The sequence below is a fragment of the Setaria viridis genome, chromosome 4 (assembly GCF_005286985.2).
Source record: "Setaria viridis chromosome 4, Setaria_viridis_v4.0, whole genome shotgun sequence".
Lineage (NCBI taxonomy): Eukaryota > Viridiplantae > Streptophyta > Magnoliopsida > Poales > Poaceae > Setaria > Setaria viridis.
In genome coordinates, this window is record NC_048266.2 from 38,429,840 (window position 1) to 38,554,077 (window position 124,238).

Consider the following 124,238-nt stretch of genomic DNA (forward strand, 5'->3'; position numbering starts at 1 on the left):
ACGCCGGATCTGAGCTCCCCGCGTGCGATCTCCATACGATTGGTTCCCTGTGCTACTTGTCGGCCTGGCTTGTGGTATGCAAAGGACGCCTGGAGCCTAGCTCCCTCAATGCGACCAAATCCTTCGTATCTCTGGAGCCAAGCTCCCGGGATGCAGCGACCGATGCATAGGACGAGTGTGCATGAAAAAACGCAGCAGAGCAAGCAACCAATCAACTTCCCCGTGAGCCTGGCTGCGTGCAAACATCAACCAATCAAAAGGGGTTGCATCTGACGAGCCTGGCCGGCAGGAGCTGGATGGGTGGTGCGAGCCTGACCAGTATGAGCGTGGATGGGTGGTGCGAGCCTGGCTCGGCGGGGAAGGAACCTACAGTGAATTCATCCGGAAAACGCTGTTGCCTTTGCCGGCGAAGCGAGCGAGTGAAATGCGCGGGCTGAAGAAAAAGTCCGCCGGCCGGCGGGCGGCCGTTCAAGTTGCCGGCACCGACCACCGAGCAATGGCCGCGCGTGAGCCGGTGACAGGCAAGCCAACCTATCTTTGGCGTGATTTTTTTAGTGGAAGCGGATAGATAGCGGAAAGTTGAATTCTACTAGTTTGGTTGCGTAAAAGGAAACTTGTTTCATCATATTAATTTTCCATTTTTTTGTTTCAGAATGTACTAGTACTGAAATGGGCACTCAAGAAAGCCAAAATGGGCCATAAAGATGAACTAGGCCGCTAAAGAAAACCCAGATAGCTTTCCTCCTTGGTCTGGGCTCTAGCCATTTTTGTGACTTGGGCCTTGGAAGCCCTGGAGCAGAAGCCCCGAGTCTAACCTGAATCATTTTTTTTTTGTCTTTTGTGTTCAGAGTTTTTTTTAAAAAGAAGAAATTTCGTTTTTCGAAAGTGAAACCTGGACTCTCTGTTAATTGATTGATATTCAGCATTCCACTAAAAATTAATAATGTTCAGCGTTGCATCAACAAATTCCCGCCTCAAGTGTAAACCAGTGGGCTCAGGTAGATAAAATTTTAATAGAACGAGGGGCTCACTGCAATTCTAAAGAAAAAGGAGCACGTGGTAGGAAGCTTCCCGAGACATCGGGAGGAAAAATTGAAAGCGTCAAAACCGGGAGAGTGCTGCAGTCTCGCGGACCGGACGCGAACTCTCCTGAAGCCGCCCGATCCAACCCAAACCAAACTGCCGAAAGGAGCAAAGGCGATTCCCCGCCGCCTCGGGCCCCGCGGCTAGCGCGAGAGATGGAGGAGACGGCGACGGCGGCGGCGGCGACGGTGGAGCCTGCGGCGGAGAAGGCGACGTCGTACAGGTACTGGGTGCGGGAGTCGACGGGCGACGCCGCGCCGCTGCCCGCGCCCCGCAAGCTCGACGCCGCCGACCTCGCGGCAAACCCCGCGCCCACCACCCTCGGCTCCGTCTGGAACCAGGTCCGCTTCGTACCTCCGCTCGCTTGATATAGGCATATAGCTGATGAATAAACGGGGGGGAAATTGTTCCTTTTCTTCTTTTTTTTTCTTTTCGTGTGCCACAGTAGTCAGTGGATTGACACAGAAGCTTGACTAGATTGACTTACTTTGGACTTGTCCTATGTGAGAAAAGGGGTACTCGATACATTAGTACAGTAGTCAGTAGACAGGTGGGGTATATAATTGTGTATCCCTGTGCTAACTCTCAAACCAGAAATCGGTCGATCCTGTTTGTAAACACGAATGCCACAATCTCACAGCCCACAGCACTGCATATAGTTATAGATCAATCATATTGCCGGTTCTTGCTCTCCATGACAACTCCCAATGTAATTATTGAAATGTAAGAAGAAGCCGACTCATTGGAATTATTGAAACACGCAGAATGCTAGAGATGACACGATACAGAACTTCTCTTTGGCTAGTCCCGACTTGACGGGAATTCATTTGATAAATGCCCCCTGCCACAAGATTGGTTATATAACACCGTTTCCTCTGTTCAAGTATGAATCACTGTTGCCTGATCATCTTTTCGCCCCAGTTCTGATAGCTCCTATGGAATTGCTTGATTTTGGTATTGACAGCGATTTATCTCAAGTTCTCAACTACGTTTTGTTGTGCTGTTTGCAGGCTGGCACCTGGGAGGAGAAGAACCTGAATTCATGGGCCAATAGTAGGATAAAGGTTAGACCTCTGCAGTTATTGTTTTCTATTCTGATGACACGTTACTGTTTTCTTCTTGGATTTTTGTCTGAGCAGTTTTCCATACTTCTCATTTCTCAACTACAGGATTTGTTGGGGTCTTTAGATCCTCTGGAATTCTCTACTGGCAAGGCCTCTGTTTATGAAGTATCCAGATGCTCAGGCGATGTGAGTACTTAGTACCATATTTCGTCAGTTAAGTTTTATGTGCTATGTTAGTCAGTTGTTGAGACTACCTCTTACAGTCTAGTATTAATAAAAGTCTACATAACCCCCCAACCTATTGTATGTAGACTACTTCACCCCCTGACCTACAAAACCAGGTATTTTACACCCTCAGCTTTGCAGAACCATTCACTTAACCCCCTTGGCTGGTTTCACATAGTGCTTTTGCTATGTTGGGGTGCTGAGGTGGATAGGGATGCTGAGGTGGGCTGCCTGACAGGTGGGTCCCACCTGTAAGTGGGCAGGTCCAGCTACACCTCCGATTTCCTTCCCCAGAGCAGCCGAGACGGTCCGCCGTCGCTCCAGCCGCGGCGGTGGCTCCCTAGTCCCACGGCCATCTGTCTTGCCGCGTTCCTCCGTCAGCCTCTTGAAGCTGCAACGAGCAGCGGCTCCCCTCACCCCTTCTGCCATCTCATCCTCTTCTCCGACCATCTAGAGCTCCCTCCAAAGATTAGTTATGCTATTTCATTTTGATTTTGGTTGATGCGGGAAGCCGGGAAGTCCCATGATTCTTTGTATTTCTCTTGCTCCACGTGCATCTTGTTTGATTGGTTTCTTCTCAATTGATTATCTATCGAAAGAAATTTTCGAAAAAAAAGATTATCTATCGAAAGATTCGATTTGCTTTGATTTGTATTTCTGCACATCTGTTTCTGGATCGCCTCCTCGTGCCCGGCGAACTGGCAGGCAGTGCTGGAGCTGCACAAGGCAGGTTGGTGCATAGTGAGACGTAGAGGCTGAAGTTCATCGGTACGGCACCGAGCAGGTCGGTGCAGCCGGCCGCAAAACGACTGTACTCGGCAGCGCTGCAGCGGTGCACTCAAAGACGACGGGCGCGTGGCCTTGTGGCGGAGCTTGTGGGCGGTGGCCATACCTGCTGCACCAGCTGACGACGGCGAGAGGTGGATTAAGACCGAGAGCATGGGAGGCGAGGACAGATCCGATGCCTGACGATGGAAGCAGAGCGGCGGCGGCGGTCAGGCGTTTCTGGGGCTGGCAGCTCGAGTTGGGAAGGAAAGAGCGCATGTGTGATGTGTTGTTGGATCTGCCCACTTACATGTGGGACCCACCTGTCAGCCGAACCACATCAGCACCCTGTCCACCTCAGCACGCTGTCATGGAAAAACCACTATGTGAAACTGGTAGAAGGGGTTAAGTAGCTGGTTTTATAAAGTTGAGGGGGTAAAATACCTGGTTTTATAGGTCAGGGGGTGAAGTAGTCTACATATAATAGTTTAGGGGTTTATGTAGACTTTTTCCTATTAATATAAGGTGATGTTTTTATTAATTTTATGGGGTCCATACAGATCTAAGGTGTCCTTTAATATCAACAAGGAAACTGTTGAAATATATTAATAAAGTTAATAGCCTTCAAAGGATTGGACAGAAAAAATAGGAATATTATTTGTGAGGCAAGAGATTTTTTTTATTTCTTAACTTAAATTTTTAAACATGCCTCAGGGTTCGCCCTCTTCATGTTAATTTCCTGAAAACTTTTCCACCATAATTGCTTGCCAGTGGATCAACAAGTATGCAACTTGAATTATCACTAATTTAGTAATTTTATGACTAATTTTACTACGAATACTTGAATTTTAAACTTGTAATTGATAGCCAATGTGGACACTGAAATAATGCAGATAGAAGTCAGGAATTGATGAGTACCGAAACATGTGCTAGCTTCCATCACTAGTAGCTCAGCAAAGTCAAGCACAGAAATGTTTATCCGGCATCACGATCACAATTTTTCTGGCCCTTTTTTTAGTCAATGAATGGAGAATTAGATAGACATTAAATTCAGCTCTATGGTATCGTTTTTGTTTCTCCATAGTCAAACAACAGAGGTGTATAGGCTTATGGAGGTCTATTTTCTTTTCTACATTTTGCTAATGGAGTGGTAACTTCTGTTGTTTTAGCTTTACCTTTCTCTTATGAGATTTCATTTAAGCAGTAGTAAGAAATAGTCTCTAGTGTCTCCAAATATTGCTAGATGGAGTCAGATGTATGTTTGGATAATTTTTCCCTTTAATTGTAGTGCATAGGCTACGATAACCATAATCTGGGTTATTTGGCAGGCATTCTTAGTCACGGTTCGCAATAAGAAGAGAGTGGGCTATACTTATGAACTGAGCTTGAAATTCAAAGGTAATCTTGCTTTTTTTTTAATTTCTGAGTTAACATCTTCATCAAGATTGCCTTCATTTACTGAAATATTATATGTGGCGGTGGTTTTCAGGTGAATGGTTAATTAAGGAAGAAAACAAGAAGGTCAAAGGTCATCTGGAGATTCCTGAGTTTTCATTTGGCGAGCTTGAAGACTTGGAGGTAAAAAATACTGTTTTGCATTGAGTTCTGTGAATGTAACTTAGAGTTTGAGGGGTAACTTGATCCATCCCTTGGAAACAACAATTTCAGAAAACACACACTTATATATGCTGAATCAGGAAATGCCATCACCTACATGCATATCGATTGGTTTTTATTTTTGGCTGCCTCTCATGGTGGTTCATGAGATATCTTTTCTTGTGATTTTCTGTCAGGTAAATGTGAGGTTCGGCGATGAGAAGGATCTCTCTTCTGATGACAAAGCGCAAATTTGCAAGGACATGAAGTCCTTCCTTGCACCTATTCAGGGGAAGCTGCGCGAGTTCGAGAAGGAGCTGAAAGAAAGATAGCGAGCTAGGTACAAGGAGCAGGGACACCTATTCATGTTAATGTTTGACCGCATTGGAGTACCAAGATCTACAGTGTGCGTTTCGCATTGTCGATCTGTACGTCGTTTAGGGCTGTGTTTGTACTGCTGTTGAGCTTCAGATGCATGTGAACACGAACTGTGTATGCCTGGTTTTTTGTTTTCAAAGCGAAACCAAGTTATGTGAGTGGAAGAAGTGCAGGACTGAACGGCCTGCATCCCTGTTTGGTGTCCAATCAATTAAGCCCATGGATCCCTTTATGCAATGGGCTTCGGCCCAGTCATACTGGGAGACTCGAAACACTCTGTATACAGGTTGTGCAGTTGTGCTGCATCCACTGACACACATATGCAGATGAACAGTGAAAATGGCCGCAAATACTGACAGAAAAGGAGGTTTTATTTACCCCTTTAAAAAACACTAGAGACCAGAAAGACGCTCTGGGGGCGTGGGCCGACACTAAAGCAGCAGCAGCAGCAGCAGCATTGGTGGCCACTGTTCCAAATCCAAGGACAGTGGGGGAGGGAGGGCGACGCGGGCGGGCAGAATCAGATTAAAAAACAAAGCAGGAAGCTAATCAGCAAGCGTCGTCGTCATCGTCAGCAGCAACTCCACAGGCTATTAGTATTCTACTCCTCGTGTCGCGGTCAGGCGACCCACGCCGAGCCGAGCAATGGCGGGAGGAACGGTTGGCTGGCCGCGGCCGGCGCGTCGCCGTCGCGCGCGGGGCCCCTCCCTCCTGCGAGCTGCGCGGGTCGTCGGCGAAATTGATTCTGCTGTAGTTGCGCCGTCCCCGGAAGACGTCCCGTCCCACGTGAACAGGGCCCCATCTAGACTGCTGCTCGAGAGAACATATCCAGTGGAGACGAGAGGCGAAGCTGATGAACTTGCTAGCCTATTTTTGCTTAGGATGAAGTGGATCGTGTAACAAAGATCCAAAGGGAAATCTCACGACGCCGTATGTGGCCTCGTCATTCGAAGCCAACCGCTCGCTAAACTAAAAGGGAGATCGCTCATAGGATCATTATTCGCGGTGGTGGTCGCTCTCGGTCCCGGCCAAGCTCCACTAGCGAGCGAGGTGGGCGGCACGGCCGCGACGCGACGAACCGCGAGGGCGCGGCAACGCTTGAGCTTCGCGGGAGGCCAGTGGCCAGAGGAGGAGGAGCTCGATCGGCGTCGTCGTCCACGCCGGAGGCCCGTCCTCCCCGCCTGTCTTCGTCCAGTTCCGGCCCGCTCGTCGCGACGGGACCACTCACACTGCGAACTGTGCAATGGTAGGGACGTGTGTGCGGTTGGAGGTTGCTACGCATCGCGTCGCGCCTGGCGGCCTGCGCCACCATGAACCCATGGATGATGGATCTCCTCCTCCCCGCGCCTGGTGGCCTGGTCCGTGGCTGCCGCGCGCGGGCCCGACGCTGTCTCGTCGTGGCCACTGGCCACCGCCACGGGGGATTCTCCGCGCTGCCACGGCCACATGAGGCCGGCCGGAGCGCTGGGCGGCGCAGAGGATGCGTTCGCGGCAGCTCGCTGCTGCGTGCGGTTCGTGGCTGCTCGCGCGCGCCATTGGCTTTTTGGAGAAAGCGACCCGAGATAGACCCCAGAGATTTTTTCTATTTTTAAACTTTTTTAATATATTTTTTTAAAAATAACTTCTACCCAACTTTATTTGCACGGCGTGACCCTGTTGGTCGCGTCGTGCCTCGTGACACGGCAGTTAGCCGCTGCCACGCCACATGCACTTGGCGCGACAAGCTTGTCACGCCAAACTGCCTGGCGTGGTAGCGGCTGCGTCCAGGTCAGTGCGTGAGTTTCTTCTTCCCTCTCCCTCCTTTCTTACAATTGCTGCCCTCGGTCGAGCCAGCCCTTCTCCTCCCCACCGGCTGCCGTGCCACCCGATCCCCCCTCCCATACATTTTGGGCTGGGAAAAGTGGGGGGAATCAATCCCCGCGTCATTGGAAAGGTATTCCCCTACCTTTTTCCTTGTTTTACCATTGCATTTCGTAGATATTTGAACAACTACATTAAGCTTGGGTTAGGGTAAAATGTTGAATGTTGAAGCAATGGAAGTTCATGTTGATAGATCGGAGTCGTAGTGCACTTGTAGGTATCGTTCTACCCCTAGATTTGATGTTTAGAAAATGTAACATATGCTTGATTGATTTAGTTGGAGGTATGCAATGTAGATGAATGATAGAATTCTTGGTAATGATTTAGTTGGAGGCATGCAATATAGATCAATAATGTTAGATGAATTAGACTTGTTCATTAGCAACACAATAATATTGTTTAAAAATCTAAGTTGTGGGCAAAGAGTTGACTGCGTATGAAATAAGCATCCATTACTACATAACAAACTTATACATCATGAAAATTTCAAAATGAAATCCTAAACCTAGTTCACCTAATCACCAATGGAATGGTAAAAGAAAAAAAAATGTAGGGATACCTTCCCAACGACGCGGGGATCGATTTCCCCCACTTTTCCCACCCAAATCGCCGAAGGGAGGAGGAAGGGCCGGCGCGCCTATCAATATTGGACGCTGCCGCGTCAGGCGGTCTGGCACGACAGCATGTGGCGTGACAGCACCTCGCCCTGCCGCGTCGGCGTGGCAGCGCTGCCGCGCCAGTGCATGTGGCGTGGCACGGCGCGACAAAAGGGTCACCTAGTACAAATAAAGTTAGGAAGGTTATTTTTAAAAATATCTTTAAAAGGTTTAAAAATAAAAAAATTCTACCTCAGCAGCGCGTAGCAGTTGGTCCGAGCGAACCGTCGGCCCACACCGCCACCCGCACCGCCGGCTCCACACACCACAAGTTGTGGCGCTCTCGCCTACATGGACCATGGCCATGATGATTGATCGGGATTAGATGCGAGTGGATATACCAAGATACCGTGCCGAATCAACGGCTGACGCAACGCTGGTGGAGGAGCAATTGAACCGGAAATATATTTTTGCCGATCGGGATCTATAACTTGACGCTCGCTGATGATTCGCAGCTCCTCCCTCCATCCCAAATTACAAGTTATTTTAATTTTTTAATACATAAATATTATTATTTATCTACATATAGGGTGTATCTAAATGCATAATAAAGTTTATGAATTTGATAAAGTTAAAATGACATGTAATTTACCTAACTCGTGACTGCGCTGTGGCCATGTCAGCACCAGTCGACACGTGTACAGTTCATACAACACCATCAGCTAGCTCCAGCTCTCTCAGCTACCTGCTTGTCACGGCACTTCCAATGAAAGAAACCATCGTAGTTTCCATAGTCTAGGATATTGTATCAAGAAATTATCCTTCACAATGTAACTTTTTTATCTAGAGTCTAAACAAAAATCCAACTAATCATTCTCTCTTCTAGTTCCAAATCCTTTATGCATCATGCAAATAAGGCCAGCTCCAGCTCCACCGCAAACGCCTTCTCCACATCCGGCACTACAGCGAACTGGCCCAAGAACAGCTCTAGTTGACGGAGCTCGGGCCCGAGCTCGATGCGACGCGGCTGCCGGCGCCCGTGCTCGCCGTGCAGGTGACGAGGCCGGCCGTCGGGTGCGCGGCCTCCTCCTCGACGTCGGGGTCCGCGGAGGAGCCTCGGCCGCGGCGAGCATGGCGGCGGCGGCATGCACAACAACGGCAGCGGTGGCCTGCTCAACGACGGCAGCGCACTGTATCCAGAGGAGTGCAATGGAAATCGGTGGTTTCTTCCCAACGCCATTTCTCTAATTTTTTGGTGTGTTGATTCACGTGAAGACATAGTTTCCTGAGAAGGAAACCATTTCCTGGTAATGTGTTCTCTCTCTACGTTAACTTCATTGCCACGTCAGCAAATTGTTGAGTTGTTGATGTAATCAAGAGAGATAGAAACTATCATCAATGTCTTATTGGGACTGCCTTAAACTGGTAAATAAACACAACCTCATCAGTGGCTCAGTCAGCAGTATATGTGGGCAGCAGTCGGAGTGAAATCAATGGATGTACATGTGCACGATGGGGAAAGATTGCTTCAGGGAGAGATTTTGATCGTCTCCCTCCCGGGCCCGCACGAGGTCGACCGGGCCTGTGGCTGGCTGTGGCCTGTGGGTGTGGCAGCGGCGACCTCGCTTGGTTTGGTTGGTTCACTTGAGCAGAGCAGCAAGCTGAGGGCGAGTGACCCCGACGTGCTCTGCTCGCGCGATATGCCGCCGCCATACGGCATATTCCACCTTCCTCCTCCCCTCCGGCGGATGGCGACGCTTGAAAAGCCCTGACGTCGAAACCAGATGGCGGCTGCTGACGGTGACGACGAAAAACCAAAAATGCCAACTTGCGCCAGGCGACCAGGCCTGGTGAAAAAGGGATCGAGAGAACCCACAGGATTTAGTATTTACCGCATCGGAGGAGCTTAACGCCATGTAATAATCATGTTCGGGATGCAGACCTTAACAGGATAGATACACCTTGGATGAGAACGGCAGGTAAAGTCGGACACTAGTCTACGACAATCGTGCCAAATTTGGCCTCGCTCCCATTGTCAAGGGAGCAGACGAGCAGTAGTGCACTATTTTTCTTTCGTTTCGTTCGTCAGAAAAGGAGAGGGCAAAAGCGTCATTAGTAACTAGCATTCTGCTGAGCTAGTAGCTTGTCCTTTGTTGGATCTGCATCGACCAATCCTAGAACGAGGTTACAGGGAATCTATCACCAAGCCAGTGGAGCCTGCCCCATCGCTTTCTTTTCTGTGAGCAAAATGTTTCAGAAAATAATTTCTTGCGAGCAAGTGGATCAGTGATGGGGACAAAAATCTAAAAAAAAGAAAAACGGAGCCAGCTTGTGGTGGATTGAGAATGTCTGAATGTGTATAGGAAGCTAACCCTTTTCTCAACCTATCAGAGTATGAAGGGTTCTATGTGATCATTCACAAATTTCTGCAAGTTAGACTATTTTCAGAGAAAAGAGAGAGACAAAGTTATAGCCGGCATGATTGTAGGTTTTCTCATACAAATATTGTTTTAATCTTGATGAGTTCATGGCCCCATGCTTCTTCTTCTTCTTCTTCTTTGACGTCGTCGTTTGCACTGGCCCTTTTCTTCTGCTTGCACTCTCCTCGCCTTTGTTTCTTTTTTTTATTTCCCTGTGGAATTCACATTTTGGAGCTCACCTAGACCAACACAAACACAAACCTAGTACTTAGTATTAGTAATGAACCCATCTTATCCATTATTTCTGCCTCCAAGTATCTGCACTAACCACTGATTATCGAGGCTAAATAATTCCGTGTCTCACTGTCTCATGGACATACACCACCAGACTAGTCACTAAACAATTGCCACCATGCATATGAAAACCTGACGATTCCAGGCACGTCTGCCCTCTCGACTGCATCAGGGGTTGCGCAGATTCCGTCTCCCATTTCTTTTATCATCCTTGTCTTAATCCAATGCTTATGTCAGCCACACTACCAGGACTAGTTTTGTAATGTCACTTAACGTGAATGGAGCTTTTTCACACCATCTAAGATGTCGTCGACCTCTCCATTTGCCTGCAACGATAAACAATTCTCTTCTGTGTCCTATTTTTTTTACACCGAAAACTCCTCATGATATGTAGGTTCGGACACTAAACAAATGACGAAAGTTAAGCAATTGAACATCTTACTGGTAGGAAAGCCAAAAGGAAAAAAAAATTCCCCCCATTAAAAGAATCTTTGCTACTCGGTATGATTTTCACCTGCAACAAATACACCTGCCGTGAATCAGTATGATTTTCATGCAGGGATTAACTCAGTACGTGGTTTAAGGCAAATCCACCCAACTTTGTGCTTACCACTCCTGGATTGTCACACCTGGTTTGCAATATTTACAGCAAGTTGGCAAACATCAATTTCAAGATGGCAACACCATGATTACAAAATAGCAGAGCAAAGCTTGACTGATGACAGCATTGACACATACCAACACTAAACCAGAAATGGGCTGGTTAGACCACAAAAAAGTTTACCGCAAATGGTTGGTGGGCCTTTTTGGGAACTGACCGACCTCTCTTGCTTCCCGTCAGGGTTAAAAAAGAAGCAAATTCGGGTGATGGAGAGTTCAGGTATGGACAAATTTCAGAAAATATACCAAAAGAGATGGGAAAAGAAGTTGGAGAAATGAAGAAGGGCTCCTGCACAGCACCCCATTATTAACCTCCTGCGAGACCAAAAGCAAGACAGCCAACCAACCGGCCAGGATGGAGCACACCAAGAAAGGGAGTAGCATAGTTGCCGGGCACCAATGATTTGCAAGAAGAGGGATAGGATTTCGGCAGCTGTTAGCTAGGTCTCAGAGAGAGAGAGAGAGAGAGAGAGAGAGAGAGAGAGGTTGCCAGATTGGGTCTTGGATAGGAGTCGAGACTCGAGAGAGTGGAGACCGGTGGAGTGAGAGAGGATTGGCCGCTTCCAGATTCTGAATCTCCTACAATCCGTGCTCCTACCTTCGCGGTGTTTCAGGTGAGGCTAAGGTTTCAAAGATCCTTCATTTTTATCTGCATTCCATCGCCTCCTTGGCATCAGTCAGGCTGTGTAGGAGTACGGTTTTTGCTAAATTTAACAGTTTCTTTTGTGCTGGCCTTAATGCTTTTGAAGCGCAAATACACCCCGTTCTTGATTTGCCTTTCTTCCATCTTTGGTTGATGCGCTTCATTATGCCCTTTGTCAAATTCTCCGTTCTTTTATCACCTCTGAGCTCACTCTTTGATTCCCCTTCGGAGGAACGGATTGAGCTTCTTTCGGGGATTTGTCTCGGTGTCGTGTGTAATTTCCTGGGATTGTTCCAAATTCCAACAACTGTATGCCAAGTTTTCTCCCCTTGACCTTCTGATGCTGAACCTGGACACAGTATGGGCATTACATGCTTCGCTGCCGCCTGCCGGTCAGACAGGGCGTCATTTGCTCGCCTAGCTGGAAGGAAAATTTTTCGGAAAGTGCGTGGAATCTCGTATCCGGTCTTTTCAATGCTATTATGTTCCTTTGTTGGTTTTGTCGACATTGAGAAACATTTGGTTACTTGGTTCGCAGATTCTGACCGTCGTTATGCATCATTTTTGGAGTTTGTCTTTTTTTCAGAACGAAATAGTTTCCATAAACTGTGTGGATCTCGTACCAAGCTTTTTCTAGTGGATTTGCTTCTTTGCGTCTATATGTCAAAAGAAATCTACTGTTAGGTCCACGTGTTTTCTTGCAAGTACTGTTAGCACTTGGAAGTTATCATTTGCTGTCGAAATACTGGAATATAGAAATGAATTCTATGTATTCATAAACAAGTTTCATCTGTTTGTAATTTTCTTAATATTATTGTTTATATTATGAACTATATGCTTATTTAAGCATTGAATTTGTCGCACAGCAATCTCCTTACAATCAACAATTTTTCATGTACAGGCCTGTAGCCTATCAAGTCATTAATCAGCAGAAGCAAAATGAGCACCCAGAGTGTTGCTACTGGGGAGCAAATTATTGCTCCCAACGAAACAGTACATGCCTGCACATCCACACAAACTTCAGTCCTTAAGCTGTTTGATTCTAAATCGGACCACCGGCTCTTGATAGATGACACTTTGTCATCCACGAGCCAATCATCAAGCATCAAGACTGAGTTGATCCGATCGTCGAGCTTGTCAAGGAGCCTATCAGTTAACCTTCAGAAAAGTTGTCCTGAAACTGATCCAGAAAGCCCTCTGTCTCACATCTCACATCCCAAATTTTCTGACCCCATATTGTCAAACTCGTCGACGTTCTGCACAAGCTTGTTTTCGTCATCTTCAAAGAACACGGATCCATGCCGGCAAATGGGCACTTTACCTTTCTTGCCTCACCCTCCTAAGTGTGAGCAGCAGGTGTCAGCTGGGCAGTCATCGAGCTCCTCTCTTCTCTTTGCTGGTGATACTGGCAATGCTTTAGATGAAGCTGAACACTCAGATGATCTGAAAGATTTCCTTAATCTTTCTGGAGATGCTTCTGATGGCAGCTTCCATGGAGAAACCAATGCCCTGGCTTTTGATGAACAGATGGAATTTCAGTTTCTGTCTGAGCAGCTAGGAATTGCCATCACTGACAACGAGGAGAGTCCTCATTTAGATGTAAGTGAACAGAGTCCCTTACCGAAACAGTGTTGCAGCACTCCAGAGCCTCTGTCTCAGTTTCTAGATTTTTTTCTAGTACTATTTCTCTGACGCAATGATTTTAGGACATATACGGCACACCACCACAACTGTCATCACTTCCAGTATCATCTTGCTCCAACCAGAGTATACAGAATCTAGGATCACCAGTTAAAGTCCAGCTTAGCTCATCTCGGTCATCTTCTGTCTCTGCAACAACTAACAAGTCAAGATTGAGGTGGACACTAGAGCTTCATGAGCGTTTTGTGGAGGCTGTGAACAAGCTTGAAGGACCTGAAAGTAAGTTGATCATTTTGCTTTATCTCCCATATGGTTTCAAGTTGTCAATATTTACTCTCCCACATGTTTCGAGTTCTGTATTTCACAGACCATCCTTGATGAATGGTTCACTTTCATATTTCTACAGAAGCAACTCCTAAGGGTGTGCTGAAACTAATGAAGGTAGAAGGCCTAACCATTTATCATGTGAAGAGTCATCTGCAGGTACAAGTCTACGCTTCTATTCACTAAAAATAAATTATCCCTTCTATGTTTTTGTTTTAACTTACATTTTCCCCTACACTTGTCATGTAGAAGTATCGGCTTGCGAAATATCTTCCTGAGACTAAAGAAGGTAAGCTAAAATTACCTGTAGTTGGTGCTCAATGCATACTTCTTTATAATAGCAGTTTTTTTCTGGATAACAAATGTCATCCTAAATGCTTACTATGTGTAGACGAGAAGGCTTCCTCGGAGGATAAGAAAGCACAATCGGGTAGCAGCAGCAGTGATTCAAGCAAAACGAAGTGAGTCCTCTATTGCTTAAGCAGGGGGAAATGCATATAAGCATCACGAGCTTAGAATCTTACATGGTTTTTCTTACATGTTCATTAGGAATTTACAAGTGGCAGAAGCCCTAAGGATGCAAATGGAGGTTCAAAAACAGCTTCATGAACAATTAGAGGTGGGTATCAGATCATCCAGAGTGGAGGGTATGTTATCACGCGGCACGAGTACTACTGTTAGATCATATGCTTGATTAACTAAGTTTATCCAAATTCATACTAGGAATTAGTCATATTTCAGTTTTAGATTACCATGGATATATTGGTCACTTGTATTCTGTTCTTCAGCCTGATATCACTATCCTTGAATTGGCCAACCTATGCACATCAGCTAATACATAAAAGAACTAATTGTCTATTGCGAGCTTTGACCATGATAATTAAAATTTAATAGTCAGAATCGAATATATTGCAGGTATTCTGTACTTCCAATTATGTATATCCCATTGTCATGTGATATCTGAAACAGTCAGGAAGCATGTAGTACACTAGCAGAAACTCGATTACCAGATATTTCCAACACTGAAAATTTGAATTTCACCATCAGGTGCAAAGGCAGTTGCAGCTCCGGATAGAGGAACATGCAAGATACTTGCAGAAAATACTGGAAGAGCAACAGAAGGCTGGCAACTTGTCGCTAAAAGCACCTACCAAAGCACAGGCAGTCTCACCTGAATCGACAGCGTCAAAGGAGAGAAGCGAATCCGAGGCAGGCACCAGTTCGCCGCGTCCATCCAAGAACAGAAATCCGGATGCCCACTCAGAATGCAAGTCACCTGCTGTTAGCAAGAGAACAGAGTTTCAGGTTGATCCTGAGAGTGAGGTCCCCTGTTCATAGCCGTTCGGCCGAGGCCAATACATTCTGAATGTTTGGTCCCCGTTCCTTTTTCTTTCAGGAGCTATTTGCTACAACTTGTAACTTGTACAACCGTAGCATGTCTAGTTGCCTGTTGATATGTTGGTATGAATTACCACAGTCCGCCGGCCATCATCCGGCAAGCACACCTCTGGATTGAAGCCGGTGCTACACTGATGGCAGTCCTAGGATGACCGGCTGCAGCCGACGGAGCGCGACCACCTTAGCTCCATGCTAGTACCCCTGCCCTTTCCTTAGTTGTGTTTGGTTTGCGCAATGTAGCATCCAATATGTAAAACATCTGTGTGCGTACGCTCGGGAAGACCCGCGTTGTAATAACTTGTTCATTTCTCTTCTTTTCATACGCAGCTCTCCGTATCCTCGAAAAAGATATGTTGGTATGAATTGTGGAATGATATTTGTTACGGACTTCAAATCTTAGACATTGACCCATTGTATCAAAATATAGCTCGACTTTGGAATGGAAAATGAAAGTTAATGTAACTAGTAAACTTGGGAAGTGATGAGTGCTTGGGGTGGGATGTAACTAGTAAACTAGTAAATCATAATATTTGCTTGGGGTGACAACTCTGGGTTCAGTATTCCAAGCTCCAATTGAGGAAGAAGGGATGATGGAATGGTGGCTGCAACTTAGACATGCCCACAACTCCCTCAAGCAGAAAGGCATCGACTCCACATTCATGCTGATCACCTGGAGCATATGGAAGGAGAGAAACAGCCGAACCTTTGACAGTGCTCCTGGAAGATATGAAATGCACATGGTTGAAGCAGTTCTAAGCGAAGGACAGCTATAGATCCAAGTCGGGGCAAAATTCATGGCTGCTATCGGATGGCCCGTGGTGGCATCAGTTGGAACGGTGAGGGGAAGTAATCCTCCTTAGCCTCCGTCTGCACGCCCCAAATCAGTTGTTTTAGTTTGCCGTATAGTCAATTCTAATGTACAGGGGGTGTTTCGTTTGGCTGTCACCTCGAATATTTAATACTAATTAGAAGTATTAAATATAGGTTAATTATAAAACCAGTTGCATAAATGAAGGCTAATTCACGAGATGAATCTATTAAGTCTAATTAGTCCATGATTTAACCATATGATGCTATAGTAAATATGTGCTAATCATGAATTAATTAGGTTTAATAGATTCATCTCACGAATTAGCCACGGCTTATGCAATTAGTTGTATAATTAATTCACTGTTAATTCTTCTAATTGGTATCAAACATCCGATATAACCTGAACTAAAAATTAATTCACCCTTAAAATTGTTCGCGTGCGGAAACCACGAGGCTCACGTTAAGATCGTGGTACCCAGAGCGTGTTTGGTTCTCGGCCGATGTTGGCCGAGCCAAAATTTGGCGTGCCCTCGAATTTTGGCCACTTTGCTTGCAGGCCAAACTTTGGTCGGCCAAGCAAAGGGCAGTTGCCATCTACAGTCACAGGCAAAGCAGGCGATTCTGCGGGCGAGCAAAATGTTAACCCCGATTTGGTCGGGCTGCCAAAAACTTCCCATAGGTGATGTGTCAGCCTGCATTGCATGCATGTGTATTAAAATTTTTAGATTATCAATCTTCAAATGCTAATATCCACTACACGCTATATCCAATTCGAATTTTGTTTTCACCATTATACTCCTTGTAATTTTATCTACAAAATAAGATCACATATGACTATATTTCAATGAAGAAAAAAATAATAACATGTGAACCCTACATGTCATACTCACATTGTATAGTATTTTGGCAAATGTTTTAGAATTTTGGCTTGGCCACCATCCAAACATGCCCAATATGACCAAAATTTGGTCGTGCCCTAATTTGGCTATGGCCAAATTTTAGCTTGGCTAACTAGGGTCACAATCCAAACATGCCAATTCCTGGTCTTCGGCATAGGATTCAATAAGTCTTTGTTTATTATTATTTCTTTTGCTGAAAGGGAAGCCCACTCAGCGGGACATTCCTGTGCGAGGATGATGGCACCGATTAGCTATTCCAGCAAATTGGCTAAAGGAGAAAACGCAAAATATGCTGGTAGCTGAAACAAGTGCGTGCAGGGGGAGTAAGGCCACGGAGGGAGATGAATTGTTGGTTGGAGGAGGAGAAAGAATGTGAAATTCTAAAGTCATTGTACTTGTCAATTGTCATAATTATGATAGCGAAGCACGTACTAACCCTTATATCTAACTGGAAGATAAATTTAATGAAGTATTATAATTCGCAACCACTACATTTTGATGATAAATTTATATGGAACGTCCAAAAAAATTATATACATGACTGGATTTTTTTTTGTTTATATATGTCCATATATGCGCTTTTCGTCAAGAAAAAAAATGGTTTTACTTGGCATTCAACACCATTAGAGTGTTTAGACTTTCTTTTCGAACATACAACGTGTTTTAAAGATAGTTTATCAGCCACCGAACATTGTTTTTCTCTCACAACAAATCAGCTGTTTTAACTTTTCAGCTGGCTTATAAGTCCAGGTAAACAGCCAAATTGGTAAAATGTTGTAACCACTATGCAACATAAAAAAAGATAAATACCAACTCCGTGAATTTTATTAAGCACTCACATAAGCACTTATTGGACGCCGAGAAAATAGGGTCAAACAAAAATTTTGCTCAGCATTTAGGGGGTGTTTGGGAGACAGGGGCTAAAATTTAGCCCCTGTCACATTGTATGTTTGGACACTAATTAGGAGTATTAAACGTAGTTTAATTACAAAACTAATTGCACAACCCCTAGGCTAAATCGTGAGACGAATCTATTAAGCCTAATTAGTCCATGATTTGACAATGTGGTGCTACAGTAACCATTCGCTAATGATGGATTAATTAGGCTTAATAGATTCGTCTCGTAATTTAGCCTAGGGGTTCTGCTATTAGTTTTGTAATTAGCTCATGTTTAATCCTCCTAATTAGCATCCGAACATCCGACGTGACAGGGTATGGACTTTTTTTTTCCATATATACAACGTTTTCCCACCACGGCCTCATCCACGAGGAGTGCACGACATGCCGGTCAACAGTCAACACTGGTCCTACGTTGACAATGCGGCGACCCCACTCCGCCTGGCCGTCCGATCTCGTTTGCACGGTGGATCGGCGCCCGAGGTCCACGACGAGGATTAAAAGCCCCTCTGGAAACCTAGGAGAGGAGGGACCCCCAGGATTTCGAAGTCCACGAGACCACGACGCCGTCGCCGCCTGTCTCTGTCGTTCCCCCTCTTCCTGTCGGCGTCGGATTTCCGCTCCCCCCCCCCCCCCCCCCCCCCCCCCCCCCCGGGCGGCCTCGGCGCCGCTCCTGAGCGGATCATTGGAGCGGAGATCCATCATCGGGTGGTGGACTTGGTATCTTCGCTTTCTGGAAAGGTAGTTGCTTCCTCGGTATGCTCGCGTGGATTCCATTTCCGTCGCATTGTTGCCTGCCAGGTGCTAATCTTTCTCCCCTCTGCTCAGTGAACTGCCGATTTGTCTCGGCGTGGTGGCCTCTTGAGTTTTGACTGATCCGTGGGGTCGATTGGGTTTTCTTCTGTTGGTAAGGAAACCCTAGCTTGAGCAACCGAATTTTCTAAGCGGGGCTTTTGTTTTTAGTGGATGTTTCAACTTTCAACTGTGAGAAATCGAATCCATTTCTTTCATCTCTCAGTACTGGTAGTCGCGGGTTCATTTGCTGCGCGGCATGCTGATCCAGTCCAGCCAACCATGCATCCATGGTCTGAGTCGGCCCTTCTAATCCAACGCGTGAGAGATGTCCAGTCCTTGGATCTCAGTCAATCCCATAGTGATGGTGGGCCCAGACTTTCTGTATGCAAGGTTTAGGGCTTTAGGCGTCAAAGGAGTGGACATGGTTAAATTCTTACACAGCCATGGGAATGGAGGCTGGCTAAAGTGATAGGATAGGGAACCTTGGACGCGGAAAAATCTTTGCCACCTTGTGACAACTTGAACAAATTTTAGTTGTTCTTTCCCGCCTCCACGTGGCGGGTATTAAAACTTAAAAGCCAAAACCTCCGCACTTCACCACCGGGGATTCATGAGGGACCATGTGTGTACAAAAGAGAGCTCCTTTTGTCCCATGTAGTTTATTTAGTTAAGGAGTTCAGAGTGTAATGGTATGTTGAGCCAATCAGAGCATGGTCACATGGCTCAGTTTCTTAATTTAAAGCATAATGGTGGCTTTTTAAAAGCTGTTGTGCCAATTAGAGCACGGTTGGCTCAGTGTCTTAGTTTTAAGAACATGCAGACAAGGAAGTGTTTCCTTTAGATCCATGTGCATGTTTACAAAGAGCATGGACGTGTCAAGCACATGACTATCTACAGTGAATAACGTTTCTATTTTATTTGTTGTTTGCCCCTCAAGATCTGAATATGCTAAATGCAGATAGCAGCCTAATTTGCATTGATCTACAGTATTCAGCCTTATGGACCTTTGAGCAGGAACTAGACAACTAGTATATTTGAGCGTTGTTAGGTTGTTGCCATGTATTTCAACATTCTTTTGTGCTTTTCCTTTTTAAACTTCTGCAGATTAATTTATGCTGTTCTGACTTTCCGATGGGTATGCACCACAATTGTACTACATCTCGTTTTGCGGTTGCCGGATGGCCAACGATAGAAGTCAAAACCCTTAGTAAATAAATTCAACTCTCTGAATTGGAAGTTTATTCTCAATGACAATTGGCTTATTCGTGAAACAAATCAAAATATTATTCCCAGTGAAAATTGGCTTATTCATGAAATGAATCAAATATCGGCCCACGACAGCCCATTAGGAGATTGCTCCCGCACCCATGCCTTAAACGATTCCCGTGCACATGCGGAGACTTGCTCCCGCACTTTAGGAGATAAGACTCCCCTTCAAGACACGTGCATGGTTACTAGTATATGTAATGCTAGTGTTCTGTTTCCTACTTGTAAGATTTCATTTACATTTCCTCATATGATCCTGAGCTTTGTTCATTTTTTTTCCTATCTGATTCTATATCTTAGTGTTTAGATTCCAGTTTTGCCCTTTTGGACTGGCTATTATGATTATGAGTTAGAGTCAAAATATCTAGAAGACGGAAGAGGTCTGTAATTAGTCCGTTAAAACAATTATTTAATGTGCATCGATTCTCTTAGTTTTGCATTGTTTTGTCCATCATTTATGTTCCGTCAAACATCATCTGGACAAGCATGGGGTTCAGAACATTGATCATTATTGCAGAAATAAAAGAAATGCCACATTTGTAGTTTGTATCCCAAGGTTTAAAGTAATGCATGGATATGGGGTATAGCTACCATTATGGTCAGATGACAGTTTTCAATGCTACCAAATTGTCTGGATGTCACTTAATTTGCTAGCAATTTTCATACTGGACCGTGATTTTCAAATTTCAAATCCTTGGAGCTTCAAGGTTGTAGGATCAAATCAACGCATAGACAACTGTATCCATGTATGTAATCCAGATATATACTCCATCATAATAGCATGGTGAAAAAGACAAATGGTTGAACTCCCCTGTCACCATTACTGTACTTCACTGTATTGATGCCCAAAGATTCGTAGCTCTGGTAACTATAGCTTGTTATTTGAAAATGGAATAATGCAACACAAATAGTTATTCCTTTATTTCTAAAAAAATCATTTGCTTTTATGGTGAGAAGGAAGTACCTTCATTCTGTTAGATTAATTTATCTTAACAGCCTGTCTTTACTTCTTTTTAGGAATGTGCATCAACGAGTTTATTTGGAAAACTGACATATCCTGAGCTTCCTATGAATATGATAAGGAATCTGTCCCCACCAGATCAAGTGTGACAGCCACTTTTGCAGCTAGCTGCCTTAAGTACATACTACAAAGGAGAAGGGGCTTTGTCTTTGTGAACCGCTTGTATCTTCAGTTCACACATAATTTGAACACAATTTGATGCAACCCATGGCAACCAGAAGGACAGATGTTAATGGTGTTTATTTGGCTGAAAGTTCTTCTAGGCAGGAACTCTGTGTTGTGAATAGGCAAGCAGAACTATCATCATCATCATCCGGCCAGAAAACCAACGCATGCAGCCGCTCTGAGGACAAGCCTGTGTCACAAAGGCAGGAACCTGAACCCTCCATGGGAGCAAGTGATAACATTGATTCTCTGGTAGCAAATTCAATAGGCAGGCTCATCTTTGAGGCTGGACTTGAGCCTGGTTTTGTTCACTTGCCGTCTTTTAATGGGGTGATTGATTTGCTCACCCGTGGGGTTCGGATCGCAATGCCTTCTTATGAATATATTCTTCAGGTGCAAATAAAGGAAGTTCAACAGCGTGACAGGGCTTTGAGGCAACACTGGGAAAAAAGTGGCTGCAGTGTGATATTGGATAGCTGGAAAAGCCGATGTGGGAAAAGGTTTGTCAGTGTTTTTGTGCATTGCAGAGAAGGCATGCTGTTTCTCAGATCCATGGACACCTCTACAATATTTGATGATGTTGATGAGCTTGCCGCAATGGTGTGTCATGTGATTGAAGATATTGGTGTTCGCAACATCGTTCAGGTTATCATAAATGATGTATCGCCACATATGCAAGCTGCAGAACATGCTGTGTTAAAGAGATATGAGCAGTCATTCATATTCACGGTATGTGCCGATCTTTGCATCGATCTTCTTCTTGAGAATATAGCAGCACTTGATAACGTGAAAGATGTCCTAACGAAGGCAAAGGAAATCACTAGGTTTTTGTATGGCCATGCACTGCCAATGGAACTGAAAAGGCTGTATATTGGGGATGCCGAGATCATAAGTAATTCTAACCTGAAATGTGTGGCTATGTTTGACACTCTAGAAAAGCTTGTGTCTCGGAGGGAAAATCTGGTGGAGATGTTTAACTCTGCAGACTGGGTTTCCTCTGATCTGGCTTCTACTAATCTGTCCATGGGTATATGTGAGGTAGTACAGATGGAAAATGCATTCTGGTGTGCTGCTGCCCACGTTTTGAAGGTCACAGGCCCACTTATCAGAGTTTTGTACAAACTGGAAGATGACAAGTGTCCAGTGAGTGTCCTGTATGATGCCATGGATAACGCAAAGGAAGAGATAAAACAGAATCTTGGTGATGAGCATGACAGTTACTGGCAGATGATTGATCACATTTGGGATGATTACTTGCATTCCCCAGTCCATGCTGCTGGTTATTTTCTCAATCCAGCTATCTTTTACACCGATCGATTCCGCAACGACGCTGAAATTAGCAGTGGCATCACAACCTGCATCCTCCGAGCAGCCAAGAGTCATTACGACGCATTGCTCGTGGCTGAACAAATGGATGTTTATCTGAGGAAGTCGGGGCAGTTTGATTCTGATCCAGCCATTGAGGAAGCTGTGGGTACACCTCAAGGTAAAGTAAAAGGCTAGTCTTCATTTGCTGTGTGAACCCTTTAATCTAAATATCAAATAGTCACTCTTATCTCTAGTTTTAAGTTAATTACATCGTTACCATTGTTTATTTGGAATCGCAGATCTCTGGTGGGTGAAGCACGGGACTGGCACGCCGGCGCTGCAGTCATTTGCGGGTCTGATCCTAGGTCAGACGTGCTACGGCGCGTCCAGGTACAACCTCGACAGGAGCTTGTCGGAGAGGCTGCACACCGAGAAGATGGCCTACACCGAGCGGGAGAGATTCCGCAGCATGGAGTACGTCTACTACAACCTCCGCCTCGCGAGCTCGGTGCCCCGCGTCGCCGGCCCTCCTGCCGCCCAGCATGGCAGGCTCACTACCCAGCTGGGCGACTGGGTCTCAGCATAGCAGCACACCCATGCGGCCATGACTGCTTGCTGCTGGTTTGTGGTTGACGCGGCGACCCTCCTGCCGCCCAGCATGGCAAGCTCACTACCCAGCTGGGCGACTGGGTCTCAGCAGAGCAGCACACCCATGCGGCCATGCCTGCTTGCTGCTGGTTGTGGTTGACGTCGAAACTGGCTCGGGCCGGTCTGGTGTGACTTTGGGCCGGTGGTTCTTGTATTTGTGTATGTAGTTCTGTACACTACGGGCCGGCCCATGAAAGAAACCGGAAGCCTGGTGACTTGTGTTTGTTATACTCGCATTCTTCTTTTTCCGGCCGGATGATTAATTTTTCCATGAATGAAATGATTTTGCTGGCTGACTAATCGACGTGGTTGTTCTCTCGAGTTGCTTGCTTCTTGGACGGCACGGGGCCACGGCCACGCCTGCTTTCAATGTGTCCTGCGGGTCGCAGCGTCGCTGTGTCGCCTGCGTCTCGTCGGAACGAATTGAATTGGCCACGGCCAGAGCCTGCACCCGTGCAGAGTGGAGTTGCTCCGGGCACTGTGGCAGACTGGCAGCGGTCGCATTTGCTGCGCCCCAACCACCCATGGCAGCTTGTGCTTCCATTGTCTGATGCGGTGGACATTGCTCCTGGCTGATTACTTTTTTCTAATCAGTTTTTTCAAGTTTGAACTCGGCTGTGGATCTGTGACGGGCTCCTTGAAGCTGATCCGATCCTCGGGCTCCGTAACCGTAATGCCCGGCTGGGGTGAGTGGTATAGGACGGCGTGCAAGGGCGGTAGGGAAGAAGGCTGGCGAGCACTAGCGGCAGCGGTTGCAGTAAACAACAAGGAAAGCCGTGGTAGTAAAAGAAAGAAAGAAGAAAGCGTAGCAAGGCAACAAGCGGCACGGGACAAGGGAGGCGTCTCGGGTCCGGTGGGATCCCAGCCTTTTGCCTCCCGCTCCGGTGAGATCGGGCTGCTGGATGGATTCTTGCGGTCAGGCGCCGGCACGGGCGCATAGGCCCGCGGATCGCGCCGCCATGCCGCTCGCACCCCCCGTCGGTCCGAGCAGCTGCAGATGGTTCGGTTGGGTGCTGCCTCGCCTCGCATGCGCACTCCGTCTTGTCGCGCTCGCACCGCGCCACCACCATCACCACCGCCACCGCCACCGCCACCTCGAGTCGCGAGTTGGGCGCCACCCACTCCACGCCACCGGCCACGCGGCCTAGGCACGTAGCTGCGCCTGCGTGGCCGCCCGCCCGCCGGCGGGGCCAATAGGCGACCGTGCATTTCAAAATTTGAAGACCAGGGCACCAGTCGGTCAAACTCGTATTCGGAGGAAGAGCTCCCGTTCTCCCCTCCCCCGTTTAAGTCTCCTGCTGCCACCGCTGCCGCCTCGCCTCTCCTCCTCTCTCCCACCGGAAGCGCGGCCCCGGCTGCCTCAACACCTCTCGCCGTCTCTCTCCGGGAGGAGCGAAGCGAATCGCCGAGGCGGCGGAGGAGGGAGAGGGGGAAGCCGCAGTCGGACTCGGACCGACGACCATGCCGCTGCCGCTGGCCAAGGCGAGGAGGGGGTTCTCGCCCCAGCCGCCGGCCCGCCCATCCTCTTCCTCCTCCTCGTCGTGCAGGCTGCAGCTGGAGCAGGATGTGAGTCCCCTTCGTCGTACCCCCGCCCCACTCTATCTGCAGTCTGCGGGCGCCCGCCGGGCATTCGTTCTCGCTCGCGCCTGACCTGTGAACCCCGCGCGCAGGTGAAGGAGCTGCAGAGGGCGCTGCGGGAGGAGACGGCGCTGCACGCCGTCCTCGAGGGCGCGCTCGAGCGCGCCGCCGTCACCCTCGCCGACATGGCATACCTCCCCACCAACGTACGCTGCGCGGCGCGGCTGTTGATTTCCCGATTCCCCACCGTGGTGAATGGCGCTGCTGGGTTCGCCGCTCACGCTAGATGTCTCCTCTCTCTATCTTTGCAGGCGCAGGAGCTGCTCTCCAACATCTGCATCCTGGAGACCGCCGTCACGAAGCTGGAGGAGGAGATGGTGTCCCTGCATTTCCAGCTCATCCAGGAGAGGAACGAGAGGAGGCTCGTCGAGTACCGACTCAAGCAGATGCCGCCGTCAGCTTGCTCCTGCTACTCTGGGAAACTCGGACCGGATGTACGAATTTCTTTCCTCATTTGTAATTCTTGCTTAATTACAAGATTCATTTAGGATTACAGATATAGTAGAATAACATACGTGCAATATGGTTCTAGAATAGTCACGCCAAATAGCTTCACCTCCCATTCTCATCTCAATGCATCATTTCCTGACTAAACTAAGGAACTCTGCAATTCAGATAGACTTCTGTGATTGTCTTCTTGGTCTGGCGCATATAACTGTGTAAATTCATTTTGCTACCAGGATACCACGGGCGAAAAATGTAGTCAAGGGGAGAAGGTTTATGCTCGTGCTGTCTTGCACGAGCAAGTTATGAAATTACAGAGGCAGATCTCTGTTAAAAGCTTAGTGAATCCTAATCAGCTTTCGGAGGACATCGTCCGCTGCATGAGGAACATCTTTATTTCCCTATCAGATTCCTGCAGAGACTCCTCAAGGAATTCCTCCATGGAGAATCAGTGGTCTATTCCATCTCCCAGCGGGAATTATTCAATTTCTGCGTTCTGGTCTCTATCGGAACCGTCTTCCATATCTTCTTGGGTACAGAGCCCTCAAGTTGATTTGAACTACAACAATAATTTATTAGCTTCGGAGACCGTTTTTGACCCCTACAAAGCTCGTGAGAAGCTTAGCTGGGCTGACATAGGTAGCTACAGTGCAGCGGCTGAAGTTTCATGGATGTCAGTTGGGAAAAAACAACTTGAATATGCTGCCGAGTCACTATGCAAATTCAGGTAAAGTGTCAAATAATTTTTTTTGTAATACCCGCAGTTTACTATTTTGTTATTAATTGAAACAATGACAACTGGTGTACCTAATCATGATATAATTCGCTGTCTTTAGCTCAGCGGTTCAGTACATTGTCTCTTTAGTACTTCATTGCCTTTTATTTCAATGCCATTAAAGATGAGCACCTGTTTTTTCATTCAGGGATCATGGTATTTGGGTTAATCCAACAGTACTAATGATTGCCTATTAGAGTGCAGGTTATTCATTGAGCAGCTGGCAGAAATAAACCCTGTTCACCTCAATGAGGATGCAAGGTTGGCATTTTGGATCAACCTATACAACGCGTTGATGATGCACGTAAGTGATCATGCAAACTCTAATTCTAATGGTAGTTGAATGTGGTAGAATACGTATTTTTTTTCCTTAACGGGTGGGAGAACATTTCGTTCTAAACATTAGTGACATTTTTTTCATCTATTCACAGGCTTATCTTGCTTATGGTGTTCCACGGAGTGACATGAAACTTTTTTCATTGATGCAAAAGGTTTGCTAAAAAAATTAATTATTGTACATTAGCTTTGTTCGTTTGTTAGTTGGTAGTTCAAGTAAATAGCATGCCAGCAATTCAAAATTTCCATATTTCTAACACTTATTGTCTAATATACTTTCCTTTCTGGAGAATCATATCGCTGTACTTGTTTTCCCTTTAGGCCGCATATACAATTGGGGGGCACTCATTCAGTGCTGCATTTATTGAATATGTGATTCTGAAGATGAAACCACCAAGTCATAGGCCACAGATGGTATGTCATTTACTCAAACCTTGCTGGGCATTTAGCTGGCAGAGCTGCTTATTTTAATTACCTTCTGTTATTCAACACATCCTGTTAATAGTTAATTTCTGTCTTTTGTTCAAGGCCCTGCTTCTTGCCCTTCAGAAGATGAAGGTACCTGAGGAGCAGAAAAAATTCTGCATTGAGGCACCTGAGCCACTTTTGACGTTTGCTCTCAGCTGTGGAATGTATTCTTCTCCTGCAGTAAGCCTCATATCATTCCTTAGTTGGCTTCCTTCATCTGTCACAGAGCACCTTTTTTTTAATTACCAAGTAGTAGTTACTAAGATGGAAAGGCCTTCATGATTATTTCTAGTGCAAAGATTTTATGGTTGACTTAGGACTAATTATCGCTGTAGGTGAAGATATACACAGCAAACAATGTGAGGGAAGAACTTCAAGATGCACAGCGTGATTTCATTAGGGCATCAGTAGGAGTGAGTCGTAAAGGGAAGCTTCTGGTCCCTAAGATGCTGCACTGTTTTGCCCGTGGTTTTGTTGACGACAACAGCTTCCCTATTTGGATATCGCATATCTTACCTCAGCAGCAAGCTACATTTGTTGATCACTGCGTGTCTCAAAGGCGGCAAAGTCTCCTGGGCAACCGTACTTTCGGCATCATTCCATTTGATTCTCGGTTTCGCTACCTGTTCCTACCAGATACGGGATTGATAAATTAACTTCCATCAATATTCAGATTCTTCCTTTCCCAGATAACCTAATTGGTAAACTATACTGCTGGTTAGTGTTTTTTTCCCTATCATGGATTCAGGTGCAACGTAAAGCTTATTTGGTTGTTTTTTTTTTCTGATGTATTTGCATGTTTTCTAACAGCCAACAGGCAACAGCGGAACATAAACTACCCAAATCTTCTGTTCCAAGCCCTGGCAGAGAGTTGAAACAAGAGGATTATCTTGAGAAGCAAGCTCATACTAAGGGATTATGGTAGTCTCAACTTTGAGAACGCACAGCAACTGGATTGAGTTTTGTAACTTTGGAAGTAAGATGTATATTATTGGAATTTATTAATAGTTCATCCGCCTCAAGCCCTCAACATCCTGTCGAGTTTCCTGAAAGATCTGTACATATCTCCTACTTCCAAATAAAAATTGGGTTCATCATGGTTTTTGTTTACTCATTATATCTGTTTATCATGGATCTGACAGCATGTACGTCCACACGCATTGGGCACAAAGACCCTGTTCTCATGTATGAGCTTGAATGTAAAATTAGACAAAAAAAAAAAACCAGCTGCAACTTGGTTACCTTACTTTGATGCCTCTAAAACGCAGCATTTAGAGGCCTGGCATAAGTACTCGATCCCTAATTCCCTCCATCCAGCCTGCAGCCATGATATATACTTCCTCCATCTCAAATTATAGGTTGTTTTGATTTTTTTTAATTCATAGACTTTGTTATGCATTTAGATATATAGAAAAGTCAAAACGACTTATAATTTGGAACGGAGAGAGAGAATGGAGAGAGAGAATATCGTAGTAGCTTCTTCGTACTAATCTAATATTACTAATTTAATGTTGCCCACTTGCCCTATCCATCCTGCCCATCCTTGATACGATTACAGATATCCGAGCACTCTACCAGGCTAACGAAACGCCAAACTGATCAGAGTACATCTCATTTTGGTCAGAAAGTATCTTTGAAAGAACAGGGAGCTGCAGTTACCAGTACTGTAACGCGTCCTTGAACACCACGAGTGGCCACAGCGAAAGAAACGACAATCGAGGGACCGAGAGATCCCACGCAGTGGCTATAGTCACTGCAACTTATTAGAATGATCAAGAAAACAGCTGAATGAATCATCAGGAACTGCCCGCAAAATTTTTTAGAAGAAAAAGAAATAGTCCCGACTTTAGGAAAAACCGAACGAGAGCATGGTTCCAAAAAAATGGAAACCGGTCTGACCTGCAACTAAAGTCTAAAACACTACTACAAACAACTGGGAAAAACAAAACAGTTCGTTTACATATATTGACTTTTTTTTGGAGAATATGCAAGAGAGTTGCGTATCTTTGTATAAGAAACGTTTACATATATTGACACCTCTGCTGATTCATCAGCAATAGCATCTCCAGCAGAACCGTTGTTTGTCTCTGCATCAGTAGGACCTTGAGCTTCTACAGCAGCTTTAGTTGCAGTAGAATCATCGTTTGAATCAACAGTTCCCTCTTCCAGGTAATATTTTTTTGAATGTCCTGTCGTAAATCTTGTTGCAACTTACCTTATTTAGCTTTGAGAAAATAAATTGTATGCTGTGCTTTAAGTTTACATTCACATATCCGTAGTGCAGTCAGCATGCATTTTAGCCCTCTATTTACATAACTAGTCCATCAATATTTTTAGAAGCTATTGTATTTAAAAATTATTTAGAAATTAAACTTCTAGCTAATAATCATAATTGATTACCGACTACTCTCTTATTTTTTCAATATGTCAACATAATACTTATATAGATATGTACCTATCTTTGTCCAGTTGTGATTGATTTTTAATTAATAATTACTCTATGCACTTTTTCATCAATATTCATACATTTTCCATTTTGTATCGCACCTCCAATCCTCCATACATTATGTTTAGCATACAAATCAATATTTTTCATCGATTCCTCACATACATGTATAAATGGTCTAAATGGTGACACTCATCATGTGTATATACATAAATAGGTAATTTAGAATCATATATTAGTTTACTTTTTGATATCTCTGTTTGATGCACATGAAGATAATTAGATTAAGATTTAGATGTTTAATTTTGGTTATTTTTAATAACAATATACATGGGTAATATATATAAAATTTTAGAATGACATTTTAAGTTATGCTTTATAATGATATGTATTAGTAAATTGGATGAAAATTATGGGGTTACTTTAGATTATTTTTATAATAGCTGAGCTCGGTAATTTAGATATATGTTTAGAGCTCATTTTTGAATATTTTCACAATGACAGTGGTGGGTAACTTTTTAGAAAATATAATAGATCAATGGCTATGATTATTAGAGTTTACAGGATTGGTGTTTGATATTTTTGATTTTTATGAGAATTTGTCTCTTTTTTCTAGCTTGTCTCATGGGAACAAATGCGGAGTCTCCAATGGAAAAAAATGAGACTACATTGCTAAAAAAAATATTACCATAAGCTACTTCTCGTTTGTTAAATATTCGAACACAATACTTATATAGATATATATTTATTATCTTCATCCAATTGTGATAGATTTTAGTTAGTAATTACTCTATAATATTTTCATCCACATTTATAATCTTTAACTTTTCACTTTGCATCGCAGATATACGCTTGAATTTGTTTAATGAATCCTAAGTTTGTGATACAATTTTAACATAGAAATCTATATTCTCATCACTTCCTCTATATCTTTATAAATGGTGACGCACATCATGCATATATACCTTAATTATTATATCATATATCAATAGTGCAAGATATAGACGATTTAGAATCATATATTGCTGTATATTTTTAATTAAGGTTATTTGATTCAAACGTAGGGTTATCATGTTATTTTTAATAATAGCATGTGTGCGTAATATAGATGCAAATTTAATGGGTTACTTTAAGTTTTTAAGTAATAGTGGTGGGCAATTCGGTTGCAAATTAGGGAGTTATTTTAAATATTATTTATAATGGCATAAGTGGGTAATTTTGATGAAGATTAGGGGGTTACTTTAGTTTATTTTATATAATGGCAGAGGTGGGTAATTTATATATAGATTTAAGGGGTTACTTTAGGCTATTTTCATAATGACATAGGTGGGTAATTTTTTTAGAAAACATAATAGATCCAATGGCTATGATGATTAAATCTATCGATTGACGGTCAGATGTTTTGCTTTTTTGTGAGAATTTCTAGGATTTCTCTCTTTTTCTAGAGTGTCCACCTAGGAATCCTAAGTGGCTTCACCTGGAGGCTTCAAAACTCCAATTAGTAATAGTAAGATGCGATTTTTGTCGCATATGCAAAAAAAAAATGTTGTGCCAAATGAAGAGCATACAAGCAAATAACTTGTAACCACTCATTGAGGCTTTCATCTAATCCATTTCCCACACTTACGTTGATTACTTTGTCGTCTACATAGTAGAGTCCAAAGAATCAGGCGTCAAATTGGAACCATTCATGGCCACAAAACGGAGTTATCGTAACGTCACCACTGTCTGGCTACTTGGGTAGGTTCTATCTGGTTACTTGATGATGCCTGTTATTTTCAGAAAGGTTGAGACAAAGGATGGTAGGCCAGCATTGGAAGAGAATATCCAGAACCACTGGAACGTGTCAGTCCTAAACCTGACAGCCAACGTGAAGAAGATTTGCTGTCAGAGATGGACGAGGAGCTCTTCTCCGCCTGCCTTGCCAAGCACAAGGAAGACGGAGAGAGGCAGGCGTCGCTGTCAGAGATTGTCAATGTGCTGAACAGAAGAGCACCTTGTTAGTTTAGTTTTTAGGGTAGAAGTATGCATGCTGTAAGCTGCAACTATTTGTGTAGGGATCTCTCCATCTCTCTGGTATGATAAAGGTGCCTGTTTTCATGCATCCGTGCTTGTTTTATGAGCAGCGTTATTCAGCTTCGTTCCGCTCTCCTCTTGCTGCTTCCCGTTTAGCAAGTGATATCAAATACGGATACGAATTAGTCAAGTTTCGAGTTTTATGGAGTTTACCATATTGTAGTCAAAATAAATAAAGGTAGTGTTGAATGTTGCCCCCAAAAATTTTGTAAAAGTAGGCATTACAGTTACAGTTAGCTCATGAAACGAGCAGAGGAGAAAGTTATTTTACAAAAAAAAAATTAAAAAAGGGGAAGAACGGTCTGACAAACTTTGAGGAAAAGGAAAAGGGGAAGAAATGGTCCAGGTTTCCAGCAAACTTGATCGAGAAGAAGGAAAAAGACCGGCAGGAAAAGTGTCAAAATGCGTGCTACTTTCAGTTTTGAAAGTGCAGGGATGTCTTTTGAAACTGCACCTGTCATGTTGGTTTTTGTCGTCCACTTGTGTCTTTCATCTTTTGCATGCTACTCTGTACGTACATGGCTTGCCTTCTGAGTGCGTGCCGCTTGCGTTGACTGCAGGCGAAGGCGGCCAGCACCGGGAAAAACCCTGTGCAGTCATGAGGCTCTGTCCTCCTGCAACTGAAGCACCGGTTTGCATTGGTGTAGTTCTTCTGGATATTACTTTGGGCAGGGCGATAGAAGAAAATAATAATACTCCGAGTAGGACACTAGGACTGCATGGTCGATGAGCTTTTTTTTTTACTCTCTGTTAAGGTATTTTCACAATATTTCTTTTACATAACTCTTCTTGGTGAGAAACTTTGATTTCAGGTCAGCAACCTGATCATCACAACAGTGATCACAACTGTAACATACTCAAGCCTTTCTGAGTGAGATTATAAATGAGCAAAACTTCCTTAAAACAAAAAATAAATTAAAATATCTACTTGGTATATCATGTTGTACATAGTTTTGTGTATTACTCATGCTCTTATTTTTTTTTTGAAAGGAAAAGGGTACGAGATTGTGCCTATTTCATTGATAAAGTAGGGTTACAGCCGGCTAGCCGGGTAAGGAAGAGGGAGAAAAGGACAAAAAAGATGGGAAAAGGCAGAGAGGCACCCAGCGTGTTGTGTTTATAAAAGAAGGGCCGCTAAGGCTCTCGCTCCTGCTGCTACCCACATGTTGGTTGAAAATTTGATTTTTGCTATTAGCGATGTCGTCGGGGAACCCTGATGGCGGAAGATGCGTGAATTTCGCTCGTTCCATATTTCCCACATAATAAGGAGGGCGAGGCTTCGGGACACTTTACGCGGGATTCCTGTTGTTGATGTGATATTGGTCCACCAATCTATGGCCGTCATGCTCTTATGCATTTCACCATAAATCTTTTGAAACCTGTAGCAACACACGTGCACGGAGCTAGTCACATTAAGATTTATAAAACTTCCTTTATTGGTGTTGGGCAAGGCAAGCCTTCTAATAATGGTGAAAGCTTTTGCGTTCATAACTCCACTTGGCCGGATGAATTTGAAGAGCTTACGTGATGGAATTCGAATGTAGAAGAACATGCGCAGAATATTTAACAAACTGAATCGGGTACGACCGGAAGATAAAAAAAATTGGTTTCCTTGCATTCCAAATCGTATGTCGTTTTTCTATATATGGACAGGTGCATAGCAAAATCTATGTATCTAGAAAAGCAAAAATAATCTACAATTTAGGACGGAGGGAGTAGATAACAAATTTTGATATGCACGTAATTTACAGGTTCACCGTATATTTGAACCACGAGAAAAAGATGCCTATAGTGCTAGCTTGACATAAGCAGTCTCATAAAGATCATTGATCTCAAGCTGCACCATGGAGTCAGAAAAATCCATTTTCACTTTTTCAGCATGTACACCAGGAATTCAGAACCTCAGTTGCCCCATATAGGGTTCCTCGCTTCATCTATGTCAATGACCAGCAGGTGCTCTGGTTTTGAACCATTTGGTCCCTCTTTGTATAGTGTGGGCAAATACGCATGGTATGCCGGTAGGTAGCGTGATACAAAATCCATAACCTGCAATAATCGCCAGTGATTATATTTTTTGTGGAGAACACGTCAGGGTAATGAAAGAAATCAGGAGGGGACACTCTCCTCCGTTGCCATCAAAAAAGAAAGAAAGAAAGAAAACACGTCAGGAATTTAATTGCTGGATACATGTGAGTCTAGATGAGATGGGCTTTAATTTCAAATGAATGACATAAGAATGATTTGATGAAGAAACTACATCACTCAACCAGTCAGTCAGTCAGTTTTACTTCCCCTACCATCCGTGAATAGCTGTGTCAGAGAACGTACCTCCTCATCCGACATTCCAGGTTTTCCATCTGCTCTCATGGCTACCTCTGCCTGCACAAATCCAAGTACGGACTTCAGAAATTGCAATCCATAGTTTGTCATGAATTCTGCAAGACTGCTTGTCAGATAAATCAAGTAATGACCTGCAGCCGCCACTGGAATACAGAATTGGGTTCTCTTATTTTTATAACGATCCATGACTGGATGAACCTGTCCCAAGCATCATAGTATGCTTCTAGGTTCTTGTTAACCACCTCGAGCTGATGATGACAACATCAGTGTCACAGTATAACTACAGTGGAAGTAAGGAAAGAAAACAAAATCAGGTAACAAAATAATCTCACAAGATCACCTGAGGATCCACTGCTTTCACAACTTCATTTGGAAGAGGTTTAAATCCAAGCATCCATCCTTCAAAGAGAATAACCTAGGGCAGCAAAGACATACAATAAATTAAGAATCGAGATTTCTCAAAGCTCCTCAGCTAAATATGAGATTACCTCTAAGGGCCCTTCAACCTCCGGCCACACTGAAGGATCAGCCCGATCACCTCTTCCCCCAAAAGCAGACTGCATGGACATGTGACATGTATCATGCAGATGATCAGCTATAAACATCAGCGCGGGAAGAAGGTTAACTGCAACCTTTTACCTTGTTATACCGTGGAACCTTCATCTTCATACCTAAATGTTGCGAAAACAATTGTCAGTTCACATAAAAGTTCTTTGCTAGAAAATAACTTTGCTCAAAAAAGCATAAAAGTTCAGTGCTCAGTTCATCATGCCTTTCCAAAAAAATTATTGTCAAGAAGAAACAGAAATAGTTTGCAGACGGCTCAAATACATGTTTTGAACTAGTACCTTCCTTAGTTAGTTTCGTAAGTGACTCAAGTGTTTCAACTGAGAATTGGAGATCGTGGCTCCCAGCATTTCCACGGAGCTGGAAAGTTTTGGTCAGTTACTCTCAGTTCATCATGTCTTGCAATGTTCAAAGTAAAGCACAGCCTAGCAGCCTGCTGGAGTGAAGGAGTTTGTACCTCTAAAAGAGCATTTCCAGGATTTCTATCCCTCAGTTCATTCTGGACATGAAAAATCTTAAGGGTCAGCTATTTAACTATTCAGACACTATTTCTGAATATAGGATTGATAATTTTTCCACATTTAGTTGAAGCTTCACACCTGGTCTTTTGCTGTCAAATAGAAGTCATCTATAGACAACACGGTGGATTTCCTGAGTCACACAAAAGTTTAGCCTTATATTTCATTCAGACAGGTTAGGAGGCGTGTTATGTTCAGTTTTGATAAGGAGATCTTACCTACCAGCAACCTGGAAAAGGTAATTAAGTGCAAAGACAAGAGTCGTCTTTCCACTTCCTTGAGGAGCGCTGACCCCGATCTGCATTACATAAAGATGACTAGTTATCAATTACGAACTGATGAAACTGTAAGCAGTTCATTCTTGTAACCTCAGAATCAGATTCAATCCCCATCTTGGCTGAAATATCTCCTTTAATAATTTTCTCGATCCAATAAGGCTGCCTCATGGACAGCATATGCTTTTTTTATATTTTACTAAGCATCCACTATGTGTGTGGTGGACGCATAATTCAGAAGAACTTGTTCTCTTCTGCATAGCTGGAGGGACATTGCATGATGAGAGCTTTGGATTCTATCCACACTAGAAGACAGAGTTCCGTGACAGATACGATCGGGTTTATATGTGAGATGACGGATCTAGTGGCCTGGTGAAGTGGATTGCCTAGTTCTACTTGGCATGCAAACAAATAGCACCTAATAAGCAAATGTTGATGGCCGCAAATTAAAAGGAAATGCTGATGCGTGCTTACCACCAATGGTGGGATTTCGTCGCCCTCGTTGTATTTGGCCCTGTGCTCGATGACCTGGTCCTCGCACCAGAGGAAGACGGGGATGTAGAAGTGGTATATCCTGGCCTTCTCGGCCTCCGACAGCTGGAGCTCGTTGAGGCGGAACAGGCGCGCGACCTGGCCTCCGCAGCGCAGCCACCGGTCGATGGACTCGGCGATCTTCTCCTTGGTGTAGCCGATCCTGTCCACCAGCGGGCCGCTGCAGATGAAGTCGTACAGGTCCTGCACGGACGTGACGAGCGCCGGGGACGACGACGGGGTGATGCGTGGCGGCGCCGCCAGCGACCGCCCGGGGCTGTGATCCGGGCATGGAAGGAACGCTGGTGCAAAGAGACCGAGAAATTCGCATCAATGAACTAACAAGTGTTCAATAATCTTATCCTACTGAAATCACCACAGCCCACGAGCGACATTATCCTACTGAATTCCTTACTCGGGTTACCATCCATGCTGTCGTCCTTTCAAGTTCCAAGAACCAGCGAAATCGATGGCCTAGCAACAGGAAGAAACCCCCCCAAACCAAATCGATCTGGCATGGACTAGCTAAAAATCCGGAGGAGAGAAGATCAAGGCGCGCAAGAATTTTATTTATATGCCCGTCGAGCATCGCTCCACTGGGGAAGAGATAAGATAGAAAATGGTTGCTGAAGTCCTACGCAGGCAAATGCTGGCATGCGAGACGGAACGATCGCGCCAACACCGTCCTAGCGTCCTCATCCGTTGCGCAAGCGTAGGAAAAGGCCGTTCTAGAAGCAGTAAACGACAGCCAGCACGCTACCGCAGCACTAAAGAATCGAAGCCGATCAGAAAGAGGAGGACACACTGTTTGGGCAGTGCGCACAAGCTTTCCCTCCAACGCACGTAACTGGTAGCGGGGGGATGAGTTGGGCCAACCTTTTCTCGATGGAGCGGCGGCGGCGGTCACTGCGAGGGAGCAGGAGGCGGCCGCCGCCGGCCTGCGGTGGTGGTGCGGCCTGGCGACGAAGAGCGGGGCTGCCGGGGAGGAGGAGGACGCGGCCGCCGAGGGCGGCGGCGGGGCGGCGTGTAGCGGCGCCATCCTCTCTCTCTCTCTCTCTCTCTCTCTCTCACTATGTGTGTCTCTTCCTCTCGCGCCCGCGAGCAATCGAGGAGTCGCGCCAAGCACTAGGAGACGTGGGGTTTGGAGGGGGCGGAGGGGATTATTCAGGATTGGGCGCGGGGCGTGGGCAGCCTCTCGATGAAGCTCCTGCGCCGCGCCGCGCGGCCGATCGCTTTCGCCGTTCCCGAGTCCCTCAGCAAACGTGGATGGCCGATGCCTGATGAGATGAGACCAGAGTCAGAAACGTAAACTTGCCATCCACATCCATCAGCAACATCGTCCCTGCCCAACGCCAACGGCCTTCCTCCCAAGTCCCGCCATGGCCGGTGGCGTCCTCACCCAGCGTGCCCTGCTCCATTGCCATCTCTGAGCTGGCCTATTGTCAGCGGTCTTACCACTAAAATTACATAGCACGACGTGTCATTGCCATCTCTTTCTTTTCTTTCTTTTTTGAATGAACATTGCCATCTCTTTCGAAGTACCAAGTATGTATCTTGAAAAGTATATCCATGGACCTTGGAATTGAGAAAGCACAACCCAGCTTTTTCAAAAAACAACAAGAAGAAAAAAACACAACCCACCTTTTTCCAAAATAAAACCAGAAGAAGAAAAGGCACAGCCCACCTTTTTCAAAAGAAAACAAGAAGAAAAAGCGCAACCAACCTTTTTTTTTACAAAAAAAGGAGAAAAAGCACAGCACACTGGATCGCGGTCAGTATCATTGGAACTCAATTGTACTACCTTTATGTACATCATCGGAGTGTCTTAATAGTTTCCTCTGCATCGATATCTTGTCAGGTTTCATGCAAATTCTATACATACCTCCTACTCCTTTCGTTCCAAATTGTAGGTCGTTTTGACTTTTCTAAGCGCATAGTTTTTGTTATACACTTAGTGTATGTCTAGATGCATGATAATATCTATGAATCTAGAAAAGCTAAAACGACCTACAATTTGGAACGGAGGGAGTATTTCCCATGTTCCAAATAAAAATGAAGTTCCTCATGGCCTGTTTACCCATTATATCCGTTTCTATTACCATGGTTGCAAAAAACATGTATATTCACATGCAATGGATGCATAAGCCAGAATGTAAAATTAAAAAAAATCCCAATCCATGAGATCGAGTTGTATTTAATCTCTGTGCCTCATATTGCACTGGGACCTATCAATCAAGATTACTACACTGCAATAATCCTGCCGTAGTTCCATTGCTGTGTCCGCGTGTTATCTGAATTGCTGCACATATAGTCCTCAGATAGAAGAACTTGTTTCAGTAGTAACTTGGAGATTTACATGTATGCAGCTCTGTCACGGACGGCTCATGGTCCATCCTTCCCGTCCTGGATCCGGTTGCAGATGTCCGAGCACTCTATCAGGCTGACGAACAACAAACTGATCAGAGTTCAACTCAATTTGTTCAGAAGTGCAGTAGTATCTCTGAAAGCACGGGGAGGTGCAGTTGTTTGTTACCAGTACTGCCGGGTCCGGAACCCGTCCTTGAACACCACGAGTGGCCTGCGCACGGCGAACACAAAATGCTGGGAATTCAGGCGTGAATGGATGATTGATCAGCATAATAGCTGAACGAATTGGTCGAGGATTCAGGAACCGTCCGTCGTTGCAGTTTGGGAGCAGAGCAGTGGTTGGTTGGTTTAATTTTACCTCCGGACGTTGAGGGGGCCCTCTCCGGGCGCGCCGCCGCCGCCGCGGATGCAGGTGCCGACGCACTTGGTGGTGCACTGCAGCGCCTTGGCCGACTTGGGGTGCTTGATCCGCTCCGCCTTCCCGTCGCCCCCTGCCCGGCCAGCTCGATTAAAAAGATCAGGACGCTCGCGTCAGTGACCCTGTGACAGAGCATGATGCTAGGTGGAAGCTATGTTCTGCGCGCACCGGAGAGCGTGGGCGGGATGTTGGAGAAGGTGTCAGGCTGCGGCGCCGGCGTGGAGAGGATGGCCGCGAGCGCCACCGCCACCACGGCCTGAGCCGCCGCAGTCATCCCCCAGGCGGCGCCCCCCAGGCGACGGCAGAATAGCGCTGTGGTGGCCTCGCGGAATCCAGGTAGAGCTGTGGCCGCCGGTCAGCCACTCGGCCTCGCTGCCGTTGCGATACACCTGCGCGACGTGGCTGCGAGCCTGCGACTGAGAGGAAGATACGATGGGCCCACCTCCGCCGTTCTTTTTCTGGAGAGAGGAAGATACGATGGGCCTACTTCTTCTTGTGCTAGGCCGTCTCTGAAGACCAGCCCAGCCCATATTCTGCAACGCAGGCCGAGGCCCAAGAATAGAGACTCCATCACTGCATCGGCCCGCTCCCCCTCTCACGACGGCGTGCTGGTCTGCCTGCAGGCTGCAGCCTGCGCTCCGGCCGGCTTTTCCCCCGACCCCGACTCCGACTCCGACCGCCAGCGTGCACCGCCGGTCCGAGGTCCGCCGCTGAGGAAGGAGGAAAGCCAGGGGTCCCTAGTGCTTTCCAAATTTCACCAGGCCAACACCGTGCGTCGCATCCACGCAAATACCGTGGCGGTGGCGGAAGTGGGGCAGGCGCTTGCAGTCGAGGGCGGCAGCGGCGGCGAGCGGGGACGAAACCCTAGAGCCGCGCTCCAGCGCCGCGCCGCGCCGCGCACGGATCGGTTCCCCCTCTCCGTTCCCGGCGATGAACCGGCGGCATGAGCTCTGCAGGAACTTCCAGCGCGGCAGGTACGGGGTCTTCTTCTCCCTTCTCCGTTGCCGCGGCGTGTGATTGGTTCCGGCGGGTTACTCCTCAATTGCGATGCTCGCCCTGAATGCCCCGTAGCTCGAATGGGGGGATCACGTTTTGATTGTAACGCTCGTTTTGGATGATGCAGCTGCAAGTACGGAGCGCAGTGCAGGTTCGTGCACGCGTCCTCTCAGCAGCAGCAGCAGCAGCAGCAGCAGCAGCAGGTGAAGCCCAACCCGTTTGGGTTCGGCTCCGGGAGCAGGCAGCAGCAGCAGCAGCCGTCGTTCGGTGCGCAGTTCCAGCAGCAGCAGCAGCAACAACAACAGCAGCAGAAGCCCAACCCTTTTGGATTCGGGGTGCAAGGTGCAGCAAAGGTTTGTTTCTAATGGGGAGTGGGATCTGTTTCTATTATTCGTCCTTAGCTGTAGGATTCAGCATGTGTAATTGGTCTTCTTGTGTGTGACTGATGGATTTTGTTGAATCAGCCATTTCAAAATAAGTGGGTAAGGGACCCTTCAGCTCCAACAAAGCAACCGGAAGCGGCGCAGCCACCAGCAGCAGCACACACGTGAGTCTGCAGTGCTAAATTGCTGTACTTTTGATCCTACTTGGTTACCCGTTGTTATGGGCAAGTCACTAATTTTGCAAGTTGTTTGCCAGCTCTTGTACAGATCCGGAGTCCTGCAGACAACAGATTGCTGAGGATTTTAAGAATGAAACTCCACTCTGGAAGCTTACATGTTATGCTCACCTCAGAAGGTAGATGGACTCGCTGTGCTTTAACGAGTGCCTTAGGGCTTCCCCCAATGTATTTGTGCTCATCAGTTTGTATTTTGTTTGCATTTAGTGGTCCTTGTGACATCAAGGGGGATATTAGCTTTGAGGAGCTGAGAGCTAAAGCTTACGAGGATGGTCGGCAAGGGCATCCTCTGCAGTCAATAGTAAGCTCACTGGCACTCCCAACTTGTTATTAAACTTCCGTGATTGGAATTTTGCACTTTGAAGTATGTATCTTGCACCTTGAAGTATGTGATAAAACATTACTAGTAAGCTCATCCTGTGCAGTTCAACTTCATTGTACTGATATCAAAAATGGCATGGAAAAATATATATCTATCAGAATTGTTTGAAACCGTACATGTATATTATTCTCTAATGTTAGACAGTTAGAGGTATGTAAAAGGTACCTGCGTGGGCAACATGACCTGTAGTCATCAGAAAACTGCAACATGGGGTCTTGGGAATTTTTAGCAAGGCGACACTACCTAGTGTAGTTCACTTATATAGTTTGATCGCCATAAATCTTATTGTTTGCTGGATATACAAGAATAGACTCTCATTCTTTGATTTCCTTTCTTCAGGTAGAGGGTGAAAGAAATCTGCAAAATGCAAAACTGATGGAGTTTACTAATTTCCTGAACAATCCGCGTGTATCAGTATCACAAACTCCAAGCTTTCCAACTGTGGCTTCCTTTCCTGAAGTGAAGAATAACCCGTCATTTGGGGTTCCGCAAACTAGTGGACCACCAGTGTTTAGTAGTTTCAGTCAAGTTGGAGCAGGAAATAACTTTGGACCTGGGCCCAGGTAATATTTGCATGATCATCTTGAAGGTTAAGCAATCAAAATGATCTACCGGCATTGTTATGCATATGATCAGTGTATTTTTCTTGTGCGCACGTGCTGTATTAATTTCAAGGAGCTATCTCATGCAGAACTGCACCAGGAAACCCAACCAATACTCTCTTTGGTCAACCTGTCCAGGCGAGCCCGCCAGCATTTCCTGCACCTACTTTTGGCCGTTCTGATATGAAATTTGGAGTTTCGGGTATGCATTATTGATTGATCCATGCAATTAGACTGTTACTTCTTTATTCAACCTAGTAGGTTGGTCAATTAATTTGTGAGCAATAGTTTGTGTGATTATGTATATCCATATCTCGATGGTCTTTAACTATTCTTATTCTTGACTCTGTTAATCTTTTGGTATACAGTGATAAAGAACTTAACCATTTGGTAAATTGCTAATGTATATGTCTATTTTTCAAGATGATCCTGTGTCCATTAGGAACCCCAGACCTTTAATTTACACAGCTTTAGGATTATAATTGGACTCAACAGGAACCCTACTGGACTCTTAGTGGACACTAGTATGGGCTCAGAATCCCATCAAATCCTACTAGCCACTTACCGTTGAACAATTCTGCGTATCCCTTTCTTTCCTTTCGTTTCCCTGTTTTCTTAATTTAGGATAGTAGTAGATTCTTCCTGTTATTTTGGTTCCCATTTCAACTTATATTATTTTACAGGTTCATTTGGAAGCCAGGTATCACAACAACCATCTGCGGGCTCAAGCATGTCCAATGTTGGCAATTTCCCCAAGCCTCCTGCAGGCTATCAGCAGTCTGCCTCCTCAAGCCATCACAGAGACATTGATAGGCAGTCACAAGATTTACTAAGTGGGATCGTAGCTCCGACAAGTGCCTTGAACCAAGCTCCTGTTGAGTAAGTTCTTCAATAAGATGTATACGATAGACTGAACTTGAGAGTGTGTACACAATATACTGAACTTGAGTACATGCCTTTTTTATGAGGAAAAAATGATAGTTCTTTTTAGTCATAATGAATGGGTATTAATTTTGTGATACCCAGGAGATTTCGATAAAGACTTTCAGAACAATGTATATATCTATCTAAAATGCAAAACTTCCTGAAAACATTACTGCTTGTGTAGATTTAATGGAGAACGCACTATGCTCCTCGCAACAATTTTTTTGAAAGTAACCAATCAGATTCGAATGTTCAGGAAAAGTTAATTTATGTATGTTTTATTTTGTTGATTTTGATTAGTGAACTTTGAAATTTATATGCAACATTTGTGAATTTACTGTTGCTTATCTCTATTCTCCCATCCAACAGGGACAACAAAAATGAAAATCAGGATGATAGTATCTGGTTGAAGGAAAAATGGTCAATTGGAGAGGTGTGAAATTCTTTCCTCATCTGCCATCTTGATTGTTGTTTCTAAGGAATTGTTTGCCTGTAGGCATTACTACTGGTATAGGCAATCCTGTGTTTTATAAACGACCAGCCATTTAGTTGATATACATTTGTGTCTGATATGCAGTTACATCTAGCATTTGAATTAGTGCTGTTAGCAAGATTTTGCTTATTTGGTGTTTTCTGTCTAGTACTTTTCACATGTTTGGTTCTTTGGCTATTTTTCTAAATTTGAACTGTTGTGAGGCTTGTGTTAGGACATAAATTCATGTCACTAAGAATTAAGTAATTAACCCATCTGTCTTATCCAACTGCCACCCATTAATAATTCTACTTATATTGCCTATTGATGGGAACCTGGTTATCTATCCTGTGCTACATTTGTATTGCATGTGCGATTATACTTAGCAGTCACAGATATTCCGCTTCACATGAACCGGTTTTCAGATTCCGCTGGGCGAACCACCGCAGAGGCACATCAGTCATGTGTTTTAGCAACTCAAAGTATTCTGTGTCGCGGAGCCGCGACCAAATCAGCTTCATTGTCCCCTTCCATGTTGTCAAGATACCATCAGTCAGTTACTCCTTTTCTCCTCCAAGGTAAATGCTCTCTGGCTTGCTCCGTCTCATCTGAAAACAAATTCTTGCTTTGTTGCATCATGTTCATTCCATTATTCGACTGTATTGCAGGCTTGCAGCTGCATATAACTATAACAGTACGAATGGGAGCCGTACGGCGAACTGGCGGAGGTCAAATATACACGAAAGGCTGATTAGTCCGTGTAAAACCTGTCTGTGTCGGGCATCATAACGAAGATCAGAATATGCATGTCCTCGGCTAAACTATGAACATCAGCATTTAGCCTCCCTTGCATTTGAAGCTCATATGGGCTGGGCCTTTTGCTACCGCTGGGCCTATCTCACCTGGCCTCTGCATTCTTGTTGTTCCTGTCTAGGAGTCTACGACCTGATCGATCGCTGTCTACGACCATTAAGAAGAGAAGAAAACGATCACTGCCTTGACATCACAGCTGCGTTTCACCTCCACGTCCATGTACCTCTGGCACAGGGACCCGCACCTCCCATCCTGAAAATGTACTGTGCTGGCAGATACGCCAAATTGGGAAAATGGTGGTCAGAAGATGGGCCAAGGCGATGGCAGGAGGTTAAATGCTTTATCCGGCCGTATTGGCAACACCCTATTGAATTGAATGCACGGAAAATGCAGGCGCTGGAAGATCCGCGGCACAAAGCGGGCACGATGCCCTGCCCCTCTCAACAGGTTCTACTGCACGATGTCGGCGGCAGCGCGTTGTGTTGACCTTGACCCGAGTGGTAACGGTAAGTGATGGGAGAGATGGAGCGGAGAAGCTTCGATCCAAAACGTTTTGAACGAACGAGCCCTCCTCCTCCTTGGAGTCCAGGTCCAGGTGTGCATCGTGCGAGCTGCCTTGAGATTCACGAGCGCACGCGGGCGCGGTGCACATTACAAAGCCCCGCCATTAATTAGTTCAGAAGAGGAAGTATTTTAGCGTTCTTGATCGCCTCAGGGTTCGTGGATAAATGAAAATCATAGAGGAGACGCTGACGAGTTGGAGCAAACGTCGGTTCTGAAACCTGAACTTCTTTTATTTCAAAAAAAAAAAATCAGAACTTCTGATTGGCAATGAAGCTTTATTCAGCAGCAGTACTCCCACCGTTTTAAATTGTATGTCGTTTTATCTTTTATAAATTTATATATTTTACTATGCATTTAGACATAGTCCCTCCGTTCCAAATTACCATTCGTTTTAGCCTTTTTTACATAGCTTTTGCTACGTATATAGACATAATATATATCTAGGTGCTTTTGCTATTTATATAGATATAATATATATATATAGATGCATAGCAATAGAAATGCCAAAACGAATAATAATTTGGAACGGAAGGAGTACGTTATATCTAAATGTATAGAAAAACTATATACTTAGTAAAGCTAAAATGACTTACAATTTGGAACGGAGGGAGTAACACCCACAATCTCCTGTGTTGCCGATCAGACGAATCCTTTCTTCTTTCTCTTCCTCTACGAATTCAACTGCTGCTGATCGATCATTGCGAGTTGCGAGTATTTCCGTAGCCGTGGTACGTGTAAATGCACGGCGAAAATACTCCTCCAAACAGAAAACGCCGACTCGTTCAAAGTTGAAACACTCCCAAGCCGGCAACGCGCGCACGCACACGAAACGGCAACCCGCAGACGCCACGCGGCCATCCCGTCCGGCACCGCCCCGGCGAGGAGGAGCCCTCCTGCTCTCCGTGCCCGCCCGGCCCACACCTCACCTCCGCGTTAACCCTCGCCATGTGACCCCCCCCCCCCCCCCCCCCCCCCCCCCCCTGACACCTCGAGCTGCCACCCGCCCTCCCTCCTTCACTTCACTCCCCCACACCCCCCAGTCCACTCCCACCACCCCTCTCCCCCACCTAAAACCTCACGCCACCCGCGCCGCCGCCGCCAGCCAGCCACCCGCGATGACCGCTCCCCTCGCCCTCGCCTCCACGGGAGGCGGGCGGCGCCACCGCCTCCAATGGCCGCTCCCACTCCTCCTCCTCCTCCTCCTCGCCGCCCCGGCGGCGTCGCAGCCGGGGGCCACCACCACCACCCCGCGTCTGCAGGCGGCGTACGCGGCGCTGCAGTCGTGGAAGCGGACGGCCATCTTCTCCGACCCCTTCAACTTCACCGCCAACTGGGTGGGCCCCAACGTCTGCTCCTACAACGGCGTCTTCTGCGCGCCCCACCCGTCCGGCAGCGGGCTCGCCGTGGCCGGGATCGACCTCAACCACGCTGACATCGCGGGGTACATCCCGGAGGACCTCCCCCGGGGCCTCCCCGACCTCGCGCTGCTCCACCTCAACTCCAACCGCTTCTGCGGCGTGCTCCCGGACACCTTCCTCCACCTCCGCCTCCTCCACGAGCTCGACCTCAGCAACAACCGCCTCGTGGGGCCCTTCCCGGAGGTGCTCCTCACGCTGCCGTCGCTAAGGTACCTCGACCTCAGGTTCAACGAGTTCGAGGGGTCCATCCCGCCGGCGCTCTTCGACCTCCGGCTCGACGCCATCTTCCTCAACAACAACCGCCTCACGCGCCCCATCCCGGCCAACCTGGGGAACTCGCCGGCGTCGGTGGTCGTGCTCGCGCACAACAGGCTCGGCGGATGCATCCCGCCGTCGATTGGGAGGATGGCCGCCACGCTCAACGAGATCGTGCTCATCGACGACGAGCTCAGCGGATGCATCCCGCCGCAGGTCGGGCTGCTCAGCCAGGTCACCGTGTTCGACGTCAGCGGCAACCACCTCCAGGGCCCGCTCCCCGGGAGCGTCGCCGGGATGAGTGCCCTCCAGCAGCTCAACGTCGCGGGCAACCTCCTCCGGGGGCCCATTCCGCCCGCGGTCTGCGGCCTGCAGAGGAGCCTCAGGAACTTCACCTACGAGGACAACTTCTTCACCTCGCGCCCCGGGTGCCCGGCGGCCACGGCGGACGGGAGGTGGAACTGCATCCCTGGGGCTCCAGCGCAGCGCCCGCCGGCGCAGTGCGCCGCCGCGGGCGTCCCGTTCGACTGCAGCACGGCGCAATGCCAGGCACCGCCGGCGTCCAGCCCGCCTGGTGGTGGTGACATTGGGTCTCCCCCTGGCTCGGGCTCCGGCAGTCCTCCGCAGACATTGCCGCCGCCAGGCTCCAACACGCCGTCATACCCGTCGCCGCCAGGGAGCTCCACGTCGCCGCCAGGTAGCTCCACTTCCCCGCCAGGGGGCTCCACCACGCCGTCGTACCCGTCTCCACCAGGGGGCTCTTCGACGACGCCACCCGGCGGCGGCGGCAGCCCCAACCCGTCAATGCCGCCTTCATCCGGGCCATCCCATGGTGGCTCGCCTCCGTCATCCGGCTACCAGCCGCCATCGTCCGGGTGGTCACCCTCAGGTCAACCCGTGGTAGCACCACCCACTGAGCACCCCGGCGGCGTCTGGCCGCCGCACTCGCCGTCGGCTCCAGGCACGCCAGGGTCGACATTCCCGCCGACGACCCCTGGCGCGCCAGGATCGCCATCGACTCCGACGACTCCGGGCACGCCAGGATCGACATACCCGCCGACGACTCCCGGCGCACCAGGATCGCCGTCATCCCCGACAACTCCAGGAGGCACACCAGGATCAAGTACCCCCGGCACACCAGGGTCGCCATCGACGCCGACGACGCCAGGCTACCACCCACCATCCCCAGGAACACCGTCTTCTCCAGGCTCTTGGTCGCCGCCACCCCATGGCGGCGACCACGGCGGTGACCATGGGAACCAGCACTCCCCACCATCCACACCCGGCGGCGGGGGCAGCGGCGGTTTTCCATTCCCGCCCGTCCACGGCGTTTCCTACTCTTCCCCTCCGCCACCGTCCGACCCGGGGAAGCTGCCATTCCCGTTCCCGCCCGTCCACGGCGTGTCCTACTCGTCCCCGCCGCCGCCTCTGCTCCCTCCCGTCCACGTCTACGGCGTGTCCTACGCGTCCCCACCGCCGCCAACGACGCCGTACAAGAACAACAACTAGCCGTAGCAGCCGAGCCGAGCAGCCGGCCGGCCGGGCGCCACCTCCGCGCCCGGGTGGTCGGCGCACCTCGCCGGAGACAGAGTCGTCGACGTCATCGGTACATCTTGCACTGTAGCTGTTCCTTTCTTTCCCCATTTCTTCGTCTTCCTCCTGCCGTTCTTTTTTTTTACTGTAGCTTAAAGTTTCTCTCCTTTGAGGTTTGTTCGATCGGATTGGATTCAGAGGCTCTGCGGATTCTTTGTTCGTTCTCTACTAGTTCGTTACTACTAAAGTACTAGCACTTTACTCCATGATCATCAGTTCATCACTCGATCTCCCTTGTGCCTGCCATCTTGGGGCGTTGTTGATTGCTCTTCTGATTTGTGGTGAGAGTAAGGCGTCAGAGACGAGCAGATTAGTCGCTGGCTGGTCATTGCAGCCGCAGGCGCCGCAACGAAAAGCTCCGATTAATTGGAACCATGAAAAGCGATTCAAAAAGCTTCGGGTCTCCATGGGCCACTCGTGCAGCAGGGACGACAAGGAGGAAGTACGGTGGACTCCACGTCTCCACCCCTGTGGCAAACTGGCACCAGCATTCCAGGGTCCAGAGGCGCCGGCCACCGCCCCCGACAATGTCACATGTGAGGCCGGCGAGCTCCAGGCCTCGCCTCGGCCCTCCCATGGACGACGGTTCGGAAGGCTTCTTCCTCCCCGTCCTCGACCATTTACTGCGGCGATACCGATGGGAGGAGGACGATGGCGCTGCCATGGGAGGCCGTAAACTAGTCGTACTACTCCACCACCAGCCTAGCCTAGCCTGCGTGCCCGGCGGTTGTGGCTGGCCGCTGCTGGAACAGGAACAGTTGGCCGCTGCTTCTCCATTTACTGGACAAGGGCAGCGCATCGTATTCACTTCTCTTTAATTAACAGTTCCAGTAGCATTGGCTTGGGCGCCTCACGTGACACGACGAGCAACACTGTTCCTCCCCTCGCCCTGCTGGTGCTTCTCCTCTCCTCCGTGGCAGGGCGGCGAGCTCATGCAATCCAGTTATCCAGCTCAGGCTCAGAGGAAAGAGAGCAGCTGCGTGCTGGTGCTTCCGTTTGGGGTTTCGCCGCGGCAAGCCGGCAACGGCAAGCAAGGAGCGTATGGGTTGGCCTCCTGCTTCGTTGCCGGTGCCGGCAGCTCGAGATCCGAACAGTGCCTTGCCTACTGCTATTACTGACACATCCACATGCGATCCATCCATCGATGGATCGATCTGCCGTCGGGGCCTGCGCTGGATCTCCATCGGGCACGGCCAGGCCATCGTTTCTTCTTACGGCAACCCCGAGGATCTAGCTAGCCCTCGTAGCTGATGATGGGATCATATGAGACGCCATGAATGTGCCCTCGGCATTGTTCAGGTTATCAGATCATTGCCCCGTCCTACCAACCATTGGCTAGCTAGCTCATCGGGGCCTTGCCTGGTTGCCTCATCCACAAGCACCATCTGGTCCAAGATTGCGTAAAATCTTCAGCTCTGCATGCCAAACTCTGGTAGGGAAAAGAAAAGGAACTTGACAGTGTTTGCACGACTATTTCCATCTCCTGACGCAAACCAATTCACGTGTTAATACGTATCACTACTTATTCGAGTCCCAAGTTCAAGCAAAGCATCCTCAACACGATATTTGCAAGCTACTATCAGCAACTAATTGGGCTACACAATGATACGGCTGCAGAACGGGCCTCAACTCAAGCTCATCATGTCGCGTGATACGCAATGCAAGAATGGTGGCGGCGTTTCATCAGCTCCGCGGCCTTTTCCAGGTTTTGACCTACTTGGATCCCATGCCGCACAGGACGCCTGCGGCCTGACGGGCGAAGTACGTCAGGATGATGTCAGCGCCGGCCCGCCTCAGGCACATGAGCGACTCCATCATCACCTTCTGCTCGTCGATCATGCCCAGGGCACCACCGGCTTTGATCATCGAGTACTCGCCGGATACCTGAACAAGGGCCGGGATTAGTATACGTACATGGGTGGCGGGTGCCATCAAAACAATTCAGCGAATTTCATTACAAAAGAAATTTCAGAGAAGCAGCATTGTATCCGGTTACTGAAAACTTTGGTGCCGATTAACAGACGTCTTTCTGTAAGAATAACAAACCCCACATTTTGCACTGTACTGATGCCGAGTTGCCAACACATGCATTTCCAGAACAGGACAACAAAATCCATATGGGTCTTAAACGAAATAAGGATCTTGGTCAAAAAAGTGAGAGAGGTTCTTGGGCAATGAATAAGAGATTAACTAGTTAGGTGTCCAACAATTGGAAAGATTGAATTTTGATATGCAGTATGTGCCAACGCCAAAGGACAGACAATTGGAAAGGCCAAATAGCATAGGCACCGTACTTCAACACCAAACAGGGAGCACAAACTTTTTGTCGAAATGAAAGGGAAAACTTCACAATAGCGTGGGTATTGAACTAACCTGGTAGGCAGCAATCGGCAATGCTGAATTATCCCGAAGAAGTCGGATGACATCCAAGTATGGTAATCCTGGTTTCACCTGTCAAATTAGGACCATGGTTTTAGACCAACACATATCATTCCATGTTCATAACAAGCCACTGTTATTATATAGGGCAGGGGCATTACTAGTAGAATGTCAGCTCCTTCTGCCTCATCTGCTGCAGTTTCTATGAGAGCTTCTCTGTAGTTGGCTGGGTTCATCTGATAACTTCAGAATGAAGAGAAAGCAAACATTTAGATATCAAGCAAACAGATTGTTTATAAGATATAAATAGTATATTCAGTGTCAGGTCCATACGTCTTCTTATCTCCAAATCTTGGATTTGAATCTAAAGCTTCTCTGAATGGGCCATAAAATGAACTGGCATACCTGCAAAAACATACCTTACAGATGTAGCAAGATTGCAAATATGGGTCATGGAAAAGATATGGCGACATGAACATCATAGATACATACTTCGCCGTGTAGGACATAATGGAGACATCATGGAAACCCTCAGCATCAAGAGCAGCACGAAGTGCTCCAACACGGCCATCCATCATGTCACTAGGGCTGACAACATCAGCACCAGCACGAGCCTATTTATTTAGGAAAGCAGTTTTTGTGAAAAGAACTAATGCAGTTATGCTATTATCAGAATATCAAGAGATGAGATCAACCTGTGAAACAGCCTGCTTGCACAACTGATAAACTGTTTCATCATTCATGATTACTCCTGAGGTAAAACAGAAAAAAACCAATGATTAGCTGGAGCAAAAAGATTACTTTTGGATATTTCTTATGACTTCCCTAATATCTGGTCCAGATAAAAAAATCAAATTACTTATTTGAAGTGCTTATAAAAATACAAACTCAAGCATCATTGTGCAGCATAACGTAAAACCAAATCAACATCTTGACTAGTGTGCTTCTTAACAATTACTCCATGAAAGGAAACATTCAAGTCACTGATTGCAAAATAAGAGCAGCGATGAGTAGTTTAGCTAGGCAAACAAAAAAGCACAAAACATGGTTCAAACTAACTTCTAGTCAACCAACATTATGCAAATTGTATTGTCTATGACTCCCAGAAAAAAAAAAGTAACCCTGACAATGTTTACTGAGGACAACTTATGAAGACATGGAAATTGATTATTTACAGCATCTTTAGGAAAAGGTGAACAGATGTAATCATCTGAGTTTGCAGTCCAAATCTGTGAAATTACTTTGGCCTTACAGTATTTTTTTTTAATTATTAGCAAGATCAACATGCAGTGAATGGATGAAAATGGTCACATATCATGTATCTCTGATGGGTGCTCAGATAAAAACAAGGTGACCATCTTTCTTACCATCTTCCCTCACAATACCATCATGACCATCAGACGAATAAGGATCCAATGCAACGTCCGTGTAGACAACCTAAACCAATAAAATGATTTCAAGAAAAGATACTAAGAACAATGATGCGAGCTCTGGACATTGGATGAGGGGCAAAACCTACAATATCAGGGAACTTGTCTTTAAGCAAGCGGATTGTGCGTGGAACCAGACCATTATCATTGTATGCTTCATCCCCTGTTGGAGACTGGACGGAAAGACGAGTGTGAGCCACACCAAGACAAAAGCAAACAAGAAATTTGTTATATCCATTAACATACCTTCAATGCATCAGGAACTTTTGGAAATAGCACGAAACTGTTAACACCAACATCGCGTGCCTTGTAAACCTGCATATAACATCAATCTGAACAGTTAATACTAGTTGTCCAAGAAAATATACTTCTCTGTCAACATTCATAATAAGATAATCCTTAAGACTTCCAATACCTCATCAAGAAGTCCGTGCCTCCACCCAAGTCTATAGCACCCTGGCATAGCTCCAATAGGAGCACCATCTTCTCCTGCAGATCATCACGGAGCAAACTAGATATATCAAACACTCTCATGTCCAACACTCAATGTCACTGCATTCCACTACCAACCTTCATGGATAAACAATGGGAGCACAAAATTGGCAGGTGAGATGGTTGTCTCCTGGAATGCAGCCCTAAGAGCAGGCGACTTCCGGTTGCGACGAGGGCGCTTTGTCATGTCCTGAGCAATACGTGGGAAAGGAATTCTACAATTCAGAATTTTGCAATTGGACTAGAGAGCATAATTGACATTGGATATCCAGTGAGTGCATACAAGGGGCCTGATCTCCGGTGTTCCTTCAGGAGCCTTTGGTCTAACCAAAGGCGGGGGAGCAGGGAACCTCCCAGCGACGGCGTCGGCCTCGCACTCCTCGATGGTCTTCCCGGACGGTGCCCTGACGGCCGCCGCCGCCTCCTGCTCGCTGCTGACCCTGACGGCCGTGGAACGCAGCCTTGGCCCGGCTCTTGGAACAGCGGAGCAGCTCCCAAAGGCCGCGTGGCCGTGGCCGTGGCCGCTCCTAGCCTGGAGCATCTGGACGTTGGAGGGGGAGAAGGAGACGGTGGACGCCATGGCCAAGCTGCAACGTCAACGCCAATAAGATGGATTCCGCAGACATGGTTAGCAATTGGGAACTATCCTATCTTCTAATGCTGCACAATTCGACTAAAATTGGGTCGCAGATTCTCAGAAACAGGTAGAAATTGAATCTTGATGAGAATAAGAGGGAGCAGCAGTTGAATTGAATAGAAGTTGGGGTTGGAAGTAGCAATTCTCAGAGGAAAATAAATCAGGAGATTGCTGTTGTGCAGTCAAAGACCAAATCTTGGAGAAGAAGAACATGAGGAGGAGGAAGAGATGGCGGCAGGCTTACCTGGACGCTGGAGAAGGAGAAGATGAGGGGGGAGGAGACGCAGCAGCACGAGAGGGATTTCGGAGAAGGCTGCTAATCCTGAGGCCTCGGTTAGCCGATGGCGACGCCCGCCTTAGTAGACTAGCGGCTTGCGTTTCTTTGTCGCCATCCTCCCCTTTTTTTTCAGTTGTCACCTACTCTTCATTCAGGTCTGAGTTCAGACTTCAGACTATCACATATCGCAGGCACAAACAGTCCTGCGTTGCATACACGATCAGTTCTAGACCTCTGTAAGTAACAAAGAACTCCTTTGCAAAATTGCTTCAATTATGTTGTCTCAAAATTTAAATAAAGCCCTTTTTAAAAAAATTAAAGCAATGTTCAGGCTAGGCTCACTCGTTTCCTTTACTCAATAGTAACATTGCTTGCATTCATATGCTATCATGTGAGATGATACAAAACCAAACAGGAAAACACAGCTTTAAATTGATAACAGGCCTATGTACCATAGAACCAACAAATGCAACTACTCATGACAAATCTGATGGAAGAGACAAACCAAGAAGAATCAGAGCATTGAATCTTTGGTTGCCAACCATCAGCATCAGGTGATGTCTGCAGTTACAGCTGCTTGAGCAGCAGACAGCCTGAAACCAACTTTCCCAAGAGAGTAAGAGTGCTCCGGACCACTGATGCTGAAAACAGATCACACGGCTACACCTGGTAGGATTTTGCAGTTGCAGAGTTATGACATGGTGAGTGTGGCCAGACATTGCAACTTACACCGGGATAAGTGGACCAGGTTTGCATTCTGAACTTGTGGCCACAAGTTTATGACTTTCAAGATAAGTGTATAGATAACTTTGCAAACAAATCATATCATTTCATCAGGGGCATTGCTCCCTTTGCTTCATAAGTTGGCCTCTTCTATTTTCTTTTCTGGTGTCAAAATGCGCAAGTTTACGTTTTTAAATGAAAAGGAGTAGGAGAGGACTTATAATTACAACAAATTCATGATATTGGTTTCCTGAAGTCAATCTGTGCGGCGATCTTTACAAAATGTGCCGAAGTGGCATACCATGTGAATTCCACAAGGCTTGTATACAAAAGAAAAATGTATGGCTTTACAAAAGGAGAAAATATACTCATTATATGACCTGTATAAAACACATATATCTGAGTCTCGTGGCACATCAATCAGGTGTTCTTCTCTAGAACAGATAATGCCGGTGCAAGATAGTTGTTAGCCTTGTCTGGCAGATGAGCCACCTGAAAAACATTCACAACGCATTATCAAACATGAAAACGAACAAGAAACAACAATTTATGGCCTCATTGGAATTAGACGATCCACCAATTTTGGATTTCAGTTATAGACTTACAAGTTCATAGAGTTCATTCCCTTGGTCAGCGACGTACTCGTAGCATACCTAATTGAGTGCGTAGTAACAAGTTAGCCATTGCACAACTGCTGATTATTGTCAGTTGGAAAAGCGTCGTTATACATGAAAGAGGCAGAAGAATATATCTTACATCAAAGCTTTTGTTTCTCGCAGTGGAATCATGCAATGCTTTGACACAAATATCTGCTACATCAGCACAGCTAATACCCTACATAGGAAAGTTAAAGGTATAGTGTTCCATCTATAGCATATGATCCGCATAATATGGCGTCACACAAGCAACTAATGGTCCATGATATTTCACCTGAGAGATTCTGTTCCCTTGATCAAAGATCAGTGCACGCTGACCACCAGGTTCTTCCTGAAACGATATAAAAAGGATCATCATGGTCATCATGCAATCCAGGTTGAATGAAACACAGATAGCAATATGAAAGTAACTTCCATGTTCGCTCATAAGAAGGAAATAGATTGCTTCTAGGTTAACCATATGTCTATCTATCCCACTGCTAATATCAAGAGCCCAAAGTGAATTGCTTGAAACTTCACCAATATCAGCAAGTGTTTTAGTACGATACCTGCAGCGGGCCTGGGCGCACGATTGTATATCCAAGGCCTGACCTCCTCAATGCATCTTCTCCAGCCTACAAGAGTATCAAGATCCTTAAATATTTGAATTAGATATAGACATACAGGTGTGTTTAAGTGGTTATGCAAAGTATAACCTTCTTAGCTTTTAGAACTTGTTCTCTTCTGTTGGGTTCAATTCCTGAACCTGCGCACGATACCAGTATGAAGTCTGTTTCTTGTCCAGTCTGCAAAAAAAAGTAAACTATGCTTATAAGTACATGAGACAGGTAGTAATTCCTGGTAAATGATCAGATGGAATGTTGGAAAAAATTTCAACATAAAAAGACTTGGTTTCAAGTTTTCAACGATCAATTTTGGGGGGCGGAGTAAACAAGTAGCCTAAATTATGTGAAAGTAAATCATTGTAGGAACAACTTACAGGTAAAGCTTTGATGTATTCCAATATTAGCTCAAAGTTTCGGGGGTCACTAGCATTTTGAGATCCGTCACCAGGCCTCTGCAGAAAGAATTAGTTGCTAAGCCATCCTTTTGATGTCATAGACAAAGCTGCATTTACTGTCTTATGGTAACATTGGAAGTTAATACAGCATATTGCACTAACCTGCCTTTTTGGTTCAAACCTAATGGTTAGTGTATGCACAAGAAAAGGGTCCAGGGGAGGATCTTGTGGGTTTACCGGCCGAAAAGATGAAAATGGCACTCTTACCTGCAGGAAAAAAATACAAAACAGATTAAATTCTACATGTCCTTTTTTTTTTTGCCTAGCATTCATCTTAAGCAGCTCATATGGCCAAGATATCAAACAAAATACCTAGTACTTACCCTACAAAAGCCTGCTTTTGTAGTCATCCGAGCAAAGTACTTCTTGCTCTGTGACGTGTCTGCCAGTGGACCAGTCTCAAGAATAACAACATATGATCTTCCATTTCCTCCCACTGAGAAAAGTAAACCATCGTACCTATGCATAGAGCGACAGAAGTGAATGTCACTCACATAGTACATTCTGATGCATAATTTCATTCATAAAGATTTGTAACATCAGAGAATAACAAAACATAAGAGCTCCTAATACCTGTCTAGTGTGGAACCTAGAGGAAGAGAGAGCCTTTTTGATATCTCAACATATCCACCTCTCGTGAAAACAAATCCTGAAAATAAGGAAGTTCATAAGAAACCGAAGACATGCAAAATAAACCAGAATAACCAGGTAAATCAGTGTATTTTTTTTACTGAAAATCATGTCTGAAAGTAACAAAATAAAAGGTGCTACCTGAGAAAACGGCCTTCCGATCTTCTGAAAATTCAAATGCTGCATCGATACCTTCATCAAATCTAGAAGCAAAAGTATTTGGGAGGTAAGATCCCTGGCGCACCTCCCAACCATTCAAGGACTTTGCTGACTTGAACTTTGCTATCCGGAGTTTGCTCTTGCTACTTTTACCAGCTCTGAGCTGGGCCAATTCGTTATAGTAATCCTGCAGTATAAAGCTGAGCTTGATGACATGCTTTTTATTAAGGACTGGTGGTTCTTAATAACATTATAAAAATATATGTTGACATGAGAAAATTAAGTTGGAAGGAATACCTGGAAAGCCTTGCTGGCGTTCCTTACTCCTTGATTATCAACCCTATTTAGGTCTCCTGTAATAGTTGAACGTGCAGTTGCACAATAGATTATCTTGCTGCAGCCCGACACAGCTGCTTTGACAGTGTCAGGATCACCAACATCACCAACAACAACATCCACTGACCTTGGGAGCATATCTATCACTTCAGGGTCGTTTCTTCTTACTAAAGCCTGTCATAATAGGAGAAAATTAGGTTTGACTTTTCCTAGTTTATCAAACCACCAACGATAAGATGTCTTGAAGTATAGTAAAACACTATAACAGCAATAATTGCACGAGAAACAGCTCACACACTGAGGAGAGAAACTCCATCAATTTTCATTTTTCAGATTCTTTTCAAACAGAAATTAAGGAAGATGTTTGCCGCAATAATTGATTGTTTTCCACAAGCCAATTAGCAGTATAGATCATCTTGACATTTCAGTAAAACAGTTGCACGGTTCATTTTTCTATTGTAGATTTTTTTTCAAGCGTTCAACTGTTCATATTACACAGTGGATACATTGCTTCAATCATTTCAGACCTTAAACTCTAGAATTGCAGCATGTAATGATGCAAAGGACAACTTAATGAGTCGCACAATCTAAGCTCAGCTAAATTATGCAGGCAGTGACTATCACAATAACAGTTTGAGCATGTCAGCCGATTCAGAGGCTGCAGCCATGGCGGAAAATCTAGATAGGCATTAGTAGCATGAACCCAAGAAAAACTTGCTAATGACAGGCTGTGAAAATTGAAATGCTAAATTAGAATCGTTTAGGTTTGTCTCCTTAGGAAAACGACTATGCAACAAGTAAGGTTTCATGTTGAGCTATCCACTCCAATGTTGTGAGTCGTAACTGAAAGAATAAAAAATCATTGCCATTTCAGCCAAATCAGCGAACACCGTTTCAGGAGCAGGGCGCGCGTATGCTGACCTTGACATTGTAGCCTCGGAGCATGAGCTTGCGCACGACAATGCGTCCGATGCGGCTGGTGGCGCCGACGACGAGGACGGTGGTGTCCTGCGCCCCCGGCACGGTGAACTCGCACATGGGCCCGCCGCGGATGAGCACGGCCTGCTCCTCCTCCGCCAGCGCCGTGGACGAGGCGCTGGACATCTGGCCCAGCCGCGAGAACTTGCGCCACACCTCGTCGAACACCTGCCGCGACCGCCGGCCCAGGCCCACGGGGTTCACGATCACGTCATCGAGGCCGGCCACCAGCGCCCGGGCGTTCTCCTCGGCGCCGGCCTCCTTCTTCCTCTTCTTCGCCTCGTCGTCTGCCGCCGACGCCGACGCCGCCGGCTTGTCCGCCCCCTCGTCCTTCTCTTCGAGCATGGCGGTGGCGGACTTCTTAGCCTTCCGGGACCGGCGTTTCTTGCGCGGCTTGGCGGCCTCCTGCGTGGAGGCGGCGCTGGCGGTGGCCATCTCGGGCCCGTCCTGGTCGACGAGCTCGGCGGCCACGGGCGTGGTGGGCTTGGCGGCGAAGCAGCACGCGGAGCCGTGGTGGTACCGCCTGGTGGCGCCGACGGAGGAGGAAGCGGCGGCGGTCACGGCGCGCGGGGGAGCGCGGGTTGGGGACGCGTGGCTGTGGAACGCCGCGATGGTGCTCACGGCCGCCCCGCCGGGCGCAGACGCCCGCGGCGCCGCCACGATGGCCGCCATGCTCTTGCCGCTGCTGCTGCCGACGGACGGCTAATTCTGTGGCGGAATCCGGCGTGGTCGCCGCAAATATTCTTCTGGTTGAATCTCGCGGCCGCGGGTGATAAAGCCGGCCGGGGGCTTGGGGGCGCGGCCTGAGTGGCTGCCGTGCCGGGCTCCAGTTGTGGCTGCGGTTGCTGCGCGGGCTGGCACACACTTGGCGCACAGGCGAGCTCGGCGGCGGGGCCCGCGGCGCAGGGAGACGCGACGAGGTGGCCGGGCACGGCATGTCGCCGTCAGGAACTCAAACGGATAAAGGGAGGCAGTGTGGGGGCAGGGGAAAGGGGAGGAGGAGAGGCCGGAGGCGTGGCCGCGCGGTGGCGGGTGGCGCGGCGACGTGGGCGTGCCGGGTTCACGTGTCCACCACCCAGTTCGTCCATCATTCGACGTGGTTGCTTGCTTGGACCCATTGGCCATTACCAGCAGGCAGTAAGCAAATGCGAGACTGAATGCCACACATTTGGGACGCGCAGTCCTATTTCGAAGACACCAAATTTTCCAACTCCTGTGTTTCTATCTAGGAAATGCTCCAGCCTCGACTTTTTTTATACTCTTTGTTGCTACAACATCATGATTATTTTCGGAATAAATTTAGGAAAATAAGAGCACCCGTACTAAATTCGGACTCAAAACCGTGTTGGACATTGAAATAAATTTAGAAAAACGAGAACACCCGTACTGAGTCTAAACTCGAATTCGGGTGGATAAGTTCTACCGCGGGGAAAGTCAGCTAAAATTTGCTTCAACCTGATTTTTAAGAAAAGTGGTAAGAGCTTTATTGTTACTATTACGTTAACCATGCATAATCCTTAAGGTTGTGACGGTGTTTAGCTCGTTTTCAAGGAAAAACACCACTAGGAAGATTTAAATTCTATTTTCATTTCTCTTTGTGAGATAAAAAGATTATGAACTGACTATGAAACAACCACATCATCATCGTCGTAAAATCTAATAGTGACCCCCGCTTAATCTTCTGAGTCTTCAGTTCGTGATATATTTGCAAAATTGCATACCCAGCAAATAAAACTACAGAGGGCATTTGCAAATAGGGTGTGTGACGGCAGAGGAATATGCAAAGATGAGGCATTTTTTTTTTGCATAAATTCAATTTTGAATGAAGATCAGTCCTACACAGATACAAAATGTGAGGACGGAAATCAATGAATGGCCAAAACCTCCGGTGGCCAAAACAGTCTGGCGTGCATGGGCACCATTGAAGGTGAAATTTTTCATGTGGTTGGCCCTGAGGGAAAGGCTGTGGACTGCAGCTAGAAGACAGCATCTCTTGGCCAAATGCTCCTTCACGCAGCAAGTCTGGCACATCATCAGTCTGTCTCTGAACATTCAGAATGCTCCGCCATTGCCCAATCACTCTCTGTCAGACTGGTGGCTGGAGAAAAGAGGGGGGATCAGCGCTGACAAACGTAAAGGAATGGACTCCATCTTCATGCTAGTGTCCTGGAGGATATGGAAGCAGCGCAATGATCGTGTTTTCCAGAGAGCAGCGTTGAAAACACCTGCTCAGTTGGTGGCCAATATCACTGAAGAGGCTAGCCTCGAGCGCGGCTGGAGCAAAGCACATTGCTGCTTTCAACTGGCCGGCAAGCTGAACCAGAGCTCTGCCTCTGTTGTTGTTGTTTCTCGGTTGCATTAGTTTATTTCATCATGTAAACCTTTCCCTTCCTTAACCCGTGTGTGTGCGCCCGGTAGGCCCGTGTTGTAAAAAACTTTGTTCGCTTTCTCTTCTTAATACAAAGATACGCAGCTCTCCTGCGTATTCTAAAAAAAAAGAAATCAATGAATGAAAAGACTGGCCATATCTGTGTCTTTCCTAGAGACCCATGTTCTGTATTTACCAAGAAAAAAGAAACTACGACAAAAGTTTCTCATCAATTGACACTTGCACAGAAACCTATCATACATGGGCAACATACAATAGAAGACCAGATCTGAACATGATGAACAAAACGAATCATGTCAGGGATGAGCCACCAGCTGCAGTACCACTTCCAGTCAGGTGAACTGAGCAAGGAGGCTGAAAATGGAAGACATTTCATCCCCAGTATAGAACGCATTGATGCTGTTAATATGCAGGTCCTCTTGATCTTCCTTACACGTTCACACCATTTCCAGCAGCCCGGCTACTGGTCTCCAACTGCCGTTGCATCATCATTTGGTTGACGGCAGCACGCCTCCGGGACTCAGACTGCCATTGCATCAGTTGCAGCTTTCTCCAATACTCCTTCGTATCCCTGTTCCCAATCACAGTTCAGTTCAGTTCAGTCGTGGAACGATGCATGATGCACATGTGCTGGTGTCGGTGCATTGTGATTGTGTTGAGAGGGAGAGATGAGATCGGAAGATACCTGCATCTTGGTATATTGCATTGTGATTCTTTGCAACCTCTGGCATGGAGTGTAATCAAGCCCCACAGTTTCTTACACAGACGACAGCCTCCCGATGAACGTGTTTTGCACTGTGTTCCATGATGGAAGAGAGATTTAAGTTTTCGGCAATTGTGATACTGGCAACCATCACGGCCCGGGCAAGATCCTGCGTGTGCCAAAAGTCGGAGCAACATCTGTGTCTGTAACACCACAAAAAAATGCATCATTATGTAGTCAATGACCAATTCGTTCTGGGATTAATCAATAGGTGGATAGAAAAAGTGACATAGTTCAAGCTTGCCACAAAGGTCCCTTTTGGATCAGTTAGAGCTAAACTGCCCAGCATAGTTCAGTTTTCAACTATCAAACCACCAGCTTATAAAAAGCTATAAGCTGGTTTCCCTCCATCCCCAGCTATCGCAGGCTCGCGGCTCATAATAAGCTAGGAAGATCCAAACGGGGCCTTAAAGTTAGTTCCATTGGTCAGTTTATCGATAATACAAAAAGAACATCTATGTACCATCAGTTACGTTATGCACAAAAGATGACATGTTCTGTTGTTTTTCCCATGGTGTGTGGATCAATAGCATGTTGAATTGGTGACTATCAAATGGATCTTACAAATGTGAATGATGGTATGGAAGCGATTGAGTCTCTATTTTGATAACCAATGCTAAAACAGTCACTAAAAACAGATGAATTATAACAATGTAAGAAGTAGAATACCGTTTCAGCACTCTTCTTTTGGTGAGCATCCATGTCTGCTCCTGTTGGCTGCTTAGTTAACTTGTGGACATGATTGGCGCCTTCATTGTGTTTGTAACAAGCAACACACTCATCATAATCGCATTCTTTGCACCGCCATCCTTGACCAGTTTTGATATTGTTCTTGCAGACATCACATGTGGTTACGAAAGCTGGTTCAGTTGGATTATGAAGATGGTATAGCACCATCATTGAGGAATGCTTTGCACCACGAAGGGTATCATATTGATAATGGTTTCCTTGACAGAGACTCAGGAATGCCTGCCTGGTATCAAAAAATTCACTTTCTAAGATGCCATCTCTGTCCTTGGTATCTTTAGGCACCCCGTCAATTTCAACCTAAATGATGGCATCAAGTATAATAGTTAATATTGTTGGCATTTTTTCTTTACCTTTGTCTGATTAGTTAAAATACTTTCCAGATAACTTACTGGATGTAGTATATGGAAGTCAGTACTATTACTTGGATGCCTCTCCTTCGCTTCACGCTGTTCTTCTACATTATAACACCTGCAACAGAAGACTCATAAGTCTCAAAGGTTCATATTAGCTGTAACAAGATCAAAAGAACAGTAAAGCTATGCAATAATTTAAGTTGATAGTTTCAAGCTACACATGCACATGCACATGCACATCTATCATACAAAAGTACTCAAATAATCGTATGGCATTATAAAACAAATAAACTTACTTGTCACAAATATAAAAACTTTTGCATTGACTGCAGACCCAACGTCTTCCTGAAACTATAAGGATACAGCAGTGATGGCAAGAATGTTGCAAATGGACCATGATGAGATCTTCTTTCATTGGGTAAATGGCTTCTCCGAGCTGTGAAGCATAAGTTGATGATTAAGTTATGAGGACTGAAATAACACTTGGTGGAAAGAACATATATTGCCGAATTTTAAGAAAAATATATACCTTTTGCATCAGCATAGCATCCTTCGAAGCATTCCCATTTAAATTTGTAAGACCAGCAAATTTCAATGCTCTTTTTGTAATAGTCTTCTTTAACTTTCCCTTCTTCTGCAGGTTTCTGTCATCTTCTGGTAGGCGAATTTGGTTGATTATATCTTCTGCAGCTCCAGGCCAATAATCACCATCAAAATATGGCAAGCGAGCTGCAGTCACTTTAGCCTTGCATTCTGTCTTAGGGTTAAAAAAATGCTCGTATAGATTTGTCAGCTCAACGACTATACCCTCATTAGTAGCTTTTCGAAGCATAGATAAGTACCTGCACGCGGAATCATAACTCATACCTCAAGACTAACAAATGCCAGATATGATATTCATTAATCTATACTTCAGAACCTTAGTAACAAGCAGAATGGCATAATGACAAGAAATGGCCATACCATTCTCGCAATTTGTCGGACTTTGGTGTCTTCTGAATCTCTGGATGGCAATACATAATGTAATCTTCACCTTTGAAAGGTGGGCACGCCCATATGTAACAACTAGTGAACCCACGCTGCTTACAATACTGGAGATAACCTATCTGTAACATATACACACATGGAAAACTGTGGTTAGACGACAATAAATGGGGCTGCAATCTGAGTACCATCCCCCTCCCATACTCTCTCTTTGGTTGACCATACTGGTCCTAGTGAATTACCAGAATTTCGTGGTAGACAAACGTTCGTAAGGCTTCACCAGAAACAGTTTCAATCTCAGGTCTAAAGTATTTGACAGAATCAAGGTATGACAAATACACCCGACGTTGGTTTGGGAATGCACATTCTGCTCCAAATTCTTGCACATAAATGCCAAATAGGCATACTTCCACGCCTTCTATTCTCTGAAATAAAAGAATGGCCTGCAGGAACAATGGCAAAAACCAGATAAGGAGTTTTTGTTAACAAAAGTTTTCTTCCCGGAATAGGTGACAAGGAATAAAATCATATGTGACTTTTTACTTCACATGACCAGAGAACTCTTTTACCTTGGACTTGTAAGGAAACTCTGCTGGGTAATTATCTTCTCGAAAAATCTCCAAAAAATGTGGCTTAACTTTCAATTTCTTGTCTACTGATGAAACAACTCTGACAACAAGCCCCTCTGCTCCAGGAACCTAATAAGTGAGGAAAACATAAGGACAACAAAATTTCTAGTTCTAGAATTTCTTGTGACTAAGAAAGGTGTGATCAATGCACATTTCTAGAAGCTTTTTTAGCAGCACACTTAATTGTGTACTTGCATATAAAACGAACACACATGATTTGTCTGAACAGGAAATGCGGTGGTGCATAGTAGGAGGTTCTTAATGATGTGCACAAGGACATCATAAAATGCATCTACAACTTTCGTGCGGCTATGTTACCCCTGTCAACCTATACTCAAAAGTTGCACCTGCAATAAATAAATACATAGCAAAACCAGAAATGCCAAAAAAGTTCACCTGGAGTAAATAAAGACCTAGCATACCAAACAATACTCAGAAAGTACACACACATCTGCTCATAAAGAAAGGACCTCACAAATTATTGTACTTTCACAAGAGGAGATTCCAGGATGTAACCATATTGCAAAGCTTGAAAAGATAAGTCTGCAGGCTTTATGAATTTGTAAAGTACTTTTAAAGGGAAATCCAGGGAAGAGTTAGGTTTGTGATCTCCCAAATCAGCTTTTATTACCAACCTCACTGAAATTTTTCCCATATTTGTTGGCCCTGTTCTGTCTCTCCTCTTTGAGGCGTTGAAGAAGGCGCTCTTCTATATGATCGCTAAGCACAGTCCTCGGCAGATCTTTTGCCCCAGGAACAGTATTCAGTGGCAAAGGCATGCGCAAACCATGTTCTATCTCTTGAATATAGCAGCTATGGCAAATATATTCTGCATCTTTTTCTTCATCATTCCTTTTGGCATTAAAAAGAGCACAAATCTGGTGCTGCCAGCGTTTACATTTGTCACATGCAACCCACTGTGGAACCAATCAATTATCTTAAATTAATATGCAAGGAAAGGAATGCATAACTATGAGGACATACAGCCAGGAAAGAGGGAAAATAAAATGCTTACCGCTTCTTCAAGCTCATCATCGTTTCTATTTTTCACAAGTTTTGACTTGAGCAGTTGAATATTGTCCACTAAAATTGAGTCACTGCGAGATTCACTGTAACATGGTATACAAAAATAGTAGGGACCACTTTCAGTGACAGTATCACTATAATATGGTGCATTCCGTTTTATCCGAGCACCACAGGGAGAACAATATTTTGGTGGAGGTTCAAAGAAAAGCTTTTCTACTTTGCAAAGCTGGCATGAGTTCACGTTTTTGGAATGCCCTATTACTTGATTCTTTTCAGCTTTAGCCTTACTCTGTCAAAAGAAGAAATTATTGCAAATACTTCATAAAAATCTTCATAGTGCCTTAGACACATACTCATGCTATGGTTAAATTATGTATCCAATAGCAACAGAAAAATATGAATCCAACCAAAAGATTTTCTTAGAAATCAGTAAATATATAGATTTTATAAATTCCATTGGTAACTGGCCATGGATGAGGGTAAAAACTTCTGGCAGTGACCAGCTGGGTACTGAGGCAATAAAACATGCTAATTATAAAAAAAAACACTACACGGGGGAAGAACGTTAAGACCAACCTAACTTTTCTAAATTCAAAATTAACTTTTCAAGTATATTGCACATGGGCATTTCTTATCAACATCTAGACCCACTTGCAACTTTGCAAGCAATGTTACAATTTCTTATCTGCTAACAATCAACATCTATAGGTTTTCATTTTGCTAATGCTGTTGCAAGTTCAGCATCCTTCCCAAAATACCTGATGCATGGTGCTCAAAATAACTAAAATGCTTCAAATTTTGTTTGTCGGCAGGAAATCCCAGTACACTGACCACTTATTGTTTCCATATTTAAATTGTCTTTTGAATTTGTCAACTCCAACCATCTGTTAAAAACTATTCATGGCTCAAGAGAGAAAAATTCTACAAGTAGTTTTATAACAATAATATGGTACACACATGGTCATGAAAGCAATAGGGAACTCTTGAATATTATTATTCCTGATTTTGCAATTAAAATTTACCAAGGGAGCGTAAATCTGAGCATTAACTAAGCAAAAATAAGTGTGATATCTATTTTTTTATAGTCAAGAAGCATACCTGACCAACCCACTGTCTTAGACTACGGACGTGTTCATGTATTTGCTCAGGAGTGAACAATTCCATGAGTGAAACACCTTTTCTCTTTGTTTTCTCTATCTTGGACATGATGGCATCTGTAGAGCCGTTTGCATTATTCTTAATATCAACAACAATTTCATTTGTATCTTTGTCGGACAGGCAATTTTTTTTCTCAATATAAGAATCTAGCTCATTTGAAACATCAGGAACCACATAAGTTTGAATTGCACCTGTTTTACCAACAGCACAAGACCTAATTATCTCAACCTTTCGTGGTGATTGTATATCGATCTCAATGTTTTGCTCTTGTTTTGGGAATATCATTTTATCCTGCCCAAGATGTTTAGGATGAGCTTGCTGTGACACAATACCTGTACATGCTTGAGGAACAGAGGCATCAGCACTATGAGACACATTAGGAGGCAGGAGTTGCAACCTTAAACGCTTTGACATAGGTGGTTGATCGTCAAAGGTTTCAGCTGCGACCATGTTGATGCCCATTCTGTCACCATTTGCCCCATTGATACTCCTTTCAAATGTATTCCTCTTGTTAGTTTGATCACAATAGTGGCTCAGACTTTTTGCTTTGCTACATATAGGACAATGCTTATTAACACAATTATTGTAGTGATAAATAGCCTCCTTTGATTGTTTACAGTAACCATACAAACAATCTATTGTTTGACAGTCATTAGAATGCTTCAATATCTCCTGTAGACGAGCACAAATTGGTGATTTACAACTACCCCCAAGAGGGCATGGAGAAATTTTTGCATGAATGAACTTGATCAGCCGCAATGTTTGTAGATCGTATTTATTTGTTGCACGTTCAGATCCTCTTGTTGGAAGCTTGGGTGGTTTGTGATCAATTGGAGTCATAGCACAACCAGCATTGGGCCAATCAGATGAAACATGTTGTTCTGTTGCGTCCTGTGATATTGGTCTCTGAAACATACTGCTTATCAGTTCAGTATTTTTTGCATGTGAAGACAATAGCTGCTGAGAACCTGAGGTGATCTGAATGTTATTATGAGAAACATACTGCCGATACATCTGGTCGCTTTTGTCATTATCTTCATTTGCTTTCGAATACATTAACTCATTATATGGTAAAGCTCCTTGATTAGATAGTTGCTCATCACAACAAGAACCAAGATGTGATCCCTTCACAAACTGGGAACAAGGACGATTAGGCTCAAAATAATGTTGCTGCTGATGTTGGTAAGGTAACTGTGATTTCGTAAAGATCACATTTTCCGTTTGATCCAATACCTCGGCTTTTATAACAGGTTTTGGTTGAAGGGGTTGCTTGGTTGTCTGACTTGTAAGTAATGCGCATTCCATTCTTGAAGTGGGCAATGTATTTGCAGCATTCATCTGGTTTCCTATAGGTTTTAAGGTTGAAGAAACAGTGCCATGAAGATTTCCAGAAACAAACGCTGATGCTGGAGAAGAAAACAGCATATATTTAATTGTTTTGCAATGCCAAATGGCTATGACGAGAACTAGTTTGCTAACTGATAGTGAAATGTAAAAAAGGTAAACCATGTGGAACGCATATATCAACCGTATCAAAACATGCAGCAATATCTCCAAGGCTTCAGATAAAATTATTAGCAGCAAGACGAGTCTAGTGCATATCAGATGTAAGTTAAAAGTCACTTGGATGTTCCACATTGTTGAAAGTAGGTAGGAGTACATAAAAAAATTAGGACCTCTATTGGCAAATTTTAATCTAAACTAAGAACATCCACTTGCCAAAACATGTAGGATTGTTGAAGAATATCAATCATCAATGGCACAAATAATTAAACATGATGGCATAAGAGAGATATTGCACATGTAAAAAAATAAAACACTTACTTGGTGTTCCCTTTGGAGGATGACAAATGAATTCTTGCTGCAGCAGTTTCTCAGGTGAATTGCCATAAGGAGGTATATTCGTAAATTCTTTTGCTGCTACAGTTCCGTATGATAGCTGCATATTCGAGCCAGGGAAACCCATATCACCATTGATTTGTGGACCCGACAAACCATTTGAAGAGGAATCCTCCAACATTCTTGAATGTACTCCAAAACCAACATGGGTGCCTACATGCTGCATTGGATAGCTACCTTGGTTGATAGAAAATGGCATGGGTTTTTGCTCATGCACTTGTGGTATGACATTCAACTCCCCATTGAGGTATCCAGCTCCACATGGGTAAACAGGATTGGAAGGTAAAATCTGATGACCGCTAAATCCTGGAGCTGGAATCATATGAGCTACCTGTCGTTGCGTATTCACTGGACACATTACTGATGAGTCACTGGTAGCCATGGAATTTTGTAGTACATTGATGGATGGATCCTGGTAGCCATTGGACATGGAACCTACAAGGAGAATACAGTAAGTAGCTGACTATATATGGAGGAACCAACGAAGGTGGTCAAGGTCTTTCTATTTTAATAAGGCAAGAGAGTGCTCTTTGTATGATGTGAAGCGTGTGTGTGTGGTGCTGTACGGGGTTCGAAACCTCTCACTTTTCTTCTTAATATAATGATACGCAGCTCTCCTGCATGTTCGAGAAAAAGAAAATAACGAAGGGAGGGAGAACATAGTTTTCATAAACATTAGCCATTTGTATTCTGAGCCATACCAGGTGTTGGAACCATTGTGCCACAGTGGGAAGGAGTTGGTGTCTGATGCGACATTTGTTGATGCTGATTACCATGGCGGGAAAGGACCTTAATAGCACCTTGCAAATGTGGTTCGATTGGTTCTTTCAGCATCACATAGTAGTCAACCTGCTTGTAGAATATTTTCTAAAAAAATAAGGAAAGAAGTGCACAACAGAAAAAAGATGTACACAGTACACATAGAGGTGCTAATAATGAAAATGAAATATGGGTATGGACGTTTAACCTTTGTTGGATGCAATCTGTACAGTACTTCCTCTAACCTATCGGCAAGTTTCCCAAGGCTCTGGTTCTCAGCAATTTTCATCATCTTCATAAGATGATCAACTCTGGCAATGATAATTTGGAGTTAATTAGCATCATAGCTTAATCTTTTGGTTAAACACATATGCAACACCTTCCGGTTAGTAATTCTTTTTTTCAAGAACACGCACGAGAGCTGCACATCATTCGGTTAGTAATTCTTCCATTACCTCGATATGCCCTTCGTCAGCTAATCATAAATCACTACACAGAGCCAGTTGGGATTTGGCAAGGAGGGTAAACTTACATATTCCGGTGCATGGCGCTGCGCATTTTTGAGAACTGATGATCCATGTCAGGGTAGCGCGAAGCAACTTGCAGCGGCTGGTGCTGCTGCAGCCCCCTGCCGCCGCCTAAGTTCATCTGAACTGGCTGCCCTGACATCTGCCCAGACACATTCATGTTGCCGCGAGATTAGAGCCAATGTATCGCCATCATCATCAGACAATCAAACGCGGCTGAATGCATCAACCAAAACATGAATAAAGCACGATCAGATTTTATCGTCAGTAATGCAAAGGATCACAACATATAAAATCGGTAATTTTCTAATCAGAAGTCCGAAACACAAAACACAGGAAACTGATCAACGCCAAACCCACCGCAACCTGACAGCAGACTTGCATGTAGCATGACCTAGTACAGGACATCTATGGGGTGTACACCCCCAATAAAATCCGCAAAAGTTAGATGTTTATTATTAGGGTTTGGGGTGCCCGGTTTCGCACAACGGGAAGGGAAGAAAAGGGTATAGGGCATACCTGGCGAAGGGCGGCGGCGCTCGCCCAGTCGTCGCCTTAAGGAGAGGAAGGCGAGCGAGCGAGCGAGAGAGAGAGAGAGACCAGGTGGACGGGAGAAAGAAAAAGGAGGCGGCGTGAACGCGATGCAGCGGCGGCGGGAGCACTGTCGCTGGTTTCGCGGCGGCGGCGGACGAGGCGGCGCGCTCGTGATCAGGGGACCTGATGCGATCGGTTTCGAACGGGGCTTGAGTTGGGTCACGTTGTTTAGCCGGTCTGTCGGTTGACTCAGCTCCCCCCCTCCTAGAATGGAAGGGATGTAAATCATTTTTTTTCTAAGTTTGACCTTTTTTTATAAATTTTAGTACACTAACATTTACATTATTAAATTATTTAAAAAATTATTATAAAAACTAATTTTGGTAATACATTTATTTAGTATTATTAATATATTTTCCTATACGTGGATCCTCCAACTGTGCAGTTTTGCACATGTGCTAACATGGTGAGCGGCGAATGTCACTAACTAGCACTACCCAACCTAACCCACCCTTCTTCGAGCCCGCTTCTGCCACTACTAGGGCGGTGTACCGCTGATGACGACCTTTCATCCCTTTCTTTGAGCTTGGGAAACTCTCAAAAACCACATCTCGAAAATTCTCTAATCTTCTTCCGAACCTCGTTGGACCCTTTATTGGAGTTGAGAAAGATGACAAGTGATTCCATCACGATAAAAAATCTGACGAGTGATTATGAAAAGTGCCGAATTGAATCCCCAAAAATTGAATATTATTGTACATGGTCTTATGTGAGATTGCCGGATCATCGTATCGCTGGGCTCATATGCTCACCAGGTCATACCTACTAGAGATCGAAATATTCTATTAGATGTTGCAATGGATTTGACGTTTCAAACCAGTTTAATGGTTATCTTTGTCACTGAAGAATCTCTTGATTGGAACACTATAGGTTAGTACTGCCCTTAGCAATCATAATCGTTGAAAGATGCTCATCATCGGGTGTGAGTTGTGCATGTGAAGGTATCGCTTTCAGAACCAACGGAATGTCTTGCTCGTTCTTGCTTGCAGATTTGAACTTCTTGCACCAGTGCTGAGAAAGAAGAGAAAAATACTTAATTAATTACCCACCACAGTCTCATTTGAAATTCCTCTCCCTTGAACTCAAAAGGCTAAAATACGCCGCTTTGCACAAAAGCGGATGCATGCATTATGTTCCGAGGCTCGAAGGTGATATTAGAACTTGACCAATATCGCTTTGATAGAAGGGAATTGGAGTGGAATGAAGAAGATTGAGCATAAAATGAACTAATTTCTCCTCCGATCCCTCCAATTCCACTTCAATCCACTGTCATCGAACATGCGCTCTCGTGAAACACCTCATGTGCATTCACCCCCATCGGATAATCGGCCCAAATATACTACCACTGGCTTCTCTGGCTCATCTCCAGATCCGGCAATCAATTTGGAAGCCCGTGCGTTAATCAGGCCAACGCCGGGGATGGGGATGGGGGATCGGTGAGGTGGGCCGTCTAACAGTCCAGTGGGCCCAGACACACACTACTCTCTCGCCCCGTCGGCCCACGCGCCCCCGCCCCTTCCTCCGTCCCCGCCGCAATCTCCGAACAAGACCGCCCCGCCGCCGCCGCGCCTTCCTGCTCCCGGTCCGCCTCGTCGTCGTCATGGGCAAGGCCTCCAAGGACAAGAGGGTACGCTTCCTCCGCCTCTCCACCCTGCTCCTCCTCCGCTTTGCTCTGCCGCATCTCACCGCGCTGCGCACCGGTTGCTCAGGACATATACTACCGGAAGGCCAAGGAGGAAGGATGGAGAGCTCGTAGCGCCTTCAAGCTCCTCCAGATAGACCAGGAGTTCAACATCTTCCATGGTACCAGCTTGACCTACCTTCTATGCTCACCTTGACATGCTTGTATTGTAGCTGTAGCGGCCAATATCTCGTACTCTACCATGAACGAACAGTACCAATCTGATGAAAAATACTTCCTTTTTTTTGGGTTAGGAGTGAAGCGTGTGGTTGATCTGTGTGCTGCTCCTGGAAGCTGGAGTCAGGTATCCTTGTGCCCGTGTTCAGTAGCCCATCCGTGCCACGGTTTGTTTGTCTGATTACTTGATTTGATATTGGCACTTGTAGGTTTTGAGCAGGAACCTCTACGTACCAGCAAAACAGTCCCCTGATTGCAAGTAAGTATCTGTGCCAATGTGCCACTGCCTGTTCTTGCGTAATTTGGTTGTGAGTATCTGATGTCCTTTTGCTCTCCTTGTTTGTGTTGTGTTATGGTACCAGGGAAGGCGACCTTCCTCTCATTGTTGCAATTGACTTGCAGCCGATGGCTCCAATAGAAGGTGTTATACAAGTGCAGGGAGACATCACTAATGCTCGGACAGCCGAAGTGGTGAGTTGGACACTTGGACGGGGAGCATAAATTTTTCTTTTCTAGCTTAGCTCATGTGATTGCTGCCAACTTAGCTCATGTAAATGTTTTGCTAGGTTATTAGGCATTTTGATGGATGCAAAGCAGATTTGGTGGTTTGCGATGGCGCTCCTGATGGTATGATAGGAACTGGAGAGAGCTGATCCTTAAATATAATCCGTTTGGATATACCAGTGAATATTAAATACTTGTGGTTCTTTGGATGATTACAGTTACTGGGCTTCATGATATGGACGAATTTGTTCAGTCCCAGCTTATACTTGCGGTTAGTTCATATTCATCTTCTGTCTACATCCAATTTGAATCAGCATGTTCTTTTATCAACAATTTGTAATATTCATAGGATAAATATCAGTTAAAAATATTGATTTTAGGTTTATTAGATTATGTAGCATGTTCAACAGTAGCCTTTTTGCCAGACTTCTGGAGAACACCGTGTACTTTATGTTGCACAACACTTATGTCAGTTGTGTTATGCTTGTCTTCAGTTCGGATTTCTCTAATTTATTCTTGTACCACCTTGCATTTAGGCACTTACGATCGTGACTCATGTACTCAAAGTTGGTGGAAAATTTGTTGCGAAGATCTTTCGGGGTAAAGATACGAGTCTCTTGTACTGCCAGGTGATATACACTTCTGTTAGGCTATAGAATTTGCTAATGTTTCCGTTTTCTACTCACACTTATATTGTGTACTTGTCACACTGTGTGCTTTATGCAGCTAAAATTGTTCTTCTCACAAGTTACATTTGCGAAGCCGAAAAGTAGCCGGAACTCAAGCATTGGTAAGTCCTTTATATGTTCTGAAAGAAGATTCATACATGTGTGCCATGTATGCTTATCTACCTTCAATGGGTCATATAGCTTATGGTCACAATTCTGAAAGTATTGTTGTTGTTGGGCATGTTTGGGAGATTACCATTAGCAATCCTATTTGCTATGTAGTAAGGATGCATATGCTTTCTGGATAATGTTGATGGAAAAATGGAAAACGTTTATGTGGTCTTGACATTTATTTGTCCTTGTCGTTTGTCAAACAGAGGCGTTTGCAGTTTGTGAGAATTATTCACCTCCTGAAGGGTTCAAGGAGGAAGATCTTTACCACCTGCTAGAGAAAGTGGGGACTCCTTCAGGAGCTGACGACTTAGGTAAGGGCTACGAATTATTATACAGCACTATGCTGCTCCGATTGGCCCAGCAGATGATACAGAGAAGTACTCAATCCTTATGCCATTTGTCATGTGCAGATTGCAGAAGTGGATGGCTCGAGGGACCAAACAAGGTCTATATTCCATTTCTAGCCTGTGGGGATCTCAGTGGCTACGATTCGGACCGTTCATACCCGCTCCCGAGCACGGAAGGCGGCTCCTACCGTAGCTTGGATCCAGTCCAGCCTCCCATCGCCCCGCCTTACAAAACCGCCCTGGAGATGAAGAAGGCTTCCAGCCACGGTGCTAGTGCAGATACTGTCAGACCATCTGCGGACTCTTGAATGTAGCTTGTTTTCATGCACCCACCGTGTTAAATGGTGTAGGAATTCAGAAATCTTCTGGCTATGATATTGTCCCACACTGCTAGCGTAGAAAAAGATGAAAGTGATACTTACGCTGTATCCTGGATTTGGCTCTTCAGACCCTCATCTGAAAAAGAAAATTTAGTCTCCAAACGCTTACAAGTAATATCTTGGGTTGAGATCATGCTCGTGTCCTTGTTTAGCACTGCTACTGCTGCTGCAGTGGTTGGATGGAACCGTATTCTGTTTCTGGAAAGGGTTGACAACCTGTTTTGTAGTAGTAAGTTGGAGGTGAGTCTCAAGAAAAACCTTGCAGATGACACTCATGGATAAACTTTCATATCAAGACCCTCTGTCTGATCTGAATTACTGCATTTTGATGTACATGTTAGCTGTGTTATAATCAGTGGAGGAGATGAAGAATGAGAGAGTCAACTGTCATGTTGCATTGCCATGCATAGCCTAAAGGTACATGTATGATGTACAAAGGGAAACACTCTAGACACAAGCAAAATGACTAAACTACTATTCTCTCTACAACGTACTTAGGAGGGAAATTTCGCTGTTTTTTTTCTTTATGCTTCGTTGCAAGCGGTATTCTATAATTATGTCTTGTTTTTTGGGTGTCTCGTGAGTTCCTACTCGTTGCATCTATCTGCGTAATCATGTTAATCACTTATCAAGAGTCAAAATACACAAAGTTGGTGTGATGTAGAAATCCCTATTAAATTTGGGCAAATTTCATCGGTTTTCCCCGAATTTTGGTGTTTTCTTCCCACAACCGGGGGGAAAAAACTCTCTATACTGATATCCCAAAGCCTAGGTAGCATGATAAAGGATGATCTGAAATTTTCGCTAAATCCTGGATTCCCGTCTAGAAAAAGGAAAATCTAGTTCCGAAATGCTTATGATTTTGAGCTGTGGCTCTGTGCAACATGTATCTAATAAGAATACCAATATCTTGACTTGAGAACTTGAGATCGTGCTCGTGTCCTTGTTTAGATCTGCCGCCGATGCAGTGGCTGGACTTGAACATGATCGTAGTAGTATTCTGCATCTGGAATTCTGGATAGGGTTTGCTACCCTGTTTATAGTAGCATGGAGGAGTGTCATCAGGTGTCTTAAAAAAAGAAAAATGACTACAGGATGTGCCGTCACGAATCGCCGGTGGATCGAGGCGATCGGCCAATGCCATCTCCTAATTCCTAAACAAGTGAACCCTGTTGATCGCCATCCGGATTAACAAGTTCTTGGTCTTTCTGATAGCACGAGGTTCCGGAGAAACACAAGGACTGCTGCTTCCAGCAAGTGATCGATGATGGGCATATATGCAGCTGTGGAGAGCGCTAGGGGGCGGAAATGCCCTTCGTGCATCATCCCTGGCATCAAGCTTTGTCTCGCTTTGGACAGTGATTGTCGTGGGGTATTTTGGAGTCTCGAAAACGTTTTCTAGGGAGGAGGAAGTACAAAAGGATAAGCAATTAATCTCATGTAAATCTTATTTCTCATCTATGCATGGAATAAGTGTCCAGATGAACACGGAAGTCATTTCTTCCAGACTTGCAGTCTTTCTAGACTATACTAGGCTTTCTTGTTCGCACAGACCGGGCGGATCAAAGTTTTGGCCGTGTCACCGTGTGGCCCCCAAGGCCCCAAGAAGTCTCTCCTCAAACTGAAAAGGCAGTAGCCCGCACCCCGCAGCTTATACCCCAACTAACAGAAGAACAAAGCCACTGAGATAGCGGTATGTGCAGTGCTTCATTCATGTGTTTGAGAGATTGTTCAGTCTGATTCAGATTTCAGATGCCAACTCAAGCGATAATTGCCCAATCGACCTATAATAACACGTAAAAAATGCTCATTATAATTTCACTCTTTAAACTTGTCCCGAGTTCTCATCCCGATCCCGATACTCTCAGAATACACATAGTAGTCCTTAAATTTGTCCTGAGCTCTAAAAAAAATTTAGATCAACCTAGGAAGAGCTAGGCAATTTTTCATTAAAAAAAGAAATAGGCACCTCTAAATTTGAGCTAGAGGTGACTCGAACATGGGTGATTAGAGTGCACGACCAAATCTCCTACTCTAACCAGTTGAGCTAGGCTCACTTCCTAACATGTCCCGAGCTCTCATCCTAGTCCAGGTACTATAGATATGCACATAGCAGTCTCTAAACTTATAACAGTCCCTAAACTTGTTCCGAGCTCTTATTCAGGTCCATAAACTTGTCCCGAGCTCTCACCACTAAAATTTTAAGTGGATTTCAAATCCTCATGAATTCTTTTATCAATTTTAAATGAGATTTGAACTTGGGATCAATTCCTCTTGAATTTCAGATCGAATTTGGGTAGGATTTGAACTCTTACGATTTCAATCCTACTCAAATTGATCCAAAGGTCATGAGTATTTGAAATCAAATTTGAATCCTATCAAAATTAATCAAAAATTCATGAGGATTTTAAACAAGTTCAAATCCCACTCAAAATTTTAGTGGATGAACGCTCAAGACAAGTTTATGGGCATAGATAACAACTTGGGACAAGTTTAGGAACTGTTATGTGTATTTTAAGAGTATCAGTATTGGGATGAGAGCTCGGGAGAAGTTGAAGAATTAGGATAAGAGGTCGGGATAAGTCTAAGAATCGGTATTTTAAGAGCGGAATAAGTTTAATAACCGCCAGTAAAATTTACTCGGTACCGAAATCCTACGCTCTCTCGTACGGAGCGGAGAGAGAAGACGGTGACTTTTTGTAACGGTAGTCAAAGGTCCCCGTATCCCATCGGAGATTGTTCAGTTCAGCACCTGTCACCGTTTTCCCGAGAAACATCCGCAGCTCACTGCCCGTACGGTATCCCCTTCCAACAGACCAGCAGTCACCAGTCGTTCCAGCCCCGGGCTTCCCAGTCGAGTCGCCACCGGGCCGGAGCTGGCCACCCCGCGACCCGCGTCCGCCACCGCCACCGCCACCGGCCACCACCGCAACGCAAGTACGCAACTCTGGCCGTGCCGCACCAAGATAAAGCTCTTGTCTTCTCTAATTCCTCTCCCCCTGTTTCATTCAAAAGCCAGCCGCTGGCTTGGCTGGCTCGCCGATAGCCCAGGTGCCCGCTGCCAACCTCCACTTCCAGAAGCCGAGAGGGCCACCGCGAGAGATCTTACTGCTCCGTACCCGCGTACGGACTCCCAATCAAACCCGAACCCGTAGCCGCGCCGTCCCACCCCGTACCCAATCGGGGGAGGCCACGCCGACGGCCCGCCCGCCCGCCGCCACCTCGCGGCGCTCTGCTCTGCTGCTGCTGCTGCGCGCGCGGGGGGTGCTAGCTCATGCCCCGGATGACCAAGCTGCTGCTCCAGCTGCAGGCGGCGGCGGACCGGAGGCACGGCCACGGCAGCGGCCTCGGCTTCGTCCCGGGCGCCGGGCGCCGCCACCCGCCGACGCCCCGCCACGCGTCCGCCGCCGGCAGATTCGCCCCGTCCTGCCTCGTCCTCTGCCTCCTCGCCCTCGCCGCGGCGGCCACCACGCTCGCGCTCGCGCTCGCGCTCACGCTCCACCGCCACGGCCCCGACCCCGCCGCCGCCGCGCCTGGCGCCTCGCCACGGTAAGCCTCCATTTCCCGACCAAACCACACCTGCCGCTCGTGCTCCTCCATTTCACTCTCGAACGCGCTTGCCTGTGCAGCGGCTTCGCGGTGGTGATCAACACGTGGCGGCGCTACGCGCTCCTGCGGCGGTCCGTGGCCCACTACGCTGCCTGCCCCGGCGTCGACGCCGTCCACGTCGTGTGGAGCGAGCCGCGCCCGCCGCCCGAGCACCTGCGCCGGGCCGTCCTCAACGGGACCCGCCGCGGGATCGTGCGCTTCGATATCAACGGCATCGACAGCCTCAACAACAGGTTCAGGCCCATCCGGGGGCTCGCCGCGGACGCCGTCTTCTCCGTCGACGACGACCTCATCGTCCCGTGCTCCACGCTCCGGTTCGCCTTCGACGTGTGGCGGAGCGCACCCTCCGCCATGGTCGGCTTCGTGCCGCGGATGCACTGGCTTGCCGACCCGGTATGATGTGAATCGATTCATGTGGTAATCCTTTGCGAGTAGTATTGGATTTGCATTTCGACACGAGAAATTTGTTTGGAATTTGAACAGTTGATTTCAATTTCACTCAAAATTAAACAAATTTGAATTTTACATGGACTTAAGTACGAATATGTCAAAAAATTTAATTGGAGCTGTTGCTTATGCAGAGAGGAGGTGGTACAAAGGAATACCGATATGGAAGCTGGTGGTCAGTTTGGTGGACAGGCACATATAGTATGGTTCTGTCCAAAGCGAGTTTCTTCCACAGGCAGTACTTGGATCTATATACCAACCAAATGCTACCGTCAATTCGCAAATATGTGAATGAAAATAGGTGCACTCCCTACCTCACCTCATCACTTTTGATAGAAAATTGGCTTCGGTTATGTTATGGTGTTGTCTGTGATTGGATTATGTAGTACTCCATGGATCTTACTCTTTTCGCTACGCTGACGCTTTGCAGGAATTGTGAGGATATTGCAATGTCTTTTCTTGTTGCAAATGCTACCAGAGCTCCACCAATATGGGTACAAGGTCAGTGCACACCCCTGTGAACAAGTTCAGTTCTTCTGCATCATCTTTCGAGAAATTCAGACGCTTTAATTTAGTTGAATTTGTTCATTTCCTGCACTGAGGAATTTCATCTTTGGAGAATAAGTTTCACTCAATGGCAGCAACACATCTTCCCATAGAGTCATTGATTAAAATATCTTTAAATCGTGCAGTTTATCGACCACTATAGGGTCTGGGGACCTTATCCTCTGTTTAGACTTTAGACTCATAGGGACCATATCCTTTCATACTCTTTTACTTACAATTGGAGAGCTATGCAATTTTTATATTATTTGACCGTATGAGTTGTTACTTGGCTGTATTGAAAATTAACAATATGTCAAGCCACTTCCAATTTCATAATTTCCTGAACCACCTAGCCTTCCAGTGTCTTGATTAAGCATCGCTGTACTGTAGCTTACCTGAAACTTCCCTAGTGTTTTTCTGCTTGCCTGTTACTAATAGTGTTACTTGAATGGGCAATAACCTCATGTAGCAATTGAATAATAATCCATTGCAATAAACCGAAAAGGATCAGTTCGGCATCACCATAGAAACAGAAAATAACTAGTCACAGAAACATGATAGGATCTTTGTATTGAGGCGGCTCATATGCTATCCTTCATGCTATTGGTCTCATCAGGAGCCTCTTGCTCACATTCGTGTCCTTGATGTTACCACAGGAAGGATATTTGAGATTGGATCGAGTGGCATCAGCAGTTTGAAAGGCCATGGTTTGCAGAGATCCAGATGCCTCAACACATTTGCTGCCATGTATGGCCATATGCCTCTCGTAGCCACCACAGTCAAGGCTGTCGACAGCCGCAAGAGCTGGTTCTGGTGATATGCCTCTTGTTTGGCTCTGCTATCTCCTGTTATTTTGCTTTTCAAATTTCCTTAGGTGCTGCCTAGCCATATTACAATTTACGAGGCTAGTGTGTCTGTGCATAATTCATCAGCACCTAAGAACACAGGTTGTACACGTTGAGACTAAAACACAGCGACCACATTCAAATTCAAAATATTGGAGTTAGTTACTTGTAATCCATGTGAAAGGGGATTGCTCATGGTTATTGATGTGACAGTAATCAATTCACTGCTTCTTTTTTTTTTTTCTGGGGGTGTTCAATTTGACTATGTTGTGCCACTGTGGCAACAGCCTGATGCTGTATTGCTGTTTAGTGCTTACCACTAGGCTAACCAAGCTAACACATGTGTGGCTGTGACGGCCGAAGGAAGATAGTGAGGATAAGGGGACTCTTCCATTGGCCCAGTCGTGCATGCTTCCTTCGTGTTCTGTCCACAACCTCTAGTGCCTGCTTCTTTCCTCTCCCTCTTGGCCCTTGCTGCTGCTGCCGCTTCCTGGGGGAGAACACGATCGCCAATGGTGGCCATTGCTACCGAGGCATGGGCGCTCGCCGGATGCGGCGCGGCGTCCAAGGTGGCGGCGGCGGCGGTGCAGGAGCTGCCCGCGCAGCAGCATCCCCCAGCGGCAGCATGCAGGGCCAAGTTCAGAGGCGTCAGCAGCAACGGAGGCCAGGACCGGCGTGAGGCCGCCGCCGTCGTCGGCCGACGGAGCGGCCTGGCGTCATGCGTGCTCGCCGCCCTGGCGGCGTCGTTCTCCCCGCTCGCCGCCGACCGCCCCGCGCGGGCCCTTGTGCTCGAGGAGGACGACGACATCGAGCTGCTGGAGCGTGTCAAGGAGGACAGGAAGAAGCGCCTGGAGAAGCAAGGGATCATCAGCGCCTCAGGCACCGAGACTGGTCAGTCAGTCAGTGAATTTACATTTTCCGTGAATTTACCTGCACTTCTTCTCATGCAGTTGTTTTTTAAAATTTCCCTGTAAAGGAGAGATAAAATCTCCGAATCTTTGCAATAGCAGTAATGCTGTAGTTTGACTATAAACCACAGGGTACTTGCAGGACCTCATCTACAAGTTGAGCAAAGTTGGGCAGGCCATTGACAAGGACGATCTCCCAGCCGCGAGCAGCGTCCTGGGTTCAAGTACAGATGCCCAGTGGGTGCAGAACATCAATGCAGCTTTTTCCAAGGTTGTCTTTCCTCATCCATCCTGAATTGCTTCCCTTTCACTGCAGACAGTTGTTTCATTCCCTTCTCAACTTGTACATTTTCTTGACCTGTTTAGTTCTCTGTGCAACAGTTCAGCTCGAGCCCAGAGGAGAGGAGCACGGTTGATAGCTTCAACGCCTCCTTGGCCTCATTGTTCACATCAGGTATACGTGCAGTCTTATGATCTGTAGAACTAGATCTTTATCTGAACTTTCTATTTCTGAAACATACCTGAGCATTCATCTTCCAGTGATCCATGCTTTTTCTGCCGGCATGAATCTGAAATGTTCCATGCGTGTGTCCTTTCGTTGCAGTGAACAAGCTTGATGCTGAATCCTCCAAGTCGGCGTTTGTGTCGTCAGCCACAGCGTTGGAGAAATGGATAGCGTTAGCCGGACTGAGTGGCCAACTCAAAGGCTTCTAATATGCGAGTGAAGTGGCTTGCTGACAAATAGCTGGGTGCTTCTCTTACTCGAAGCACTGGCTGTGATCGCAAGACAGTGTATGCATCCGGCACTTGTGAATCTTCTAAAGAGGGTACCGTAACAGAGAACTGAGCTCACTTGGAGAACGGCAACATTCTCATCAAGAAATTGGAATTAATTTGCGATGTATTATCACAGTAATAGGAAATGAAGCTAAAATTGCTTTTGTTTGGTTGTCTAGTCTCTGTCTTTCAAACTCCAAGAAGCTCATGGGCAGTTTCTATCCTCGAAATTGGGGTATGTCAAGAGAGATTGAGGTGTATGAAACATCAGCAGGTTTTTTTTTTCAGTTTTCATCAATCATGCCATGCCAAGTCAGATAGTGAGACAACCTGCACATAGATAGCTATCACAAATCACAGGCCAAACACTGATTTGAGAACTGCTTTATCAATTAATTTTTTTTATGTGCAAGCCAAACAAGAAACATTACCCAATAAAACGCAGATGCATACACCGCTGCGCCTAACCATTATATTACAGAAGCACGACAATGTACACAGCAGTACAGCACCGCGACAATACCATCAGAAAGCATACTGGAAGACCGACTCAGGATACCCTGTGATGAGGTAGCAGCAGTCAACCCTATCATCACAATATAAGACGAGAAACTAGAAAAGAGACAGCTAACTCAAAAGGTCCTCAAGTTCTCCATCAATGCAGGTTTGCCTGCGCATAAGAGTATGTACAGATGGTTGGTGCACTGTGCATGGCTGCTCAACCTGCAGAGGAAAAAAACATTAAATACCAGAATGCGTGTTTGTTGACAGCAGAAGAAATCACTAAGAGAGAGAACAACTCAAGTTACGAGAAGTTTCCCTAAACAACTAAGAGAAGTTTTCCTAAACAATTAAGAGAAGTTTCCCTAAAAAATTAAGAAAATACTTGATCGACTAAATTATTGGCTTATTAGCGTAAACAACGAGAACTCCCACCAAGCAGGCACTAACTGTTTTGCTTGTCCAATAAATGCATGAAAACCATTTTCTATAGGGATAGTAAGCAGCGGAGACAGCAGTACATGTTGTGTCCATGGGGTGCTTCTGAAAAAAACAAAAGGATGAAGGATGATTCAGCAGTCACCTGTATGATCTCCTCCAGTTGAATCAGAGAAGTTATTTGTTTCAGAAGTGAGGAATGGCGTCATTTCTGCAGAAAGGAAATCCAAAGACAAATAATGTATTAAGCCAAAAACAGGGGTGGAAGAGGTACTGAGAAATAGGAAGAAATTAGTCATATCAATGGAAGGTACCTGCACTTTGGCTGAAATCCTCTGCCAAGTCTGAAAAGATGAAACTTTGCGGAATCTGGTTCAAGAAGCTAAATGATGATGATTCCATATCCAAAATCGAATCATTCAGTGGTTGTCCATTCAACTCTGAGCTACTGAAGGATCCACCACCAGATGCATCACCTATTGACTGGCATGATTCCAGGAAAGTATTCCCGCAGAAAGCAAAATCAGCATTACTTGAATAGCCAGACTCTGTCTTTATTGTCGCACTTGCCCCATTGTCACCAAACAGGACAGCAGTTGCATTCTGGTCCGACTGCAGACTAGTTGAAGCATCAATTCCACTGTGAAGACCATGCAAGTCTTTACCAGCATTGAGTAATTGATCACCAGATGGCGTGCCATTTATTATACCACTTGAACTTCCATTGTGCATTATACCATTTGGCACTGCAGATCCAGGAGCAGTCTCCGGCAAAAAGCATGAATTTTGCTTTACTGAAACAAGTAAAGAAAGTAGCAATGTTAAAATATCAGACAGTAGGAAGCCAGCAAAAGGAATTTATCAGCAAATGAGAGGAGCGCCGAAACTGGAAAGTGGCAATAGTAAGATATGGATCCCATAAGCAAAAATAGAACTTCAAATTAATGAATTATAGACTTGTTGAACTTATAAAATAGTTCAATTGCTTTGCAAAGAAAACATGTATTGCTTGAGATTTTTCAAAGATTGCTGAGCAGTTACTGATAAGAAGCTCCAAAGCTTGAAATAGAGGTCCTACATTGGTTGGAGTTAGAGCCATTAGGAAGAGACATAGAAGGGATCCCTGGAGGAAATTCTTTATTCATGATCTGAAGCTGATCCTCAAGAAGCTTGTTGAAGACCATTATCTGATTCTTAAGCATTAGCCTCATATAGTATGCCTTGAAAAATAGAGGATTCTGTTGCTCAAGTTGTCGCCAAACTGAAAAGGTCAGAGAAAAAAGCACCACTTAGCTAGCAACCAAAAAGAGATTTCTTTAAGAAAAAAAAATACTACAAAATACTGGGATGGAGGTAAGCAATATTGGACATTCTGAGAGAATCAGTGAAACAAATGGAACTCTGCAAGGTAAATTTTCACTACCATGCTATCTGTTGGTATCATAATGGCAGTTTAGCTGAAGCACAGATTCAATTTCAATACATTACATCGCAAAAGAAATTTTCAGAAAAAAGGGGCTGCAGAACTGGAAATTGGAGGCCAAGCTATCCAGTTTGTCATTAAGGTAGGGCAATGGGTCTAAAAAACTTTCACACATGATTTTTTTTTAACATTGAGTCTGCCATAATTTTGTGCAGGGATGGATGTTTTTCATTATCATAATACAAGAATATTAGAGGGCACCAATCAAGTTTCCAAGAATAAATGGTTTGCAATTAGTGTTTCAACTGTACTGGATGGCAACTGGCAATGCTATTGCTTATGATAGGTCCAAAACGGGGATCCTTCCTGACAAAACGATGTACCAATTAGCAAATTTGGGGAGTATACAACAATTATTGATACAAGGGTGGAGAGAATTACAGCAACAATTGTTATTGTTGGTTGTGGTGGTGGTGGTGTAAAGCATTATTTGTGTAATGTGAAATAGCATATGACCATGGTTCAGAATCACAGTTGTAACATTGGACTACGTTAGAGCGAGATATGCATGAAATAACTTTGGAACAATCTGCAAGTAAGAGAAAGGAGTGATTTTACTGTACAAGATAACAGTGAGCATTACCAAGTTCAGTAATACAAGGCTCTATCTTTGCGTGTTGAGAGAGGGTATCGATTACTTCTTTCTGGTTCATATACACCTGAAGGCAGCGCTCTATAAGAGCCTGGACCTGTACACCAGTAGTCAGCAACTTGAGTTAATGAATTATCTTATCGATCTCTCCAAGTAAATACATATGAATTCTTTGAAGTATGTTGCATGACTTGCATCAAATAAGATTGGAATGTAATAGAAAGACAGCTATTGAGCAGAATATTACAGGACACAAGGATTCATGGCATGCACAAAACCAATATCAGTTGCCTGTAGGAACTACAGGTGCACAACCAATGACGGATGCATGAGAGTACCCTAGACCTTAGATGGCTGAACCATTGGTATCATCCGACTGAAACCCTAGATTACCAATTTGAATACGAGTGCAGAAACCAGCCTGTTCTTTGAGGGGGAACAGACACGACTAAGGGATATCAACAATTCGCAACACCCAGGGAGCAGAATCACAAAAGAAGTAATTAAATCCTCGTCAAGGAACCAACTGACGAGCAAAAACACAGATTAGGGCGGCAACAAAAGCACCGAACCACTAAGGAAGCTGCATGTTCTCGTTGACAGACCTTGTGGACTAGCTCCTCGCTCGCCATGCCGGATGCTGCGCCCCTCTTCCTCCTCCTGCCCTAGCTCCTCTCCCAGGCGAAGCTCCTCCCCCTACGCAGCAGAGCAGAGACGGGATGAGTGTCGCAGGACAAATTACCCCACGGGGACCGCGAGATTAGGGGGGATTCGAAGGAATTCGACGGACGGATCGGTCGCACCTGCCGCCACCGCCGGGGAAGGGAATCCCAGCCTGCTCCGCGTAGAGAGAAGGAGAGCAGCGGGTGGTGGGCGGTGAGGGAAGGGAAGGCGGAGGAGAAGAGCGGCGGCCAGGCCACCAGCAGCAACCCGGTTCACCTGCGCCTCGTGATCAATCAATCAATCCACTAGCTAGCCAAGCCAAGCCAAGCCTGAGCCACCACCACCACCGTGGCTGCTGCGAGTTGGGTTGGGGGAAAAGGAGGGGTGCTGCGATGGTGGAGTCCCTGTTCTGGAATCTGGGGCACCAGACCCACTCCCCCACCCCCATATTGGCTGGGGGAATATTTGATACTGCACCCAGTACTGAATCTTTTTGCACTGAATTTCCTTTACCACTTTATCATCACTTCCTTTCCTTCAGACCACCTCCCTCTTTCTCCCAAAAAAAAGAAAAAGAAAAAAGAAAAAAGAAATCAGTTCAGACCAAACTCCAATCAGGCTATAAGGTTAACCAACTGAAAGTATGTGAATCTGTACATGTTTGGATGCAACTGGTAGTAGGTGGGTCAAGCATAAAATATACAGAGACGGAATTAGATTTATCCTGCATGCTTACCGGAACTTTTTAAATAAGATACTGGGGGAGATGAAATGGAATGGAGGCACCACAGGCAGAGAGGGGTCCTGCCAGATCTGAAACCGGAGTGCCCGTATCCCACTCCGAATCTGCAATAGCAATGCTCCGGTAGTCCGGTCCAGTGCCCCATCCGTCTTCTAAATTTGCATTCTATTTTTCACTTTTTCGTCGCCTTGTACTGTACTCAAAACAACTCACCCTTTTGGCCTTTTTCACTTTTCAATTCAGGAAACTAAGCATTTGCACTTGCGTCTACACGGGCATCATCCTGTGGTTGCAGCAAAGTGCAAACATTCAGGGCAGTTGTGAGAACAGAGCCGGAATAAACGTAAGAAACCAACTGAACAAACATGTGACTGTAAGAAGCATCCCTCAAGATTCAGATCTGAAAGAACAAACAGAGCTTCAATTGCCAGGCAGCAAGCAGATATGTGATGTAGCCACTGGATTGAGGTATGCAACAACATCCAAAGGCACCTTGTGGCAACACAGAGAGCACCGCAACACCAACGCGGTATGTAAGGAAGGATGACTTGTAGGTTGGTAATAGGACCTTCTTGTGATGTTCAAACAAGCGAAACAACTAACCAGGCCATAACGTTTTGTGACCTCAGATGCTTAGATTCCGTTACTGATCTCAACCAAGCTGTGACCACTCTCCTTCACTTCTTTCCCACTAGCCATCGCTTTAACCCTTGAAGCATTTTCGGTGTCCCCAATCTCGTGAAAGTATTTTGATACCTGCAAGTTGGTGGCTGGATCCTTTTGGCCCACATCTATCAGCATATTTGCGGCTCTCTTTCCCATCACATTTTCACCATGTGCCATGCAACTCTGTAGGAGCGAGCTCCATGCCTTGGTGTAGTGTCGTAGTGGAGAGTGCTCCATCATTTTCATTGCCTCCTCCACAAAACCATCTCGACTGAGAAGGTTAACCATGCAGGCAAAGTGCCTTTCATCAGGATCCAGCTCACGGCTTGCTCTCATGAGTTCAATCACCAGCCTCCCTTCTTCAAACAGCCTTGCCTGATCGCATCCAGCAATTGCGCACAGGAAGGTAACATCGTCGGGCTTGAGGCCCCTAGAAACCATCTTATTTAACAGCTCCACTCCTTGCGCGCCATCTCCATATCGAGCGCAAGCAGATATTACTGAAGTGAAGCAAATGACACTCGGATCCTGCAAGCTTTCAAATATCAAGTGGGAGCTGTTCATTTGACCGGCTCGAGCATATGTGCTGATCAAAGAGGAGCACACAGCCATGTCTGTTTCAAAGCCCAGTTTGAAGACCCAAGAATGCAGCATTTCGCAACTGATTAAACTTGAAGAAGCTGACAAAGATGTGGCCTTGATGGTTGCAGATAGAGTCACATTATCAGGCACAACTCCCTCTACAATCATACAGTACAATACCTCCAATGCGGAGTCAAAAACCTTGCAGCGAATTGATGATGTGATGGTTGAATTACAGCACTCCAGTGCAAGGCTTGGGATTTCATTAAAGATTGCCAAGGAAGAATCAAAAGAGCAACACTTTCCATACATGTCAATGAGAGAAGTTTGCACATGCGCACTACTCCAACTGAATCCAAGTTTAAGAGCAACGCCATGCATCTGAACCCCAAATTGAAGATCTCCAGTCTGACCAGACAAAGCAAAGAGCCTGACAAAGGAGCGAACTGAGGGCAGCTTGCCGTGCCAAACCATCTGTCTCAAGTAATCAGTTGCTTCCTTCTTACATCCTCTGCTTGCATAAACAGAAACAATGGAGTTCCATGAGATTACATCCTCGGAAGGGATATCATCAAGTGAATTCTTAGCATCCACCAAATCCCCAGTCGCTGAGTAAAGATCCACAAGCAAGTTTGACAGGAAAATGTTTGAAGGAACCCACCCTGCCTTAAGAACTACTCCATGAAGCTGCCTGCCTTGTTCCAGCCATTCTTCATCTTGATAGCATCCTCTCATCGCGTAACAGTAGGAAAGACCATTCAACTCCAAACCATGTCGTCTCATGTCAAGTAGGGAACAAAGGAGGTCCTCAGTCAGCTTAAGGTTGCACAAGCCACCCAGAACCACATTGGACATGACTGTGCTTCGCAACGTCATCTCATTGCACAGCAATAGGGCAGCACAAGGCATTTCAACACGCATATAGAGATTGACCAACGCAGACCCGATAAATGGGTTGGAGCACAGGCCCAACGCCAGCACCCGGCCATGCAGTTGTAGTCCCTCACAGCTGTTGCACGCACTGAGGATTGCAGAGAAGGTATGAGGGGTCTCTCTGACGCCCGAACCAACCATCCACCTGTAGACTGCAAGAGCTCGATCGCCAAAGCCACTGCGAATGAAACCAGTGATCATACGGTTCAAAGAAATGACATCCCGCACTGCCATCACCACAAATAGCCTAACTGCACACTGTGATGGATCCACCGATGCTTGGGACTCTGCTCTTCCTTGCTGGTATCTGCAACTTGCAGGAGTGAGGTCAGCATGCAGCTTTGCAGGATTGCCAGGTTGGTGGGGGACGTGTCTAAGCAGCAAGCATCTCTCCGATTTCCATTAGTCTGCAGCAAGCCCTCCAGAGAAGAAAAACAGCAGAGACTGTTCTTGTCAAGCAGAGTGTCATCTTAACTTGGCCCATCACTTTGGCGCTCCTCACCAATATCACATACCGATTGGATGACTGGCATAAAATCAGATGAACAAATGTATGGGAAGCTTCAGAACAGTTTGCTCAGAGTCACAAAAACAAAAACAAAACTAGAATATGGCTATCTAAGCACCACCTGTTACTGTCATGTAACCTGGTAACGAGTAGACGTTGGTACAGCTCACATCCTCTACTGAAGATCTGAATGACAGACCGTGATTGCCATCATCACTTGGTAGTTTAGTATACAAGGACTAATTTAAAGTTGTGCCCAAATGATATAAGGCCATAACATATAGAAGAAAAGGGACTGTCACAACTCACCGTTCAATGAACATTTCTACAGTCAGAGTGAAACCAAAACTTAGGGTTATTGTGAACATTTCTACATGTGGGTTAAATTGTAATTCAATTATTGCCACAATGAGTTGTTATCGTATTCAAGTCTGAAGCTTCAATAAGCAATACTGATCAGTACTGCATGCAACGATTCCCCCATCCACCTTAGAAGAGTGCGATTTAGATGTAGCAAGTTGCAGTTTCCTATTTCTACATCACTGTCAAACACCATGATATAGTATTGGTACAAATAGATGAAAAATCTCACATTATCTCACTCTAAGCTTCAAAGTTGATGATAGATTTTCCATATACACCAAATAGATTACACTTCAGAGGCTTTGATCAAATCAGAGCCGAGAAGACGTCTCACCTCGGTAGGCAACAAGGCAACCAGGCAGGGGCGCGGGGACTCCGTCTCCGTGCTTGGCAGGCAACGGCTGTCCGGCGTGGGGCGAACGGCTGCAAACCGCACGCGCGCGCGCAGGCCGGAGCGCGACGCCAGCAAGCGGCAGGTCGCAGGGGAGGTCTGGGCGGAGGAGGGCGGTCGCCGGAGCGGGCGAGCAGGCGGCAGTGGGGCGGGCGGGCGGCTATGATTTGGCTGCTTTGCCCCTGAACTGCCCAACAAAGGAAGAAGCACCAGCTGTGCAGATTGACTGGGCTGGCCAGTTGAGCAGTTTAGACGGCCCACCCAGCCCATTATCTTTCGTTGTGTCCTTTTTACTCTTTCTGTACTGGGCAAGTCACACAAGTTGCAGAACTGCTGTGCTGGAAATAATGTCAGCGTCACACTGAAGAATCACATAGATTCAGACATTCAGTTTCATCACTTTGAAATCCACCGGAACCAGGCACAAATGGAGTGTGTTCGGGACAGAGCCAAGCCGCCAGCCCTAGAAACTAGGGGGGCTCATTCTTCTTCCTCTACCTTCCTTTTCCTCTTTTCTCCACAAAAATACCTCATAAATCCACTCCAACTGTTCCCGTGTGAAGAGAGGTACAGTTCCAATGCGGCAACCAGCATTCAGCAGATACACGACTGACTTCCTATCCCTGGTAAAATACATAAGAGAGCTTGGTGATATCTGTTATCAGAAGATTCATAAGCTCCTTTATGACATGGGAAGAAATAGTACCTTAGGCATTTATAAATTCGAAACTGAACGCCAAATTGTGACATGAAGCACTTGCGCTTTTAGTGTATTCTTAGCTTCTTGCCTTCTGAGCTCTGGAACAAGAACAACATCTTGCAGAACAGAAATCACCAAAAATCATTGCAAGAACATGTTCCGTCTCGGAAATGGTGGAACCTACTCCGGTCTCTAACAATGATTTCCCGGTTCCAAAGCTTGGAGATTAACTTGATTGCCGAGTGGCAGTCCTCACAGACCCTCAGGTTCTTCATGATATGAATCGGTAAGTTCGGTGCAAGGCTAATGAGACCAAAAGCAATTGCCATCTTCTCACTGTGGGCTAAAAGTGCTTGCTCTTTCTCTTCCTCATCAACATCCACTGTTATCTTTGATGTGATCGGTGAATAACCAACAGATTTTAGCCTGTGTGCAATTTCCTCCATCATTGCAATGATCTCAAACTTCCAAGGGTGTGATTGGTCATTAACAACAAACTTGTGCACCTGCCCAGCCACAGTAATCGAACTGTAACCTGCCGTCTTCTTAACTCCCCGTTCCTCCATCAACATCCTTATCCTTTTTGCATCTACCCATTGTCTAGAGTCTATGTATATGTTATACAACTGAACATAGACAGCATCCTCGTCAGGCTCTAACTTCAGAAGATTCTCTGCAGCATGTCGAGCTAGGTCAATTTTTTTGTGAACTCTGCAAGCACTCAAGATGGAGCCCCATATGACAGCATTTGGTTGCATTGGCATCGTCTGAACAAGATTCATAGCTTCATCCAAGAGCCCACTTCGAGCAAGCAAATCTATCATGCAGCCATAGTGCTCAATCTGAGGCTGTATCCTGTGCAACGATCTCATCTCATTGAAATGCATTCGACCTTCATTAAGCAGGCATGAGTGGCTGCATGCAGTAAGAACAGCAATGTAGGTAACTGAGTTGGGCTGAAAACCATCGTGTTTCATCTGGCAGAAATACTCCAGAGCAACCTTACCCATCCCATGGAAAGCAAGACCTGCAATCATGGCACTCCAAGTGCGAACATCTCTTTCACCCATCCGCTGGAACACAATGGTTGCCTCATCCACCCTCCCACATTTCATGTACATATCCACAAGTGCGGTTCCAAGGTAAACATCTTCTTCCACCAGCCTCTGCTCAATTGAAGCATGCAAAGCCCTGCCCTGAGGCAGAGCACCTAAGCTTGCACAAGCAGTGAGAAGGCTCACCACTGTAAAATTATCAGCGCGCAGGTCGTGTCTCCTCATCTGAATGAACAACATTAATGCGTCTCTAAGCCGGCCACTGTGGATGTATCCAGTGATCATCGAGTTGAATGTGATGACATCAGGGGCGTCCATTTGATCAAACAGAGACCTAGCAACATCAACATGGCCAAGCTTGCAGTACCCGTCAATGATAGCATTCCATGGCTCAGGCTTTTGGCCTCTTCCCACAGCGTCAAAGATCCCCTGTGCACAGGCAATGTCACCACACTTGGCATACATGTCGATGAGCGCAACAACAAGATTGTCGCTCATCCGGATCTTCTTCTCCCCAACCAGAAAGTGCAGTGAGCGTCCAATGTCCAAATCCTTTAGCTGCGAACAAGCTGAGAGCACACAAATCACCGTAACCTCATCCGGCGCGACACCATCTGAAAGCATGCTGTTGAAGCAATCCACAGCCTCAGCAGCCCGACCTGCACGAGAGTAGCCGGCAATCAAGCTAGTCCATGAGATCACGTTCCTCTCCGGTGCCTGCACAAGGAGCCTCCGCGCTTCATCGAGCATCCCCATCTTGGCCAGCCCACCGATCACCGTTGTCCACACAACCGGGTCCTTGACAGGTATCTCGTCGAACACCCGGCGCGCGCTGTCCGTGAGCCCGAGCGCGGCGTACATGTGGATGAGGGGGTTGGCTACGAGCGGCGCGGCAGAGGGGAGCATGGTCCGGAGGCACGCGGCGTGCAGCATCCGACAGAGCACAGCGCGACCGCGGGGGAGGGCGCAGCACCTGAAGAGGAAGTGGAACGTGAAGGCGTCCGCGCGGACGCCCCCGCGGCGCATGCGGCGGAAGAGGAGGACCGGATGGTCCGCGCCGGCGGACGCGCGGAGGCAGGCGCGCAGGGCGGTGTCGAAGAGGAACGTGGAGTCCTGCGGCAATGTGTCGAACAGGCTGAGCGCGTAGCGGAGGTGGCGCGGGGCCGAGAGGCAGTTGGTGAGGGAGTTGAGGAGGTGCCCAGCGGAGGTCGGGTGGACGATCCTGCCGGATGTGGTGAGCATGGCGTGGAGCTGGGACGCTTGCCGCACCGAGCGAGGGGTCGGCCATGGCGACGCCGGCATGGCACGGCCGCCGCTCGCAGCTGAGGAAGAGCTGTGCGGGGTGCCGGCGCGCGGTCAAGCTCGAGCGGGGAGCTCGAGTTCTTTTGGGCTGCTTTGATAAAGGCCCATGTATAAAGGGAAGGCTTTATTTGATGGCCCATCTTTCCAGTTCAGCTGTGCCAACTCAATATCGGCCTGATCGGAGCCCAACCCAAACAGTGCTCCGCAACAACGTTGTTCCTATAGACAGCGCGCGCGCAAGTGATGAACAACAACCGAATGAAACTTAAATTGTGAGAGAAGACATAGAGCGAGAAGAAAACCTAAATTATGAGGTATCTTCGTTCGGATCTTCCCTGCCGACCACGGTGCGCCGTCGGTGCATGCATGTGAGAGAGCTCGAGGAATGGCCAAGGATGCACGCCCACAATGCAGAGCGTGGTTGCCCATGATCAGCCCATGCACTGCGTCTCCATGAAAGCTTCCTCGTTCCATTCTACATGCCCGCACAGCCCTATAAATTAGAGGCCTCGCTCAGACCAGCAGAGCCCACTCACTCGATCCCCATCTCTCACCATCACTCTCTCCACCTGATCGATCTCTGCCGAGCGAGCGAGAGTGAACGATCGAAGCGAGCGGCGGCGCTGCAGAGAGATCGATCGACGTCGACCATGGCCATGGGCAAGGCGACGGCCACCACCGTGCTCGTGCTGTGCGTCCTGCTGGTGGCGGCCGCGCGGCCGCTGGACGCGGCGGCGTGCAACCCGTCCGCGCTGAGACCGTGCGGCGGCGCCCTGTTCGGCCGGGCGGTGACGGAGGGGTGCTGCGTGCAGCTGAAGAAGCAGCAGCCGTGCCTCTGCCAGTACGCGCGCAACCCGGCCTACAGCAACTACGTCAATGGCCCCGCCGCGCAGAGCCTCACCAAGGCGTGCGGCCTCCCCAAGATGAAGTGCTGAGATCGCCGGCGCATCGCCGGCCGCCGGCACGCCCGGCCGTATACACCACTACTACGACTACGCGTCCACGACAGATCGACGGTGGACGTCTAAATAAATGCCGCGACGGCGAGCTCTAGACGATGAGCTGGTTGTCGCTGGCTAGGTCGCCTACTCCGGCAGCTCGTCAGCTAGCTCAGCCATGAGCCTATGATGCTGTTTGAGTGTTTGTCCCCGTGATGTTTTTTAAGTTTTGTTTCGTATGAGTAAAGTTGTGCTGGTGTGCTCTGTCTGTGCAGTGTTTCGTCTCATGGAACCACAGTTACTGTTTAATCCCAATAATGATGATCATAAAGAAAGAGAGAACTACACCAATGTCAAAGAAAAGAACACCGAGCTTTGGTAATAAAAGTTCAAGGACTGTGACAAGTTCACAGCATCTAGTTTCTAAGATGATCGACTACGAGGTGTTTGGATACGAGATGCTAAACTTTAGCAGGATCATATCGGATGTTCGGATGCTAATTAGGAGGACTAAATATGAGCTAATTACAAAACTAATTGCACAGATGGAATCTAATTCGCGATACGAATCTATTAAGGCTAATTAATCCATCATTAGCAAACAGTTACTGTAGCACCACATTGTCAAATCATGGACTAATTAGGCTTAATAGATTCACCTCGCGAATTAGACTCCATCTGTGCAATTAATTTTGTAATTAGACTATGTTTAATACTTCTAATTAGTATTAAACATCCGATGTGACATGTGCTAATGTTTAACAAGAGAATATCCAAACACAAAAAAAAAATGTGCAAGATACTGATTGCACAAAAACAAAAGGGTAGGAGTAGGACAGCACCAATGCTCAGGTATGCAAGACCGCCAGCATGCTTCACCCTTGGTCTCATTTTCACTGCTCGTCGACGTGTTTTTACCCCATAGGACCACAGTTACTGTCGAATAAGTTTTACTAGCCCGGCCTTGGTATTTCTAATTCTACACGTACGGATTCATTCCAAGACGAAACCATAGCACGAGCAATTTCGCCATCATACTATCTGCAACAGCTTGCTTGTGAAAAATGGCACAAGCGATCTCGCGCTCACAGCAAGTTTGAACGAAACAGGCAATCAACCACATGTAAAACGACTGAAAGTAGGCATTATCTGACAAAAGCTAGTATTCATATACGACCGGTAATCTAGTAAACAGCACCACAAACAGTATGGATAACACTCCCAGAATATCACACACACCAGAGCTGTCGCAGCATAACCTGCAGGGTTGGAACTGTCTTAAGAGTACCGAACCCGAAAGAGCCAACCAAGAGATGTAAAAATCAGGATAACCACCAGGTATTACTCGGTCTTCATGAGCCAACCAAGGGATGTAAAACGCAGCATAACCACCAGAAATATCTAACTACCAAGTCCAGAAGAGCTGAGCAAGGGATTTGAAACTCAGGATAACCACCAGAAACATCAAGCTAATCCAGCCAACGGGAATGGAAACATTGCTTCCACCGCTTTGTCCTCCAAGCCACACTTCTGGGTGCAACTAATATGTACATCAGAATGCAGTAATTGAGATCAAACAGTGCGTCTTGACATGAAGATCACTTTGTAGCTGAAGCCCCTGCTGACTTATCATCATTGGGCAGGCCCTGCGATAAATAAGCAGATCAGGAAAGGTTGTCCAAGAGGGCAATAGGTGGAGTTACTACTTCCCACCATTTATCTTCAAGAACAATACATGTAAAAGTATAAACACCAAGAGAACCCCACATACCAGGTCATTGTCAAGCAAATTGATATTCAAGAACTTTGGCAGGACAGATTTCACATCAGAAGTTGTTGCCGACTTCTCATTCTGCAGATCTTGATTGGGGTTGCTGCTACTCTCAGACACTTCAGCATGGTGGTAATCGTCACCAGGTAGGCCCTGCGATGAATAAGACAATCAATGAACAGAAGAAGTGAGCAATGCACAAGAGCCTTGTCCAAAAGGGCACAATCAGTGGAAGTTTTGCATTAGAGCATATATTTGCAAATGGTTAGGTTACCAAAATTTCGAGAGAGGGAGCAGAGAGCGGGAGGGAGGAAGAGTTCAAAATACCTGGCCATCATGCAGGTCATTGATATCTTCAGCATCATCATGAAGCATATCTTGTGAGCTCAGCTCGTCAAGCATATCAACAGTCAGATTTATGTCAAAATCATTTGCCTTGAGTAACTCATCAATGAAATCTGTGGAGACATTTGGGAACATTGAAAAGACCATATTGGCTAGAGCAACTGGATCCATGTCATTTTCCTCATACTTCGAAGGATCAAAAGTGTCACCAGAAGTTTCACCCTTTGATGATGACTCTGAAAAAAGGTTAGGAAGTCTCAGCTGTGACTGTAATCATATGAACAAACCAAATTTGAGAGTTAAAACCCTGCAGAGCCATTAGAAAATTGCCTTCAGTCTCACCTGCTTGGTTTTCAAGGGCCTTGTCTTGGTTTTCTTGGGCCTTGTCTGCAACTGCAAATGAACTCAGGGATCCAGGTATGAAAGGACTGGCATTTGGATTCAACTTGAACAACCCTTCCATGGTTTGATCAGCAAATCTGTGAATGTGCAGAGAGGAAAATTTAGTGCAAATATTTATGCGGCAATCACAACAGCAAATAATACAATTTACAGGTGTAATAGCAGGAAACACAGCTAAAAAGCGGCCATGCATGCCTTATATCAAGAGACAATAATATGGTCCCTAGTGTCAATTCCCAAACCATAAAAGGAGCAAAAAAAAGGACAGTATTATAATCAGAAGTAGATCGACAGGGTTAGTACAGATTTTGATCACATGTACAAATTTCAGTTTTTGAGTGCATCAGATTAATCTTGTTGCACTAGAGTAATCCAGAATACATTGTAGAAGAGTAAAGTTCCAAATGCAGCTATATGTTTCAAAAATAAAACGCCCACTTGGGTGCCTGGCATGCATTTTGCCTTCAATATCACCATACAGGATTCCTTTCTTCAAACATTGAGAATGATAACTTCAAAGAAAAAGGTGAAATGAAACATAACTATTTCATTTTTCATCAAGACTAAAAGGCTCCAGCAGACCAGCAGGGCACCCTCACATTAATCAGAAACAGTATAGCTCCCTAACTTGCATCAAGAACAACTAACTAACTATACACAACAGGCCCATGAAATTTAAGTGAAGATTGGACTGCATGGAACTTCTGTGGCCATAATTCCCTTTTAGTAAACAATAATGCCTTGCATGAGAATGAAAAGCAATCATTGACGAAGTTATGCAAAATTATACTAGAGGCTCGAGATATCAAAACGGATTCATAAAAAATAGAAAAGGAGGCAAGCTCCTAGGCTGTGATTTGCTTGTTGCGTTGGAGTTCTAGAATTACATCCCCGAGGCAACAAACTGTTTACCAAACCCATTTCCTAGAAAAAGTAGTGACATCCCTAAAGTTACAGCCACTGCCTCCTTTGCTCGCCAAGATCTAGTAACTTACATCAAATGGAGTGATTTAAAAGAACAACAGCGAGTGTTTATGTGAGCCTACAAGCTTTCTGACCGATATAATGTTGAATAATCAAAGTAACTAGATTCAAAATGCCATACCAAACCAGAATCAGAATTACAACTAACCAATACATCAAGATGCCACACTAGACCCATAATAATGCAAATAATAGGCAGAAATCCCTGTACATCTCGCTATAACAAATTATTGCCTACTGCTGCTAATCACAGCAACCCTTCTATTCCGTGTGCAAAATAAAGCAGCTCTTAAGACTAGCATAAATCTGGGCCAGATTCTAGTCTACTGAAGCAACATCATCACCACAGATAGATATAAACCAGCAGCATTCCCCTCTTCCCCTCACCCACCCCATCAAGCGAACCGAACTGGAGCCTACGAATCCGAGCAACCCAAGACGATCCCCGCCGCAAAGCGCACCAGAACACAGCAAGGAAAGCAAGAGATCGACCAAAAGTCTCACGGCGACACGGATGAACCAGATCCACACCACGATCGCGACGACTAGACGCGACTGGGGGCGGACTTGACCTAGACGGGACCCGGGGAATGAGGGGTAGCGCTGGATCGGACAGATGCAGGCAGCCCAGAGCGGGATCGAGCTAGGAATATTCACCTCGGGACGATCGGCGGGAGGCGAGGCGAGGCGGGGGTCGCCGGTATCGGCGCTTGTCGCGGTTGGGGTGGTGGTCTGGCAAAGTGTGAAGGCAGCAGAGGCACGAGAGGGGGAAGGGGAAGAAAAGGGAAAGGTGTGCGATGGATGGAGAAGGGGAAACGCCGAAACGGCAGGGGCGTGACCAAAGCGGAGAATGGGGAATCATTCCAGCCCGAAGGATTTGGCCCGTGGGCCTCATACGTTAGCGCAAAAAAATTGAGCTGGGCCAAGGCTGATAATGCACTCAGGCCCATTCCTAGTAGGCTTTCCGGGCTTTCATCTTTCTGCTCTGCCTGTACAAGAAAGTGTACGGTTTCAGGTTTCATCAGAAGTTCAGAACAGAGAAGGAACAGAGAGAACCTCTGCACTGTTCTCTCATCAAATCATAAAAATAAAAATAAAAATTGGGCACGGCAGTTTGCGGCGACGGATCATGTGAGCCAGTACGCGACGACCGTACATTGGATGAACACTACTGCACAGGCATGAAGCATTCACATTGCACGATCATCCATAGCTGATAGTTTGGAACAAGCGAACAAACCGTGACGACATGGAGTACACAAGGCTACCAAGGCTTCTGCCGGCGCAGCAACTTTACATTATTTAGAAGCCATGGACACTCACACGGTCCATGCGCGCGCGCACATTGCAGCCAGCAGCCTGTAGATATTGCTACGCAGCAGACGTCCTCCTCCGGCCAAGGCGCCAAGCCTCTACTTGGCTCCCTGGTGGAGGCCCTGGAAGTATCCCTGGGGGTTGGACTCGAAGCCGGAGCGGGAGATGTAGCCGCCGTCGCCGCCGGGCGCCTTCATCATCCCACCGGCGCGGCCTCCGCCGCCACCGCAACCGGAGCTCGCCTTGCCTGCACCGCCGCCGCCGCCCGACTTGGCCGAGCCACCGTGACCTCCCCCGGAGCCCGAGCCGCCACCACCCTTCCCCCCTCCTCCGCCACCGCCGCTGCTCCTGCCACCACCTCCACCACCCTTGCCTCCGCCACCGCCCTTCCCACCTCCACCACCCTTGCCGCCACCCCCGCCTCCTTTGCCGCCCATGCCTCTCCCTGCTGGCTCTCTGCTAGCTAGCCTGATCGAGTCCAGTAGTCTGGGAAGCACTGCTACTTTTTCGCGTGCTTTCACGTAGGGTGGGAAGAGTGGCCTTTTATAGAGGAAAGGAGCCTCGCTTTACGCTTGACACGTTGGAGCTTTGCATGCAGTACGCGCATGCATTGTCAGTTCCCCATGGAGTCGTAGTAGATGAAGGAGAGAGTTACTGCGGCAGGGTTCCAAAGGTCTCACGACTGACGACTCATGTCAGCGTGCAGCGACCGCGGATATGCACAACCGTTGGCCATCGTGCACGTATCTATCCGCCGCCGTGTGAGATCGGCGTCGTCAATGGTGGTAGCTGGTAAAAGCCCGTGTGCATCCTCTCTCTCCCTCTCCCTCTCTGAGAGAGAGAGAGAGATGAGAGAGAGATGATAATGGATCTCACAACTACTGGGCCATTCGCCAACGAATTTAAGCCCAGAATGTAGCAGCAGAACGAGGAAAAGGCCCAACAAAGTGACCGGGCCAGGTCTTCCAGCCCATTTATGTATGGCGGGCAACACGGCCCACCACCAACGACGGCCGGGCCCGCGTACTCCGCCGTCGGTGCACCGAATCTCTCTCCTGCCGAGTTGCCGTGTGAGCCAGGCCAGCACGAGTGCGCCACATGATTTTGTTCCGTTTGCTGGCTACAATTGCGCTCAATCAGGGACACGCGCGCGCGCGCACGCTCACTTGCCACCATCTCCACGAAAAGCTCAACTAATATACATTTCGTATCATACAAAATCGTCGCCGCTTTGAGCAATAACGAGGCGAGGACTCTCTCTACTAATCGATTGTACAGCACCTGAATTTTACATGTCGTAATGTCGTCGTGTGAAGAAATTCCAAGAGGAAAGAAAAAAGAAGAAGAAAAGAAACATGGTGTCGATCACTGTATCTTCTTCTTCCTGTAGTCACCGGGGCAATCAATCAATGTCAGTAAGGCCCCACCGGAGACCTCTCACCGGAGCAGCCGGATGACCTTCTCGAGTACGGGCCTGAAGCGGCGGAGGTCGAGCCTGACATCCTGCTGGCCGAGGTAGATGTCCTTGACGAGGGACCAGCTCTGCTTGTGGATGGGCATGGGGTCGAGGAGCACGGGGTGCGTCCGCGGGTACGCATCCGACAGCGTGCTCTCCTCCGCCGTGATGTTGTACTGCAGGTACCGCATGTTCATGTCCCGCGGCGGCACCCCGTACTCGTCCATGGCGAGGCTCTCCATCCGCCCCAGCGGCACCACCTGCACCACCACCGCGTTCATCGGCAGGAACATCAGGTTCGTCAGGCCCGACCCGTGCACCGCCACCATCGCGTCGAACGAGTTCACCAGCGCAGACGCGTCCGCCATCCGCGCGTGACCCTCGTCCCCCGCCGCCGCCGACCCTGAGCCGGCGCCACTGGTGGTCGTCTTCTTGGGCGGCGACATCACGTCCGACGTCGTCACGTCGAACCCGACCTCCTCCGCCAGCGCCACGATCTCGGGGAGGTTCATGAAGCGCCGCCGCGACTGCCGCGCGATGATCAGCATCCGCGGCTTCCGCCCTGGCTCGTCGTCGTCGTCGGTGCGGATGGCGTGCTCCCGCGGCAGCGCGTACCGCCACATGAGGAAGCGCTTGAAGTCGACCATGGACAGGTTGCGCGGCGAGCGGCGCGGGTCGATGCTCAGGTCCTTGTGGCTGCGGAGCCCCAGGGTGGCGCGCCGGAAGCACCGCACCTCGCCGGCGCCGTCGCCGCCGAGGTCCACCGCCTCGTAGTTGGTCAACCCGTCCACGATCTCCCGGTACTTGTGGAACCACCACTGCTGCTTCTGCGTCACCAGCAGCTGCACCTCGCCGCCCAGGTGCCGCGACGTGATGAACAGCGGGATGATGTTGTCGTTGAAGTCGTGGTAGTAGTTGCCGCAGTAGCCGCCGTTCGAGTACACCACCGCCGGCACGTCGTGCCGCACCGTGCACGCCGGGGCCTCGCCGGCGGCCACCACGCGCACCGTCAGCTCCGTGATGCCGCGCATCACGCGGGCCTCGCCCTTGCGGGTGTAGGGCTGGATCCTCCAGCTCGTGGCGTTCATGCCGGCGCCGAGACCCGTCACGTTCGCCGCACCGCCGCCGCCGGGGGCCACCACGAACACCTCCGACGTGCTCCCGCGGATGCGGATGGCGCCCTCCAGCTCGCACACGTCCGACCTCGGGTCCGCGAAGTCGCACACCACGCGGGGCTCCGGGATGAACTCCTCCTCCACCAATTTAAATCCTCTCCTGCCATCCAGCAGCAGCGATGGAAACCCAGGCTTGCCTGCAAATCAAATGACCCCATCAACTCAACAGTTCATCGCCATTCATTCAGAAACTGTCAGATAACTACTCTGAGAAATTGGAATTCGAATGCAGCTAATGCTTCCCTGACAAAATGGAAAATGCAATGCGTGGTCATCGAAGAATGGCACTAACATACATACCATTTGTGATCATCACCATGTATCGATCAATGGCGGGGGAGTAGATGACCAAGAACTGAATGGCCCCGATGAGGAGCAGCAGCGGGAGGTTGCAGAAGGCTCCCCTGCCCTGCTTCTTGCTCCTCGCCGCCGGCTTCATCTCCGACGAAGCACCGGCACGGCCGCACCTCCACCTCCACCCACTCCACCACGGACAGGATCGGCAGCTTTACAACCATACAAAACCGCGAGCCTGCGACCCTGCGATGCTGGCACCCATAAATGCATGGCGATTTCATCAGCTTTTGAAGCAGGGAGAAGTACAATGGCAGGCAAGGGGGGCAAGGCTGATTACGATTATAGAATACCGGAGCGGAATTGTTAATCGCCAAGAACAGCGAGGCAGGCGGGTAGTGGCCGTGGAGAAGAATCCACGATTTGAAAGGGAGCGGATTTTATAATCCGCCGGGGGATCGTCGGTTGAACCGGCAGCGAGTTCATGGAAACCACGTTTGCTCGTCGCTTTTCTTTTTTTTTTCCTTTCCTTTTCCCGATCACGGGAACTGACGTTGCTTCGTCTTTTGGGCTCGTCGTGTTCGTTGCCACCGGAATATATCGAATCGATTGGGAGAAGCCGCTGGAATTTGCAGGTGGACCTGTCGCGGATCTTCAGAATTGCATTTCTCTGAATCGATCGAGATCGAGCCGGCAAATGTGCCACATTTGTAGGCGGCGATCGTGAGGTCAAACGTGCGCCATGTGGGGATCGCATGGCGTCTAGCATCTTGGGAACCGAGTGAATTCAGACAGAGGACGGCCAGATCAACAAAGTTTACACAACAACAGGTGGTGGTGGTACTGAATGCCACTCACTGACTGTCAGATCTATGAGTTTGGCATTGCCTGGCTGCTCCGGCACAAGGAATTGTCTGGTAGCCATGGGCACATGGGCGCCAAGGAATCACATGAGGCAAAAAGGCAGGCAGCAACAACAGAGCGAATGGCAGGGGAGATTAACCACATTGCAAGCTTGTGCCATTGCTCTCTTTTCTCCTAAATAGGACTCTGTAATTTTTTATGCAAAAAAAAGTGTTAAAGTGGCAGCTTATCATTCAGGAGCGAGCTACTGTTAATTAACTCTACTGGCTACTTAGTGGCGTGTGTGATTTGCATCATCATGGTCATAGTGGTTGTGTGGCTTCGCCCCCTCTCGATCGCCGCACATACTACGACTCAAAGCTGTGTCTTTTGCTGCCTTGCGCCGGCCATGACAAAGCAAAGAATTGTAAAGAACAGCGAGCTCGGGAGACTTAAAAACCGACGAAACGGCAAAGCTTGCGGAAGCCGAAAAGCACAGTCGAACCGACAGGCGATGCGATACAATGGGGGTTAAGAGATGATGGTAGACAGGGACACGGAAGCTTCCAGTTCCAGCTAATGGCTTGTGCCTGTACCTGCTGGCTCTAGAGGCTCTGCGATCGGGATTGAGATGGAGTTTTCTTTAAGAAACAAATGGGACATCATAGTCTTTTATTTCTGTGAAATTCTGTAGGGTATTTGTATGGTTGACCGACGATTATAATGGGAGGGTTGACCAGCAACTGCTGTCAGAGTGGCAGCAAATATGATATGGCCATTTGACAAGTGGCCACGATTCTGAATTCGCATCGATAATGCAGCACTGTGACCTTGCATACGGGAAGAGAGTAGTGCTGGCCATGTCTATCTGCAAGTAGCGCCGTTTTCTACTCTGCTCTCTGGATCACTGGATAGGCGTAGACTCAAAAGTCAAAACGAATTTTGGTAAAGAAAAAAAAAGAGGGGCATTGCCAGGTTGAAAAAGCCCACAATCGGGGCACACAGATGACAAGTGCGGCCCGGTAAATAATGTGTACAGGAGACGGCCCGCGAAGGTCCCGCGCGCCTGAGAAAAATGTGAACACGAGGGGGGTAGGCATGAAGTTTATTCCGAGGATTGTTTTAGTCTCCTCTTTGAATACAGAGTGTATATTCGATGTTTGCCGATGATGATCCACACACCCGTTCGCTCAAGTCGGCTGAAAAGCTGAAATGGCTGATTTGTTGTGAGAGAAAAATACTGTTTGGTGGCTGATAAGTCGGCTGAATAAGCTGAAGCGAACAGGCCGCACAGCACGACCAATCCTTATGCACCCCATGCCAATTTTTTATGGAATAACTTCTTTCCTGCCACTGCAATTTTGTACAGTCTCTTTTTGGCGCAGTGGCACTGTCAGTGACACATTCAACAGCAAATAAGGAACCCATCCTTGTTATTTCAAATCATGTACATTTTCTATGCTTATCTCGACAAAATGGTCTGGTTTGACTTTAGGCACACACCCAAGTGCAAACGGTGATATGAGAAGGACCCAAATGTGAAATGAGCGTGCATACTTATGTCCCTGGGTGCCAAGTTGCATGAATTATATCCATATTAGAACCTTTTTATATAATATGCAAATGTTTCATTGGGACCAGCACAGATGTTCTGGTAAAAGTGTGTATTAGTAGACGCCAGGCGTTGGTAGAGGTATTTTGTAATAATTATTATTTTTTCCATGATAAACGAGTGCTCGTCGATAATTGACCTCCATAAATCTTATGTGTGTACCGTGTTAAAAAAATAGCAGCAGGAGGAACCTGGTGGACAGGTGGAGTTTTGATTTTTTTTTGAGAAAATGGTGGAGTTTTGATAAAGAAAAAAGAAAAGAAAGCTGAGGGATCGATCTGGCCCAGCTCAATCATCGCGACCGGGCCACGGAACAGCCCACACGAATCGACTACGGCATGCGGCCCGCCTGCTAAAATGTTGCACGAACAGCATACGGCCCGCCTGCTAAAATATTGCACGAACAGCATACGGCCCGCCCCGTCCTTCCTCGATCGGTCCTCCCCTTCCTCCTGACGCGACGATCAAACTGACCGAAAGCCTTTCGATTACGGCGGCGCCGCCATCGCATCACCTCCATCGCATCTCGCCCTCCTCCATGGCTAGCATCTCGCTCTCCAACTGCGTCCTCCTCCACGCCAATGGCTTCCACGGCAACTTCTTACTCCGTAATGCCACCACCGCCATGGCCTTCACCAGTCAGGGGACCAGCATCGGGGCATCCTTAAGCTGCCCCGAGCGTCCGCTGCTCCCCACAATCCTCTTTGTGGAATGCTCGGGCGTTGACTTCACCAGCGAGCCCCCACGCATCGTCCGCGCGGTTGAAAACATCATCCTCTTCAGCGTTCTCATCGGCCCTCGCCTCCCAGACCTCTCGCCGTGCGACTACGACTACTTCGTCTACCGGGTCGGGGAGGTTCCGTCGCTTCAGCGGCTGCCGTCCCCGCTTCCCACCTTCCAAGACGAGGATGCAGGCCTCCTTCGCTGCGGGGACGACGACTTCATCGTCGCCGCGTTGATAGCTACAAACAAATCTGGCGTGTACGATCTCCACCGCTTCGACTCCAGGACTTGGACCTGGAGCCAGGAGGTGGTGCCATTGGTGGCGCCGCAGGCTGCGTTCCCCTTCAAGATCACCATGAACTCAATCCGGCTTGGTTACCATCTCACGTCCACCGTAATCACCATCGGAGGCGAAGGTGGCACGATGGGCTGGGTCGATCTCTGGCGTGGCATCCTGATCTGCGACGTGCTCCACCGGAAGCCCGAGCTCCGTGGTGTGCCCCTGCCGGTGCCGATGGAGCTGCTGACATGCAACAATGGTCGGGGGGCTGACATAGGAGGCTGCGGAAAATCCCTCCGCGGGATTGCCGTCATCAATCAAAGCCTCAGGTTTGTTCATTTGGAAGCCATCGTCTCCACCACCTTCAAGACTCTGCCTACCGATAGCGACAGCGATGAAGAAACAGCCGTTCCTCACTCACTCATGTCTGACTGGGTGATCACGACATGGAGCAACTCCAAGATGAGTACCTCGTGGGATGACTGGATCAAGGACTGCGAGGCCAAAGCATCGCACACCACGATCCAGAGCAAGCCCAAGTCAAAGATGCTCAACTCTGGATTGCTGTCACCTGAAGGAGCAAATCAAGTGCGAGCCTTGCAGAACCTCTGGGTGTCCCACCCAGCTCCTGGCATCAATGATGATGTCGTTTACTTGCTTGCCAGAGTCAGATTCCGGGACCCGAAGGCATTCGTTATCGCTCTTGATGCGAGGAAGAATGTTCTGCTAGGCTCAGCTGAGTTTGCCACTGAAAAGAAACGCGGTGATGGCGTCATGTATTTCCCAAGTAACATCTCAAAGTACATCGCCCCAGAGGCTAGGGTTCTTCCTATTACCACAGGTACTGCTCTAATTAAGTATTGCAGCTGCAAATTAAATCCTGCTCCAAGATATGGGAGTGGGTCTACAAAGATGAGCTCTAAATTAATGAGAATACCTGATCACTGAACCATGGCCTGTGTCAGTCCACTGCATATTTCAGTTAGCTTGCATTGATTCGATATGCCCATAGTTTCTTTTTGGGTTTTTTCACCTGCTTGGCTGTGGATAATTATCCGCTGTAATTAGTCACTTTGATTTCTATTGCAATTATAGATTTGGGGAAAAACGGGTAGAAACATAGCTAGGATCATCTCATCGGCCGGGCGGTTAGTGGGGGGATTGGGGTGTTGGTGGAGTTAAAACCTGCCCGTGGCACTTTGCCTAACGGGCGAAATCCTTCACCCTGCACCCACGGGTGGTTTTTTGAACCCGTACCCATCCCGGTGAGGTTTGAGTTGGATTAGCATCCCAGTTAAATTAGTTAGAACAGATAGAGCAGCTTGCATTTCAAACACACATGGGTGAAACCACAGCACCGTACCAGCACTTGCAGGGTGGAATTTTACACCTGCAAGCGTGGGTTGTGTGTTGGTCTGTTGTTGCAAAATGGGGGCGTTTGATGTTTTTCCATCTTATTATAACAAATGAACAGGCGACCAGAGTTTTACTAGCAGATCGATGCGATGGGGAAGGTAAAGCATAAGCATCAATTATTAAACTATTTATGCTGTCTCACTGGATGCTGTTACAGGTGATGAAGATGGCTGGGAGGAGTCAAGCCTGCATGAAGGCACTGAAAATGTAGAGTTTCCTAGTTTACCATTCGATTACCCTGGCTTCAGGATTGTATGATGCATCAGTGCTCGAGCTGGTTTGATGATCTCATGCCGTTTATGACATGAGTACATACCCTGTTTGTTTACCCCTCAAGTCAAGGTTATATAATCTAGCTATTAAGCTGTGTGCTGTTTGACAATCTAGATTACATTGTTAATGTCCGTTGATAGTTGACTCCATTAGTCTTGGGTGTGTAAAAAAGTAGCAGATAAGCAGAAGAACCACTGACGCCTTCTCGGAGCTGCATCTCCTGAACCCGGTCACCGGCGCGCAGGTCTGCATAGTGTTGCTTTACTTGTAATTTTGCGAATCAGGGCTTCTGGATGCGATCAACAATTGCATAGTGTTGGTTCCGGACACAATCTTGTTGGTGTTATCTGCAATAGGGGACTGACTGTACAATACGCTTAAGCTCGACAGGATTGTCTGCACTCTGTACGCTCCATTTGCATCACTCGTAGAGGCACAAGGAACTACAGACACAACCTCATGCTCCACGGACTCGTTGCCTACCTGAAGATAAACGACCAATGCAGAGTTCAGAAGCAGCAGTACTGAAGTTCAAAATTCATACAACAGCACGTTCAAATCCTCAATCTCGACACCAGCAGGACTATAAATTTCAGACCAACCCGCGTCTCCATCCATCCAACACGAAATCAGCCACAAGCCCACGGCCATAGCATCCCAAGCACATCCCCAAGGCAAAAGACTAATGGCATCCTGCAAGCTCGTCGCCCTCTTCTTCGCCTTCGCCGTGGTGGCGGCGACGACGGTGCAGCCGTCCGAAGCGAGAATCGGGGGAGACCAACTGCTCCACCCCTCGACGTTCCACAACACCCCGTCGCAGTCGCCGAGTTCGTCCGATGGCGCCGTCCCACCCCACCTTTCGTCCCCGCCGCCACCGTCGCCGCCGGCTCAGCTGACGGAGTGCCTGACACCGCTGATCGGCATGATGCCATGCATGAACTACCTGACCAACCTCACCGTGCTAGCGCCTCCCGCCGAGTGCTGCGACGGCCTCAAGTCGATCATCCGCGACGCCCCCATCTGCCTCTGCCACGGCATGATCGGAGACATGAACGACCTCATGCCCCTACCCATCGACCCCGTCCGCATGATCATCCTCCCACTCACCTGCGGCGCCATGCTGCCGCTCCAAATGCTCTTCTCCTGCAACAGTATGTTTTTCGCAACCTTTTTCTTCATGCATATGTCATCCCTATGTTATTTTGATCCGTGGATCAGATATGTCTACAAGGAGATTGACAAAAGCATGGTGTGATGTGTTTTTACAGCACAACAAGTGCCGCCGATAATGCCACCGATGGCGGTGCCGGCGCCTGCCAATCCTCCAGCATCACCAATCAGGTGATTTATCTTCTTTGACACACCTTATTCTGAATGATTTGTTGCAGTTTGTGTTGTAATCGCCACCTAATATCCTTTGCATTTTGTCTTCAGGTAATATATGTCATAGCAGTAGCAACTACCAAGAGGATCAGAGCACGGATGGTTTGCGTCAACGTTAGCACTAGGGGTAGTGGGGGTACAATCTTGTTAGTTTTAAGTTGCTTTTAGGATAATAGCATTGTTTAGGTACAGGAGAATTGTACTTATTGGTACGGATCCTGTAATGATTCCGTTGATGGATGCAACTGTCAAATGCGGATATATATTAGTAGATGTTAAATAAATATAATGGTGCTCTATGTTATGACACCTTGGATCTGACGATCTGATATTTGCTTCTGAATTTACTAGCAAGATGCTCGTGGGTTGCTATGGCGAAACGACGTTGCTTAGTGCACGATGTTTTTTATCGTGTCGTATAGCGAACCATATTTTTTATCGTGCTGTGTAACTTTTTTATCACCTTGCTCCGGCGGTTTGTTGTGTCTGCGGTCTCCGCGTGATTGGGATATGGACACGCTCACGCGGCGCAGTCGAGGCGGCTCGGGCGCGGTCGGGTGGAGCTGCCGTGGCGGTCGGGTGGGCGGCCGTGGCCGAGGCCGAGGCAATGAGGGCGGCCGGGGCCGAGGCGGCGCGGTCGGGGCTAGGCTGGGGCGGCGTGGGAACGCTCTGACAAGTGGGAGGATGGTCGGAAATTTTTTGGCAGAATATCTGCTCCTTAGCCAAGTACTTCTTCAGGGACCGAGTGAGCTCCACTGAGGACTCCGTGTCGCGGCCGAACGGCTTCTGCACTATAAATCTAGTCCATCCGGTTGAAGAAGACGTGGTGCGGCTAGCAGATCTTACCACATTGACGAATATGTTTGGCGGGATCGACAAGTAGAATAGCCTGTTCGGTACCTTGCCTTCCTGATGACACAAAATTCTGAAGTGTGGTTATTTCGCATCTCACCACACAAATGCATCAGCTAACCTTAGAAACTGAACTCCACTCAGAGGAATGGTACTATATGCAGATTCATCGCTCTTCCATACGATTTTGAGAATATTTTCTGAATTGCATGACAGATTAGGCATAGCGGGCACGATGCTTGCTGAATTTCAAATCCAAACTCGATTTGCGATATCCGTTCCTCTTTTTCTTTAAGCTTCCTGTCTAATTCAGCAAACCTCTCCTCTGAGTTGTACTGCCCAGATTGGTAGAAGTACCTCTGCAGAAACTGCTCCATCCTATCTCCACAGTTCTCCCAATTGATCGCTCAAATAGAATTTCCATTACATTTAGAATATACCTTTGGAGATTGAGAATGTCTACAGAAGGTATGAAGTGATACTGATTGGATGGTTGCCAAGCTTAGACGGATTGCATATGTAGCAGGTAGTTGTTAGAGTCACTAAACTTAAAAACACTGAATTTCTGAACTTCATACACTCTTTAATTTATGCAAATGCTCCTGAAGTCCATTTAAAATCAAACCGTAAATGATTTGAAATTAGTGATGTAATATTGCAATGGCGCAGTATTACAGTACATAATACGATTTCCTATATTTTGGCTCTCCAATCTGATAGCTAGAACTGGATCCATGGTGCAAAACTATTGTAGTGTTGAACTGTTGATATATACCAATACATACTAATTTTTTTTTGCGAGTATACCAATACATACTAATGACAACCTTTTGCCAATTCGACATGTCAGTGTCATGCTAATCATGTTCCAGAGCTCTTCATCGCTCATCTTGCTATGGGCATAACCAATCACTGTAAAATGCTGCATTAACCATGGTTAGCTGTAACTGAAACTATCACACATTCAGTAGCCCCACCCAAACCAAAACAGCCACAGCAAGGGTTCATGAAGGGGCATCAACAGCCACGTAGGTAAGGCCGCAGGAGTTTAGATGCTCTAGCTTTGATTTGATTCGTTTTCTTCTGTGCAGCTTCGTTATCTCGGATGAGAGAGCACCTAATAATAGTAATAGGTGAGGGAGCCTGAATCATTTTTGTTAAAATAAATTTCTTTTGTAAATCTGCTATATTCTGATTTGAGATGCTCCGTTCAGTTTTCTGCGAAGAGATCTCATAGCTCACGGACCGACACGCTGCCGGGTCATGCAGGATTGCAGGAGGAGCCGTGGATGACGAGGTGATCCAATTTCAACGCCCACAACTCCGATGAGCTCGGGCCCAAATCCGACGCGCCTAGCTCCTTCCTATCGTCTCGCACCGCCGTGCCGTCATTGAGGTAGCTTCACGCCCTCACCGTCGCTGACACTGTCCAGTCACGGAGAGGTCTCCAACTCGCGAGCCAAAATGAGGTGGCTCGAGCTACTAATAATGAGCCGAGCAAAAATGAGGGTGCGTTCCCGATGGCGTTGTGCGTTCGAGCCGAGTCCGGTCCGATGGCATTGCCATGCTGCCGTGAAAAGCCAACCGACGAAGCTGAGTACACATGCAGTCCTGGAGCCAAGTTCAGGAGCCGCGAAAACTCTGGAAACGCGAAGCGACACCAACCGACGGAATCTCGCGTCTAAAGCTCGGCCAACAGCAAAAAGGATGCAATATACAATTAGCGTGTGTTTGGCTGAGTGAATCGACGCGTACATGCATGACCACGTCCCGGATGATGTTTGATTCCCAGCGTCGAACGTCCGGGACTCGTTGATCTAGGAATATACCGTCCAGATGTTTTGCCGGATCGTCATCGCCGTTCAGGTTCAGGTTCAGGCAATCAAACATGAATGTGTACCAACTCGTTCAATTCCATATACAGCCAACCAAACAACTTAAATTGTACCATCCAATTCAGAATCATTCAATCCAGGTGAACCATCTCACGCGGGATCAATTCACTCATCCAAACACATCCTTTAGTTTGTGTGCCAACAGTGGATTGGCTCTCTCTGACTGGACACCAACGTGGTGTTTCAGAATTCAAACACCTACAAGGCTTAGGAGCTCCTCAACCAATAATACAAATTCAAATACCTACCAGATCAACCCGTGACTGACTAACTAAACATGGCAATCGATCCATCGGTCAGCATTCACTACATATACCAGGATTTTTTCCCCCACAGTCCGAATTTCATTAGTCTACAGGGGCCAAAATGATTGATATAGCGGGAATTTATACAACTCGGTTTGTAGTCCACTACGTTTCTGATCTCTGGTTATCAGAAGATGACAGCCACATACCAACGTTCAACAATATGGCTTGGTACTCATCAGAGAGCACACCTTCGACACGGACCTCCGGTGCATCCCTGTTACTCTGCAGCACATCATATACCGGAGTAAGTAGTCAATCACTACGGGAAACCTCAAATTTGCCGAGTGTAATTACTTCGCCGAGTGTATTATTGCGGGCACTCGGCGAAGGACCAGTTTGCCGAGTGTTTTTGGGCTTTCGCCGAGTGCCTCTGGCACTCGGCAAAGCTTCTGTTTCCCGTAGTGAATACTTAAGACAACCAGGCAGAAGTAATCAGCACATCAATCCTAAATGGATGCTATAATACCCCACTGCTTACCCTTTCTTCCGGCCTAACAATCTTAGCAACCAAGATGTACTCCTCTCGCTGTAAACCATCGCTTGATGATTTAACCAGCAAAGATATTTTTAGGCCAAAGCAAGCAAATTAGTACAGGACAAACAGCAGCACCATCAAGCGCGGGCGCACATAAACACAGGGAGGGAAAGTGTAAATGGAAACTGCCACTACGGGAAAGCTAAAAATTGCCGAGTGTTTTTTCTTTGCCGAGTGTTTTTGAGTTGCTGAGTGCTCGAAGAAAAACACTCAGCAAAGAAAAAACACTCGGCAAATCGGGGCTTTGCCGAGTGTCAAAAGAAAACACTCGGCAAACCCTCCTCTTTGCCGAGTGTCAAAAAAAAACACTCGGCAAAGAGGGGGCTTTGCCGAGCAAAGAGGAGGGTTTGCCGAGTGTTTTTTTTGACACTCGGCAAAAAAATAAGTTTTTTAATCTTTTCACCTTGAAATTTTTTCCACTCCCCACATACAACATGTGGTACTCCATGTTAAAATTTGGTATATTTTTGGATTTATTTGCTATATTTATTTAATTAATTGCATTTCAAGGAAAATTTTGGTATAAGTCAAATTTGAACTGCAAGTGATTCAAATTATAGAATAAAATGAGTAGAAAAATGATATTCATATTATTTAGCCAAATTTGAGACATGACCCATGAAATGAAAACAAATTTTTAACATTTTGTTCAGGAAACACGACCATGAACATGTGGCCGAATGATTTTTAAATTGTTAAACAAAGCAAGCGAAGTCTGAAAATCATGAGATTTGTCATGATGTGATGATATCATATGTGGAGGCTGTGGAAAAAATTAAGAAGGTTTCGTACATTTCGTCACGTACAATGTTTACAAACCGAAGCATCTCCAAAGAAGAATAGTAGCGTTGAGAGATTCGATAAGAATTGGAGTTAGAGTGACAGTCCAGTTTTGTTTTGACTACAAAACTTTTTGTATAGGCAGTAGAGAACATATATTGTTTCATGTGAAATTTTTGTAATTTTTTGGAACCCTTAGATAATTTTAATGTATTAAGTGCAATTATAGAATTTTAATTGATATAAATTGAATTTGAAGTATAACCGCATAAAATAATGAAATAATATGAGTAGAACAATCAAATATATATTATTGAGTGAATTTGACCTATAACCGCATAATATAATCATATAACATGAGTAGAAACTGTTATGGAGAGGAAGGAAAAATGAAAAAAACAATCTTTGCCGAGTGCCTAGATCTAGGACACTCGGCAAAGAAAAAAAATCCCGTATAACTTCCCCTCAACGTGCCTCGTCCCTCCCGAGCCACCTCCCCTCCCTCAGCGCGCCCCCTCCCCTCCCTCCCGAGCCTCTCCCTCACCGGCAGCGCCCTGCCCCTTCCCTCCCTCACCGGTAGCGCTGCCCACCTCCTCTCTCTCTCCATCTCCGATTGCCACCCACCCCCTCCCCAGATCCGCCCCCCTCTCCCCTCCGCGCGGCCGGCCCCTCCTCCCTCTTCGGCCGCCGCCCCGACCCCTCCTCTCCCTTCCTCCGGCCACCACCCCGCCCATCTTCTCCGGATCCGGCCGCCGCACAGCCCCTCCTCCCCGGATCCGGTGGGGACTCACTGGGTGGGCGCGAACTTCGTGGTGGTGGTGCTGGATCCCTCCCCTCCCTCTCCAGGCAACTCCTTCCACTCCTCCGCTCTTCCCCTCTCTCACATAGCGGCCCCTCTCCGACAGCGTCTCCGACCGCCGCCCCGCCCCTCTCCCCGGATCCGGTCGGATCCGGCCGCCGCCCGCCCCTCCTCCCCAGATCCGAGGGGGACTCCGCCCCTCCGTCCTGGATCCAGCTCCCCAACCGCCGACGGCCTTCAAGCAGTCGTGCGGTGGTGAGCTGTACTGCTGCGGCCCGCGAGGGAGCAAGGAGTGGGGCGAGCTTGCTCGTGCAGCGGTCGACATTGAGGCCAGGGTGTGGTTGAGGTGGTGGTCGGTGGGTGTGGTGGTGGAGGTGGAGGTGGTGGCGGGGAGGCAAGGCACGGCGGTAGCGTCGACAGCAGGAGGCAAGGCACGGCGGCATGGGAGGTGGTGGTGTGGTGGTGGTGCTGGCAGAGCTGGCGGTGGTGGCGGCGGCGGAGCAGGATGTGGTGGTGGCGGAGCAGGATGTGTTTTTTTTTCAAAAATTGGTTGCCAAGTATTTTCTCAGCACTCGGCAAAGACTTTGCCGAGTGCTCGACATAAAACACTTGGCAAATCAGTGTTTGCCGAGTGAATTTTTGCCGTGTGCCGTTTGCCAAGTGTTACACTCGGCAAACGGTTCGCCGAGTGTTTTTTTCCCTTCGTCGAGTGCCCCTAGCACTCGGCAATTTTCCTGTGTCCCATAGTGTGCTTATCTTGAATCATTTCTATTCCAGGAAATCCTTGAGCCCAGCCAAAGATAGATTCCGAAGAATTGGAGCAGCCGGTAAACCATTCGATTTCAGGGGTTGTATGGCCTCCCGAGTTCTGAGTACACCATAAGGATACCTGATTGCACAGCATGAAAATAAGTAGAGGTGCACGTCGACTTATAAAATTAAAAGGATAGAAAATATTAGTGGCCACACCTTGTGTTGAAATATACAATGCATACTTGGATTATTCTAGAAGATTTTGGAAATTACAAGAGACTTTGACATGCATATGGATAAGATCATGGCAAAGTATGAAGGTTCTAGAAGACTTTGGAGATATCAAGAGCTTAGAGTTGACATGATTCATGGCAGCTTATGAATACTCTAGAATAAGATATTTATATGGTAGGATAAGGACGAGAGAAAATTTTAGAGTTAGATATTTATAAAGAAGAGTATGGAAGTTACCACATGGCAACACCACAAGGATCATGATCACCTATAAATCATCTAAGGGGTTGTATGTTCTCCCAAGTTCTGAGTACACCATAAGCCCACCTGACTAGGGGTTGTATGTCCTTCCAAGTTCTGAGTACACCATAAGTCCACCTGACTAGGGGTTGTATGTCCTCCCAAGTTCTGAGTACACCATAAACCCACCTGACTGTACAACATGAAAATAAGTAGAGGTGCGCATCGACTTTTAAAACTAAAAGGATAGAAAATATTAGCGGCCACACCTTGCTTCCACAAACAAGAATCACAAGTCACCCTGAAAATTGATAGAAGAAAAAAACAATGTCATTAAAAACAAAAGGATTCAAATGCTGCAATGTTACGGATAACACATTTTTATGGACAAACACCATTTACCTTCATAAGAGATCACGTCTTCCTTGTTTTCATCCTATTTGGTGATAGTGTCAATGCTAACTTGGGGAATTATTTGCAGAGGCATGGTCTTGCATCTATAACCACATAACATAAACAAGTAAGAACAAATATGTATGTTCAAGAACCAAGTTCGAATCTCATATTAGCCAAACTTACTCGATCGGAACCTTCAAAACAACCCCATGCAGTGGACAACCTATAAAAGAGAACTTTCACTAACTAATTTGTAAAGCAGAGAACAATATATTTAAGAAACAAAAAATCTTACATTCCTTCTACGCCATATTCGATGACAATGGCTCAGATTGACTTGGCAATGTGTCTCTCAAGGCATCTTAAGACAATCATCTCCACAATAGCAACGTCATGAAGCAACAATTTACTCTAGAAAAATATCATCGGATTAACATCACTTGTCAACAAATAGAGACACTATATTGGCAAATAAAATTTCAGGAATGGAGCAATTAAAGAGAATGTGCGATGTGAGAGCAGTTCACTATTACCTTTTAAGTAAAGAAGAACATGCTCAATAAAGTGCCGAGAATACTTGACAACATGTCAGTGGCTTTTTTCCCATTTATCACGGACGAATTGATCGGACACATCGTTTCTGTAACTGTATACTTGTAAGAATGGATTAACAGTGCATGCACAATTTGAAATAATTGATTTGCCAGAACCTAAAAGGTATGCTTTTGTGATCTATCACCTGCCATCTAAACACTAAAAATGATAATTTGTATTTGGATATTTTTGCTTTTGTGATCTAGAACCCTTGATTAGAAAAAATATCCACAAGGCATTTGGATATTTTTGCTTGTAAAAAAGAAAAAGTACCTTGTGGATATTTTTTTGCCCCTTGACTGGATTAAAATGCATGGTAACATAGAGGCTCTCTTCTTCCGTCTATCATTTGGGTTGGGACAAAGATATCAAATTGTATTATAATACTGAAGTCCAAAAAATTGGTTAGAGTGAGTGTAACATCACATACCAGCGCCAACCTTTTCCACAGGGCTTCTTCAAATTTTGTCGGAACATGCCCATCTGTTTCTAGTATGAATAGATCACCAGCACACTACATGTACACAAGTATCATAAAAACACAAGGAGAAAAGAATTTTATGATCAGGGGCTTAATTGACTTCATACCATATAGATAACATCAAATTGATCTTTGTTGCAAATTATTGCGAGTTGACGCTCTTTTAATTCTTCATATAAGAAGTGCAACCTACATTGTTGGAACAGTACAAACATGTATATTAACTTTGTGCATAATTATTAAGAGAAAAACAATGGTTCTATGAACAAAAAAACATACCCATATTTTGTTAGGCCTGATTCAGCAAACTTTCGAATCTTTTTACCTATATACAAGTATACAAATCATTAGGCCTGACTAAACAAACCTTTGAATCTTTCACTACATACAAGTAAATAAAGAAAAGGGAAGAAAAACCTTTTGACGCACACTATCTTAGACAAACAAGTTGAATAGAAAAACTCACTCAAAGATGACGGATTACTGGTGCCTTCTACAAGTTTCGTAAGTCCTCCCACCTGACTAGTTGATTTCAGCAGGGTACTATGTGAGCGCAACTGCCAAGAACACTGAAGAACTCTTTGTCAACACTGAAGAACTCTTTGTCATTCGGATCACACAGCTAACCATGTACGACTTTAATCTTAAGAACAAAAAACAAGTAGAGCTCGTCACATGGTATGAAATCTTGACACCTATAAGGAACATATTATGAAATGAATCAGTATAATGAATAAACAACAGAAAACACAAACTTACATTTACTAAATGAGTAGCTATTACAGGAATATTATGACATATTGACATGAATCAGAAACATAAGCTAAAATCTTTGGGACAAATACGACATATATCAGGATAGTGAATTTAAACAATTAGAAGCAAAAACCACCAACTAGATTGAAAACCATTGCCCGCACCTTCGGCATCCTAGAATCACATGAAGCACTTTTGCCAGTGAAGGCACAATTTGCAGCAAATGTTCCTTGCTGGGGAGGTCAACGACACGAAGATGATGTGATCAAAGGAGTACAACACTTTTTTCTCCACTAGCTGTGCCTGAAGGAATAAATGATTCAGTGATTGTACTGATCCCAAAAATGAAGGATGCCAAAGAGCTTAAAGATTATAGGCCGATCAGCCTCTGCAATGTCATATACAAGGTGGTTTCAAAGTGCTTGGTCAACAGGCTACGTCCTCTCTTACAGGATATTATTTGGCCAACACAAAGCTCGTTTATTCCAGGCTGCATGATCACAGATTGGGTGATGGAGTGCATAAGAACACTCAAGTACTCTGTCCGGCTTAATGGCCAGCTACTAGACTCTTTCTCCCCCTCTCGTGGTTTTCGACAGGGGGACCCCTTGTCACCTTACATTTTCCTTTTGGTTGCAGATGGTTGTCTACTATAATCAACAAGGAAATTACAGAAGGGCGTCTGAAAGAACTTCATATCTCTAGGCATGCTCCTGGTATCTCCCACCTCTTGTTCACTGATGATAGTCTTCTTTTTGTGGAAGCCAATGCAGAGCAGGCGCAGATTGTGAAGAACATCTTGAGCACCTATGAAAGAAGTACGGGGCAATTAATTAGCAACAACAAAGGCAGTGTTCTATTTGGCCGCGAGTGTTCTGATAGTAACATTTCTGCGGTCAGCACCTGTTGGGAAACCGAAAATAGAAGCTTTGAAGATAAGTATCTTGGACTGCCTGTGCCAGAAGGAAGAATGGTCAATGGAAAATTTAAGAGTATAAAAGAAAGATTCAGCAAGAGAGACAATGACTGGTCAGAGAAATCACTACGGGAAACCTCAAAGTCGCCGAGTGTAATTTCTTCGCCGAGTGTATTATTGCGGGCACTCGGCGAAGGACCGGTTTGCCGAGTGCAATCCTAGAAACACTCGGCAAAAATAATACACTCGGCGAAAACACGCTTTGCCGAGTGCCACCAAAAAAACACTCGGCAAACACCCACAGGGCACTCGGCAAATCCTTGAGCACGTGACTTCCACGTGCCGCGCTGTGCTGCCGCCGTGACGGACCGTTAGGGTTTGCCGAGTGTCGACGGGGGGCACTCGGCAAACTCCATGTTTGCCGAGTGTCTCGATGGTGCACTCGGAGTGTCCCGATGGGGCACTCGGCAAAGTGGCTAGTTTGCCGAGTGTCATCCCCCGGGCACTCGGCAAACCTTGGGGGTTGCCGAGTGTTTTTTGTCACACTCGGCAAAAAAAAATCCTCCTCCACCCTCCAAACTTTTTATACTCCACATGTATGAGATTTGGCACTGCATGGTACAAGGTGGACTTCTTATTGACCTGTTTGCTATATTTAATCAATTAATTTCATTTACAGTAAATTGTTGATTTAAGTCAAATTTGAACTGCAGGTGATTGGAATAATGGAATAATATGAGTGGAAAATCATATTCATGTTAGTGAGTCCAAATTGAGATCTCACCCAGAAAATGAAAAGAAAAATTTCGAACATTTTGTCAAGGAAACACGACTACGAACGTGGTGCCAAATGATTTTTTAATTCTCAAAATACAAACAAAGTTTGAAAATGATGAGATTTTCCAAGATGCTATGATTTCATATGCAGAGGCTGTGGTAAAAAATTGACAAGGTTTCGCACAAGTTTTGACATATGATGCTTAGAATTCGAAGCATCTCCGGAGAGGATTCGTAGAAGTTGGAAGGATCCGGTAAGATTTTGAGTCGAATCGATACTTAAATTTGTGATTGAGTTCAAATTTATTTTTATAGACCATAGAGAACATATATTGGTTCATGTCAATTTTTGGGAATTTTTCGGATCCGTTTGGTAATTTTTATTCATTAATTGCACGTATATGAATTTAATAAATATAAATTTAATATGAGCTATAAATCCATGAAATAATGGAATAATATTACTTAAAAAATGAAATATGCAATGTTTAGTGAATTTGACTAGGTTTTTGCAAACTTTACATACTTTTAATTAATAAAACCAGTTTGGACATGAAATAATAGTACCTATTTGCCGAGTGTCACGGGATGGCACTCGGCAAAGAGCCTATTTGCCGAGTGTCAACCCTGGGACACTCGGCAAACGTCACCGCGGTCCACCTGTCAGCCGCAGTTTGAAATCCGAAAAAAAAAATTCAAACAAAAAAAAATTGTTTGCCGAGTGCTCCTGATCTAGCACTCGGCAAAGGCTTTGCCGAGTGCTAGATCAGGAGCACTCGGCAAAGCAGGCGCCTCCACCAAACTTAGCGCCTCACGCGCCTCACGCGGACAGGCACAGCAGGCACAACACGCACACGCCCGCGCCCGCCCGGCCCCCCGCGCCCGCTCCGCCGCCCCGCGCCGCCCGCCCGCGCCGCCGCCCGCCCGCCCGCGCCGAAACCCGGGCGCCGGCCGCCGGCCCCCCGGCCGCGCTCGCTCCGGCCAGCCCCGGTCGCCCCCGTCCGGCCGCCCCCGCTCCTCTGTCCGTGGCTGTCGCCCCTCCGTCACCCCTCCGGTAAGTTTCTATGCCGCTACACATCATAAATTAGAGTAGGCATGAAATTAGAAATTAGAAAATGTTGAAAAGACTAGAGAGGTGGTAGGATGTGGTAGGATTTATTTTAGAAATTAGAGGCATGAATTTAGAAAATTAGAGAAGAAGGAAGAGTCGAAATTAGAAAATGTTGAAAAGAATAGAGGTGTGGTTGGTTGTGGTTGTGGTTGTTGGCCATCGTGCCAACTCTTTGGTGAGATTGTGGTTGTCGGCTATCGTGCCGTTTATTATGTTACAAGTTTTGGAAAACCTCCTCGTGCAGGGGAGTTGCTGCCAAAATTTTGACTTAAACAGTGCTCTGTTTCTTTTGTTGCAGGAGAGGCTTACAAGGACCGTCCTCGACTCGTCACTTTGTAGGATAGCAAAGTGAGGCATGCTACACCTCTCTTTCCGTGTAATGTTTGTATATCACGTAACCTAGTTAGGCGTCTCCCGTTTGAAAGAGATACGTTTGGAAATATGCAGATCTTTGCATATCTATAATCGTATCTGTTTTGAATTGTCCACGTTTTTTTGACAGCCGGAGGATGTGTAGGTGGGTTTAGTATCCATGGTCTATTCCAGTCCGAGATAGAGTTTCGGCATCACCTTCCTGTTGTTCTCCAGATACACAATCTCCTGTCAAGGACGTGTATTTGGAGAACAGCGGGAAGGTGCTGCCGAAATTTTATCTCGGGTCGGAGTAGACCATGGATACTAAACCCACCTACACATTCTTGGGTGGGATTAGGACCTATCTTTACCTAGTAGACAATATAGGAACGTGTATATGTAATGTGAATTTTGTATTACTCGCTTAAATGGTAGAGGATGGAGGATCGTCAGTGGATGTACACGAGTCGCAGTAGTCAGAATACGTTGACCAATGAATGGATTGACAAGACGGATGCTTTCTTGGAACGGGCGTTTGCAAGTGTCAAAGAAGCTCGATCGACTTGGTGTCCGTGCAGCAAATGTGGAAACATGCGTCGGCAAACCAAGCTAGACATGGGCAAACATCTTGTGAAGAACGGATTTACGTCAGACTACACCAGGTGGATCTACCATGGTGAATCTGACCGTGGGAGAGAGGAGGTCCTGAGACAACACATCGAGGAATTTGATGATGATGCCGGGGTGGGAGACATGTTAAATGACTACCATGAAGCACACTTCGAAGAAGCACGTAGGGAGGAGGAGCCAGAGGCTACCGCTAAGGCTTATTACGAAATGTTGTCCGCGGCACAGCAACCCCTTCACGGCCATACCAAGGTTTCTCAACTAGATGCCATTGCACGCCTAATGGCTGTGAAGTCTCAGTTTAGTTTGAGTCAAGACGTGTTTGATATTATGTTGATAGTTTTTGGAAGCCTGCTCCCGGTTGGTCACATCTTGCCAAAGAGCATGTATGAGGCACAGAAACTCCTTCGTGCACTTAAGATGCCATACGAGCATATACATGCTTGCCCGAAGGGATGCATCTTATTTAGGAAAGAGTATGCGGAAGCAAAATACTGTGTGAAGTACGAATCGTCTAGGTTTCTAGAGGTAGACTGTGGTGACGGTCAGAAAAAGCAGCTCGCAATTCCTATGAAGGTTCTACGGTATCTTCCTTTCATACCGAGGATCCAACGGCTTTTCATGACTGAAGAATCCACGAAACAGATGACATGGTACAAAAATGGCCGTCGCTATAATCCTGAGAAGCTGGTACACCCATCCGATGCTGAAGCCTGGAAAAGCTTTGATGCGATTTATCCTGCAAGAGCTCTAGAGGCCCGTAACGTACGCGTTGCGTTGGCAACTGATGGGTTCAATCCTTATGGAATGGCGGCCGCCCCGTACACCTGTTGGCCCATTTTCGTTATCCCCCTGAATCTCCCCCCGGCGTCATATTTCAACGACATAATATATTCTTGTCATTGATAATTCCAGAGCATCCGGGGAATAATATGAGTGTGTACATGGAGCCTCTGATTGATGATTTGCTCCGTGCTTGGGAGGAAGGGGTATGGACATATGACCGATCCACAAAGACAAACTTTAAGATGCATGTTTGGTACCAGTACTCACTGCATGACTTGCCGGCATATGGGATTTTCTCCGGATGGTGTGTTCACGGGAAGTTCCCATGCCCAGTATGTAAAGCATCTTTGAAGTTCATTTGGTTGTCGAAAGGTGGCAAATATTCTTCGTTCGACAAACATCGACAATTCCTCCCTCCTGACCATCCATTTAGACGAGATATCAAGAACTTTACCAAAGATGTTGTAGTTACAGCCCCCGCACCGCCGATGATGACAGGGGCCGCAGTTCGTGCCGATGATGATTATTTCTAATACATGTATGATTCGTACTAATTTAGTTATAATTTAATTACAATTTGCATATCTTTGTAATTATGTTTTGTTTGCCTATGCTGACTCGTGTACTCTTTTTAATTGCAGGTCATTGAGCAATGGTGGGCGGTATGAGGAAGCTCACGTCGATTTACGAGAGACTGGCCGCGTCAGGGACTGGTTCAGGGTCAGGGTCACATTCAGGGAGCGGTCGAGGGAGGCGTCGAGGCAGGCCTCGACGTAGGGTTGAGGAGGAGGAGGAGGAGGAGGAGGTGGTGGTCCAGAGGCCTCGAGGGAAGGGTAAAGCGGCGAGGCCCCCGTCGCCTGAACCTGAGGTGGAGGAGGAGGAGGAGGAGGAGGAGGAGGTACCTTTCGCACACGCCTCTGGGGACGAGGAGGAGGAGGAGGAGCAGCAGGAGCAGGAGGGGGACGGGGAGGCAGGGGATGCCCAGTCCAAGATATGGTTGCGAGGTCCCTCATCCCTCCCGAAGCGGCCGATACCTGAGCATTTACGCCCGCTGATTAAACCGGTTGGGACCAAGTAAGTAACTTTAAATATTCTTAATATTGTTCTTATGTTGAAAGTTACAAAAACTAATAATTCATATTAATGACTTGTGCAGGAGTTGGATTAAGCTCAGTGGGGGTGACCACAACCGTAAGGCCAATGGGATCCTTGGCCTTTTGTGCAGGGTTCACTTCCCTGGCTTGGTGGTGTACGCCGGACAGCAGCAGCCGGCCTACACGTGGGACCACTACGTCGCCGCCCCCAACGTCCCTGATCGTCAACAGAGAAGATTCCCCAACATAGCGGAGCGGGTCAAGGCCGAGCTATGGGTAAGTACTCCTCGTACTAAATTGCTCAATACATCACCTACTTTCGACATTCTTAAAATAATAACTGTATACGCGTGTATATGCAGGATTTCTATAGATGCCAGGAGGGGTTCGAGGCCAAGGCGAAGGCCGTCTGTGATGTAGCCGCCAAGAAGCTCGTGAAGGACATGCATTACGAGGCGTGCATCCAGGCCATCATCGAATTCCACGCTCAATACAGACAGATGAAGGTTAGAAAAGAGGAGGCAAGAACAATGAACATGACTAAGGACCAATTCATGAGGGTAAGTAAAGAACGTTGATGCTTACTATTTAAGATTAATTAGGCTCATTTTCTTTTTCATATGTCACACGCTTGATGATGTAGGTGCCTCCGTGGTGGTGTCGTGCGCATATGCCGTGTTGGGAGAGGATGGTCGACGTGTGGTTGGAGCCCGGGTGGTTGGAGAACCACCTTGCTTGCCGGCAGCGGCGTTTGCAGATGTCGACTGCACCACACCATCAAGGCAGCCTAAGCCTTGATGAATATAGAGAAAAATGGGTACGCAACTTCAATTCTTTATTGTAACATTCAGTTCTATGTAATTTTTAATCATTTTGTATTTTGCCGCAGTCGGCGTCACATGATGGCCGACCTTGCTCCCAGCTCAAGGCATGGGTCCTCTCCAAAAAGGGCAAGGCGACGGCCGATATAGATTTCAACCCAGACGACCCGTCCGAGGCGTACAGCCACCCTAGCATACACAGCCGCGTCAGCGAGTATACAAAGATGGCAAGGGAGGTTCACGGGCCAGACTTCGATCCGAGCTCCGAGGACATTGATGGAGAAATCGTGATGAGGGTGGGAGGAGGCAAGAAGCATGGCCGATATTGGATTGGCGACGGCGTCATCGACACGGCCTCTACTCCCACTCTCTCCCAGATCCGAGCTAGGAGCACAGACTCGAGCCCGGCGATACGGCCATGACCCACCGCTGCACAGTTCCAGATGGAGGCTCCACAGGTTCTTTCTCTTCCATTCATCGTTCGTTTGTTGTTATACTTTAGCTTTGCATTATAACATTGCAATGAAATATTGTAGGCTCAGGTGGAAGAAGCAAGGAAGAAACAAGAGGAGATGGCGGCGCAGATGGAGGAAATGCGGCGGAGGATGGAGGAGGAAAACCGGATTAGGATGGAGCAGATGTTCCAGTACATGCAGAACTTTGCTTCGAGCATGGGACAGTCTTTGCCTCCGACACCGCCGATGATGTTCCCTCCGCCTCAGCCACCCACGACTACTCCTGTGAGTCACTTGACACATTGTGCTTAAGATTCAATACTTTAAATTTGACAACTTTAGATGTTAGATCAGAATGTCCTATCCTATGTGCAGAATCAATCGGCGGCTTCGAATAATGAAGATCAAGATTTGTCGCGGTGGTCTCCTTGGCCTCCACGGAAGTAGACTTGGTTGTGAACAATGTGGAAACTAAATTGTGACTTGAACTTAGATTTATGGATTGTTTCGTGCTTATGTTGAATTATGCCTGTGGTGTTTATGAATTATGCCTGTGGTTGTGAATTATGCATGTGATTGTTTATTACAAATGCCTGTGATATGTGTATTGTGAATTGAGAGGGGTCCGTTATACGTGGCAAAATGTCGAAAAAGGGGGGAGGTTCTGGGCACTTTGCCGAGTGTTACACTCGGCAAAGAGGGGCCTTTGCCGAGTGTTTTGGCTTTAACACTCGGCAAAGGGGCCACTCCCAGGTCCAGCCGCGGCTTTTTTGCCGAGTGTCATGGACACGGCACTCAGCAAAGTGCCCATGTTTGCCGAGTGTCAGGGACACGGCACTCGGCAAACACGCTGGCTTTGCCGTGTGCTGACACTCGGCAAACACCAGGGCTTTGCCGAGTGCTGACACTCGGCAAAGCCAGGGTGTTTGCCGAGTGCCTCCCGTCTGGCACTCGGCAAACCTGTCGTTAAACCCGACGCCGTCATCGCGTATTTCGCCGAGTACATCTTTTCGCCGAGTGTTTTTTGGCCGTCGGCAAAATGTTTGCCGAGTGCTCACGTTTTGACACTCGGCAAACTAGGCTTTGCCGACAGGAAATTTGCCGTGTTCCGAGTGTTACACTCGGCAAAGCCTTTGCCGAGTGTTTTTGGACTTTCGCCGAGTGCCTGTGGCACTCGGCAAAGCTTCTGGTTCCCGTAGTGAATACCTTTCATGTGGGGCAAAAGAGGTTCTTGTTAAATCAGTTCTACAGAGCCTCCCCACTTATGGTATGAGTGTTTTCAAATTCTCTGCAGGTCTCTGTGATGATCTTGAGAAAATGGTAAGAAATTTCTGGTGGGGTGATGAATATGAAAGAAGAAAGGTTCATTGGCTTTCCTGGGACAAATTATCTAGATCAAAATTGAGAGGTGGCATAGGGTTCAGGGATCTCAAGTTATTTAATCAAGCTCTGCTAGCTAGGCAAGCTTGGAGACTTCTGTCCTGCCCAAACAGCCTATGTGCAAAAGTGCTGAAAGCGAAATATTTTCCGTTTGGAAACCTTCTGGACACTAGCTTCCCAAAAAATTCCTCGGCAGCCTGGAAAGGGATAGAACATGGTCTTGATCTTTTAAAAAAAGGTGTCATAGAGTCAATAATGGACATGGAATTAAGATTTGGAGGGATAATTGGATTTCCCGATCAGACTCCCTAAAAATCTCAAGCAAGGCAAAAAGATCTAGGCTTCGGAAAGTGGAGGATCTAATGCTCCAAAATCCAAGAAGATGGAATGAACCCCTCATGAGACAAACTTTCCTGCATCATGAAGCTGAAGAAATCCTTAGTACTAGGATCAGGAGATGATATTTTTGCATGGCACTTTGAGAAAAATGGGATACTTACAGTTAGAAGTGCATACAAGCTTGCAGAAGAGATGAGATCCTATGAAAACTGTGGTAGCAGTATCTCTAGGGATAGGAAAATTTTTGATGCAATTTGGACAACACCGGTACCGCAAAATATAAAAGTATTCATGTGGAAACTTGCTGTCAATGGTCTTGCTGTACAAACTAATAGGCAGAGACACCACCTGATTACTGATGCGACCTCCTCAATATGTGGCATGGAATCTGAACATGCACACCATGCCATGATCCGATGCACAAAAGCTGTGGCCTTAAGACATGCCCTACAGAATTCATGGGACCTCCCCGGTGATTCTTTTTTTAATAACACAGGACCTGATTGGATCCTAGTCTTACTTAATAGTGCCAGCAAAGAGCTAAGAGTAAAATTGATGATGGTTTTCTGGAGGGTCTGGCATCACCGGAATGATATTGTTTTTGGGAAAGGGGATTGCTCTATCTCTGCCTCTGCGAACTTATTGGAAAGCTATCTTGCTTCTCTAAATCCAGAACTTATTGGAAAGCTATCTTGCCTATCTAAATCTAGGTATGTCTGATTACAACACACCTTCAGCTAAAGGAAAATCTTCTGGGTTTGTTGATCCATATAAGACCCACCTAGACAGCATGAAAAAGTCCCAAAAAATACCTCCTTGGATGGCTCCTCCCCCTGGTTGGATTAAACTTAACGTGGATGCTGGTTTTGATCTCATCACCAAACATGTTGGGCTTGGCTTCATTGCTAGAGATCATCTGGGAATCGGCTCTGCAAATTTGTTGAAGAGGCCGAATGTTTAGCTGCCTTGATAGGAATCCATCGTGATCTTTCTGTCTTCCAAGGTCTTGTGTGGTTGGAATTAGATTGTCTGGGAACAGTCGAAACACTCAGAGTTACTTCTCCAAATCTTTCTTCCAGCTGTTTTGTTATTAAAGAAGTTAAAAGAATCTTGCGTTTTCAGGATTCTAGTGGGTTTTTTTTTGCCATCACAGCGCAAATGAGGTGGCTCATGTGTTGGGGCAGCAGATAGGTAGGTGAGAGCGTTTTTTCTAATTTTATTTTTAAAGGTGTTCGTCGGCAGCTTTAGAATGTGATTGCAATGCTTTAATGTTGAAGTAATATAAGTTCTCCCTATTTAAAAAAAAGAATCATTACAGTATGCATGATATGGAGATTGCCTAGTTTTCAGTTTCTGAAACCATCAGAAAACACACCACACACACACAATGGACCATCACCGGGGTGTAGATCCCTCCTGTTCCTCCGGCCGCCTCCCTGCCCGCACTCGCCCTCGCGCTCCCTCGGGGTCATGTATTTCCCAAGTAACATCTCAAAGTACATCGCCCCAGAGGCTGGGGTTCTTCCTATTACCAAAGGTACTGCTCTAATTAAGTATTGCAGCTGCAAATTAAATCCTGCTCC

At 46.5% G+C, this 124,238-nt stretch overlaps 22 protein-coding genes across 33 annotated transcripts; 11 read left to right on the forward strand and 11 right to left on the reverse strand.

Annotated features, from left to right (window-relative positions):
* The first annotated feature begins 1,098 nt into the window (after positions 1-1,098).
* LOC117851386 (uncharacterized) lies at positions 1,099-5,269 on the forward strand. Its single transcript, XM_034733194.2, has 6 exons — positions 1,099-1,424; positions 2,094-2,147; positions 2,253-2,333; positions 4,466-4,535; positions 4,627-4,715; positions 4,931-5,269. Exons 1-6 carry the CDS (start codon positions 1,239-1,241, stop codon positions 5,063-5,065), a joined length of 615 nt encoding a protein of 204 aa, XP_034589085.1. The 5' UTR covers positions 1,099-1,238; the 3' UTR covers positions 5,066-5,269.
* A 5,900-nt stretch (positions 5,270-11,169) lies between these two features.
* LOC117852842 (protein PHOSPHATE STARVATION RESPONSE 3) lies at positions 11,170-15,346 on the forward strand. Its single transcript, XM_034735123.2, has 8 exons — positions 11,170-11,555; positions 12,486-13,183; positions 13,291-13,504; positions 13,632-13,708; positions 13,799-13,838; positions 13,941-14,010; positions 14,099-14,168; positions 14,597-15,346. Exons 2-8 carry the CDS (start codon positions 12,524-12,526, stop codon positions 14,885-14,887), a joined length of 1,422 nt encoding a protein of 473 aa, XP_034591014.1. The 5' UTR covers positions 11,170-11,555; positions 12,486-12,523; the 3' UTR covers positions 14,888-15,346.
* Positions 15,347-18,110: 2,764 nt separating this feature from the next.
* Positions 18,111-23,056, forward strand: LOC117851210 (uncharacterized). Of its 2 annotated transcripts, XM_034732973.2 has the most exons (4): positions 18,111-18,294; positions 18,382-18,460; positions 20,632-22,286; positions 22,408-23,056. In XM_034732973.2, the coding sequence occupies exons 3-4, from the start codon at positions 20,834-20,836 to the stop codon at positions 22,692-22,694; spliced, it is 1,740 nt and encodes a 579-aa protein (XP_034588864.1). In that variant the 5' UTR covers positions 18,111-18,294; positions 18,382-18,460; positions 20,632-20,833; the 3' UTR covers positions 22,695-23,056. The 2 variants fall into 2 exon arrangements, with proteins under 2 accessions (XP_034588864.1, XP_034588865.1); XM_034732974.2 differs by lacking the exon at positions 18,382-18,460.
* Positions 23,057-23,837: 781 nt separating this feature from the next.
* LOC117851211 (uncharacterized) lies at positions 23,838-27,514 on the forward strand. 2 transcript variants are annotated; one of them, XM_034732975.2, is made up of 10 exons: positions 23,838-24,322; positions 24,427-24,540; positions 24,646-24,828; positions 25,075-25,565; positions 25,818-25,917; positions 26,045-26,104; positions 26,271-26,363; positions 26,478-26,597; positions 26,753-27,118; positions 27,228-27,514. In XM_034732975.2, exons 1-9 carry the CDS (start codon positions 24,218-24,220, stop codon positions 27,071-27,073), a joined length of 1,587 nt encoding a protein of 528 aa, XP_034588866.1. In that variant the 5' UTR covers positions 23,838-24,217; the 3' UTR covers positions 27,074-27,118; positions 27,228-27,514. The 2 variants fall into 2 exon arrangements, 1 of the variants encoding a protein (XP_034588866.1); XR_004639499.2 differs by having other exon boundaries at positions 23,850-24,322; positions 26,753-27,134.
* Positions 27,515-32,533: 5,019 nt separating this feature from the next.
* Positions 32,534-36,364, reverse strand: LOC117851212 (D-glycerate 3-kinase, chloroplastic). Its single transcript, XM_034732976.2, has 12 exons — positions 36,047-36,364; positions 35,114-35,472; positions 34,583-34,662; positions 34,446-34,497; positions 34,304-34,345; positions 34,128-34,206; positions 33,919-33,950; positions 33,768-33,836; positions 33,620-33,694; positions 33,411-33,527; positions 33,268-33,318; positions 32,534-32,985 (listed from the first exon to the last, which is right to left on the reverse strand). The coding sequence occupies exons 1-12, from the start codon at positions 36,207-36,209 to the stop codon at positions 32,842-32,844; spliced, it is 1,263 nt and encodes a 420-aa protein (XP_034588867.1). The 5' UTR covers positions 36,210-36,364; the 3' UTR covers positions 32,534-32,841.
* An 878-nt stretch (positions 36,365-37,242) lies between these two features.
* On the reverse strand, positions 37,243-38,395 carry LOC117851215 (uncharacterized). Of its 4 annotated transcripts, none has more exons than XM_072293357.1 (4): positions 38,124-38,395; positions 37,896-38,028; positions 37,704-37,771; positions 37,243-37,625 (listed from the first exon to the last, which is right to left on the reverse strand). In XM_072293357.1, the coding sequence occupies exons 1-4, from the start codon at positions 38,227-38,229 to the stop codon at positions 37,606-37,608; spliced, it is 327 nt and encodes a 108-aa protein (XP_072149458.1). In that variant the 5' UTR covers positions 38,230-38,395; the 3' UTR covers positions 37,243-37,605. The 4 variants fall into 4 exon arrangements, with proteins under 4 accessions (XP_072149458.1, XP_072149459.1, XP_034588872.1 ...); XM_072293358.1 differs by having other exon boundaries at positions 37,243-37,610; positions 38,124-38,388; XM_034732981.2 differs by having other exon boundaries at positions 37,704-37,748; positions 38,124-38,386.
* Positions 38,396-38,557: 162 nt separating this feature from the next.
* LOC117851213 (zinc finger CCCH domain-containing protein 46) lies at positions 38,558-42,834 on the forward strand. Its single transcript, XM_034732979.2, has 11 exons — positions 38,558-38,929; positions 39,079-39,304; positions 39,416-39,498; positions 39,591-39,689; positions 39,778-39,871; positions 40,292-40,515; positions 40,644-40,756; positions 41,238-41,433; positions 41,848-41,911; positions 42,376-42,528; positions 42,619-42,834. The coding sequence occupies exons 1-10, from the start codon at positions 38,886-38,888 to the stop codon at positions 42,421-42,423; spliced, it is 1,191 nt and encodes a 396-aa protein (XP_034588870.1). The 5' UTR covers positions 38,558-38,885; the 3' UTR covers positions 42,424-42,528; positions 42,619-42,834.
* A 1,516-nt stretch (positions 42,835-44,350) lies between these two features.
* Positions 44,351-46,799, forward strand: LOC117852190 (uncharacterized). The gene has a single exon (XM_034734177.2). The coding sequence runs from the start codon at positions 44,443-44,445 to the stop codon at positions 46,507-46,509; it is 2,067 nt and encodes a 688-aa protein (XP_034590068.1). The 5' UTR covers positions 44,351-44,442; the 3' UTR covers positions 46,510-46,799.
* Positions 46,800-48,077: 1,278 nt separating this feature from the next.
* LOC117852193 (delta-aminolevulinic acid dehydratase, chloroplastic) lies at positions 48,078-51,933 on the reverse strand. Its single transcript, XM_034734179.2, has 13 exons — positions 51,776-51,933; positions 51,178-51,481; positions 50,973-51,084; positions 50,818-50,891; positions 50,649-50,717; positions 50,492-50,575; positions 50,340-50,409; positions 49,668-49,723; positions 49,465-49,586; positions 49,306-49,377; positions 49,134-49,215; positions 48,967-49,044; positions 48,078-48,477 (listed from the first exon to the last, which is right to left on the reverse strand). Exons 2-13 carry the CDS (start codon positions 51,472-51,474, stop codon positions 48,307-48,309), a joined length of 1,287 nt encoding a protein of 428 aa, XP_034590070.1. The 5' UTR covers positions 51,475-51,481; positions 51,776-51,933; the 3' UTR covers positions 48,078-48,306.
* Positions 51,934-52,754: 821 nt separating this feature from the next.
* On the reverse strand, positions 52,755-57,128 carry LOC117852192 (protein HIGH CHLOROPHYLL FLUORESCENCE PHENOTYPE 173, chloroplastic). Its single transcript, XM_034734178.2, has 13 exons — positions 56,294-57,128; positions 55,334-55,546; positions 55,019-55,223; positions 54,821-54,896; positions 54,571-54,706; positions 54,350-54,454; positions 54,167-54,244; positions 53,883-53,972; positions 53,736-53,801; positions 53,462-53,518; positions 53,288-53,365; positions 53,137-53,184; positions 52,755-53,023 (listed from the first exon to the last, which is right to left on the reverse strand). Exons 1-13 carry the CDS (start codon positions 57,020-57,022, stop codon positions 52,952-52,954), a joined length of 1,953 nt encoding a protein of 650 aa, XP_034590069.1. The 5' UTR covers positions 57,023-57,128; the 3' UTR covers positions 52,755-52,951.
* A 1,645-nt stretch (positions 57,129-58,773) lies between these two features.
* On the reverse strand, positions 58,774-68,351 carry LOC117851344 (probable histone acetyltransferase HAC-like 1). 4 transcript variants are annotated; one of them, XM_034733145.2, is made up of 19 exons: positions 68,107-68,351; positions 67,593-67,803; positions 67,269-67,371; positions 67,003-67,150; positions 66,880-66,918; positions 66,227-66,736; positions 65,636-65,808; positions 64,343-65,536; positions 63,234-63,533; positions 62,854-63,135; positions 62,159-62,287; positions 61,832-62,032; positions 61,569-61,711; positions 61,135-61,447; positions 60,902-61,041; positions 60,642-60,720; positions 60,172-60,549; positions 59,425-59,645; positions 58,774-59,310 (listed from the first exon to the last, which is right to left on the reverse strand). In XM_034733145.2, exons 2-19 carry the CDS (start codon positions 67,745-67,747, stop codon positions 59,169-59,171), a joined length of 4,650 nt encoding a protein of 1,549 aa, XP_034589036.1. In that variant the 5' UTR covers positions 67,748-67,803; positions 68,107-68,351; the 3' UTR covers positions 58,774-59,168. The 4 variants fall into 4 exon arrangements, with proteins under 4 accessions (XP_034589036.1, XP_034589034.1, XP_034589033.1 ...); XM_034733143.2 differs by having other exon boundaries at positions 64,343-65,808; positions 67,593-67,729; XM_034733142.2 differs by having other exon boundaries at positions 64,343-65,808.
* A 1,302-nt stretch (positions 68,352-69,653) lies between these two features.
* On the forward strand, positions 69,654-72,245 carry LOC117851516 (uncharacterized). Of its 2 annotated transcripts, XM_034733342.2 has the most exons (11): positions 69,654-69,808; positions 69,891-69,984; positions 70,117-70,166; positions 70,249-70,298; positions 70,402-70,510; positions 70,606-70,666; positions 70,762-70,814; positions 71,080-71,172; positions 71,270-71,333; positions 71,589-71,696; positions 71,796-72,245. In XM_034733342.2, exons 1-11 carry the CDS (start codon positions 69,782-69,784, stop codon positions 72,038-72,040), a joined length of 954 nt encoding a protein of 317 aa, XP_034589233.1. In that variant the 5' UTR covers positions 69,654-69,781; the 3' UTR covers positions 72,041-72,245. The 2 variants fall into 2 exon arrangements, with proteins under 2 accessions (XP_034589233.1, XP_072149065.1); XM_072292964.1 differs by lacking the exons at positions 71,270-71,333; positions 71,796-72,245 and having other exon boundaries at positions 71,589-71,660.
* Positions 72,246-74,903: 2,658 nt separating this feature from the next.
* Positions 74,904-77,799, forward strand: LOC117851465 (glycosylinositol phosphorylceramide mannosyl transferase 1). Its single transcript, XM_034733289.2, has 5 exons — positions 74,904-75,661; positions 75,742-76,114; positions 76,303-76,469; positions 76,599-76,669; positions 77,371-77,799. The coding sequence occupies exons 1-5, from the start codon at positions 75,387-75,389 to the stop codon at positions 77,529-77,531; spliced, it is 1,047 nt and encodes a 348-aa protein (XP_034589180.1). The 5' UTR covers positions 74,904-75,386; the 3' UTR covers positions 77,532-77,799.
* A 106-nt stretch (positions 77,800-77,905) lies between these two features.
* Positions 77,906-79,531, forward strand: LOC117851467 (thylakoid lumenal 16.5 kDa protein, chloroplastic). The gene is made up of 4 exons (XM_034733291.2): positions 77,906-78,450; positions 78,599-78,738; positions 78,849-78,921; positions 79,072-79,531. Exons 1-4 carry the CDS (start codon positions 78,072-78,074, stop codon positions 79,179-79,181), a joined length of 702 nt encoding a protein of 233 aa, XP_034589182.1. The 5' UTR covers positions 77,906-78,071; the 3' UTR covers positions 79,182-79,531.
* An 82-nt stretch (positions 79,532-79,613) lies between these two features.
* Positions 79,614-83,894, reverse strand: LOC117851466 (uncharacterized). Its single transcript, XM_034733290.2, has 8 exons — positions 83,658-83,894; positions 83,062-83,473; positions 82,864-82,954; positions 82,250-82,355; positions 81,262-81,444; positions 80,498-80,977; positions 80,329-80,394; positions 79,614-79,967 (listed from the first exon to the last, which is right to left on the reverse strand). The coding sequence occupies exons 3-8, from the start codon at positions 82,888-82,890 to the stop codon at positions 79,963-79,965; spliced, it is 867 nt and encodes a 288-aa protein (XP_034589181.1). The 5' UTR covers positions 82,891-82,954; positions 83,062-83,473; positions 83,658-83,894; the 3' UTR covers positions 79,614-79,962.
* Positions 83,895-84,031: 137 nt separating this feature from the next.
* Positions 84,032-87,043, reverse strand: LOC140222531 (pentatricopeptide repeat-containing protein At3g03580). Its single transcript, XM_072293359.1, has one exon. The coding sequence runs from the start codon at positions 86,076-86,078 to the stop codon at positions 84,297-84,299; it is 1,782 nt and encodes a 593-aa protein (XP_072149460.1). The 5' UTR covers positions 86,079-87,043; the 3' UTR covers positions 84,032-84,296.
* Positions 86,230-90,235, reverse strand: LOC117851464 (pentatricopeptide repeat-containing protein At3g62890). 2 transcript variants are annotated; one of them, XM_034733287.2, is made up of 4 exons: positions 87,813-90,235; positions 87,050-87,729; positions 86,474-86,538; positions 86,232-86,370 (listed from the first exon to the last, which is right to left on the reverse strand). In XM_034733287.2, the coding sequence occupies exon 1, from the start codon at positions 90,161-90,163 to the stop codon at positions 87,938-87,940; it is 2,226 nt and encodes a 741-aa protein (XP_034589178.1). In that variant the 5' UTR covers positions 90,164-90,235; the 3' UTR covers positions 86,232-86,370; positions 86,474-86,538; positions 87,050-87,729; positions 87,813-87,937. The 2 variants fall into 2 exon arrangements, with proteins under 2 accessions (XP_034589179.1, XP_034589178.1); XM_034733288.2 differs by lacking the exon at positions 86,474-86,538 and having other exon boundaries at positions 86,230-86,370.
* Positions 90,236-90,674: 439 nt separating this feature from the next.
* Positions 90,675-91,375, forward strand: LOC117853837 (probable non-specific lipid-transfer protein 2). Its single transcript, XM_034736121.2, has one exon. The coding sequence runs from the start codon at positions 90,814-90,816 to the stop codon at positions 91,096-91,098; it is 285 nt and encodes a 94-aa protein (XP_034592012.1). The 5' UTR covers positions 90,675-90,813; the 3' UTR covers positions 91,099-91,375.
* An 848-nt stretch (positions 91,376-92,223) lies between these two features.
* On the reverse strand, positions 92,224-95,421 carry LOC117851405 (uncharacterized). The gene is made up of 5 exons (XM_034733218.2): positions 95,261-95,421; positions 93,560-93,696; positions 93,200-93,453; positions 92,873-93,025; positions 92,224-92,747 (listed from the first exon to the last, which is right to left on the reverse strand). Exons 2-5 carry the CDS (start codon positions 93,678-93,680, stop codon positions 92,700-92,702), a joined length of 576 nt encoding a protein of 191 aa, XP_034589109.1. The 5' UTR covers positions 93,681-93,696; positions 95,261-95,421; the 3' UTR covers positions 92,224-92,699.
* Positions 95,422-95,798: 377 nt separating this feature from the next.
* On the reverse strand, positions 95,799-96,354 carry LOC140222675 (uncharacterized). Its single transcript, XM_072293494.1, has 2 exons — positions 96,273-96,354; positions 95,799-96,131 (listed from the first exon to the last, which is right to left on the reverse strand). Exons 1-2 carry the CDS (start codon positions 96,352-96,354, stop codon positions 96,016-96,018), a joined length of 198 nt encoding a protein of 65 aa, XP_072149595.1. The 3' UTR covers positions 95,799-96,015.
* Positions 96,355-97,094: 740 nt separating this feature from the next.
* LOC117851754 (beta-1,2-xylosyltransferase XYXT1) lies at positions 97,095-99,566 on the reverse strand. 2 transcript variants are annotated; one of them, XM_034733648.2, is made up of 3 exons: positions 99,196-99,566; positions 98,849-99,096; positions 97,095-98,685 (listed from the first exon to the last, which is right to left on the reverse strand). In XM_034733648.2, exons 2-3 carry the CDS (start codon positions 98,985-98,987, stop codon positions 97,355-97,357), a joined length of 1,470 nt encoding a protein of 489 aa, XP_034589539.1. In that variant the 5' UTR covers positions 98,988-99,096; positions 99,196-99,566; the 3' UTR covers positions 97,095-97,354. The 2 variants fall into 2 exon arrangements, with proteins under 2 accessions (XP_034589539.1, XP_034589538.1); XM_034733647.2 differs by having other exon boundaries at positions 99,183-99,566.
* A 2,174-nt stretch (positions 99,567-101,740) lies between these two features.
* On the forward strand, positions 101,741-104,090 carry LOC117853323 (uncharacterized). The gene is made up of 2 exons (XM_034735716.2): positions 101,741-103,141; positions 103,874-104,090. The coding sequence occupies exons 1-2, from the start codon at positions 101,836-101,838 to the stop codon at positions 103,972-103,974; spliced, it is 1,407 nt and encodes a 468-aa protein (XP_034591607.1). The 5' UTR covers positions 101,741-101,835; the 3' UTR covers positions 103,975-104,090.
* Positions 104,091-124,238: the final 20,148 nt, after the last annotated feature.

Bases quoted from the DNA above. Each gene is read 5' to 3' on its own strand.
- LOC117853323 (XM_034735716.2), top strand. From the start codon at position 101,836: ATGGCTAGCATCTCGCTCTCCAACTGCGTCCTCCTCCACGCCAATGGC. The intron at 103,142-103,873 runs GTACTGCTCTAA...ATGCTGTTACAG, and splicing joins GGTTCTTCCTATTACCACAG to GTGATGAAGATGGCTGGGAG.
- LOC117851466 (XM_034733290.2), bottom strand. From the start codon at position 82,890: ATGGCGAGCGAGGAGCTAGTCCACAAG. The intron at 82,356-82,863 runs GTCTGTCAACGA...ACTGGTGTACAG, and splicing joins GCGAGGAGCTAGTCCACAAG to GTCCAGGCTCTTATAGAGCG. The intron at 80,978-81,261 runs GTAGGACCTCTA...TACTTGTTTCAG, and splicing joins TGGCTCTAACTCCAACCAAT to TAAAGCAAAATTCATGCTTT.
- LOC117852193 (XM_034734179.2), bottom strand. From the start codon at position 51,474: ATGGCGTCCACCGTCTCCTTCTCCCCCTCCAACGTCCAGATGCTCCAG. The intron at 50,410-50,491 runs GTAGGTTTTGCC...TTATTGGTTTAG, and splicing joins AAGACAAGTTCCCTGATATT to GTTGTCTACACGGACGTTGC. The intron at 49,045-49,133 runs GTAATGCCCCTG...CTAATTTGACAG, and splicing joins AAGGAGCTGACATTCTACTA to GTGAAACCAGGATTACCATA.
- LOC117851215 (XM_034732981.2), bottom strand. From the start codon at position 38,229: ATGACTGCGGCGGCTCAGGCCGTGGTGGCGGTGGCGCTCGCGGCCATC. The intron at 38,029-38,123 runs GTGCGCGCAGAA...CTGGCCGGGCAG, and splicing joins CATCCCGCCCACGCTCTCCG to GGGGCGACGGGAAGGCGGAG. The intron at 37,749-37,895 runs GTAAAATTAAAC...CGCCGTGCGCAG, and splicing joins GGCCCCCTCAACGTCCGGAG to GCCACTCGTGGTGTTCAAGG.
- LOC117851212 (XM_034732976.2), bottom strand. From the start codon at position 36,209: ATGGCGCCGCTACACGCCGCCCCGCCGCCGCCCTCGGCGGCCGCGTCC. The intron at 34,498-34,582 runs GTAAGATCTCCT...TGTGTGACTCAG, and splicing joins CTTTTCCAGGTTGCTGGTAG to GAAATCCACCGTGTTGTCTA. The intron at 33,951-34,127 runs GTACTAGTTCAA...CGCAACATTTAG, and splicing joins TACGAAACTAACTAAGGAAG to GTATGAAGATGAAGGTTCCA.
- LOC117851213 (XM_034732979.2), top strand. From the start codon at position 38,886: ATGAACCGGCGGCATGAGCTCTGCAGGAACTTCCAGCGCGGCAG. The intron at 39,499-39,590 runs GTGAGTCTGCAG...GTTGTTTGCCAG, and splicing joins CCACCAGCAGCAGCACACAC to CTCTTGTACAGATCCGGAGT. The intron at 41,912-42,375 runs GTGTGAAATTCT...ACCGGTTTTCAG, and splicing joins AAAAATGGTCAATTGGAGAG to ATTCCGCTGGGCGAACCACC.
- LOC117853837 (XM_034736121.2), top strand. From the start codon at position 90,814: ATGGCCATGGGCAAGGCGACGGCCACCACCGTGCTCGTGCTGTGCGTC.
- LOC117852190 (XM_034734177.2), top strand. From the start codon at position 44,443: ATGACCGCTCCCCTCGCCCTCGCCTCCACGGGAGGCGGGCGGCGCCAC.
- LOC117851467 (XM_034733291.2), top strand. From the start codon at position 78,072: ATGGTGGCCATTGCTACCGAGGCATGGGCGCTCGCCGGATGCGGCGCG. The intron at 78,451-78,598 runs GTCAGTCAGTCA...TATAAACCACAG, and splicing joins CGCCTCAGGCACCGAGACTG to GGTACTTGCAGGACCTCATC. The intron at 78,739-78,848 runs GTTGTCTTTCCT...TCTGTGCAACAG, and splicing joins TCAATGCAGCTTTTTCCAAG to TTCAGCTCGAGCCCAGAGGA.
- LOC117851405 (XM_034733218.2), bottom strand. From the start codon at position 93,680: ATGGAAGGGTTGTTCAAGTTGAATCCAAATGCCAGTCCTTTCATACCT. The intron at 93,454-93,559 runs GTGAGACTGAAG...ACCTTTTTTCAG, and splicing joins GGCCCTTGAAAACCAAGCAG to AGTCATCATCAAAGGGTGAA. The intron at 92,748-92,872 runs GTATGTGGGGTT...TATTTATCGCAG, and splicing joins ATTTGCTTGACAATGACCTG to GGCCTGCCCAATGATGATAA.
- LOC140222531 (XM_072293359.1), bottom strand. From the start codon at position 86,078: ATGGCAGTGCGGGATGTCATTTCTTTGAACCGTATGATCACTGGTTTC.
- LOC117851465 (XM_034733289.2), top strand. From the start codon at position 75,387: ATGCCCCGGATGACCAAGCTGCTGCTCCAGCTGCAGGCGGCGGCGGAC. The intron at 76,115-76,302 runs GTATGATGTGAA...TTGCTTATGCAG, and splicing joins TGCACTGGCTTGCCGACCCG to AGAGGAGGTGGTACAAAGGA. The intron at 76,670-77,370 runs GTCAGTGCACAC...ATGTTACCACAG, and splicing joins TCCACCAATATGGGTACAAG to GAAGGATATTTGAGATTGGA.
- LOC117851211 (XM_034732975.2), top strand. From the start codon at position 24,218: ATGCCGCTGCCGCTGGCCAAGGCGAGGAGGGGGTTCTCGCCCCAGCCG. The intron at 26,105-26,270 runs GTTTGCTAAAAA...TTTTCCCTTTAG, and splicing joins TTTTTTCATTGATGCAAAAG to GCCGCATATACAATTGGGGG. The intron at 26,598-26,752 runs GTAAGCCTCATA...TTATCGCTGTAG, and splicing joins GAATGTATTCTTCTCCTGCA to GTGAAGATATACACAGCAAA.
- LOC117851464 (XM_034733288.2), bottom strand. From the start codon at position 90,163: ATGCCGGCGTCGCCATGGCCGACCCCTCGCTCGGTGCGGCAAGCGTCC.
- LOC117851386 (XM_034733194.2), top strand. From the start codon at position 1,239: ATGGAGGAGACGGCGACGGCGGCGGCGGCGACGGTGGAGCCTGCGGCG. The intron at 1,425-2,093 runs GTCCGCTTCGTA...TGCTGTTTGCAG, and splicing joins TCGGCTCCGTCTGGAACCAG to GCTGGCACCTGGGAGGAGAA. The intron at 2,334-4,465 runs GTGAGTACTTAG...GTTATTTGGCAG, and splicing joins TATCCAGATGCTCAGGCGAT to GCATTCTTAGTCACGGTTCG.
- LOC140222675 (XM_072293494.1), bottom strand. From the start codon at position 96,354: ATGGGCGGCAAAGGAGGCGGGGGTGGCGGCAAGGGTGGTGGAGGTGGG. The intron at 96,132-96,272 runs GTGGCAGGAGCA...GTGGCGGCGGAG, and splicing joins AGGCAAGGGTGGTGGAGGTG to GCCGCGCCGGTGGGATGATG.
- LOC117852842 (XM_034735123.2), top strand. From the start codon at position 12,524: ATGAGCACCCAGAGTGTTGCTACTGGGGAGCAAATTATTGCTCCCAAC. The intron at 13,184-13,290 runs GTAAGTGAACAG...CAATGATTTTAG, and splicing joins AGGAGAGTCCTCATTTAGAT to GACATATACGGCACACCACC. The intron at 13,839-13,940 runs GTAAGCTAAAAT...TACTATGTGTAG, and splicing joins TCTTCCTGAGACTAAAGAAG to ACGAGAAGGCTTCCTCGGAG.
- LOC117851210 (XM_034732973.2), top strand. From the start codon at position 20,834: ATGCAACCCATGGCAACCAGAAGGACAGATGTTAATGGTGTTTATTTG. The intron at 22,287-22,407 runs GTAAAGTAAAAG...TTGGAATCGCAG, and splicing joins AGCTGTGGGTACACCTCAAG to ATCTCTGGTGGGTGAAGCAC.
- LOC117852192 (XM_034734178.2), bottom strand. From the start codon at position 57,022: ATGGCGGCCATCGTGGCGGCGCCGCGGGCGTCTGCGCCCGGCGGGGCG. The intron at 53,802-53,882 runs GTTATACTTTGC...ATACTCTTGTAG, and splicing joins AAGTTCTAAAAGCTAAGAAG to GCTGGAGAAGATGCATTGAG. The intron at 53,519-53,735 runs GTATCGTACTAA...ATATCGTTTCAG, and splicing joins TGCGCCCAGGCCCGCTGCAG to GAAGAACCTGGTGGTCAGCG.
- LOC117851754 (XM_034733648.2), bottom strand. From the start codon at position 98,987: ATGAAGCCGGCGGCGAGGAGCAAGAAGCAGGGCAGGGGAGCCTTCTGC. The intron at 98,686-98,848 runs GTATGTATGTTA...TTTGATTTGCAG, and splicing joins CATGGTGATGATCACAAATG to GCAAGCCTGGGTTTCCATCG.
- LOC117851516 (XM_034733342.2), top strand. From the start codon at position 69,782: ATGGGCAAGGCCTCCAAGGACAAGAGG. The intron at 71,334-71,588 runs GTAAGTCCTTTA...TTTGTCAAACAG, and splicing joins TAGCCGGAACTCAAGCATTG to AGGCGTTTGCAGTTTGTGAG. The intron at 71,697-71,795 runs GTAAGGGCTACG...TGTCATGTGCAG, and splicing joins TTCAGGAGCTGACGACTTAG to ATTGCAGAAGTGGATGGCTC.
- LOC117851344 (XM_034733142.2), bottom strand. From the start codon at position 67,747: ATGAATGTGTCTGGGCAGATGTCAGGGCAGCCAGTTCAGATGAACTTA. The intron at 60,721-60,901 runs GTAAGTTTATTT...CTTCTGTTGCAG, and splicing joins AGTTTTTATATTTGTGACAA to GTGTTATAATGTAGAAGAAC. The intron at 59,311-59,424 runs GTATCTTCCGAT...GATTGGGAACAG, and splicing joins TGCAATATACCAAGATGCAG to GGATACGAAGGAGTATTGGA.